Below are 144179 nucleotides of genomic sequence, written 5' to 3' on the forward strand. Positions count from 1 at the left end.
ATAGGAAAGAAAGGATTGAACCCAGTTAGGGAACGGAATGAGAAATGGCTGGAGCTATGGATGTGAAAGGTGCAATTGAAGAGAGCGAGGCGTTGGGCGGACTGGTCAGGGGACGTCAAAAAATCTGTAATTCAAGGCATAGCCCATTTTTGTGAAAAGTACTGTAAGCTCAAGGTACTACTAATGACCTTATCACATGACTGGTCGAGAATCAAGGTACCGTAAGCTCATTTTTGTGTTTATAATGTCGCTTGCAATGTAACAATATAATCGTTATTCAACATGACAACTTAATCAGGCCTAACTGCTTGGTTACTTGTTCAGCTACCGAGGTTACGTTCAACCTGCTTTAGTGCTTGGTGGAGTTGATGCTAATGGTCGACATTTGCACACCATTTGTGAACATCCGAACTCCTATTGTTTCTTGTTGCACATAATACTTACGTTAGGAGGTGAATTATTTTTGTTGCCAGATCTACCCTCATGGATCCACCTGTTGCCAAATCCTCGCACACATGTCAGTTCCGAGAGATTTTCATTTCCCGAGGCTAGTAATTCTATCCTAAACGTTTATTTTCTGTGTCAATTACGTTGACATGTAGTTTATGCTATTATCTTTTAATGAATGAGGGATGAGATGCCAGTATGCTTTTCAATTATACCGAATTATTTAAATGATAATCAACTTCTCCCTGATTCTTCTTAGATAGATAGATCGAAGGAGGAGATGCAATGAAAGAATGAGATCTGTGGTTGAACTCCATGTTGCAATTTGAATGAATTTCTTTCCCACTCCAATTGCTTCTAAATCACTTCATGTAGTTTCGAATCTGGGTCTATAGTTAATTTCAAACTCTTTTTCTATTATTTTTCGCTGATTTATTAAGCTGGACATCAGTCAACCTTAGGGCCCTAATTTTCAGGACATGCCTTAAATTATTAAAAATTATATCTTAGCTTGTAAAGCATGATTATTTGGAGAATTGTTTTCTTGTTTCTAAGCTTTGGAGCACCCCGTTATTAATGCAGAATTAATCAACTTGGTTAGCATAGAAGATGCGAGGACTAGATCCCATCTGCTAGATTTTATTTCGGTTTTAGTTTTTCTTTCTTTCCTTTTTTATGTTTTTGCTAAATTGCTAGATTTTATATGAACCAATAACGTCAACCCTAAAACTTTATAAATAACTACACTAAGGTTGTAAGACTACTCTCTCTCTAGAGGTCATTTTCTCTCTACCCAACTGTCGGCATCCTTCCATTTCGCTCCTCTCTCCCTCCTGTCCGGCCAACATCAGAGCTGCCATTTAGTTTTTTTTTTTCTTTTTTCGTCGTTTTCCATCCGTAGCATCAAGATGTGCGAATCTACTGCCTACCAGCCACCTATGACCACCACACGCGGCTCATACTGCGTGTAAGTTTCACGCGCCGTGGCACCAGAGAGAGCCTGCCGCAGTCACGCGTGGCACCACTGGGATCTATGGCTTCGAATCTCTTAGATCTGACCACCGCCTTATTTCCTAGAGTGGCGCGTGAACCACACACGCCACCACAGATAGTGAAGGTCCTATGCTAATGTATTGATGCATCCTCTAGTTGCTACGTTCCTATGGTCTTGCTCTCCCTAATTGATGATCAAGACAAAATGGTCATGGAAGACTCCTATAGTCAGTCCAGACAAACAAGCTCCAACACACACCGATTCACTGTAACTTTTAGTCGTAGTTTAACAGTTTGTTAATCAGACTCTATAAAAAAAAAAATTACTGGGCAGGGTCATGAACACTAAAAAAAGTTATTAATTGTTTTAAAAAAAATAAGGATATGTAGTACAAGATTATCTTATAAATGATACTTATAAATTTTTATTTATTTTTAATTTTGGCGATAAAATTAGGGGTAGATTAAAAAAAAAAAAAAAAACAAGATTATGGTAAGTGTTATATTTATCATCGAAGATTCGAAGTGTCCCAACACATTTGTCTTTCAATCTGATAAATTCCAAAACAAGTCTCCCTCCCAAAACTCCTCGGCCATATCGAATTCTCCCTTTCCTCTGTTTCCTTCCTCCCGCACTTAAATATCACAGGGATCTCACTCTACCATTGCTAGTCATTCCCTTTCACTCTTTTCAATATTTTGGCCGGTGAATTTCTCGTTTATTCTTCAGGAAAAATACTTGCATTGTTATTGGGTGAACCTCTGTAGTTGTTAGTGACTGAAGGTTCAGTAAATGATGCCACAAGTTTAACAGTCTTTCTCTGCATGCCTATTTTTGGTCATTAATCGATTTTCTTTTGAGAGGCTCCCCGACATCAAAATACAAAAAAAATCTCGTTTTTTCGTCAGCCTTTTTTCCACGGGTTTTTTCTCTTCATACGTTTAACAAAGTACAGGCGATCACGAAGTTGGTGATTTCGATTACACATTATGATTTTCTCATGAGCCTCGGCTGTACAGACCGCTTCTCTTAACCGGATCATTCTTCGGTTAATAGGGCTGTGCTCCAGGTTCGCTATTATTAGCCTTCTATATATTTTTGCTTGTAAATTTTCTTTTCGGCTTGGTTACTCAGTTTTAATATAGTTTATTGTTCTGGGAATTTGCTTCAATCGTTTGATACCCGGTAAAACAGCCAAGAAAGAAAAAAACACCTCTAATTAGCTGAAGCAAATTCGAGTCCGACTCTTAGGCTTTGATTTTGGTTCCAAGTTTACAGTTTTTCTTTTGGTTTAATAATTTCCGTGGGTTTTCTCTGTATTCTAAGGGAGGCTGTCAGTAAGTGTTCTTTAAATTATGACGGAACTGACTATATATTGAGAATTTTTATTTTGGCTGCCTGGGATTTGAGATTTTATTAATTTGTTTTGGCATGCATACCTTGGTTCATTCACCCCCCTCTAGGTGTTGTGTTAAGTCAGAACACTGATTTTTCAGGTTTTATTTCTTTGTGAGTTTTCTTTCAACTTTTTGTTTCCCTGAGCAGTTGATCTATACATTTGCTTTATTTCTTATCTGTTTAAGCATATATATCGTGTTTCACTTCCTGGATGTTTAATTATGTTCTCATTATTGATCATGGTTTAATTATAATGAATTTTCTCAACTCTGACAAAGTGATTTTAGGCATTTCATTTATTTATACTTTATATCATTTTTTGACTGAAAAAGACGGTATTACTACCGACCCTTTTGGTCAAAATGTCAAATTCAAATTTGTTGATCAAGATAAAGGTTTGAAATATTTACTCTTTGCAAAAGAAAAACGTCTGAATTTCCTCCAACAGGAAATCAGGTACAAAAAGATTTCTGAACAATTATCTTCGCCAATTTTAATTTCAAAAATTGATGATTTTAACAAGCGTCTTGTTTTTTATGTTTGTTCTGATTTATCAAATACTTTTTGGCATAGGAAGAAACACATCTTTTCTCTTCCCTATATAAAAAATTTTGATGAAAGCACTATTTCCACTAAAATCAGACCCATTGAGATGAATAGTCAGACTTTAGAATTCTGCAAAAAGGAAATTGCAGACCTTAAAGATAAGGGCATAATTAGAGACAGCATGTCCCCTTGGTCTTGCCCAGCCTTTTATGTACGAAAAAATGTACAACTAGAAAGAGGTACCCCTCGTCTAGTCATTAATTACAAACCCTTGAACAAAGTCTTGCAGTGGATTAGGTACCCTATTCCCAACAAAAATGACTTAATTCATAGGTTGAGTGATGTTGTGGTCTTCTCCAAATTTGACCTCAAATCTGGGTTTTGGTAAATCCAGATAGTTGAGTCAGACCGGTATAAGACAGACTTTGTTACCCCCTTTGGTCATTTCGAATGGAATGTGATACCATTCGGTCTAAAAAATGCCCCTAGTGAGTTCCAACATATCATGAACGATGTTTTTAACTCGTTCTCTGCTTTTACCATCGTCTATATAGATGATGTCCTTGTTTTTTTCAAATATATTGATGAACACTGGAAACATTTGAACTTGTTTCTAGACATTATTAGAATCAATGGCCTTGTCGTTTCAGTGAAGAAGATCAAACTGTTTCAAACCAAGATCAGATTCATTGGTTATGATATTTCTGAAGGGAAAATCAGGCCCATCCAAAGAGCCATTGATTTTGCTGACAAATTTCCTGATATCATTCTTAACAAAAATCAATTGCAGAGGTTCTTAGGATCTCTCAATTATGTTGCTGATTTCTACAAGGATATGAGGAAACAATGTCGTCCTTTGTTCAAACGACTTCATTCCATCCTCCTCCTTGGACAGAAATTCATACAAATATAGTGAGGAAAATCAAAGTACACGTTAAGACCATTCCGTGCTTTGGTATCCTCACTTCTGATTCTTTTAAAATTGTTGAAACAAATGCCTCAAACATTGGTTATGCTGGCATTTTGAAACAATCTGTTTCACCAGGTTCTCCTGAACAAATTGTTCGCTTCCATTCTGGAACCTGGAATCCTACACAAGAAAAATATAGTACTATTAAAAAAGAAATTTTGTCCATAGTACTATGTATTTCTAAATTTCAATCTGATTTGTTAAACAAAAGGTTTTTTACTTCGAATTGATTGCATGAGTGCTAAATTTGTTTTAGAACAAGATGTTGAAAATATTGCATCAAAACATATTTTTGTACGATGGTAAGGTATTTTAAGTGTTTTTGATTTCGATATAGAATACATCAAAGGCACTAATAATTCTATCCCTGATTTTCTTACCAGAGAAATCTTGCAGACACCCAACCATGAGCGTGAGCAAGAAGAAAGGAAAAGAAAAATAGAGAGTGAACCCCCCACCTCCAATACCTAGTATAAAACTCATCAAGAATGAGTCTGGATCCACCACTATGCCCAGTGCCTCATCAACAGTACTAGATATTGCCAATAGGTTCACACCTCTTGGTAAAATTGTGCAACCGGCGACCTTCGCGTCTACGGTTTCTACAACTTTTGATCCATATGCAAAAACAGTGGCATAAAAAATTCCTGCTTTAATTACTCCTCAGTTTTTCCTCCCAAAAGGAAAATCTGAATATCTGAAGAAGCCGTTTATAACCCATCTGTTTCACATAGAACTGAACCGTTCTAACCTAACAGATCCTTTTAAAATAGCCTCTTCTTATTTTCCCCCTAATTTCCACTGGATATCTGAAGATTCATCCAAAAATATCTAGTATTATTCTAGTATTTTGATTCTCACCAACTCTCTTGTCATTAAACCCATTTATGATAAGAATGATTCCACCAAACTAATTTACCACAGTGCTTACATTCTTCGAGTCATTACAGAAGCCAAATGGGGAACAAACCCATGGACTCCCAAAAGACTCTCAAACTCTGCACTGAGTTATAATTACTTTGATTATATAACTGTCTGGAGACGTTTCATGTTCTTTCAGGTATCTGATATGAGCCATTCATGGTTCATCAATTTTGATACGAGATTCAAAGGAATTTTCCCTTATTGGTTTCTCCAATAGTGGGATCAATTTGGATTAATTCCAGACAATCTTTATGAGCAGCTCGGCAAAGCTTTTACATTCTACCAACAAGTTGCTGGTACAAAATTAAACCGGCATTCAATGATGTTTCCTTATGAGCTCCATTTTTGCGAGAACTACAAACTACCGTGGATCTTTAAATGGACTTATGAGAAAAATGCCAATATAATTGACCGAGCTTCCTTCACAAAGTGGTGGGATAGGTTTGGATATACTGAAAAAGTAATCAACCAGATGATTAAAGATTTCTCTCAAGTCGCTCCTGATTTGCAAGACAAGAGGAAAAACCACCTGGTACACCTGCTTCAGCAATCAAATCTGGTACACCTGTTCCTGAATACCCTTTATTGATTCAGGCCCCTAGTTCACCAACTGTTTCAGCAAGAGGAAAAACCATCAGCTCATCCTTAAAGAAATCTTCTAAGTCTGTCAAAGATAATATCCTAAACAGACTTGGCAAAAAAGATTTAATAAAATTGCTTGAGCAACAATTGTCTAAGTCTACGAGCGATAATTCTGAAGACGATGAGAATTCAGAAGCATCCTCAGAGGTCTCATACAGTAACATATTTGGTCATGATTCAGAAGGCATTCCAAAACTGGAAGATGATTGACTACTACTTGAGTTCAAAGAAGACTAACCAAAGTCTACTTTGAGATAATCGTCGCCTAGTATCTAAAGCAGCCGCCTCAAAAGACAGCTGGAAGATAACCAGACGACCAAATGTTATTTTGTCATCTTATGTCAAAAGCAGCCGCTCACAAAAACAGCTGGAAAGACACAATAATGACACTCTGAGCCCCGTGCTTAAACAGTTCCTACTGTTCACTCACGGATTGATTTACTATTTTATTTTAATGATTGTAAACAGGAACTCCTTATGTTATAAAAGGAGAACCTTACTCTTGAGCTAAGGCAGAACTCACATTTGAGAGAAACATTTCTGATCCTCTCTCCCTAATCTTGAGTCTCTTTATATACCCTGATTTCTGTAAGTGTAAATCTGCACTACCTTGCACCTGTAATTACTTTAAGCTTGTTAATTTTAATAAAGTTTATATGTTTATTACAATTAATTTTGCATATTCATACATGCATATGGCTAGTTTAACCGCCTGTTTATTATGTGCTTGCATAATTTAATTATTGTGTAATTTATTCTAACTCTTCCATTCCCTTCATTCTCTTCTTTTTCAGTCAGCTTTGACTTTTCCTTCTTTCCTCTGTTTTGGTATTAGAGCCTATCTGGTATCTAATTGTTGTGAACTGTTTCTTCTTTGTTGAACTTATTTTGTTTTCTGACAACCTCCACCCGGAGTTTCTACTTTGGTTAGTTCAGGATCATCTTTCGACAAGTAGGTCAGGAACTCGAAGGTGTAAGTCCCGTTTTAAAGTCAGGGAGGCGAGTATAGGGCAGCTATAGGTTCAAACCCGATGGTCGAGAGTGGTAAGTTTGCAGACCCCTGAGATGCGACGGTTGGTGTTGTCCTCGGACAAAAATAAGTTGGATAAATAGATCCAATTCAACAATTAGTTCCAGGTCGGCTATGCCGCCTGACATAGTTAATGAGGAAGACTGTGCTTTTGAAGCAGCAGAGTCGTCTGTGTTGGGATCATGGAAGATTCCAAAACTTGATGTTAGCACGATCTATCGAACCAATTGGTTTGAGAGATCTATGCACACACAATTTTGCGTGCGCACTATTAAACAAACTTATGCTATTTCCAAAACTCAAGAAAAATGTTATCTCTTCCCAAAAGAACAGATGAAAAAATTCTTGCAGCAAGGTTTTAGATATATTCATATTGGATTTGTTTAAATTGCTGCCAAACCTTTAACAAGGAGAGGCATCAATGCATCCGTATTATTTTGTTTAAGGGATGTCATTTTCAATAATTTTGAAACAAGTATTCTCAGAATGATCCAATCCTCTCTTACGGATGGACCAGTTTATTTTAATTGTTATCCAGATTTAACACTTGCTCTTGATGATGAACATATTTTAAAATGTTTGACTTTAAATATTTTAACTTCTGGATATGATATGCTTAAGGGTAGCAAACCCCTTACTTTGATTTACAGGATTTATTATCGTCTTTTAAAAACGAGTTTAAATCCAAAGGATATTGCAAAACCCATCCAGGGAAAAACTCTTCTGATCCAGAGTTCAATCCCAAATACGGATGTTTCAACTCCAAAAATGATTTTTTGGAAAGACATAACTCTTCCCAAAGAATGGATTTTGGAAGAAGAAATCCCTTCCATCCATCGAAATCCTGTTGAAAGTTATCCAAGTAACATTCAATAGTACTTAGATGGAACTGTTAAAATTAGCTTTGATCAGACTAGATCTCCAGGGCTAAGAAGAAATTCTTTTGCTGGATCCAGTTCTTCTTTTGCAGGGTCAGAAATTCCAGTAAGAAGAGATCAAAATCTCAAACAATTTCTAGAAGATTCTGTTAAAACAGCCCAACTTGTTAATCCTGTTTTAAAACTGAAAGGACTTTCTACGTCCTCTCAGGTTACTTCTGCTTTTTATTCTGCACAGGATGTTGGATCCTTTAAAGACCAGCCTATTCATAATGAAACCGATAAAGAAGATGATTCATCTTTATCACCTACAACTTTAGATATGGTAGCTCCTGTTGCACCACAAGTTCATCACAGTTTAACTGTGTTGAATAAACCATTTGTGTTTGATCTTGTTTATCTTTTTGAAGAATACAAACTTTCAAAAAACAGCGCTAGGTGAAAAGCCTACCATGCAAAGTATTCTGAAAAAGAAAAACAACGTGTTAAACGGAAATGGAAAGAAGAAATGAATAAGCAACAAAAGCATATTCTTTTCTTCGATTTTGTTGATAATATTTATGTTTCTAACAATATTTTAAATGTTGTTAAAACTGATTTTGTCAAGGAAGAAGGAAAGATGGTAGTTCAATCTAGCCATCCATCTTTGGAGACAGTTCTCATCACCCACAAGGGAGTTGAGATATCTGCTTCACCTTTCAAAATCTCAGAAACTGTTTCTCGAGATCCTGAGAAGGACGAGTATAGGGTAGCTATAGGTTCAAACCCGAGGGCCGAGAGTGGTAAGTTCGCAGACCCCTGAGATGCGACGGTCGGTGTTGTTCTAGGACAAAATGAGTTGGATAAATAGATCCAATTCAACAAAGAAGAAACAATTCACAACAATTAGATACCAGATTGGCTTTAAAAAACTTTTTCTTCAAACTGTAAATCAAGAGGAGTAGGCATGGAATACCAGTTCTTCGTTAGACTCATTGGTTTAGGTCCTTTTGAAGAAAATCTGGCTATTTCAGGTTTTAAAATAATATCTTGAAAATTCTTTTCAAGTAGATCAAGATCATTTTCTTCAGAAGAGTGGTCGTTAGAAGCCTCATCTGTAGTTTCAACAAGAATTTCTTCTTCTATTTCTTTGTTAGACATAGCACTAGTAGAAGGCTGTTTCTTTTTCAGATCATTAAGCATTTGATCAATCTTATCTAAAGTCTTTGCCTGTGGGTTTTTAAAGTCAATTTGGCTCGACTTTCAGGTAAGATAATCAAAGGTTTTTCAATTATTTTCTTTGGTTGATCTGTAGTAAAAACCAAAGGAATAGGATCAGGTTTTTCAACCTTTTCTTCAATCCGATCTAACTGTTGTCTGATCGTATGAAGAGCAAGATTCACAAAGTTATTTTGAGAAATAACATTTTTTGTTTCTTTGAGAATCTTGTCATTCTCAGGATCTCGAGAAACAGTTTTTGAGATTTTAAAAGGTGAAGCAGATATCTCAACTCCCTTGTAGGTGATGAGAATTTACGATTGTTACTTCATCGTAATTAATATACTTTCGGTGAAATTAATTAATAGGTATGCCATCTCAATGGTCTTTGCTTCCCGCAGACTTGTTGAATAGCATTCAAGAGCAAACGGTGTCTTATGCTGATAAGGTGAGGCTCCATTGCGTTTGTGCTTCGTGGCGTTCCCAGCTGCCAAAACTACATGACCACCCCATCGGTACTCGACTTTGGTTGTTAGTACCTTTTAATGATAACCTTGATAGCAAGGTGGCATCTAAATTCTATGACCCCCTGGAGAAGAAGCTTTAGGAACTTGATCATTGCCGGAGGCCGAAGAGAAGGCGTTGTTTAAGGGTTCGAGACAAGGTGGCTGGGTGGTGGTTGCGGAAACTGGTGATTTGTGGTTAATCCACTTACAAGGGCCAGATTCCAGCTTCCTTCAAGGTCTAAGTTTCCTGATGTAAGAAAGAATCATGCTGATAAACATGACAATGAGTATTTAATTTGGGAGTACAATAATTTCAATCGTTATTTTCACGACGATGCAACTCATGTAAGGTACTATTTTCTACAAAAAGTTGTGTTATCTCCTAGTACTTGTGATACTGATTTTATAGCAGTGGCTATCTATGGGGAGGTATGTAGACTTGCCTACTGTAGACGTGGAGACAAGAAGCGGTCTGTGTTGACTGAAGACAAGTCTTAATTCAGATGTCATATTTCATGATCAAGTATCATATGCAGTAAGCTTTGGTGGTAGGCTGGTGGCTTTCGACTTCAATATTAATGGTTCTTGTCCAAAGCCAAAGAGGATAGAAATTGTAGCACCGTTTCCAGATTCGTTTGTAGGGCGGTTATATTTGGTTTGGTCATGTTCTGGAGGGATAATAATGGTGAGACGACATGCTGAACTCGATGATGAGGCCTTAGATAATGATGATGTACCTATAAATGTGACTCTTGGTTTTAACATATTCAAGCTTGACAGTACTAGTGACGATGGAAAAGGAAAATGGTGTGAGGTTGAAAGTTTAGGTGATCACGTGTTGTTTTTGGGATTGAATTCGTCTACAGCCTTTTCATGTTGTGATTTTCCATGTTGCTTCAAGGGAAATCAAATATATTGGACAGATGATAACGTTTATCATGTAGCAAAGGGAAGTGGAAGACTTATTGATCAAGGTGTGTACAGCTTGGATGAAAAAGTGTTTTGAGTGCTTTCCAGCTTGTATTAGTGACACTCGTCAGGTTTGGCCAGCACCAATCTGGATTATGCCTAAATAGCCTTAATTTCTGGTCAATTTCTTTTTGTTTATGCATGCCCGCACGCACATATAAACATATATACTATGTTGAAGCCAACATGCAAGACACGTATATATGCTTAGGTCTAAGTTATACATATAATCTTATCTATATGGATATATGAGGATGATGTTGAAGGTTAAATGTTTTTAATTTTATTTTGTATGGGTCAGTGCATATATGAGATTTAAATGTGAAAAATATTATCATGCATTGATAGGTGTTATGGAAAATTTGTTTGAGCGCATAATTTAGATTAGAGAGGAAATATTTTATCATATACTTGGATTCATATAGTTTCATTTTACACAACTCAAAATTAATTATATTTAGCATGTGTACATACAGTCAAAACTAACATACAATAATAATAATAATAATAACTAATTACTGTTGCTACATAGAAAAACACAACTTGTAGTAGTACTGGAATCCATGTAATAATACAGTTTTAAGGAATTTAAAAAATGCCAATAGTTTTTCGTGCTAGTTGATATGAAGCCTTGCATACTACCGGTGCTAGTTATTTTATCATTTTTTCTTATATATATATAAGTAGTGCTAATGTGCCATTAATTTATACCACTTACTTTGTCTCCTTGATGTGGCACTATAATGTGGTGTCATATGATTTATTATAAAAAATTAGAGATACAAATATAAAAGGGTAGAGGGAATTAGGATTTTAGTCTTCCTCTTTTTGTGTTTTTGGTTATCATTTTGTTTTCAATATGAGAAATGATTTGTACAAGTCCTAAATAGACAAATCTCATATAAGTCCTTATAAAAAAGTGGATCACACCTAAAAAAAGTGTAAAAAATATTATTCTTTATTAGTGGAATTCACTTTTTAACAATGGGCTTGTATGAAGCTTGTTTGAGACTTGTACCTAACATTACTTTTTGAATATATATTTTTACATTTTTTTAATAACCCACATGGCAACATATTGTGGTGCTATATCAAGGGAATAAAGTGAGTGGTATAAATTTGGACATGCATTACTCTATATAGTACTCTCTCTCTCTCTCTCTCTCTCTCTCTTTGTATATCTATTATATATAGAGGCTGTCAAATTGTTGTAAACGGAAATTCTTTGTTTTAACGGAGCTATGTTAACTTTCCATTAAATCCATGTTAAAGTCGAAAATTCCCTCTGTGTTAAAGTCAAAAACCAGACCCTTTCTCTAGAAACTAGTAGAAACTCACTCGTCCGAATCCAACTGGGGGGAAGGGGAGTTTCGGCTCCTTCTTCCTCTTCCTCCACTCTCTCTCTCTCTCTCTCTCCTTTTTTTTTTTTTTTTTTCAAGTTTTCAGCCAAATAAAGGGGGTAGCCATTTCGAGCTTCTCTGGTGACCGCCTCACTCGTTGATCTTGCAGTCGACCAGATTGGGAGCCAATCGGAGTGGCGCGTTGCTTGATGCGTGGTTTAAAGGAAATGTGTGGGGTTCTCAAACCACCGCATTCATCTTCCATCAACACCATGTATAGCAGCTCAGGGCCAAGCGACTCCAGCAATGTCTTGACTGGCCAAACGGCTCTTTTCCAGTGTGGGGCGTGTCATGCACGCACCGGCTGTGCAGAATTACTATATATACTTGTTTATTTGTGATTATCATCTCATGGTAGTGTTGGCTTCTGTATGGGTTTTCGGGTTGTTCGTTGAAGTTTTGTTTTTTGAGTATTGTTGGGTGGCCACAGATTTTTCTGTGTCATTTTGGGTATTTGTGGACTTGGGTTATTGTTTTTCTCTGCTTTGGATTGATTTAGAGCTCTGGGTTCTGTTTTAATTGATGTTTTTCATATTATGGTTATATATATTTTTTTTTTTTTGAATTTATATAAGCTGGATTTTCTCTTTCGTTTTCTGTTGGGTTGAATTCTACTTTGGTGTCTAGAACTGGAATTTGTATTTTTGTCACCCTTCTTCGTTTTGTTTTTCTTTTTTTTAATGGTTGAGGTTTGAAAATTTAATTGCTTTATTGCAATTCTCATGATGACTATTCAAGAATGCATATTACATGTTATGATGGAATTCCAAGCTTCGTGTGAAAAGCATGCTTGGTTTTTTGAGGAGCTTGTGATTGCTTTGAGATTGTTTTAGTTCTTAACGAAAAATTCGAGTGATTTTACTAATTTGATTTGTTATGAAGTTAGATTGGGCATACTTTCTTTGTCATTTGAGGTAGTTTTTTCTCCCTTTTTTTTCAACTAAATTCATATGTATTTCTCTCTCTCTATCCGGGTAACTTTTTACTTCTATAAAGTGACGTTTTCATAATATGGAGAATGGACGATGATTAATATTGCTATAGAGAATCTGTTTTATTCCTTTACAGTAAATGCTTATAGTCACCGACACACAATTCACTGTCATTGTTTACTGAAAAAGGTAAGATTCTTCATTAACATCCATCTGACAGTGGGGTAAATTAAGTATGTCTAATTAGAATCGTGGATTCTATTGTTTCTCAACTTGCTAAGTTTCTGAAGTTGGTGTAGAACATATACATTTTAGGCGATGTTTATGTTTATGATCTAGGGATTGGGACCCGCAGGGCCTTATTATATTGTGTTGTAAAGTGGTTACATTTATCAAAAAAGTGAAGGAGAGGTGAGGGCCTTGTAAAGATAGGGGTGACTTATATTTTCACTTTGATCTTTTATATCTTCTCTTTTTCTCCCTTCTCACATGCCATTATTGTGAGAATCATATTTTCTACGGCATAATTTTAATTCCATCTACTCTTTTCGTGCTTCAAGTCATGGTATCTTTAACAATATAAGCATATAGATGAGTTTGGGCTGTAAGACTTGCCTTTGAGATTGAAAGATTTGGGCATTATACTAAATTTTATTTATGCTCTGACATTCAACAAAAGATTGTTGAAAATAAAGACCTGGCTGGACTTGTGACAGTTATTGTCTTCGATATTGAGACTACTGGTTTTAGCAGAGAGAATGGACGGATCATTGAGATTGCACTTCAAGATCTTCAGGGAGGTGTAAACAGCACTTTCCAGACACTTGTAAACCCTCAACGCTATGTGCCAAATTCACATATACATGGCATTACAACCCGTATGGTCAACAGACCTGATGTTCCTAGGTATTCTATATTTATTTGCTTTCTATTTCCTTGGATTGTTTGTCCAGTAAAAGTCTCTACTTAAGAGGCGAAGGATTCCATTTGTTTTTTTTTTCTTTTGAAATGGTTTCTCATTCATTCATTCAGCATAGAACATTGTCTACAAAACCTTCCATGTCTTTCTGTAAACAGGAAGAAATACAAGTTGGTACATCTTCTATCCATACTTGCTCTACATTTGATCTTAAAGCTAACTTAGCCAAATTGTGTGCTACTGTGTTTGTATTTCTGTGTGTATTGAACTGCCCAATTGGACCACTCAGATAAAAAAGACTTTGAATCTTCAATAATACTGCCCAAGCATGATACATCTTCATCTGGACTATAAACTGCTCTTACAATGTTTTGAGCATCTCCTTCGAATGTCACTTTGTTGAGTCCCAAGTCTCTGCAAAGTTCCATAGCTTTTCTAAGAGCAAACCCTTCTGCTATTACTGGTTGGTCCACGTTGCCTTTGAATCCACAATATGTTGCTGTAGCTGCCCCATTTTCATCTCTGATAATGACTCCTATCCTCATTTTCCTTTGTTTGATATTACAAGCTGCATCCCAGTTAACTTTAAAGCTGTTTGCTCCTGGTGGAGACCATTTCTGGATGACTTCTACTCGACTGACCCATTCTCTACTTGAAACTGGTAGTCCCTCCTCTGCTAAGTGGTATTCTTCCAAGGATTCTCTTGCAGATCTGATAATGCTGCTCGGGTTCATAAATTTGTTGTCAAAAATAAAATTGTTCATTCTCATCCACAATCCCCTCATTATGATTGCAACTTCCTCTAGCTCAGTTTTGTTAAGCTTCCTTTCCAAACCCTCCAGTGCTTAAGCAGATCAGTTTCCATAATACCCCATTTATGAGTTGCTTTGTGAGACTCAGCCCACACATCACTAGCTGCTGGGCAAAGCCAGAGAACATGCATGACAGTCTCCTCTTCTTTCAAACAGATGGGGGCATAAAGGGGTTCTCAATAACTTTTTTTGTAAATAGCTTTCCTCTAGTAGCAAGAAGGTTGTTTCCTGTCTTCCACAAAAAAAGCTTCACCTTACCAGGAACTTTCAATTCCCATATGGACTTCCACCTACTATCCATCTCACCCTCCCTTGAAGACTCACCCACCACAGCCTTCTTTCTATTTTCTTCTAGAAAGTATGCACTTTTGACTGAGAAGACACCTTTTCCCGACGGACCCCATATCAATTTGTCCTCTACACCCCTAGTGCTCAAAGGGATACTACAAATATGAGCAGCTTCTTCTTTATTAAAAATAGACCCGATAAGGCCTTCAGTCCAATCCTTTGAATCATCATCAATCAGATCTCTGACTTTTGAATTTGCATCCAGTATCGAGATGGGGGATTGAACACAATAGGTTGAGGGGGATAACAGTCACTTTTGACCCCAAATGTTGATTTTCACACCATCCCCAACTTTCCACCTCAGCCCCTCCTTTAGTAATCCCAATGAGTTCCAAACACTCCTCCATATTAGAGAAGGAGCATTCCCCAATTTAGCTTCTATGATAGAGGTGTTCTTATGGTATTTTTCTTTGAAAATCTTGGCAACTAAAGATTGAGGGCTTTGCAACAATCTCTATACCTGTTTAGCAAGGAGTGCTAAATTGAAACTAGCCAAATCTCTAAACCCCAAACCTCCCATGCCCTTAGCTATCCCCATTTTTTCCCAGCTCATCCAATGTATCCCATTACCCCACCATAATTTGGACAGCATAATATTAATCTCCTTGCAAAGCTTTTTGGGAAGCTTAAACACATTCATTGTGTAAGAGAGAATTGCTTGAAGAACTGTCTTGATCAACACCTCCTTCCCTGCCCCTAATAGAAAACAATTCTTCCAGCTGTTGATCTTCTGCCACACCCTCTCCTTGAGACCTCTAAAAGTGTTATACTTTGATTTACCAACCATGGTTGGTAAACCAAGGTATTTTTCATAACTGCCTTGGACCAAAGACCCCCATTCTCTTAGAATAAGATTCCTGTCTGCCACAGGAGTATTTGAGCTAAAAAAGACTGATGTCTTCTCTTTATTCAGGAATTGACCAGAAGCTCTTTCATACCTCAACAACAACTCTTACAACCTCTTCCATTCCTCCACACAAGCCCTCTCAAATAAAATGCAGTCATCTGCAAACAGCTGATGATTTACTCTACTTCCTCCTCTCACCACAGTAACCCCTTTAGTATTCCCACCCAAATCTGAGTGATTAAGCAAAGAACTTAACCATTTTGCACATAATATGAATAAATAAGGGGATAAGGGATCCCCTTGTCTCAAGCCCCTCGAAGGAAAAATCTTTGACCCTGGCTTTCCATTGACTAACACAGAGTAAGAAACTGAGATTATACAGCTCATGACTAGCTCTATCCAAGCATCACAGAAGCCAAGTTTTTTCATTACTGCTTTCACAAAAGGCCACTCTATCGTATCATAAGCTTTTGACATGTCAAGCTTAATGGCCATGCTTCCTTTCTTAACCTTCCTCCCCACCTTCATGGTATGCAAAACCTCGTAGGCAATCATTATATTGTCAGTGATAATTCTGCCAGGAATTAAGGCACTTTGATTGCTTGAGATGATCCCTGACAGAACTCCTTTGAATCTGTTAACTAACACTTTGGAAATGATTTTATAAAAAAACGTTACAAAGACTGATGGGCCTATACTCAGTTACAACTTTTAGGTCCTTCTTCTTAGGAATTAGAGCAATAAAAGTAAAATTGACAGGTTGGAAAGGAATTATACCATTGAGATGGTCAAGAACAGCTGCACACACATCATCTCCAATTGTAACCCAATGGTTTTGGTAGAAGCAAGCTCCAAAACCATCAGGGCCTGGTGACGTTAGAGGTGCCATGCTTTTAATGGCTTCTTCAAACTCCTCCTTGCTAAAAGGTCTGAGCAGTTTGTCATTTTCCTCCCTTGTAACTCGAGGTTCTAAGTGTTTTAAGTAATCTTCCATCTCTTCTGAACTAGGCTGAGTTGAACTGAACAAGCTCTCAAAATATCCTTTGAAAGCTCCCTCAATGCCCTCCTAGTCTTTGCAGCTTCTCCCTTGCCCATCTACAATCAGTTTAATTGTGTTCTTTTGCCTCCTTTGGTTTGCACAAGCGTGAAAATACTTTGTGTTTCTGTCCCCCTTAGCATACCAATTTCTTTTAGCCCTTTGTTTCCACTTGATATCCTCCTTTTCAAGCAAAGTTCCAACTTCCTTCTGTAACTTCTTTATTTCAGCTGCATTAAGACAGCTCTCTTCATCTTGCAACCTTTTCAGTACCTCAGTTTTTAACTTTATTTCTTGATTCCTGTCTTGTTTGAACTGCTTACTCCATCCCAGAAGTGCCCCTCTACACCTTTCAAGTTGATTTGTTATTGGGATTTGTGAACCTCTCCTTCCTTTATTAATCCTCCATGCCTCTTGGATGACTTCCTCACATCCCTCCTCCTTATTCCAACTAGCTTCATATCTAAATATTCTACCAACCTTCCTTGTGAATCTGTCCCTTTTGTTCATAGTCAGCAGGATTGGCCTATGATCTGAGCTCCTGCCTATTAACACTTCCACCCAATATTCCTTAAACAACTGGACCCAAGATGGATTTGCTATTACCCTGTCAAGCCTTTCTTTCGTGAATGAAGCATTCTCATGTCTGTTGCTCCATGTAAACTTACTGCCCACCCACTTTAAGTCTGACAAGTTCCCCTTCTCCAATACTTTCCTGAAATTATCCATGAGTTTCTCTTGTCTGGGTCTGCCCCCTATCTTCTCATCATGAGTTAAGATATCATTGAAATCTCCCAATACACACCATCCTTGAAAACATGTTGGCTTTAAGGATGACAGTAGCTCCCAAGCTTCAGCTCTTTTGTGAGTTTTAGGATGGCCATAATGACAAGTTAACAGCCACCTCGAGCAATCCACCTCATTTGATATCCATGCATTTATGTGCTTTTGTGTGTAATTCAAAATTTCTAAATGGACCCTGCTACTCCATAACAGTGCTAAACCTCCTTTTTGACCCACAGATTCTACCACAAAACACCCTTCAAACTTAAGTCTCTTCTTAAAACCTTCATACTTGACTACTTTTAATCTAGTTTCCATTAATAAAACTACATCGGGTTTCTTCTCCTCTACCAAAAGGTAGAGATCTTGAATTGTCCGAGGGTTCCCAAGCCCTCGGCAGTTCCAGCTTAATATTTTCATTGAGAGTGGCGAGGCTGGTGACCAGCCTCCACCAATAATTGTTGAGAATTATCCACTGAACCTTCACTGTTCAAACTCCCTAGCTTGATCTTTTTTTGCACTTTTTCAGTTCCCATCACCTCTTCTTTTTTCCTCTTTCTAGTAACATACCCACCACCCTGCTTTGTATCCTCTCTTTTCTCTCTTGCTCTCATTTCCCCCCTCCCTTAGTCTTTCTATTAAGCAAGCCTTGACCCTCACCAATAGTGACTGTTTGCAGTGTCTCCTCTACCTCCAAACACCTTTGATCTCCACTTGCTTCCACCAACCAACCATCTACCCCTTCCATTCTTTTTTTTGATGTACCATTAGCACAGCTACTCTCTACTTCATTACTTTCATCCCCTCCCCTTAACCCAGGTGTATTTTCCTCCCCCTCAATATTTTGTTCAACCTCACCCCTTTTTGTTTCCTCACCCTCTGCCTCATGCTGGTCATCCCTTACACCCCCTTCTTCTCCCTCATTCACTTCTCTCCACTTGCTTTCAAAACCATTAGCTCTTATTTTCAACTTGGACACCATTTTTGTATCAGCCCTTAACCACACTCCATATTGTAACTTTTCACCCACCTTCCTAGTGCATCCCTGTGGGCCATGAATTAGGCAACCACACTCAAAGCAGAACCTGGGCAGCTTTTCATATTTAACTGGGATCCAGAACTTTTCACCTTTCATCTTGATTGTTCTACCTCTGGCCAGGGGTTTCATGGGCTCGATGTTGATGCGTACCCTTAGAAACTTACCCCATCCAACCCCATCTTCTTTTGTATCCACCTCTTCTACTTTACCTATTGTTCCCCCTATCTATTTGCCATGTTCTTCATTCATGCATGCAAGGGGCATATCATACATTTGGACCCAAAAACTTTCCTTATCAAACCTCATTCTTTGCGGGGGTGTATATTCATCAAATAGCTTCAAGGCTAAAAGATGAGAGTCAAAGAGCCAAGGTCTCCCACTCCATACGCATTGCTTATCTGCTTGTTAGCAAAGGTTATGGTAAACATGTTACCTCTTAGTTCAACGAACTTAGCAGGCTTGCTGACTCTCCATACTTTCTTCATTGTGTCCTCAAGAACCATTCTGAAACCTATTACCTCATCGACAGCATCGTCAATGGCTATAGCTTTCCCTTCTTCCTCTGTCAAACAAAACTTCCGCCACTGTTCCTCCAGATCATTCATTGTTGAAACCTTTTCCTCCCTTTCACACCTACAACTTCATCTTTCTTCCCCCAAAACCACTAGCTCGGTGCGAATTGCTCCTCCGTACTCCACCATGCTTTCCTTTTGCTCAGCTACGTAACCACTCACCTTGAACGTACTTAACCTCTTCCCACCACCTTTCCGTTGCAAAAGGTGTGGTCCCCCCACTTCACCTCAGCCACCCACTAGGAGAAACCGAGAGAAACATTCACAACACAAAAAAGACGTGGAAACCACTTGCATAGATTCCATTTGTTTGATATGCAGCATCATTGACATATATGTTTATATGATATAGTTATTTGAAGAAGACTCTGGAAAAATAGAATTAAATGTCACAGCTTTTATGTCATGTCCTGGTATATGCAATCAATTGAGATTTTGTGATAACTCTTTGCTACTTGTCTGTGTCTCAGACCATTTCTTGGCATGATTGTGGGATTTCACTTATTATCCGTTTATGTGAAGATTTTTGCAACTAAGATTTTTTTTTCTTTATTTAATTGTCTCTGAAAAATTTTAAAGATTATATTTTGTAACTATTTCGGTTTTAATCTGTAGTAATAAATGGCATGGAGAAACCAAGATAAAACAACTATTTATCTTGTGATTCTCATCTACTTAATTATCTTCTACTTAAGAAAAAAAATGAAAGTGTGTAATTATTTATCATCTACTTAATTATGACAGTTATGTTAGAAATTATATTTTTTTTTTCAAAAAGCATTACATTATTAATCAAAATTTTTTTCTTAATAAAAACAATGTTAATTCTTAAAAATAATTGTATAATTAAATTAGTCAATCGTACTTTACACGTTGCTTTTACCTAATATATATATATATATATATATATATGTGTGTGTGTGTGTGTGTAAAATAATGAGCCAAGGCTATTAAATAGTCAATTCCCCACAATGTTAACCTTCTCTCCAATAGCCGTTCCGAGTTACTCTTCGATGATTGGGCGTGTTGATGTTAGAGTTGACCCATATTGCACTCGTTCCGCCATGTAATTCTCTTTCTTGGAAGAATTTCTGAATTTTAAAATTCAAAACTTTATATCCCTTTAAATTCCTTCCACTTATTGTAACGGTTCATCTTTCCCTTGTATACTTTCCAAAATGAATCTTATAACTGTTCGGGCTGACCTTTCTTCAAAAGCAGCCCTCCAATAATTTAATACCATGTAGGCATTTCATTTACACTGCAATGAGACCGCATTGACAAAATTCCAAGAGTGACGCACATATCTCCCCCTTTCAGATCTCTTCTTCGACCAAAAAGCATCCATTCGGTCCCCCTTATGCTTGAGAGAGAGAGAGAGTTACAAAGGTATCAGAAGTGATTCGAGGTTGTGAGAAGGGCCTTAGAATGAAGTGCGTGACATTGCATAGAACCACCATTAAGAAGAAACCGAATATAAGTTTTGCAACTCTTGTAAATATTGTTGTTAGATTACCCGTACATGGGTCATCTTCTACTCTCTTGCTTGCCATTTTTGTTTCCACATCAATTCACCTTCTTTGATCCTCAAAAAAGCTTCTTTGTTCCTTTTTTTTTTTTTTTTTGGGGGGGGGGGGGGGGGGTTGTTTATGTAGCAAATGAAGAATGTCACCATTTATGCCTTTGGTGGTTTAGGCCGATGGGTGTGAGTGGCTGTGAATAAATGCTTGCTTAGTGGAGAAAATAAAGGAGCAGTGTTCGAAGATTCAGCCATGTAATTGCTGTAGCCAAAGTTGGATTGGAGAAATGAAAAGGGGCAGCAAGGAAGAGGAAGATGGAAGAGATGAAGGCTTCGTCGAGTCGGTGTTTGATTGAGATGCTTGCATCGGTGTCGGACTGAAGAGATGAAGAGGGGCAGTGAGGAAGAGAAAGATGGAAGAGATGAATGCTCTACAAAATCAAATACGCCTCTTGATTCTCTATGCTGGAGCCTATTGAAATTATTGTGTATTTCCTTACATGGCAACAGATGAATAGAAGGCTGCTCTTGGGCGATTCACAACCGAACCGCTTTGAAGCGGTTCTGTTTCATTTTCCTCTTTTGCTCTTGGACTTGATTGTTCATCCTGTAATGGGTAAACCTCGTGCAACCTCCTCTCAATGACCTAGCAAAAGTTGTTTCCAACAAAATGAGTTAGTCTTGCAATGTGACCGAATGGATGTCTTGCAAAACTTGAGAAAGAATGTATAAACCAAGGATAGAAAAATCTCTTCTTTTGTTTTTTTCCTGTTGTGTCATAACCATGGTGGGCAGTGGACAGGGGGCAGACGGACTAGTTGTGACGCCCCTAAATTCTGTGTGGGATCAGACAGATTCTAAAGTGTCGGGATATGCAATACAAAGTTACATGTATGGGAAACTAACATTACTAGACTTAGAAAGTATTTCTTGATGGACTTGAAAAGATAGATGACGTGACGTAACATAACGTGATGTGTGTGAGATGAATGACAATGTGACATGGCATAACTTGAAACATATAATATTTCATGACATAGCATAATGTCTAACGGATAAAGATTTCATGACATAGCGTAATGTATAATAGATAAAAATTTCATGACATAGCATAATGTGTAACAAATAAATATTTCGTGACATAGCATAATGCGTAACAAATAAATATTTTGTGACATATAAAAGATCATAAGAACATGAAAAATTATTGTCCTACCAACATACATACACAATATCCTGAAAGTAAGAGGCTAACTTATAGTGAGCGTAACGTGACGAATAACATGTACGAATTAATAGGAATGTAAGGAGATATTTATAAACGTTAGAAACTCCTCATCAATATTTTTGAAACATAAAAATACGAACTTAGAGTAAAATTACCATTTTATTCCTCTACATATTGAAAAATGATCATTTTACCTCTAACTTAAGAATTTCGCATTCTAACTCCAAAACTCACCAAAATTTATAATTTCTAGTATAAATTTTGTCCTAAATCCAAATCTCTAATTTGAGAAATTTAAAATATAACACAAATAGATCGAACATGCATAGACCGAAACATGTATAGGCTAAAACTCTTGATTTTTGATTCAATTCTTTCAAATCTCATTTCTCATGTTAAAGCTGAAATATGCAACATAAAAAAAAAAAAAAAAAAAAAAAAGAATTCATATCCTATTTTCAAATACATACTAGAACAACCAACAAAAAATTTATGAAAAAAATTACAAATTCCTTCGATACAAGACTTCAAGTATTTAACCTTAAGCACAACTCTTGATGTCCAATGTTTTATCTCTTTTCAAAACAACTCCAATAACTCCAAAAGTTCAATAACATACTCTTAATACATTCATAACACATTTATAAAAACTATCATGCTTTGAATAATTAAGTCAAAACCACAAAAGGTCACAAAATTACACTTAACACAATCCGTTTTCACCCTTTCACTAAAACTGAAAGCTAGCTGGTTTGGTTTGGATCTAATGGTTTTGATCAAACCATTAGATCCAAAACTTATCATGGATTAGATCATAAATGAACAAAATCATATGCTTAATAATCAAGTCCGAGAATAGATCTAACCATCAAACCTAAGATCACATGAGAAAATTTATATCAAAACAAAGATCTATCCAAAAACCTCAAATACATGACCTATACAGACCTTTTCATGTATAAAATTTCATATCTTGAAAATAAACACCATATATCCAATAACTAATATCGTAGACTAAAGTCTTAGGAATATCATATGTGAATATTAAAGCCATTGGAGCATGCTTTCACAACAAAAGATCAAGCTTATCCAAAACAAAATCTGTTTTCATTCTCCCAGTTTTCAACTTTTAAGATCTTTGCAAAACTCTCATAAACAAATATAACATGCTACTAATATTCATCAAAATTTTATATTAGCATGTTGGGTAGAAACTATAAAACAATATGACCAAGATCTTGCTAATAACTTGATCAAAGACATCAAACATCACACATTATCCAGACTATCGCCTGTAATGACCTCTTCATACTTAAACACACTCTTTACCCATCAAATGACCATGATGATTTATATAAAACATACCAATAGAAACTAGACTCAAAGTGTAACAATTTATTTCAAGGAAATATGGTGGGAAAATACTTAAAATTGCTTTCAAAAATTCCTACAAGGAAGGCCAAAAAAACAATCTGAGTGATCATCTGGTTTTCTCTCAAAGAAAAGGCTTCAAAAGTGATTAAATGAAAGGAAAATGGACAAGGACAACACTTAAGAATCTAGAGGGGTGATATGAGACATGTGAATGACACTTGGAGTGATGGGGTGTCAAGCAAAACCAGGTGCTAATACCAAGTGTTGCTATCCATGGTAGTCTGCTTGCTACTACCGTGTGAGAGGGAGGGGATGAAGTGGCTCTTGGCCTTCCCATCAACCACTATTTGTTGTTGACTTGGGCAGTGAAAGACAGCTATGATATGGGAGAAACTTGCTCCACAAGCCTTTTCTTGCGGTGCAATTTTGTGGGCCTTAATGGGTCTTAACCGAATGTGCCTTCATTTGAGATTTCAATGGGGTTCGGGTTTCTATCAAGCCCAAATCCAATCTTTTTTTTTTGCCCAATAAAACTACCAAGGCTTAAAATAAATAAGGGTATAATGACATAAATTTAAATGGTTAGTAGCATATGAAAGTGATTTAATCAACTGATTAAACACTAAACTACAACTGGTTACAAATAGGGTTTGGAGGCTAACATTTGGGGTTTGAAGAAACTATTTGGGGTTTTAGTTTTGATGAAGATTCTGGGGTTTCAATTTGATTCCAAGTTTTTATGGTTTCACTATGGTTGAAACCCTATTTGGTTTGGCACAAAATGGATGGTTGGATGAAATAGGGATTGGTTTAGGTGGCATGATCACAAAGCTTCATTTCCATCACATTTCCATCTCATGGTTCCTCTTTGTGCTAAATATCTAATACTATTTACCAAATGTGGCTAAGATCTTGTCAAGTGTCTAAATAAAATTCTTTAACCTAATTTGGACATTTCACACTTTGATATTGTAAACACTATTCTATGTACTAACACCAAGGCTACTATTCACTTCAAAAAAGTGAAAATTAAACTTTGCATTATAAAATCCTAAATACTCATACTAATCTCAAGTGCAAATATTTTGTCAAAATTTGAATTTTTAGGGCCTCGAATAAATCAAAACACGATTTCGAACAACTATTCTCCAAAACTCAAAAATTGTTTTATTGCACTATAAGATTTTAAATATTCATCTAAGTCTAATGGCGCAGAACATTTCTCATTCTAACACTTTTAAGTATCTCAAATAATTAAAATCGCATTTCTAGTACCACAGTGAAAAGTAAAATTGACTATACTGACATACTAAAACCAATGTAATAGATTGATTTTTTAAAACTTTCGGGATTTTCACAAGGTTCCTAAAGCCTAAAAAAATTCATCTATTGAATTTCCAATGGGCTGCTACACTAGTGGTGATCCCCCGCCCCCTACACAGGGACAGGGGTCCCGCCCTTATGTGCTGGGGTGAATTCTGGGAGACAAACTCCACCCTCCGCCCATGCAGGGGCGGGGTGCAGGAAGGGCCACCCCTGCCCCAATGGGCGGGTAACACCCCTATGTCTAGCCAAGTTGAAGTTCACATCTATAGCATATGTGATCCTTAATTAACCATGGAGATAAAGAGGAACATATTCTAGTATTTCTTATTAGCATTACCAATTTTTTTTAAATATTGTGTGGCATCTTAACCACCAATCATTTCACTTGGTTATGCAAAAGGTTCACACTTATCTGCACAACTTCAAAATACTAGATTTTGTATAGTATAAAACTCTAACTCCTTGGGCTTTCATTTTCTCAAGAAACTTTTTGAATCAAGATGATTCTATTTGAACTCAGCGTGATTCTGACACAGATTTGCATTTATGTGATTCTATTTAAACTCCTACTTCCTCTACTTCATTTTCTTTCAAATTTATTAGCCGAACTTATAAATAGCTCAAAGATTAAGCAATATAATTAAACATCATAAAGTTAGAGAGATTTAATAATTTCTCACAAATTATAAGGCTCCTATACCTATTCCTAAAAATAGGTTGAAGTAATATTGTGATTTAAGGCTCAATGTTGCGTGTATATGTGAGTGAAAAGTTCGGCAAATTGAGAGAGAAGGATGGAATGATGTTTAGGCTGCTGTAGGAGAAAAAAGAAGAGTAAATATAAAAAATCAATTGAAAGAAGGAAGAAGGAGGGGTTGAGGTGGGAGTGAAAAATGATGAATGCTTGACCTTTCTTTGATCTTATCTCATACTTCAGACTAGGGTTGTAATCAACCGAATTCATCAATCTTTTGGGTTATCAAGTTTATAAGCATGACCCAAATAATTCGAGTTTGAGCTCGAGCTGATCAAATACAAGCTCGAACTGAGTTGATTTATTTATCGATCTTTTCCCGTGCTCTTTAATGAGCTCAAGCCATGTCGAGTTACTACTCGGAGTTTTGCTCGTACTCCTTTGAATATTTTTTAGTTCCTTCTGAATGAATTGAATAATTAAAATATTACCAAATTCTAAAAAAATTATTATATTTAATGAAATTTTTACAATTAATATACAAACTCTATATTGAGTTATAAGATTATAAAACTTTTATGAATATATTTCTTATATGGTTCTCATATTGTAGTATATGAAAAAAGTTCAACATACTAACTATTATAATCCTAAAAATAACTACTATAAGTTAACCACTTAAGAGCATTCTCAATGGATTATATATAATACAACAAATGTAAATTCTTTAAAGAATTATCCATAAAATGAGCTCCATCCGATTATGTAAAAGAACATTTAAAATACAAATTGCTACAGTAACCCGCTATATGTAGTAGGTATTGTTCATCCTTCAACTAATTTTTTTATTATTTATAGTTCATTTACTTCCTCATTTCCTTTTACTTTTACATTTCAATACAAATTCTTTTTATTGTTCATCATTTAAAACGCCTATATTTTACTTTGTGTATATAGGACTGAATTACATTACATTCTATATAATAATATATGGATATTACAAATTTATTAGTAGAAATGAGATGTTTAAAAAGAATAAAAAAAATATTATTTAAATGATATGAAGAAAAAATTGATAAGGTGATATATGATATATTGTAAAAACCAGTATGTAGAATAGAAAAAGTGAAGTTTAGTGATGTATTTATTTTTAATATTTATTTGGCTTATATATTTTTATTTTGCGTGTGAATTATATTACATTATATATAATAATATATATGGCTATTACAAATTTATTAGTAGAAAGGAAATGTTTAAAAAGAATAAAAAAATATTATGTAAATGATGTGAAGAAAAAATATATAAGCTGATATATGATATATAGTAAAAATCAATATGTAAAATAGAAAAAGTGAAGTTTGGTGATTTATTTTAAATGATAAGATAAATGACCAATTGTGAATGCTCCAATTGAGTTACATGTTACATATTTAATTATAAAGGTTACTATACTTATAATATTAAATTTAATATGTATATAAGAATATATATATATATAAAAGAATATTAATATATATATATATATATATATATATATATTCAACGATGTATGGGCAAGTTCTTATTAAGTTGAGCTAACAAGCTAAGTCAGGCATAAACGAGTGTATATTAACATGCCATCACCGAGCTGAGCCAAGTTTAGCGGAATATGTGTCACTTATTAATCAAACATGTCTCTACTTTTATGATCGAGTTTTTTTCTTACAATTCGAACTTGGTTTGAATTTAGCTAAATGAGTATCGCAGGAGCAATTGTACAAACTAATTTATTTACAACCTTACTTAGGACATGTGGCATGTTGAAAGGGATTGCCTATTTTTCATATATAAACAATGCTTACTGTTTTATTCATAAAAAAAATAGAGATTACATCAATGCATCTTGCCAGATGACTTGTGAAACACTTTCAAGAAAAGAGTCCCACCAAATCACTAGGTCATCTATATGCCATGAATGTCTTGCCAAACAGTGGGCAACAACATTGGCCAATCGACCTCTATGCTGGACTATAGCATTTGGAAATCTTTGTAGCATTCTCCTAACCTGATGGACCAAGTTTCCCCAAACAGACAAAGGCTCTTGAGCTCTATTAAGTTATTGGACCACCAAAAGTGAATCACTCTCCACCTGAAGATCACATAGTCCCAAAGGAAAACAAATATGGAGTCCACTCAACACTGCTAAGAGTTCAATTTCCATAGGATCACTTAACTCATGTTCTGGTCTGCTAGCTGTGAAGATCACATGGCCACCCTCATCTCGAAGAATCATACCTACACCTAATCTGCACTGGTCATGGAATAGAGCACCATCAATGTTTAACTTTGGTACTCTTGAAGGTGGAGGCTTCCAACGGCATTGAGGCATCAATCCCTTGTTTTGCTCCTCTGCTGCAATTTTATACTCATGATAAACTGAGAGAGGATGATCCAATGCTTGTTCTGGAGATAACTGCTCATTCTCATAAATCAATTGATTTCTTCTGTACCATAATCCCCAAGCACCTAAAAATAGTTTCTCAATTTTACTTGATTTGTTTCTTCTAGCCAATTGAGCGGCAACCTGAGCAAAATCTCTTTGAAATTGACTCTTCTGCAAGAAACTCAGTTGAGCTTGCAAAACATCTTTGAAACTTGGACAATGGAGAAGGGCATGATTAATATCCTCATCTTCCATCTTACACCATCTACACTTTGTCTCTATCACCACCTTCTTAGCTTGTAAGTTTTTTAAAGAAGGTAAACCATTCTTGCACACCCTCTAACCAAAGATTTTCACCCTATTAGGAACTTGCATCTTTCATATTTTCCTCCACATTCTTCTCTACTCATCGCCATATGACACCTCACCAAGCTTCCTCTCAACACCAAAGGACATAAATAATCTGTATGCACTCTTCACACTAAACTATCCACTCTTCTCATAAGTACCTCATAAGCTTCTCTTGGGGGTAAGAGTCTTCTCACCTGCTCCATGTCCCTCCATTTTGTATGGCCATCTATCAGATCAGATACTGTCCAGTTCAATTGAGTTTGAGTAAAAGAATCAAAAACTGGAACCAGGTTATGATTAGGCAACCAGTAGTCTGACCAAATATTAATGTTCTTTCCATCTCCTACCCTCCATTTGCACTTGTGTAGTAATAAGCTCTTAGCCTCCCATATATCCATCCACACATAAGAAGGTGTTGTTCCTAGGTTAGCCTCTTTGAAATTGGAAGAAGGAAAATACTTAGTTTTGAAAATCTTGTGTAGCAACATGTCTTCCTCTTTAAGAATTCTTCATCCCTGCTTAGCTAGGAGTGCCATATTAAAGGTCTTTAAATCTTTGAAACCCATTCCCCCATGAGCCTTTGAATCACACATTTCCCTCCAACTAATCCACCTTATCTTGTTTTACTCTTTCTTTTGGCTCCACCAAAATTTAGCTATTAAGCTCTCCAACTCAGTACACAAAGAGGCTTGAAGTTTGAAACAACTCACTGTGTAGGTGGGAATAGAAATGGGCTACAGTTTTGATAAATACCTCTTTATCTCCTTGTGATGGAAGCTTTCCTTTCCACACTTGTAGTTTTTGCCACACCTTATTCTTTAGTTGAGTAAAAGCTTGATATTTCCCTCGACCCACCGTGGGAGGGAGTCCCAAATATTTGTCATAATTTTGGCTTTGTTGAATTCCCCAAAACTGCATGATTTCTGCTTGTTGACTTTGCTGAATACCATGGAAGTCTTATCTCTATTCACCTTTTGTCCTGGGGCTTTTTCATAGACCTCCAGTAGATGAAGAATGCCTATATTAGTCTGTAAGGTGGCCCTGAAAAACAAGACACTATCATCTACAAACATAAGTTGATTAACTTTTGGAGCACCCCTGCACACACAAAGCCCCTCTACTGCCCCTTTCATATTAGCTTTCTGAAGAAGAGAAGTTAGACCCTCAGTACAGAGAAGGAATAGACAAGAGGAGATGGGATCCCCTTACCTTAAGCCTCTAGTAGGATAGATTGGACCCTTAGGCTCCCCATAACAAACTCTACTTCTGCTACCACTTCCACTTTTGAAAAAGCCTTTTTGGCTCTCAAGTGGGATGTCATTAAACATATTCTTTTTCTAAACTATGTTATTCTTTTTCTTAACTATACATATTCTAAGTGATATAATTTATCTTTATTTTTGTTTAACTTCATTGTTAAATCTGATTTAAAATTTTCTGTTTATCCAACCCGATTTCACCAAGTTTCCAATCATTATCCTAAGAAAAATTCTATATACCACACTATAATCTTATTTTCATCCCACTATATAATATGTGATACATTTATCGACATTAGATGATATTTTATTAGATGATTCTTTATCATCCAATAGTGATAAATCAATAAATGTGTCACATCTTACATAGTAGAATGAAAATAGGATGGTGTTGTGGTATGTAACATTACTCTTACTTACAAGACTTATTTTGTTAATTTTATTTTGAAATTCAAATTTTAAAATTCTCACATATCAATAATTGACATGTAGAGAAACAATTTTTTTGTAAATTCTTTTTAAATAAATTTAGCATTTTAAAAAAAAAAATTCTAATCAAATCGGGTGATTAAAAGAAACGAAAAGGAACTTATATAAATGTGCTAAGTTATAGTTAATTAATTAATCTTCATTTACAGTGAGAAATTTAATTGAAAACCATAGATGCAGGAAAATAGAAAGAATGATCAGATATAGTTCACCCAAACTCAAACTCAAAGTACTCCAATTCGGCGACTCCAGAACGAGTTTAAACGAGCGAGTATCGCATGAGCAGTCGTGCAAAGTGATTTATACAGCCCTACTTGGGACATATGGCATGGGCATGCCACGCTATTATTTTTTCAAAAGTATAAATGTTCTAAGTGAGATAATTTATCTTTATTTTTGTTTAACTTGGTTCTTAAATGTTATTTAAAATTTTCTATTTATTTTTCAGTTCCAATCATTATAACAATATTAATAATCCTCAGGAAATGCAGACAACAATTATAATGTCGTAAAACTTTTTTTTTTTTTTTTTGTTTTAATAAGCAAATAGTATGTTTCAATTTATATTTTGAAACTTATTAGGAAAATATGTCAATTAAAAATATTTTTAATCAAAGCGGACGATTAAAAGAAACGAATAGGACGTTATAATAGATGTGCTAAGTTATAGTTAATCAATTAATCTTCATTTGCAACAAGAAATTAAATTAAAAACCATAAATGTAGGAAAATACAAAGAGACATCAAATATATATAGTTCACCTGATTCAAAATCCAACGGTATGGTGCTGACTGCTTGGTGTGCCTCCAATATATATATGCACATGCTCTCCCATCAGTGTCCTCTAAGAATACTTGTTTAAGACAAACAAAATATTAGTAGTCACATGGTTAAGGTATAAATCATGATCTATACCCCATATAAATATTAGGTCTTTTCCAGCACTCAAAATCGTCGCAAAAATTCCATATAATCGCTGCATATGATCATTTTCGGCAATTTTTAGTTCGCTGCATTTTTGAAAAAATTAAGCCTTCACTTCTGATCAATTTCAGTGATAGGTGAAAATCGTCGCAAAAAGCTACTCTTCTTGATGATTTTAGTCTGTCACAAATGTCCCAAAAAAGGACAAAAATATCGTTTCCATTTACTATTAAATCGTTGAGAAAGTCAATTGCGACAATATATATTGTCACAAAAGGTTAACAAATCGCGAAAATGACTAGATCTTTTTTCTAGTGATTATGAATTATCGTTGCCATTATATATTCTCAACAGGTAATTGTCGCCGAAATAGAGATGTGATCGCCGCAAATAAGTTTAATGGACGAAAAAATATTTCCGGATAATTTTACTCACCACAAAAGGTTTTTCACAAAATAAAAAAAAAATGCACAAAAACAGAATACAAGAATTACTTGAACTTCCCAACTCACACCCAAAAGGCTAATCGCTCACAATTTATCGAGGAACCATTCAATTTTCCAACACCCAGCTTTAACATCATATTGTGACTCCTTGCATGTGAAGAAACCACATAAACTTCACAACAATTAAAATAATAAACTCCACATGTTAAGAAATTGCCGCTACAGACACAATATTTTGTTGCGACGAAAAAAGTCACCGCAAAAAGTTAACAATGAATTATGATTCAGCATTTCTCATAATCGCGCTAGAAATCAACGGCGAAATGGAAATCGTCGCAAATAAGGACTATTTGCGATGATCTTAAAATCGCTGGAAATGATCTATTTTCTTGTAGTGATCACAACCACTTGACATTCACTTGATAGAAGAAAAAAAATGGAATAATAACTTAGCAGCAGTATCAGTACTTCAGATGCGTCACATGAGACATAACAATGGTGAGATGAAACAATCTCACCTCATCTCATCTAATTTCAACTAATAATCTCACTACTATTCACAAACAATCTCATCTCATCTCACCATCCAAATGAGTAAGTATCAACACATAAAAGTAAACTAGCATTATTTCTCACTTGTTGAAACTGTAAATCAGATGGAGAAGGCCGAAAAAACATCGAGCTAAATTCATGTGCTCTATTAGAATTTCTTGCAATTGTGCCCAGGTATTCAAGACTCTTGAGAAGTCCCCGACAATACTCACCTGTAAAGCAAACATATGCATTGTTTACAAGATTGTAGTGATGCTCACATAAAAGATCTAGAAGTAGGTAAATATGCACCTCCATGTTGTTGCCAACAAACTAATTCATCACTGCATCCTTAACAGATTGCAATGTCTAATTTCTAGCGCCATTGGTGTAGGCTCCCCAAAACACTCATCCCCATTCAGCATCGCGGGAAGGACTCAAGAAGCAATGGTACTCCCCACCCATCCCTACTCCTCCAGCTATGTAATTTATACAAGTTATTTTGATCTAAAAATCTTGCCCCACGGCTTTTAATGGTGTTTATTTTAGGAAAACCTTTCTTTTTTTGACAGAATAGAATGGTGGTGCAAACTCTAATGTTAGGGAATACAGTTAAATCATGTGCTTCTTTTGTCTGTTTTTTGTTCTGTTTAATTTATTGAATAAACAAATGTTTTAGATAAAGATGACTATGACTCCAAATTACCAACCTCAATCTCCTCAAACACATGTTGGGCATTGATTGTGACTCTTAGATTGTCTTGTATGTTTAAACTGGCATTCACATGAGTTTGAGGGGATTGGATTTTAAGGCACTCCAAAGAGCAATTTATCAGATGATTCACATAGGAAAGTTCTGTCTGTAGAAGTATTTTAAACATGAAGACATAATCACTGTAGATGCAAGATATTTATCAAGTTGACTTTGTCACCAATCAGTCAAATTGAAAGATTGTAAATGTAAAAGTTTGGTTACAACTAGATGACTAAGTTGATAAGTTTGGATAGGATTAGGTAACTAAAATGATAGAGTTTATCCTATAATTAAGTTTGTAATTTTGGATGAATATAAATTATTTATTGATTTTATCTATAATAATATTAAGTTTATCTATGAGATATTAGAGGTTGTTTAGATAAGTTATAAGTATGAAAATCGAGTCCCAAGGAGTCTGCACTTACCCAGAGAAGAGGTCGAACTTAAATATGTTACTGCAAAGAAGATTTAGCATATATGTCAGCATTTCGTCAGGAAATGTCTTCACGACAGATTTCTATTGAAACTAAAACTACTTTCAGATTGTTTATTTAAGGGATCCTACTGGTTAGGATCTATAGAGATTTAGATCTAGATATTTTCTAGAGCATTTTTCAGTGCATATTTTGGTGAGAAAATTCCTTGGAGAATTTTCATATTGTTTCTCTCAAAGAGTGTGATCGTGCTCCATATTGGAGAATTGATTTATTGAGTTTCAGCCACTGGAGTTCCAGAAGAAAAACCAGTTTTTGAATATCATCAGAGGCTCTGTCTGCTACTACGGTAGAAGAAAAATGGATCATTTGTCTAGTCAAGTAAGAGTGTCAATTGACAAAGATTTTATAATTGAGTTTTACTTGTAATTGATTTTCAAATAATAAAATTGATTTTTTCTAGGTTTGGCTACCTCATAGGGTTTTACCTTTAAAGAGTTTTTAAAGGGTCTCCCTCTGATACCAATATTGGTGTTATGCAATTTATTTACTTTATGTTATTGCTTAATTATTAAATAATTGCATGGTTAACGACTAACCAATTTGTTGAATGAATTGGTAGATATAAAAGTTTGGATAAAACTAGGTGACTAAGTTGATAAGTTTGGATAGGATTAGGTGACTAAAATGATAGGGTTTATCCTATCATTAAGTTTGTAATTTTGAATGAATGTAAATTATTTATTGATTTTATCTGTAACAATATTAAGTTTATCTAAGAGGTATTAGAGGTTGTTTAGATAAGTTATAAGTGTGAAAATTGAGTCCCAATGAGTTTGCACTTATCCAGAGAAGAGGTTGAACTTAAATATGTTATTGCAAAGAAAATTTAGCGCAGATGTTAGCATTCCATCAGGAAACGTCTTCACGACAGATTCCTACTAAAACTAAAATTGCTTTCAAATTGTTTATTTAAGGCATCCTATGGTTAGGATCTATAGAGATTTAGATCTAAATATTTTCTAGAGCATTTTTTAGTGCATATTTTGGTGAGAAAATTTCTTGGAGAATTTTCATATTATATCTCTCAAAGAGTGTGATCGTGCTCCATGTTGGAGAATTGATTGGTTGAGTTTTAGTCACTAGAGTTCCAAGAGAAAAGTCAATGTTCGAAAATCGTCAGAAATTCTGGCTACTACTTCGTAGAAGACAAATGGGTCATTTATCTGGTCAAGTAAGAGTGTTAATTGACAAAGATTTTATAATTGAGCTTTACTTGTAATTGATTTTCAAATAATAAAATTGATTTTTTTCTCAATTTGGTTGCCCCGTAGGCTTTTACCTTTAAAGAGTTCTTTAAAGGGTTTCCCTTCAACACCAATCTTGGTGTTATGCAATTATTTACTTTATGTTATTGCTTAATTATTAAATAATTGCATGATTAGTGACTAACCAATTTTTTGAGTCAATTGGTAGATATTTCCACTGCATTACAATACAGAGATATTTGGGCAATTTCAGTAGGCATCAAAGAGTGGTTCACTCATTCTTAGGGGTGTAAATTTAAATCTGAAAACCGGACCGGACCAAACCGGGGACCGGTTGGTCCGGTTTTGAACTGGTCCAGTCCAGAACCGGTTCCTATATTATGAAAACCGGCCGGAACCGGTCCGATTTCGGTTCCTTAGTTTCAGAAACTGGACCGGACCGAACCGGACCGGTTGGAAAAATTATATCTATAAAAATTAATTTTATATATTATACAAAATAATTATATATATAAGTTTTATATATAATATATAATTATATATTAAATTTTTATATATAATATATAATTATATATCATATATGAAATAATTTCATATTATAATTTATAAATTATAGCATAAAATGTTAATCTTAAATATAAACATTTATAATTTGTTTGATCATATATTATTAATATAATTATATATAAGATAATGTTATTATAATTTATAAAAATAAAAGTTTAATCTTAAAGATAAATATTTAATTGATCATATGCTTTAAACATAATATATATATATATATATTAAATTATTAATAATATTTTATCATAAGAAGTAACACTTTTTTATATGTTTTTTACATTTTAAAAAAATCGGGAAACCGGACCGGACCGGACTGGAAATCGGTAAAATTGGATGTACCGGTTTAAGAGGGTAACCAGGGCGTAATCGGTTTTGAAAAATGAAAAACCAGTTCTGTCCTATATTTTGTTCAAAACCGGACCGGACCGGACCAGTTACACCCCTACTCATTCTAGTGTGATTCATTCCCATGTTATCTATCTTGCTATATGTCCCGCCACACTTTGATGGGGAAAACTATGCATATTGAAAAGTTTGTATGAGAGTTTTTCTTAAGTCTTTGGATGAACTTGTTTGGTGTACAATTAAGCAAGGGTGGACTAAACCCAAGACAACTATTGATACTTGGACAAAAGATGGGATCACCAACTCTAATTGGAATAGCAAATGACTTAATGTTATCTTCATGATTGTATCTCCTGATGAATTTAAAAGAATCTCGATGTGTGAGATTGCTAAAAAAGTGTGAGATATCTTGGAGGTTACACATGAGGGGACAAAGATTGTAAAAGTTCAAAATTACAGTTGCTAACCTCAAAATTTAAAGAGATTAAGATGCTGGAATATGAAAGTTTTAATGATTTTTATGCTAAACTTAACAATGTTGTAAATTCCAAGTTCAATCTAGGCGAGAAGGTGGAAGATTCAAGAGTTATGAAAAAGATCCTAAGATCTCTACCTGAAAGATTTCGCCTAAAGGTGATTGCTATAGAGGAAAACAATGACTTGGATGCAATCAAGGTTGATAAGTTGGTAGGTTCTCTACAAACCTATGAATCTTCTCTTTCTCAAATAAGAAAAGGTAAGTCCATTGCTTTCAAAACTATGGAAGAAGATTGTAAAGATATTTCTGATAAGGAAAATCTAAATGATGTGGACGTAGCACTTATTGCTAGAAAATTCAAGAAATTCATGTTTAACAAGAAAACAAATGGAAAGTAAAAGAAAGGTAAGAAATTTCTTGCTAAAAATAGTGATTTCAAAAAATGGAACAAAAATAAATTGGAGCAAAAAGATAAAATTAAGTGCCGTGAATGCCTAGGTTATGATCACATAAGAATTGAGTATCCAAACTTTAAAAAAACCAAATTTGATTCTGAAAATTTCAATTCATCATGTGAGGATGAAACTTCATTTATAACTCTTTCTACTGTTGTTAATGAATTTTCTGATGTTAATTTAACCAAATCTAAAAGTTATGATGATGATAGTGATTCAGAGGTTGTTATAGTTGTGGTTGATCATGAGCTAGGTTTACAAGAATCCTATAATGAACTATGTGAAGAGGTGGTCAAGCTGGAAAAACTAAATAAGAAGCTCTACAACAAGCTCACAACCATGGAGAATAAAAAGAATAATATGTCCGAGACATTAAAAGTTTCTGAAGTTGAAGTATCAAGATTGAACACACAAAGAGAAGTACTTGGGAAGGTATTGGAAAAAATTTAAGAATACAAGCAAAAAATTGCAACTCAGAAATTAGATGAGATGTTGAACATTCAAAAATTCAACTGTGATTGCACAAGTTTGGAGTACATGACTTCCCAAGGTATGGAATTTCAAGACTCATCATCTACTGCCACTTCATCAAAATGTATCATTTTTGTTAAAAGAAGTAAAGATGAGGAAGCTCCAAAGAAGGTTGTGTCTAAAACTCATGTTCCAAGAGCATCCCACAATGGATCAATGACAAAGAAGCCCAACCAAGGTAAGTCTAAAAGTAAGTTTACTTTTACTTATCATTTTTGTGGTATGCTTAGTCATGTAAGACCACACTGCTTTAATTTAAAAGAAAAAGTGCAAGAAAAAAAATTTAGAAAATAAGGTTGAAGAGTTGAGTCATCAAATAATCTCCATAAGCCTTAAACTTGGTGAACTAGCAGAATTTTGTCTTCTCAATGAAGGAAAAAGTGTGCAAAGTGATATGGATAAGTCAAAACATAAAGTAAAATGGGTGGTCAAAGAAGATAGTGAGTGGACCTTGTCAAGAAAGAAAGTCATTGGTGTGTTGTAATATCAAGTGAGAGACACCTTATATTATTGCATTAGTCTAGGACATGTATTTTTGTTTTGTTTTGTTTTATGTTTCTGTTTTTCAGCTTAAAATACATTATTTTTCTGGTTTGTTTCTATTTTTTTTTTTTTTTTTGAAGTGCATGGTTGATATGTCAAAGTTTTAAGCACATGTGTTCTCACAAAATAAATTCTTGAACTTATGCATCTCTCTACTTTGTGCAGTTCATTTTGTGCATACTAACCCCATAGGTCATCTTGATAAAGTTTGTTTACAAAGTACTGTGAGGAATTTATATATATGCACCTTATAATTAAATCCTTTTTTTTTATTGAGATGCTCACCATAGAGAAAGTCCATGTTTCGAATTGACTAATACTAGTTGAACCTAGTATAATAATAAAGGGATCTTTCCTTATCAAGTGCAAATGGTTAATCCATATAGAAAAATTCAATGTTGAATCATTGCGGAAAAAGACAAACATCCTATACGGATTTGTCCCTTAAGTTCTTATAGAAAAAATCGCTGCTCAAATCATTGTAAAAAAAGATGAGCAACAAAAATGGACATGAAAGGAGAGTTGTGCAAACAAGTATTTGGAGGAAATACTCATGTATCTAGACCCTAGCATAAAGTTTAACTTTTGAGTTGGGTGACAATCATTTGGGAGCATCTATAAGAAGAAAATATTTATAAATAATATTATCAAAAATATATTGAAGAGAAAAGAAAGAAAGAGTTACTATTCTATATAGGTTTGCTCATTCACACACTCATATGAATTTTGACATTGATGATCTTATGAGGTGTGAACATCCATGGTCATTGTTGCAAATAAGAGGGTGTACTCTATTGAATTTTCTTTGTGAGTGACACTATATTTGAATTAAAATGCATCAGGCATGTTACTTGCCCCATTGTTGATATATATAAAACTAAAAATTTTGTTAAATTTTTTATTATTTATTTATTTTGGTTTATATAAAATAAATAAAATGGTAAAAATATAAAACATATTTTTTTATTTTTATTTTTTTTATTATTATTTTTTTATGGGTCAGCGTTGGGCATGTGTGATGTTGAATTAGAAGTATGGGAGGTGTTTTTGTTTTAATGGGATTGGTCTCAGTGGGACGCTAAGGCAAAGTGTATATACACGGCTTTTAGTCACTTAAAAGGATTTAAGGGACTTAAGCCACAAACTCTCCTAGCCCTCTTTCTCAATATTAGTTTCCCTTTTCTTGTGATAACATACTCACAGCACCTTCATCCCTTATCTCAAGTCTTATATGCACGCGTACTTCTCGTGATTAAGGCCCAGAACTAATACCTCTAATCTACGTTCCTTCATCATGGTAAGGTTTCTATCTCAATCAAATCTCTCTCCTTCTTAAAGTCTAGGGTTGGGCGCATATTTATGGAGATTGGGTTATTGATTTTAGTTATGTGATGTTGGGTCCTGGATTTTGGTTGGGCTAAGTAGACATTTACACATATGAGTATATGGATTTATATTATGCATGTATTAAGGATGATTTTTTGTGAGTTATGTGATTATACATTTCGGTTTTAACCAAGTGCACACCAAGTGTTTGTGTTTATTCCTCAACTAAGTCACACTACTTATTTGTGCATAGTTGTTGTATTTCTCTTATCCATACATTTAGAACATAAAATTGGTTTGTTTTTATGGAGAGTTGAGACATTTCCGAGTGGTTCATCATGTCATGTACTTCATTGGAAATTCACATATTATTGGAAATATAGTGATTCTTGTCAGATTAGTGACAGAAAGGGAGAGTGGAGAGAAGAGCTTTGATTTTTTTTTTTTTTTTTTTTTTTGTATTGTGGAATTTAGGGGGAGTTGAAGTAAGTGTGTTGCTTAGGTGAAATTGATTTTTTTATATTTTAAGATAGATTAAAATTGAGGGGGAGAACTAACTATAAGACTGAGGGGGAGAACTAAATTTTGGTTTGCAAAAATTACTTTAAAAACTTTTACTTGATGGTTGATTTCATTTAAGGTTATTTTTGCTGGACATAATTCTGATATTGGACTAGAACATGGTTAGACTTTGAATTAGATTTTAAATCTTGAGAACTTTGATAGTACTAATCTTAGTCATTGTTCTATGTCATTATTTTTTATTCTTAATTATTTGCTGGGAATTTATACTCAGTTTCTTGGTCGGCTGGTTTTGCTTTGACAGGTTTATATTATATTCATCAAGTTGATTTTGTCACCAATCCGCCAAAGGGAGAGATTGTAGATGCAAGACATTCATCAATTTGGCTTTGTCACCAATCCGCCAAAGGGGGAGATCATAGATGTAAAAGTTTGATTAGGACTAGGTGACTAAGTTGATAAGTTTGGATAGGATTCGATGACTAAAATCATCAAAAATTTTGGCTGCTACTATGGTAGAAGACAAATGGGTAATTTGTCTGGTCAAATAAGAGTGTCAATTGACAAAGGTTTTGTAATTGAGCTTGTAATTAATGTTCAAATAATAAAATTGACTTTTCTGCGTTTGATAGTCCTGTAGGGTTTTACCTTTAAAGAATTCTTTAAAGGGTTTCCCTTCTATACCAATTTTGGTGTTATGCAATTTATTTACTTTATGTTATTACTTAATTATTAAATAATTATATGATTAACAACTAACCAATTTATTAAGTGAATTGGTAGATATTTCACAAGATTACAATATAGGGATATTTGGATAATTTCAATCACCATAACAGGTGGAGGTGGACATACCATGATGAAATACAAGTAGAATCAACACTGTACTTGATGATAAGAGCAGATGAATGTGGATGTCATCAAATAAATAAATTGATGAATCTCTCACTCCTATGGTCCAAATCAAATGCAACGGAATGACACCATCTATATTTATAACAACAACAACAACAACAACAACGATGATAATAATAATAATAATAATAATAATAATAATAATAATAATAATAATAATAATAATAATAATAATAATAATAATAATAATAATAATAATAATAATAATAATAAATGTTGCATCTTATTTTCTAGCTATAATTCAAGTTAGCTATATATTTATGATTTAATATACATGAAAAATTATTTGACAATGTTACTTTAAGAATTATAGTGGAGGATGACTCGATAAATGATCAAACAAGAAAAATCTTGAATCTCCAATTGGAGGAATTAGTTTATTGAAGAAAGAAAATGCCTTAACAACTATTTCATTGTCCACAGCATAATACTTACAATAATATATTCTGCAAACTATTACAAAATAATTTGCAGCTATTACAAAGTGCTTCAATCTGACTCATATTTTTCTGCACTTCTTCAAAATCGACATCATCTTGCCAGTGGGAAGAATCTTGATCCTTTCTCATTTGTCCTGTGACCATGCATCTTCCAGGTGAGTTACTAAATATTTTTAAATTATTTGTTATATTGGAACTTTAGAATTTTGTTGTGTTTGTATTTCACTTAGATTTGCTAAATTCCAACTTTCTACCATGAGATTTATTATTGTTATAAAATGGCCTATTTAATCACTCTACTGTGAACATTGTATTGGTATTATATTTTGAACAGATCTTGATTTGTGATTTTTTTTTCTCTTAAACGGTTATAAAAACAATGAAGATTTCCATCTTCAACATATAAATATTTTTTGGACCAGTAATCAAATCTTCAACAAATAAATATTAGTACTATTATCTAGCCACATGACCGGTAAAATGAAGGTATTTATATAAATTGATGATACTTTTGTAAGTTACTTTATAAAATGATCTCATTTAAAACACAGTTGTATAAAATGTTGTACAAAAGGTTGTATATCTATTATTTTCCATATCCTCTTGAACTTTTTTGAGTTGATGTAATTTCACAAACCTGGAATAACATGAGTTTTTTTCTTTTCTTTTTTATTTATTTACAGTCCATAAAGATCATATTGCACATTAGGAAGGATAATGAATTGTGAAAGGAAAGTGAAATGCTAAAAAGAGAGGAGATAAAAAGGAAGGTGAATGAACTTAAGAAGAGAGAGGAAGATGTACAAAAAGAGTACCATTTGAACGGGGATCTTAAAGAGCTTCATAGGCAAAATGCAAATATTAGAACCCTACCTTCTACTGATCTACGTGTATTGGGATATATATATATATCACTATTATTTCACTACAACAAAATTTAGCGTTTGTGATAAACGAAACCGTCACAAAAAATAAGTAAACCGTAACTAAAAGGCGTCATAAAATGTTTTTTGTGACGGTTTATTGTTCAACCATCACAAAAAGTTTTTTTGTGAATGCTGGAAGTCTTCTATGAGATGTAATGTTCGAACGTGAAGATTTTTTGTGACAGTTAAAATTATCACAGAAAGTAATGTTCGCACGTATAAACCGATGTTCGAATGTTAACTCGGAGACGTTTGAATGTAGCATTCGATGTTAAAGGAGAAGAGTTCGAATGTAAAATTTTTAACCCGTTCAGATGTTAGTTTGTCGTTCGCACGTATCTATTCTAATCATTCAAACGTTTATATTGTTTGTGCATTATACTGTGCAAACATAGTGTCTTACGTTAGAACGTTTTGTTGGAATTTACTGGTATGTTGTTCAAATGTTTGTTGTTTACATGCGAATGTTATGATCATAAATAGTAATTTCATAAAATTAAAAAGCATACAAATTGTTTTATATTACACCATAAATTTATCAACTAATAATATCTTATAAAGTTGTAAAAATAGACAATATTAGCAACACTAGACTAGTATATATAGTATATATACTATATTAGTGCACTATGTACTAGTATAACATATACTAGTACATAGTGTTATTAGTATAGCATATATTAGTAGCTTATATTATGTTAACACATAACATTAGTTGTTAATTACACTTTAATAATATATTAACAACATTATACTAATATATATACTATATATAATATACTAGTGCACTATGTACTAGTATAACATATATACTAGTGCATAGTGTTATTAGTATAACATATATTATTAGCTTATAATATGTTAGTACATAACATTAGTTTTAATTACACTTTAATAATATATTAACAACACTAGACTAGTATATATAGTATATATACTCGTACATAGTGTATAAATAATATATTATTTAGTATAAATTATAAAAAATTAATTCTAAAGACATTCGAACGTACCAATATAACGTTCGCATGTCTCGGGCATTAAGTGACAAAAGTTCGCACGTAATAACACAACACTCGTATGTCACAGGAATTAAGTATTTTAACGTTCGAATGTTAAAATTTCAGATGTCTTTCTCACTCATCTCGTCACGTTCGCATGTTAACACTTAAACGTTCAAACGTTACGTGTATATAAGCTTCAGTCTGAACGTGAAACGGCATAACGTGCAATTTCTCACAAATATATACTTGTTGCCTCCATCGCATACCGTCTCTTGCATCGTCGCCACCACCGTCAAACTCCACCACAAATGTCACAAAAGAGGTAGGCATCCCTCTTTAACCTTTAGTTAGATTTTTTTTATGTTTAATTGAGATTTCTAGGGTCCCCGAAACCAATTGGTGGCTAGACTTTCATCTTGATTCTTCGGCCATCACGGGTTGCCAATGGCCAAACGACCACCATAGAAAGTTTTCTTGAAGTTTATACTTTGTTTCTATGGTGGCTTTGACCACTTTCATTGTGTTAGAGATGTTAGAGAATGGTTGAGTCAACTAAGTTATTTATGTCTCGTAATGTTCGAATGTTATACCATCCAAATGAGGAAGACGACCTACATGTTCGCACATTAATCATATAACATGTGAATGTTCTACAGTACGTGCGAACGTATTGAGAGTTTGCGAATATATTTTTACATTCAAATGACATTTATAAAGTTCGCACATATGTTCATATTCTTGAGTAGCACATACGTGCAAACGTTATTTAGAATTCGTACGAATGTAAAACCTTTCAGTTGCCATAAACCAAATATACGTTCGAACTAATAGTTATGTACGTTTGAACGTACTATTCAATATGTTCAAGAGCTTTCTCATGTGTGAACGTATTTTTTTGTATTTCAAACGTATGTTTTAGCCGTCACGTTTGAATGTAACTCATCTTACGTTGGAATGCTTATTTTAGAGGAAATTAACGTGCGAATGTAAAAACTAAAATGTTCGCACGTTTAAGTTTAACGTTTGAACGTGATATTTTATGTTCGAACATGTTCTTGAAATAATTTAGATTACAATACATAATATGCATCATAGTATTAAATTGCTCAAGTTTTTTTTCTTTCTTTTAGGATATGGCTCATCTTTTAACGACTAGGAAAAGGGGGAAGGAAGGAACAATCCAAGACACGTCTCAAATCGGGGCTCAAACAATGATGTTCGAATGAGAAGTCATGATCAACTAGTTTCACAAACTCATATGAGAGCAAAAGAGCGTTCAAGAAGTGTTTGTTACGAGAGGCTGGATGAGTATCTGCACATTGCGGGGTAGCATATACCCTTTAATGGTTCGGGAGTTTTATATGGGATGTGCTCCATGCTTCAGGATGCATCCTCTCACACCGTGACAGTACGTGGTATTCAGTTCGAGATCTCGGTGGATGTCATAGTCGACTTCTGGGGATCCATCGCGTAGTTGAGATTATTAACACAAACATACCAATGGCAATTGAAGACTCACCAAGCATAGATGGAGACTTACCAAATGAAGACCCCTCACAGCCTCCTCAATCATAGCAACGGCTATCAATCACACTCTACTCAATCACAGTAACGGCAACAATATCTTATGAAGATACTTCAGCTCTCTCATACAACGGCTACTTCTCTATTATATTTTTGTCAACTTACCTTGTATACGTAGTATTCCAAACAGTACAATACCTCTAGTCTTGTTGTAATGAACACTACAAATAGCAATGATAGACTCTCGGCATACTCACGATGACTGAGGCTTTGTATCAAACAGCTTAAGCTCTTATTGTATTTATGGTATTAGAGACCGTGTGAGTGAAGAGAGTCTTCCTCCATGGCCACCATTGCTCTCAATGTTGAAAATTTTGTCACTCTACACCTCAACAATAGCAATTACCCTCTTCGTGAACAACTCCTAGCCTTGGCTGAGAGCCACGACTTAGTAGATCACCTTCTTCGTGAGGACTCTGCTCCTCCCGGATTCAAGCTTCCTCGTGATGGAGCATCAGACTCGGGAAAACTAGAACAAACCCCAGAGTACCTTCAATGGCGCAAATCAAATCGCCTACTAAGAGGATGGATTATTGGTACCCTTTCGGAAGAGGCACTTGGCCTTGTTGTCGGAATGGACTCTGCCCATCACGTGTGGATGGCACTCAAGGCAACGTATGCTCATGATTCACAAGAACGTGAATTTCATCTTACCTAGCAGCTTACATACCTCAAAAAGGATCCCGCAACGCCACTTGCAGATCATCTCCGAACCTTCAAAAATCTGTGCGATAGCTTGGCTTCGATCAGGAGACCAGTTGCCGACAAAATGAAAGTGTTTTCTCTGTTAAACAGCCTCAGTGCCCGTTATGAGCCGTTCACCACCTCGATGCTCAAACCTCCCATGCCCTCCTACACTGAGATGCTCCCATTCCTTCAAGGGTATGAAATCCGGACTAACCTCCATGATTCTAACAATTCTTTTGTGTTTTATGGTCATCGGGCAAGTTCGGCGACCTTTAAGGACCACTATGGTGGTGGTCGTTCGCAGCAAAGGACCTTCTCCTCCCCTGGATGTGGGTTTCATCCAGCCAGTCACTCCACACGCGAGATGCAACACGGCTTGGTTCCACACACAGGGGGTCCTTCAAATGACACGTCTTCTACACTGGAACTCACTGAACGGCCCACCAAGGCCCGTGACCCACCACCTATATGTCAAATTTGTGGAAAGAGGGGTCACGTTGCACTTAAATGTTGGAATAGATGTAATCACTCATACCAACCTGACGATATTCCTCAAGCACTGGTCGCTATGACATTGGACCAGCTTTCTCCCAAAAATGAATGGATTGCAGACATTGGAGCATCTGCTCATATGATAGGTAACTCAGGTATGCTTGAAAATTTACGTCGTTATTTTGGTACTGATGCTGTCATTATTGGTGATGGTAGTTCCCATGCTATTACACATGTTGGTGATACATATATTAATAATGGTTCCCCTCGAATTAAATTACGTGATGTACTTTTAGTACTAGCACTAGCAAAAAATCTTTTATCTATTGGCCAATTTACTACTGATTATCCGTATAACTGTGAATTTTATGGTGGTCGTTTTGTTGTTAAGGAACGGGAGACCAATCGCGTCCTAATGAGTGGATAGCAGAAGGGTAATCTCTACACTTTATCTGCACCGTACGAAGCACATTTCTCAACTCGTTTTCGAACTGTCTCTGAAGATGTGTGGCATCAGCGTTTGGGACATCCTCAGGCCTCGACTATCCAAGTCCTTAAATCTAAAGGGCTTATTCAAATTTCAGGCACTAATAAAATTCAGTCTATTTGTGAAAGTTGCCAATTAGGCAAATTAAGCAAATTTCCTTTTTTACCCTCTTCTAGTTTAACTCATGCTATTTTTTATAAAGTTTATTGTGATTTATGGGGTCCTGCTCCAGTTGTTTCTGTTGGTAAATTTTCTTACCATGCCTGCTTGATTGATGCCTTTTCTAAATTTATGTGATTCATTCCTCTCCGCAAAAAATCTGATTTTTTCTCTGCCTTTTTATCTTTTGAAAAATATGTCGAATGACAATTCAATAAAAAAAATAAAAGTTTTTCAAACTAATGGGGGTGGTGAATTTGCTAACAATTAGTTTACCTCTCATTTACACCAACAGGCATTATTCATCAATTTTCCTACCCCCATACCCCTGAACAAAATGGCACCATAGAATGTCGTCATCGTACTATTCGTGAACTTGGTATGACAATACTTTTTCATAGTGGTGTTCCAAAACGTTTTTGGGCTGAGGCTTTTGCCACTGGTCTTTTTAATTAATCGTCTTCCCACTTCTACTCTTAATTTACAATCCCCTTTCTCAATTTTTTATGGTACCTTTCTTGATTATCGATCTTTGCGTGTTTTTTGCTCCAAATGTTATCCCTATACTTCGGTTACTAAGCAAAATAAATTTGATCCAAAAACCCTACCATGTGTCTTCTTAGGCTATAGTGACCGTCATCGTGGGTTTAAATGTTATCACCCACCTACTTGTCGTACTTGCGTTTCTCGCCATGTTGTTTTTTATGAACTTACTTTTCGTTATATAAATCCTGAGAACGTTCACCTTTCCCCACCATCCGAGCCAACGTTGTCTATCTTTGACATCTGGATTACACCCCCCTCGACCTCACATACTACCTCCTCTCTCTCTAACCTAAATATTCCACTACCCTCACCCATCTCTTCCCTCGCCCCTAACCCACCACCCCATCACCCGGCTGTAGCCTCTTCTGACGGCTCTCCTTCATCTCCATCTCCATCTCCAGGTCTTTTGCATACATTGACCCCACCTCCGCCACTTGAACATACCATGATTATCCGATCCCGTGCTGGTATTCGCAAACCCAATCCAAAATATGCACATTTCTATGATCTTAGTCATATACCTAGTGAGCCCAAAACCATTCGATCTGCCCTCCATCACCCTGGATGGACTCAAGCCATGCTTGATGAGCTAAAAGCCTTACAAGATAACAATACGTGGACTCTTGTTCCTCGTGAGTCCTCTATGGATGTTATTAGTTGCAAATGGATTTTTAAAACCAAACTCAATGCAGACGGCACACTTGACCGGTTGAAAGCTCGTCTAGTCACCAAAGGCTTTCACCAAATAATTGGTATTAACTACCATGAAACTTTCTTTCCGGTGATCCAACCAAGCACTATCCGGACTGTTATTACTATTGCCTTGATCAACCATTGGGACATTCGACAGCTGGATGTCAAGAATGCATTTCTCCATGGTGATCTCCATGAACCCGTCTACATGGAACAACCTCCAGGTTTTATCCACTCAACTCACTCTTCTCATGTTTGTAAATTAAACAAAGCTTTGTATGGCTTAAAGCAAGCTCCACGCGCTTGGTTTGATAAGTTCAGTAATTTCTTGCTTACATATGGTTTTAATTGTAGCACTGCTGATTCCTCTTTATTCATTTATCGTTCTTCTCGTGGTTGTCTTATATTACTATTGTATGTTGATGATATGTTACTTACTGGTTCATCCTTAGATTTTCTTTCTGAATTTATTCTCACCCTTAGTAGTCAATTTGCCATGAACGACCTGGGTCCTATTCATTATTTTTTAGAGGTTCAGATTACTCAAACTCTTGAAGGCCTCATTCTGACCCAAGCTAAATATGCCCGTGATATTATAGACCGTGCCCAAATGAGTGACTGTAAGCCCATGGGCACTCTCATGATGGCTAAAACCAAAGGGCCTACATCCACAACACCATATCCTGACCCTGCTCATTATAGCAGCCTTGTTGGTGCTCTTCAATATCTTACCCTTACTCGCCCTGACCTTGCATACAGTGTTAACTTTGTGTTACAATTTATGCACTCCCCTACTGACGCTCATTTTAAAATGGTCAAACGTATACTCAGATATGTGAAAGGCACAGTTGAGTTAGGCCCAATGTTTTGAATACCGTACCGGATAGCGTACCGGTCAAGGCACTGGAACGAAATATTTCGGTACCGGTACCGTTTCGGGATAGCGTTTCGGGATAACGTTTCGGAATAGTCGATCTATAAATAAATTATATATATAAATATATATAAAAATTATATTCTAAAATAATAGTCTATATATAAATAAATTATATACAAATACATATATATATAAATTATAAATAGTCTAGTCTGAATTGAGGGTTAAAAAATAAGTTTGTAGTTTGAAAAAATGAAAAAAAAAAAAAACACAGGCCAAAATATCGGCCGGTACCGGCCGAAATATAGGCCGGTACAGGCCGAAATATAGGCCGGTACAGGCCGAAATTGAGGCCGGTATGACCGGTACCGGCCGGTACGGCCGGTACGGAACAGGTATAGTACCTGTACCGGCCAGACGGCCGAAACGAAAAATTTCGGCCGTACCGGCCGGTACGGTACGAAATTTAAAACTTTGGTTAGGCCTTCATTTCAGTTCCAACTCTACACTTGATCTTTATGCTTTCTCTGATGCAGATTGGGCTGGATGTGCACTCACCTGACGCTCCACAACAGGCTATTGCGTATTTCTCGGTAGTAACTGTATTTCTTGGTCCACAAAGAAGCAACATATTATCTCTCGCTCGAGTACCGAAGCCGAATATCGAGCTATGGCCCAAACCACTACTGAACTCACTTAGATCTCTTTCCTTCTTCGTGATCTTGGCATCACGCTACATGCACCACCTATGCTGCTTTGTGTCAATCTCAGTGCACTTTACATGACTGTTAACCCGGTTTTCCATGCTCGAAGCAAACACATTGAGATCGACTATCACTATGTACGTGAACGTGTTGCTCTTAGGCTTCTCCATACTCACCATGTTCCAGCATCTTCGCAACTTGCAGATATTTTTACCAAACCACTTGGGCGCCCGGCTCTATCTCATTTGTGTACCAAACTTGGCCTCGTACCTCGGCATAGTTTGCGGGGGCATATTAACACAAACATACCAATGGCAATTGAAGACTCACCAAGCATAGATGAAGACTTACCAAATGAAGACCCCTCAATCACAGCCTCCTCAATCACAGCAACAACTATCAATCACACTCTCCTCAATCACAGTAACGACAACAATATCTTATGAAGATATTTCAGCTCTCTCATACAACGGCTACTTCTCCATTAGATTTTTGTCAACTTACCTTCTATACATAGTATTCCAAACAGTACAATACCTCTGGTGTTGTTGTAATGAACATTACAAATAGCAATGATAGCCTCTCAGCATACTCACGATGACTGAGGCTTTGTATCAAACAGCTTAAGCTCTTATTGTCTTTAGAGATATCTACTGCAGGAGATGCTCAGCCTAGGGATGGATCCCGAGTAGATGCAGATGTAGGCACTTCTGCATCATTTACTAGCCCAATTGACCGGTTAGGGGCTGAGGATACTAATGAGGAGGATTGCAGCCGAGATGAAGATTTTTACATCCTCACTAGGAGTGACCGAGAGTGGATCGATAGGAAGAACTCCTTTAGTTAGGTACAGCTCCTCCCTTTTTTCTGTATGTTGCCTCTTATTGTTAAAACAAATGTGGATCATGTTGCACATAAAGCCACATTTAGCTGGACTCGTGCACAATTCTTTATACAAGTGGCACGTGGAGAGCGCATCGATTTGCCACTTCATATTTTTTAGAGATCCGTTATGCGGCGAGCGTCGTCTCCACGAACAACCTCACATATGAAGTCCTCATTACCAAGCTATTACTGGCCCGGAGTGTGCAACCCAATGTGAATGAATGGATGATAGACTAGATGAGCCCCATCGACATAACCACACACCGTCGAAGCATTGGATAGGGGAGGGGGCATGCTTGACGTTAGCCTAGCCCTATACTATATCTTATTCCTTCGAACCAGTTTGGGCCCAGTGTTGCTCCCCATATTGGGAGTACTAGTTAGCCGCCGACGGGTACATCTATGGAAGATGTTCTGCTTACTTGGGTTGATGCGATGGTTTCAGATAGTACTGCGCACATTGACCAAAAGATCGCGTCAGTAGAACAAAGTGTTGGAGATTTTGTCACCATGTTCTCCATTGAATAGATATCCTGGACGCAAAGGTCAACGCATTGACTAGCGATTTTAATAAATATGTAACCAACTCGTTCTGAGTATTTTTCACTTTTATCGTGTTATTTATAACATTCAGGAATATTTTGTACTTTATTTTTATCATATGTAATGAATAATATTATTTAATATATTTACTATTTTTGAATTTTAATTATCAATCTTTTTTAATGTTAGCTTATACAACTTTAATATTAAATCACTGCAACTCAATTCTCAACCTTTTTTAATTTGAAATATCTAACTTTAATATTAAATCAATTAACGTTCGCATGTGAATCAATAACATTCGGACATTGGCGCCAAAAATTTCACCATTCTCACGTAAATAGCCTTCACATTCGAATGTCTAGGGCACATTCTAACGTGAATATGCATACATTCGAATGTAATGCAATTTTTCAACTACCTTCAATGACGGTTTTCACAAACCGTCACAAAAAATGCTTTTTTTGTGACGGTTTAGGCATTGTCACAATTTCCAAACTGTCACAAAAACTAATTTATGTTGTAGTGTTTGCTATTTGTTGGTAGTATTTAATACTATTTCTAGCCATTTACATATAACTTGGGAAATGTAGGATTTTGGTATGGTTTAACTTGGAGAATGTAATCAGATTTTGTTTATGGTGTAACGGGGCAATTATCTGACTTTTTATGGTATAGTGTAACTTGGATAATAGAATAAGATTTTATATGGTATAACTTGGGCAATTAGCGTGTAAATTTTTTTTTTTTTTTCTCCTTTTAGACTGATTGAGTTTCTAAGTTCTTTCATTTTTTACTTGGTTCCTGAATAAATAAGTCAAAATCAGATAAGGGGCGCAAGACCAAGAAGAGTGAATGCTCTTTAGAAAAATGAATAAAAGGTTATTTTCTTCTTGATCATCTTTTGTTACCTTTGAAACAAAATATTAAGAAGATAACTTAAGAGCTTGAAAATGTTACCTAGAACAGATTGTGACAGTTGAAAGGACTATCCAAGTAATTAAAAAACACCATCGTATTAGTACATATAGAGTTTAATTAATGGCTTCAATAGACTAGAAAATGTTCTTCTCCCATTGGGGACCATTTGACAAAACATAACAACCTGCCAAATGACTATCAATCGATTTACATGTCCCATCAATATTCTCAAATTCAACAAATATGTCAAACATTACATCAAAATTTAACCAATAATGAAGTGATTCATTTAAACTTTCCCATATAATCACTGCAATGCATAATTTTCATAATGTCTTCAATTTTCAGAACTTCCATCTCTCTTATTGCATCTGCCATGAACGTTTGGTTGTGAGTATAAACCTCATGAGTTATGACACTGTATTGTGTTCCTATTATATAACCTTGTTGTAAGTAGTTGCATCAGGAATCAAGTATTCATCCATTCCACCTCTTTTTGTTGTCTCACATGGTTGTGTTTGAAGAAATAAATGCACAAATGCATACTTTATATCAACTGCTATCAAATTTCATCGTTGAATACAAATTTCTTCGTAAATGAATAAGCGACTATTACAAATAAGTAATCGAGTATATATAACTTATCCAAGACGGAATCATCAAGTTCACGATGGCAGTGACGTCTACTTGTTCATGACGACATCAGCTTCCTCACGCTAGCGGTAGCATCTTCTTCGCGTTGGTGGCAGCAGCTTCACGGACTAGAGAACTACTGTAGAAAAGAAATAAAATAATCACTATAGCGCAAAAAGACACACCTACTGTTGGGATTTGAATGGTGGCAGACGAAAATAGCAACCGCGGCATTCCAAGATTCATGGTGCAACTTGAGTTTTCCATTTCGTTTAGACTGAGAGAGAAATGGAAGAGAGGTGGAAGTGAGGATCCTTTTATGCACAATAGAGTGGGTGGATTGTATTTTTAAAATCATTTTATGTTTTATAAAAAAAAATAATGTTGGCGTAGTAAGAGCATTAATATTGGATTGGCTATTCTATTCTTTAAATTTTGACTAATATGTAACTTTTTCACTTTTGACTAATCATTCAAAACTTGAAGTCTACATTGGATTAGTCATTACACTCTCTATAGTAATAAAATATTATTATTTTTTATTATTTATATTTTTTTAATTAATTTATATTTTATTTTTATAATCTTCAATAACCTCTAATAATCATATTCATTTTCATTTTCACAATTTAACAATCTATAATATAATAATTTCATATGTATATAGATGATAAAATCTCATATGAATAAAAATCACATATCTATAATATAATAATATCAAAAAATACTTTTAGACTTGCTATAGTTCTTTTCATATTTGAAAAGAAGAATAGATTTACTGTAACTTATAGTTTGGATGAAAACAATTTAGCTAATTCAATGTGGAGTAAATATGGATGATATTTGTTAAATTTAAAGATGAAAAGATATTTGGCTAATTCAATGCTAATGCTCTAAGCTGGTATGCCAAGTCAGAGGTAGCAAAATTATTATCATATTCCCACACCCCATTTCTATTAGAGTAATTCTACATACAACTGTGAAGTATATAAACGCCGCGTAATCGCTTTGAAAAATAGTATGGTCCACTATTAAAAAATTAATTTCTTTCATGTAGATCCTATATTTTATTCACTTTTTTTAAAGTGATTACACGACAGTTATAGTTATAAATATCTTTTCTCTTTCTATTAAGAATAATGTAGATATAATTTTTTCATGCACTCCTTTAAAGAAGGAAGCTACACCGACTCCACCACCTGAGCCTTAAGGTGTTGGTGTTGTAGGCCTAACACCAAATTAAACGCGTCCGTTAAGGCATTGCATTCATTTCTTGGTACTCATAGTCTTCCCACAACCACGTTAATCACATTACAGCTGCAGTCTGCAACCATTACACATTTTCCTCACCTTCAACACAACCTCCTCCCACTTCTGCAATTTTCCCAACTCTATATACGTTTTTTACTACGTTTGAAGGTGCTTAAATAATAATAAAATATTTTATAAATAATAATAAAATAATTTAAAAATATATAAAAATAATTGTATTTCCAAACATCTCTTTAAAAAGCCACCGTGTGGAAGCCGCAACAAAGAAATATTGACCCAGCCCACAGGCCCAGAGTGGCGGCTTCTCTTTAATTGGTTGGGGGTTCCTACCTTTGCAATAGCTGAAAAACCAAACCTAATTAGTCAGGAGTCTTTGAAATTAATTAGGCATGTTGTGTGGTGCGGTCAAAGCTCACCTCTTTTGCCTTTGTACGTGCGTACCGTCCATACCGGCATCGATCGTGGACTGCTTCCCACTCGTATCCAACTAGCCAATACTTCTTCATTTTCATTTATAATCAGTTATATTGGGTCCTACCAGAAAGAAACTAAGTTTGACTAGCAATATTGGGTCTTAAAAAAAAAAATCTTGATATTATTTTCATTAAGATATAAAAAATATCAATTGGATTTAAAAAAAATTATACAAAAAAACTTTTCTATCCACTTATCAGTTATTGATATACTTTAAAATCTGATATTCAAAAGAAATTAACCAAATGAATGTAGAACGTAAAATTATAAATAAAATTAAAAGTAGTCGAGATATAGAACACATCTAATAAAATATTTTACATACATACTTTGATTAATTTTAATATATTTTTTTCAAAAAATTGAGTTGTTTCCACTCAATTTTAATATATTTTCAGAAAATTCAAACCTCCACTACCCAAGCTTAATCCACCCCAAACACCACTTTATTTATTTATTTATTTTAAAAAATTATTTGCGATTGTATAATGATTCAATTAACTAAAAAGCATAATGATTAAGATCGTGGCTCATGCCTACTATCAAAAAAAAAAAAAAAACAAAAGAAAGAAAGATCGTGGCTCATGGGTCAAGCACGTCATCCAACTTAGAAATACTTTTTAATTTTTCTTTTTATAAATATGGAAGTTGCATTACATTTATTTTCTTTTTATTTTTCTAAGCAAATTCACTCTATAAAGTTAAAAAGAGTGACAAATGAAGTTGGAGAATAAATAAAGAGATTAGGATGTCACCCCAAAGAAGATGAACCATTGTTATTTATTGGTACCATTATTACTAGGCCGGCTTTGTGTCTTCTTCCTTCCTTCATTCATTCACATATATTTTCAATAATATCCTCTATTTTTCATTCCATAATACCATCATTTCCATTTTTAGATGCGTCACTTGATTGGTATGGTTTTAGAGCTCTTTTAACCATTCCTTTTATAATTCTGATTTAAATGAAACGGTTTTATAACATTTAAGATTTAAATCAAGAAAATTTTATATATTTAATGATACAATACTATCACATTAATTAATTTTTTTTTTCTTAGGCCTTTCATTCTTGAGTTAGTCTACATACAATTTTTAAATGGAGACTGCTCATACAAGCCCAAACAATTATATTTAAAAAAAAATTAAAATTACAATAATATTTTTTTTAAAATGAAGTTTTTTTTTTCCTTTTATCCACTTCCATCAATAAGATTGCACACACAGTCCCCACTCAGGACTGTAAATAAAATCTCTCTTCATTCTCTTCTCCCACTCTCTCTCTCTTAAAAAAAACCAATTAAATCCTTTTTTTTCTTATAAATGATAATTATATTTTTAATTTTGGCGATAAAATCAGGGGTAGATTTAAAAAAAAAATGAAGATTATGGTAAGTGGTATATTTATCATCGAAGATTCGAAGTGTCCCAACACATTTGTCTTTCAATCTGATAAATTCCAAACCAAAATATAAGGAGGCCTAAAACAACTCTACCAACCAAAACTCCTCAGCCGTATAGAATTCTCCAAAACCTCTCTCCTCTCTCTTTCTCTTTCCTCTGTTTCCTTCCTCCCGCTCTTAAATATCACAGGGATCGCATTCTGCCATAGCTAGTCATTCCCTTTCTTTCTTATCAATCTTTTGGCCGGTGAATTTCTCGTTTATTCGTTAGCCTTTTTTCCAAGGGTTTTTCTCTTCATACGTTTAACAAAGTACAGGCGATCACGAAGTTGGTGGTTTCGATTACACATTAAGTGATTTTCTCGTGAGCCTCGGCTGTACAGACCGCTTCTCTTAACCGGATCATTCTTCGGTTAATATATAGGGTTGTGCTCCAGGTTCGCTTTTATTAGCCTTCTATATATTTTTGCTTGTAAATTTTTTTTTTCGGCTTGGTTACTCAGTTTTAATATAGTTTAATGTTCTGGAAATTTGCTTCAATCGTTTGATACCCGGTAAAACAGCCCAAGAAAGAAAAAAACACCTCCACTTATAGCTGAAGCAAATTCGAGTCCGACTGCTTTGATTTTGGTTCCAAGTTTACATTTTTTCTTTTGGTTTAGTAATTTCCGTGGGTTTTCTCTTTATTCTACGGGAGGCTGTCAGTAAGTGTTCTTTAAATTATGACGGAACTGACTATATATTGAAAATTTTTATTGTGGCTGCCTGGGATTTTAGATTTTATTAATTGGTTTTAAATTTTATGTTGTAATTGGTCTCGTGTGATCCGTCTCTATTTCTTAAGTTGCTGTCCTGCTCCATTGAACAAACAATGTTAATAAATGTGAAGCCAATAATAGTATATTCATTCCCGAATACTTTTGGAATTATTTGCTTTTAAGTCCTGAGGTAACTTTGTGCTGAAGTTTTTTAGGGAAACCCAGCGTCTCCTGCTGTCTTTCTCTTTTATTAAGGCTGTGTTTGTGTCGGCTGAACGTATTTTCTGGGAAAACACATTCATCTCTTGACCTGTTTAAGAAGGGGAACAAGAGAGGTCAACGGAAAGGGACTAGTGGGTCAATGGGAAAATCATGTGTCTTCCACGGTCCATCCTTTTGTTTCACGCATTCTTCTTCACCTAAGCAAAAGAGAATAGACAGAGAGTTTTTTGTTGAAAGAATTTTATTACTGCAAATAATCTTGAAAGATTTGATCTTTTCTCACCTTTCATGCTCTCTCAATTCATTCAATTTGCATTTACAGCGAATCTTCTGCTGAAAAAACTTTATTATTGCGAATAATATTATTAGATTGATTTTCTATTTTTCTTGAGTGTGTGTGTGTGTGTCTCTCTCTCTCTCTCTCTCTCTCTCATATATATTCTTAAATGTTACATAAATCATTCTTACTTGAAATTTTATTGTACCTGTTAGTTTGTTCTCTCTCTCATAGAATGCTAATCTTGATTCATTTAGTGGAGCATTTAAACTTATGGTTCTAAAATGTTATTCCTCCAGGCATTGGTTTTCTTCCATGAGGGTCTCTGGTACTTTCATGGAGGATTGGAATCTCTAAACTTGTTAGATAATACATATCAGCTCCCACTTTCTACATTGAAGCCTATTTTTGGTGAATATACAGCCAGAAGATTGTAAATATATAATATGGGAATCCTTACCCGCAGGTTCAGTTCTGATGTTATATATTGGCAGAAAGAGATTTTTGCAAAATCTTGCTGTGGCAGTTTCATGTTTTATAGCAAATATAACATTTTGATCTTCTGGCTGCAGCGCTGTTAGCAGAAAACCAAATGAGACCATGAGGCTTATTGTTACTACGTTTGTTGGAGTGGTTTTTGGCTTTTTTATAGGAGTATCATTTCCAACGTTGTCATTAACTAAGGTGCACAGACTTTCAATTTTTTTTCTTCTTTTCTCTGTGGCACGCATGGTATTGCTTCTTTGGGCCTTTTTCTTTAGCTAGATGATGGAACATTTTTCACTTTTCTAATCTTTTCAGGTGAATCTTCCATCCCGCCTTTTTCCTACCATTGACATCTCATACATTAAATATAAAGAATCAGGCATTCGAAATGCTTGGTCATCTGTGAATAATAATAATGATAGCAGATCAACTCGAGCTCAAAAGTTGAATGATACATCAAAGGTAAATCTCCTTTCTTATTAGCTAGCATTATTAGAAATATATTTTGTTTCGGATTTACATGTCATACTCTGATGATATTTTCGAAGATACATTTTGGAACCAAATCTGTATGTACATTTAAGATATTATTTTGGTTGGTGCAATCTGAGTTTCTTTGAAGAACTCTAAAAGTTGCCTGTTGGCCGTGAACATAATGACACCTTTCTAACCCTACTGCTGAGAGGAGTATACTATCTTCATTTTATTTGAAGCAAATATGCCTATCTTTTCTTCTCTGTGGATATCGTTTTACTATTTATTAGAGTAATGAAGTAGGTGAAATTAATGATCTAGGTGCAGGCAATTAAGTGAAGATGGTGGGCATTATAAGATGGTGAAGATAGGGGGATATTTATGTTTTTATGTGTTCTCATATTGACGAGGGAGCGCATACAAGCATCTTCTGCTTAAAGTAAATGTTGTATGGAAGTTAGGCCTTCATACTTATTCCCTGCTTCACTTCTGATTCTGTTGCAGATATGGGTTCCATCTAATCCTAGAGGTGCAGAAAGACTACCTCCAGGTATTGTTGAAGCTGAGTCAGACTTCTACCCACGAAGATTGTGGGGTAAGCCCAGTGAGGTGTGTATCCTTCTGCAACAAAGTGTGGCTTGTGGTCTTAACATTTCTAGAGTTTCTGCAAGTTTTTTTTCTTTTTTTTTTCATTTTTTCTGATGTATATGGATGTAACGAACCCAACACTATAGATCAGGAAAATAGAGTGAGGCCTCCAAACAACTTAGACAATTAAACAAAGTTTTTCCATAGATCATAATTCCTGAGCTTCCACTCTCATTAAAGTAATAACTAACTAAGAACTCCACTCCCTACAATTATGGGCCTAGTTCTTTTAATTCAAATTGGTAACTAATCCAGCCCATGAAAAGCATTGCCCAAGCCTGGAATAATTCAACCCAAGTACTGGTGTCTGTCTACATTCTTCCCAGATTTCTGAACGTTGGATTTCTTCTTTTCAGTGGACAGTCCACATCGTTTGACCAGCTGCCTTCCATTTTCCTGCCCTTTTCCTCTTTTCTTCCTCATCTTCTACTCGAGCTCACCTTGTTCCCCTTTTTTCTCTATCACCATCCTTTGATGAACTCTAGCAACACTCATGGCCCAAGGCACCAGGAGCCCGCCACATTGGATAATGATTCAGCTTAAGAATTTCAGATTGTCATTAGTTAGAACTAAATTCTTTAGTGCTGACCGATTATATATGGAATTGTAGAAACATTTCATTTTGTTGTTTTTCTTCTTCTAAAGCAATTGATAATTTTGTGAATTTGGATGATGAAGTAGAGAAGTTGTTTGGCATGCAAGAGACTGATATTAATGATTCTTGGACTAGGGCGATTAGAAACAAGCTAGGGTTTCCTTCTACAAAGGTTGTAATGCATACATACATCCATATAGACGCACATATTAATGAACTGAATGGTAATGTCTCAAAACTGAATACACATTTATTTAAGTCCAGTATCTAGTCTACAAGTTGACTATATTCCTTTTGATAAAACTGAACAATGGAATTTTAAATAACCTTTTGATATAAACCATGATGTTTGATCAAGTTGGCATTTGCAGGACTTAACCAGCAAACCACAGTACCTTGTAACCTTCACTGTAGGTTATGAACAGAGGAAGAATATTGATGCAGCGGTGAAAAAGGTCTCTCTCTCTCTCTCTCTCTCTTTCTCTGTGTCTGTGTGAGATTTTCTTTGCTTCTTTCTAATATGTGTGACTAAATATATTGTTCTCACAGTTTTCAGGGAACTTTACAATCCTTCTATTTCATTACGATGGCCGAACAACCGAATGGGATGAGTTTGAGTGGTCAAAGCGTGCTATTCATGTGAGCATTCATAGACAAACTAAATGGTAAGGAACTATTATCAATTGTATGCAGTATTTATGTGTTTTCGTCCTGCTTTCCCGGTAATCTTACACATACTTGTAGGTGGTTCCTTCAAATTATGCTTACAAGTTTTACCTCTGGAAATTGTTTGCAAGGTGGTACGCTAAACGCTTTCTGCATCCTGACATTGTGGCTCCATACGACTACATATTTATCTGGGATGAAGACCTGGGAGTGGAGCATTTTAATGCGGAAGAGTGAGTGTTCTGGTTGACGTAGCTGTTTCATTAAAGAGTGTTTTTTCAGTCTACTCAACAGTTTTTGTCTTTCTTGATTATTTTTAGATACATAAAACTAGTGAGGAAGCATGGCTTGGAGATTTCACAGCCTGGTTTGGATCCTACCAGAGGATTAACATGGAAAATGACAAAGAGAAGAGGTGACCGTGAAGTTCACAAGTAAGAATATTAGGCACATGTGTCAAAATTTTGTTAGTTAACAATCTTAGGGGAAATAATATTTTTATTTTTATTTCTACCAGACAAACAGATGAGAAACCTGGCTGGTGCACTGACCCACGTATGCCTCCCTGTGCAGCGTATGAACTCATTTAAGTCGTGTAATTTGCTATGATACTTGGCCCTGCTCAATTTTATGGTGGTATTTAACAAAAACCTCCCTGTTTGTCTTTCAATAAATGCAGGTTTGTTGAAATCATGGCTCCAGTGTTTTCGCGAGATGCATGGCGCTGTGTGTGGCATATGATTCAGGTATCCAATGTTATTCTACTTTTGTTCTTTTCAGAAATTGTTGGTCCTTGATTGTTTTCTATGGCCTATTAGCGCTATATTAAAGTTAGCGTTGCTTTGGGAATTGCAGAATGACTTGGTCCATGGGTGGGGTCTTGACTTTGCTCTTAGAAAATGTGTAGACGTGAGTTGCTTGCCTCCATTCTTTGCTTCACCCCCCTTCTACTCTTTAATAATTAAGGATGCACAGATGCAATACTTTATTATAATATATGTTTCTTGAAAGCAGCCTGCCCATGAGAAGATTGGAGTTGTAGATTCACAATGGATTGTTCATCAAACTGTTCCCTCACTTGGTAACCAGGTAAAAGGAAAATCATTGGCTACTGTTTATATTCTCAATTATTATAAAGAGATTAAGAATTCTGAATGAGAAACTACTTTTGTCATTTCGTTTTCCTTTTGGTAGGGAGAAGCACATAATGGGAAGGCACCATGGCAAGGGGTATGTAGAGCCTTTTCTCACTATAATACGTTGTCCCCCCACCCCCCGGTTTAATCCTCTCTCTCTCACATACACACTCACAGAGGCGTGCATCTTGCTGCTTGATACGACTTGTTTATGAAATGGTGCTGATATGTGTTTAAATTAACTGGTGCCAGGTAAGGGAGAGGTGTAGGAAGGAGTGGACAATGTTCCAAAGTCGGATGACAAAAGCGGAACATACATATTTTAAGGACATGGGAATAGACCCTTCCAATTCGACAGTTCATTAGGGGACAGCAACATAATATAATGATCGTACGCTACCAGCACCACCTGCCATGAGGTTACTAATTGCATTGCTTTGTAAAATGCATTATCATAGATTGAAACCATTATTTATTTTGACACTTAGTTAAGCACAATCGTGGAAAGCCATACAAAATTTTAGTGCTGACTAGAGTTATATGGAGGGCATCTCTCTCTTCTTCTTCTTCTTCTTCTTCTTCTTCCTCCTTTTTTTTTTTTTTTTTTTTTAAATCTTAAGTAAAGATAATATGGAGGGCATCTAGGATTGTATGCAACTATATTACTTAAATAATGCAAGATGAAATATTTTTTGATTGATTTTCAATAACAACTAGGAATATTTCTACAAAGAACAAGGTGTTTGGGAATGGGGTGTGTTGTGTCCCTGAAGATAAGGCAGGCTTGTGGACGGACATAAGACATTCATCCTTTCACTTCACGTGGCTCTGAGGCTAAATAGGACCAGGGTTTGTCGCTTAGGGCCATTAAATGCTCCTTGCTAGCAACCTCTTTCAGTGTGGAGTTGAATTCGAGAAGACTGCAAGTGGATTATAAATGAAATGCGACTAATCAACCTATATTTTTGTCATGAACCAAGACAACGAGGACCAGGATAGATTAGTCTATAGTCCTGGAAGGCTACTTACTCTTCAAGGTCTGCATCTTACAATGGATTAGAATATAGGTCCCTTGAATAGGAAATTCAGTTTTACTTTTCAACAAAATCAAATAATAAACTCTTCAAATCTATCACTATTCTATTAAAATTTTGATTTTGACCTTTTCATTTATTTTAAAAGTACAACTACAGAAAAAGTCTCCATCGTAAAAGTTATACAAAAAGATGAGAAATAACTATAAGCACAAAAAGAGTCTTGAGTTATAGATATTCAACCAAAATACTGATGCTTTCTTTTGGGCCGAATATGATTCTTTCCTAAGCCCGCAAAAATCACGTTGTGCTTTTCTTTAATAATCTTCTCACGTTTTTTGTTCAGTTTGAGTTAATAAAATTTGGCCAGCACGCGGGAAAGAAGAATTTTTTATGCCTGTAGAGAGTTATTGAGTTTATTATAGTGAATTTTTACGCAATCTAGTTAAACTTTGGTCAAAATATAATTTTATTGAGTCCACTACTAGTGCTCTTAAATATATCATATCAACTTGTGTAAATGAAGATAATAAGATATAACATAAGAGCATTAGAAGTTACTTAGCCAAAGTTAAATTTTGACCAAACTATAGCTAAGTTGCTTAAAAAGTTCTTACACCAGACTCAACAAATGTACAATAAATTTAGCATTTTTCTTTTTTATTGGCCAAACTTGACCAGCCCAAACTGCTGGCCAAATAATTTTTCTTGCATAAAAAAGTGTTGATTTTGCCTATAATAATAAATCATGTCGCAACAATTGATTGATTTTGCTTCTAACAAATAAATCATTACCTTTTAAAACGATTTTACTCGGAACCTTGCTAGTTATCTCAAAAACAAGAGTGGGTGTTTTTCCAAAATGAGACTAAATAGCCTTTTTAAAAAATTAAAAACAAAAACAAAAATAAAAAATTCTTGGAGCTCTTTCAAGTGGATCCTTCTATATAAAATATTTCCTCTATATTGCATTCCTGATCAATTCATCCAATAATTAATAATTAGGAGATGTTACGTTTTATAGTGGAAGAATATGACCGTTGTAAAAATATATCAGTTGAAAGAATATGGTTGTTGTAAAAAAAAAAAAAAAAAATTATATCGGTTGCAATAATATGATCGTTAGAAAATTAATGTATATTTTTTTAATAACAAATAAATATTCAAATTACAATTAGAGTTAAAATAAATGAAAATGACAAAATTAATATTTTAATAGAATAGTGATAGATTTGAAGAGTTTGTTATTTGATATTATTGAAAAGTGGCTAACTAAATTTATAAAAGTAAATTTATAAAAGTGGTATAATTCCAATTTTTAATATTCTAATATTATTATTTTCAACTCTATAACAAAAGATTTGAATTATTTAAAATATTATTGGAATCCTCTTTCTAGTGTATTCATTTTAGCTTAAATTACTTCCGATGTAATGCAAATATAAGGTTGGCAAATTAACTTTTTTATTATAAGCGTTAATGTAAAAATAATATGTCCACATGTTTTTATGATAAAACTTAGTCCAATTGAGTTGTAGATATGTTGGGTAAAGTTTAGGTTACAATTGAAACAAAAAATGTAAAGATTATAAATTCGCAATACTTGATGAGATCGATCGACCTAGTCAGTGTAAATCAACCACAGTTTTTTATCCCCATACCGATTTGAAGAGTTGGTAGACTACCTTCAACCTATAAATACACATTGAAAATAAATTAAGTCAATTGTTCGTAAGATTGTTAAAGAAGAGTCGATTGAATCATTTGAGGATGATATATGAGGAGAATAATTGATGAGATTGACATTATGCTATATTGATAATGTTCTTCTTTTTGTTTATCTGCCTGTTTTCTGTACGTTAATGTGTTTGTTGATGATGTCAGAACAGCATCATGTAAAGTTTCTTGAAGGTATTTTGGTGTGTCTATACATTTAACTTGTTTAGTTATATTTTGGTGGTTTGTTAAATTAGACTAAATTACTTGTATTAGTTAGAAGTTTTGTCACACAATTGCTAGATGGGGAGATTGTTAATATAAAAATACCTTGTTGGCATGCTCTTATGATAAAACTTAGTCCAATTGAGTTGTGTATATGTTAGGTAGAGTCTAGGTTGCAATTGGAACAAAAACTGAAAATTTTACTAATTCGCAAGACTTGATGAAATCAACCTAGTCAAAGTAAATCAGCCATAAAATTTAATCCCCATATTTTTTTTTTTTTTTTTTTGAAGTAATCTTGGTGGTGCTGCAAAGATAACTCAATTATCTACAAATTCAAGTTTCATAAGGAGTTTCAAATTCCAACGTTTACTAGGTCAAAACAGCTTGAAAATGTCACAACACAAAAATTGAACAGAAAGTTCGCTTGACAGTTGGCTCAAGTGAAAATCTCAAAAAACACAGTTTGGCTAGGTTTTAACTCTTTAAGTGACCTACACAAACCATAAGTACATATAGATTAGTATCCATGACTTCTACAATGTGGAGAGAAACCAAAGCTGCCATATTCATTGTATTTCATATAGAAAACTCTAACGGAATTCATTGAGTATTCAATACCGATTCTCTCTTGATAAATAGATCTCCAAAATTTTTTGCTCGTGTTCGAGTGTTCATGAGTGCATTGGTGTGTACATATCCGTTGACTAGAACAATTTTTGGAATTGCTTGGATGCGAAAATCGAATTGGTACTTGTAGTGAAACTACAGACATGCTAGTGGTATGGAGTTACCATGGTGCAGATTCAGGTAAGAGACTCGTGTTTTATCAAGGCAGATTTAATTATGTCAAGGGTCTTGTAAGTATTTCTAAATTGATTGTAATAAACTTAATTTATATAGTAGATTTTAGATGGTGATTTAAAACTGGAGTAATTTTATTGATTATCTCTTGTTATTTGATTGATTGATTGATTATGTAAATGGTCCAATAAAATTTGGTAAACAGCTATTCACTCTCCTGTATGTATATTTGGGGTCTCAACCACTGACTTTTCAATAAATATATATATATATATATATATATATATATATAAAATATATTGAATTAACTCAATGATGTAATCATTCTTAAAATTAAAGTAATAGTGAATAATCTGAATATTCAAAATGGTACAAAATTATAATGATAATTGTTATTTTCTAATCAAACAACACATAAGTAAGTTAAAATTATTAAGAAAAAAATATTTCAAAAGTTTATAAATGAAATAATGAACTCCAACCAATTTTTAAATTTCGTTCTAGTGATCATTCGGGTTTAAGCACTAGAACAAAATAATTTGGTATTGATGCGTTCCATTGTGCGTATATATGAAACAATTGACGATTTATAAAATGAGTAAACATTAATGAAAACATTAAAAAAAATAGAGATATTAGTGTCAAAAGATAATATTTAAAAAAAATTATAAACTTGAATTGAGACACAAAATATAAAGAGTAAAAATAAAAGAGCAGAGAAATTATTAAAAATAATGATATTTAAACAAGAGAGACAATAAGGGTACATATTTAAAGTTATAAAAAAATTACAATTATATAGATAATTTTTAGATTTTATAATTAATTAAATACTATCTATAGGGTTGCACACCGTCCAAGCCGAACTATTTTTTGCCCCAACCTGACCCGACCGCATACCATGTCCAAAGCAACTCGACCCGTAATGCTCAGGTTAGGTCAAAATCGAATATGCGTGCCAAAAATATTTCTAACCTTGGAAAAGAAAATACGTTGCTAGTCACTTTTGAGTTTTTGGCCTTGGGAAAGAGAAGATAAAAAGAAAAGAGAAATGGTGGGCATTTATGGGTCAGATGAAGAGCAAAGAGGAGGCGAAACTGCGGAAGAGGAACGAGGAGCTGGAGAGGGAGCTGTGGAAGAGCCAGGAGAGGGAGGAGCAGATGAGGAAGGAGTTACAAAAGGCTTGGGAGAGGCTCAAAGTCGCCGAGGAGGCAGAGGAAAGGCTCTGCTCGCAGCTCGGTGAGCTCGAGGTAGGGTCCGTCCACCAAGCCTATGAGTACAATGATCGTCTTCTCTCCCTCGTCGATCAACTCTCCCGTGCCACCCACTAGTCAGCCTCCGCTTGTTAGCGTCGACGCGACACCCATCGTTTTTCATCTTTCTGTGCATTTGAGTCACTTAGCAGATTTGGGTTGGTTGGCTCAATTAATAAAAGCTTCTTTCATTTTTAGAAATGGATGTGTTTTTGCTCTTTTGTTTAGAAATTCCTAGCGTGAGTCAGCTACATTTCGTTTCTGCACAATGGCCTTTAGAGCAAAAAGAGAAGTTGGCTGCCCTAGGGTTTTTAAGAGTGAACACTGGAAAAATGTTAAGAGTCGATCTGTCCCGTCATTTATCGAGTTCAACCCGACACTGAAGCCAAACCGTATTTTGTCGAACGGATTTGATAGGGTGAGACGGGTTGCTCGGTCTAATGGATTTTTTGCATAGGCCTAACTATCTAGATTTAAAATTTATAAAAATTTCATCCAAGTGCTAAAAAGGATTACAAAATTATCATTACAACAGTTCGAAATGGAATAGGATCCAAAATGGCCAGAATTGATCAAATAATTGGAATGTATTGAAATTTGGATCGATAAAATATAGTAACGGGTACTATACCGAAACAGAAAATTTCGCCCAAAATGACAGGAACTAAACGAAATTGAAAAGGACTTCAACTCCATCTGTACTTCAAAAGAAATTAAACTCAATTCGCGATAACAAAAATAGATAAATAAATAAACCAAACAAATCTAAAGCTTCAAATTTGTAAGAAATATCATGTGTAAAAAAAAAAAAAAAATCAGTCTGTAAGAAATTTCAAATTTATCATTCTGACTCTTAGATTTAGATTTTTTTTTCAATTAAAAGCTTTTAGGTGATTTATGTTAGAGCACTCTCATTGGATTATATAAATGCAAATCTAATGGAGGATTTGGCTAATAGAGTCTCAAAATGTGATGCATTGGATTATGCAAGTGGAAAAAATGATAACTTTTTGCTATAGTAAATTAGTTTTTTCGGTCATATTTGATAGTCACTATAACATGACCAAAGGGAATAAAAAATATTTTCTTCCTTACAAGCTCTCTCTCTTTCCTCGGTTTTGACTTCTACTGAACTCTTTTTTTTTTTTCCATCCCACATGTTCTTCCTCTCTAGCAGCACTTGTGTTTCGTTGTCCTTCCTTTTTTTTTTTCTTTTTTTTTCCCTGTTGCATTAATAGCAGTAGTAATTATTAAACCCAGGTTTTTCCCTATATCATTAAGAGTATTAATTATTGTATACTGAAGGATTGTATTAATTTTTCAATTAATATTTGTATCATAAATGGTTGTACACTCCAAGTCTCATATTGTATAACATTAATATTTCCATGTAGCTCTTAATTTAGAAAAAAAAATTAATAGAACAAAAAAAATTGAAAAAAAAATTATTCAACTTATAATATTTTATTATTTTTTTACTAATAGATAGATAATCTAATGTATGAATAAATTTGGAGTGAAATAGTCAAATCTAAAATCATGTCATATTATGCAAATTTTACATTTGTATTTACATAATTTAATACTAATACTCTTTAAAATTTCACAGAAATCTAATATGGCATGTCACGGGTCGGTTATATATATAGTATGAGTTCTTCAATACACCTACCACCTTTTCTCCTACACACACGAAACGTGATGTGACATTTTTTTTATATGTTAAACGTGCGTATAGTTAAATCTAAAATTATATCCAATACACGTTTCGAATTTATTTCCCCCCGCCCCCCTCCTGCCCACGTTCTTCCTCTACTAGGCAACATCTTCTTCTTGCCAGTAGCGCCAGCAGTTTCTTTTTCCTTCGACAACAGCCATTTTATGTTCGCCACTGTTTCGGACTGCCTACGAGAACCTAGCCACGACAGACCCACCGCCAACGTCAGCTTGCATCGACAAGTCTTCTGCTCCACATTCAACGTCACAGGTTTTTAATTTTTTTTCTTGTTTTATAATCTTTGAGTCATTTCCGTTTTTCTTATATGTTACAATCTTGTTTTTATGTTTTTCTTTCAACTCACATAGACATTCAGCTCGCTTCCAAATCAGTGCTGCTTGTTCCATTCTATGTGAGGCTCTCATTTGATGGTTTACCCCATGTGTCAACTCTTGTAAAGAAAATAGAGCACTGAAAATTATAGTAGATAAAGTTTGGGTTTTTCTTTACTTTTGTTATTATTATTATTTTTCTATCTACTATCGCTTGAAAATCAAAGTATATTTGATAGGTTTCATTTCTCAATCTGTTTGTGAACTTGGAACTTGAGGTAGGTGTTAGTGCAAGGTAATTTTTTTATATATGCCTTGTGTAAGAGTGTGAATTGCATTAAATGCCAATTAGATTGCACATATGAGTGCCATTGCCAGCTCTCTCTCTCTCTTTTTTTTTTTTTTTATGCACTGTGTAACAGAGTTGATGAAGTAAGTATGAGAAAATTACATTAAAAGTCAGTTATGTTTTCTTTTAGTTTTCAAATATATGTTGTTTGTAATTTAAATATACGAGTAATCATTTTTTTGTTGTTGCTCCAGCTACATTTATGAACAACAAACATCTTTATTTCTGTATGAATAAACATGCAGTGCATAGATTCCTACCTATTAAAATAGACCATTGTAATTCATTTCAAAATTATGATTCGTTTATATTTGTTTTTTTTTAATGGAAAATTTACATAGTGATTGTCTATTGATTCACTAAAATAGGATCTATTAAAGTTCATAAAATTCTATTTCCCAAGAGGTGGAAGAAGTAAGGGGAAAGATTTATATAATTGCATTGGATAGAAAGCAGAGATAAATATAATTTTAACTATTGAGTACAAAATGCAGATCTACCAAACCTTCCTTATCTCAGCATTTTTAAGATTTATAAAAGTATAAATAAAAAAAATAGGCAAGAGAAAAAGATTCATGTGGGGTACTCAATGAAAAGGAATAAAAACACGTAAAGAAGGAAAGAAAGAATCTCAGATTGACTATGAATATCGATCACAAAGATTGCAGAAGGAATTTTCCCAACTATGACCCAAAACTTCTAAAAAAATCATACACATACAACAGGAAAAAGAAAAATGACGCTTACGCGGCCTCCTCCGGGAATCAAGAAACTTCCAAGTTCCAGCCCCAACTCAGAGAACTCGCGCACACTTGCCACCTGCCAAAAGGTTCAGTGTCACCCCCTCCTTCAACTGCCAATAGGCACCATCCACCCACAAATTTCCGCGGGCACGTGGCAACCCCAAATTCACCGGGCCCTTTTGCTCCACTGAAAATGCCAGCGCAACAAATTTTGCTCACTCGTCCTAATCAAATCGTCCTTAATCACTATCGTTCACAAACCCTACACGTGTTGCCACGTGTAAATAATGACCCCATCATGGTTGGCTCCCTCTAACCAGGGTTAAGCGTTAGTGGTTAGAAAATGTGCTTGTATGTATATATTTATTTCCCTTTATTTATTTATGAGCAAGCCGGGGAGTGTCGGGCTTGATCATTTGTTTCTTCTGTATTTGCTCACTCTTTTAGGAGTGGTGGTCTTTTTGTGCTGGATTTTTGCAACTCCGAAGGCATTCCTTAATTCTTGAATTTGTGGGTGGTGTTTGGAAGGAAATCAAGAAGATGGGGCTGTCAAACTTCCCGAGTGCAGCCGAGGGAGTACTTCCTGTGCTGGTAATGAACACAGTTCTTTCGGTGACCCTTTTGAAGAACATGGTGAGATCTGTTCTCCAAGTTGTGGGTGCTTCTGGGAATCCACCAAATGTAGAAGAAGACGACCCAGATGGCTGCCCGGAGACCGAGAATAGTGCAAGGGAGAGAAGAATTTCAATAACAAGGTTCAAGTCTCTGCGCCACAGCAAGAGCAGTGGCAGCAGCAGGTGGTTTCCAATAATGGAGTGTTGTGTGTGTCTGTGTAGGTTTGAGGCAGAACAGGAGGTGAGTGAGTTGTCTTGCAAGCATTTCTTTCACAAAGTTTGTTTAGAGAAGTGGTTTGATAACTACAACCATAATACCTGCCCTCTTTGTCGCTCTATGGACTAGATTTATACAATGTTTTAATGGTCTGTTGGAGGTTTGTTTTGTAGAGAATATACGTCCTTGTACTTTTCTCTGTTGCCTTTTTTCTTCTGTTTTTTTACCTGTGTTCTGTTCTTTTTTTTTTTTTTTTTCTTCTTTCAATTAAAAAATAGACAGCTCTGTGAATATCTTGTCTTGCTTTCTGTATGGTGAGGGGTTTACAAGTACCTAGAAGATATAGAAATAAAGAATGATAGGGTTGAACTATATTTATTGTTCACGTCTCTGTATTTTTTTATGTTTGTGCTTGCAAATGCTGTACCAATTTTTTTTTTTTTTTTTTTTTTATACGAGAGATTTTGAACTCCACACCTCCAAAATACTTTCATTTTAGAGGTTGGATGTTGGGTTATGCTTTCAATTTGAACTTGGGAACATATCAAATATATATATATATATATATATATATATACATAAGATTTCTTTAGTTCTTTGAGACTTTATTTGGGTCCTTTTTTTTTTTTTTTTTTTTTTTTACACGTTAGATAAGAAGATGAAATGTTGTTCGATAATAATAATTGGATGAAATAACATCAAATATCATTATAAAAAAAAAATATTGAGATTCGAGTTCCGTGATTTCGTGCCCTTTCAATGCAATGTCGGTCGTGTGTCCAAATTGAGTAATTGGGTCAAATAAACTCAAATATCATTGTCAATAAAAAAAAAAAAGAAAAAAAAAATGAGATTCTAGTTTTTATGATTTCGTGGCTCTTCAATTCATCGAGTATTTGAAGGCGAAACGTGCCAGAAGCCATTAGTGAATAATGAAGTTTCCATCACAAAAGATTCGAGGCATGGTTAGAAATTAATGGTAGCACCAGGCATCATCTATATTTTTCAGAATAATTACCTTAATTTCATCACTTAATTATAGTATTTAGTTTGTGTGTTTGATTACTATATATATAAGTTATTTAATTAAAAATAATACATGCAATTTAAAAAACTCATATAATCGAGCTACCTACTTATAAAGTACTTACCTTTATAGGTTGTAGATCTCAAAAAAATAATCACATCCGAAGGGGGAATAACTCGAGTTTTTATAATTGTTCCGAGTGAATTTTACAAATTCTCGATCGATCGATCCATCTAGGTTTGTCTTCACTCGATGCGTGAGTGCGCTAGGTAGCTCAACTAAAGAACTGAAAATGCTACACCCTAGATGTTGGTTTCATAGAGAACAAATCTTTGATAGAGTTTTCAAGAAACTCAAAAAATCACCACTAATCTAAGGAGGATTGATTTAAATCACTTATCATATGGTAACTTACCAGCCTTTACTGTCCCTTAACTCAAGGTATAATGCCTAGAGTAATTAATGCCAGTAGTATTACCGCTTGGCATCTAAAAATGGAAAGGACGACGGGGCATACCCAGTAAAGGTGCCCCTCCCTCCCCTTTATTATTATATGGTGGCATGTATCTCAATGTGTTCTCTATTTTGTTCTTACAAGTAAATAGGTATGTGACTATCGAGTACACCTGAAAAAAGTGGGAATACTATGCCACACATCTCTTAGAGAAGACATTTCTAAAGTGTCTCATATATCCTAAATTCATTCGATTGTATATTGTTAGAAATACTAGATCAAAGTACACAGCAGAAGCGATATTACCTCATCGTAAATATCTAGGATCTAGTGAGGTTGTTCTACAGATTCTTCGTCATCATCGTTGTTCATTCACAATCTCCCATATCGATGATGGAGTGTGCTACATGGCAATACCAGAACAACATTCACATATTCCACAGCCTAAATGCCGAAACTAGAGAATTATTTGAGAGAGAGATTTCATATTTTTGATGCAAGTATACTCCAAAGGGGAGAGGGGCTATGTAAATAGCCCCTCTAAGTGTAACCCCCGGCTGGCCCTTAATGGCCAGTTATTAAGTCTCATGAAGTGGTTTAAGAACCACTTCATAACCATCAAGAGAAGGTGAAGGGGTGCCCACTATGGGTGCCCCTTTCTTACATCTCCCACTCACACATAGTGGGCAAGACCCCAGGTCTGCATCCCTCAATATGTTCTCAATCTTGTTCATACTGACAAATAGGCCGTGCGACCATCGAGCACATCTGTAAAAGAAAAATGGGAGCACTATACCAAATCTCTCCTAGAGAAGACCAGCATAGCAACTTCCCTAAAAAAAAAGTGTCTCATTATGCCCCGACTTATTTGGTCACATCAAACTAAGCATCCCTAATCCCTCTCGAGTCCAAATGACTCAGAGCAATGCTCAATCTCCATAAAACATGATGTATTCACAGCTATATTGCAACTCCCAGGAAGCAACATAACTTGCCGGCAATGAGTACACACCATTATCGATGTGTTACCAAATAGTCTTCCCTTCGCGCTCATGTCATTTAGTTTTAGTTTAGTCTCTTTCCCAGCAATGCCTCTTTAGACCGCATCATTCATGCCATAGATAACATACCAAAGTAGCAGACACTAAAATATCAACCTCGTGACATAGTCAAAGGTCTCTTAAGGGCATAAATAAATTAAGGTCATCAATTATAACCTACAAGACTCACACGGTGAGGAAGCAGGGAACCATTCACTCACCTCTACTATTGGTCGCAAAAGCACGTGTAGTATGAAATACATGCTACGGTAGAGTTCTCTTTCCAAAGAAAGAGCGTATATCTATTCTCAATTCACCGTATAGATTTTAGTCTAGTCGCTATCTCAACGCCTAACCCGAGTCCCTCCATTTGCTCGCTATCCAAAGCGCCAAAGAGGATCTCGCATCTGGCTAAACCACAGGCTACATGGTATGTGGGTAACCATGCACGATCCTTAGACCTCATCTTAGCTCCCACTAAGGCAACATATATTTTGTGTCTTCCAACTTATCCCTCTCTGGACAAGTACCGAGTAACACATTGTCTCATCTTTGCTCGATACCTCTTTGTAGCGCCAAAGGCGATCGCTCGTGTGAGTGAGCCGATCTAAGCCTGTCAATATACCTTTTTCACCATAACTCCTAAATTTATGGTAAATGTGTGTGCATACTAAAGAATGCTTCCAATCACGCCACATGATCATAGAACATATCAATATCATGTGCATGACGAGCAATACTGTGAGGTACAGAGAAAACACATGGTCAACAACAAATTATTAAACCACAACTCTCAAGTGGTGTTTAATGACCATTTCTCTCCATGCGCATTCTAATGTACATAACTTTCCAAAATATACTCCTACCAAGAGACTCAACTTTTACATGTAAAAGTCCTTTGCACAATCATGAAGTCAGCGATAACTCATCGCGAATCTCATTTAGGTCAGACTCACAATATAAGCCGTAGATTCTAGTCAGCAAGTCTAACTGCGATTTTTAAGAATCTATAAGGTGACCACAAATGTTATTCAGCAAACTTAATTTGCGACTTCAAGGTTTCACAAAAGCATGTGAGATAACCATAATTTATTTTCATTAAGGGTAAAGCGATTAGGGCCTTTGCCCCCAAAGACAATCATAATAGTCTAATCATTACTTTTAATGACAATCGCATCACAAACTCACTTAACAAAGTAAGTCATATTTACCCTCTAACAAAAACTTAACCTCTAACTCCCATGAGCAAACCATAATGGAAACATCAAACAATATAGGCAAAACTAGATTCTTTAGTATTTTCCATCTTATTAATTGTCTATAGATTTTGAACAAGAGCTCATAGAAACTGTTTTTCTTATAAACAGTCTCACAAGACATGAAGCCTGAGCTACTTTTCACAAACTCAAGTCCATCACCTCGTAGTATGGAAAACCTCTTTTTAGGCGACAATTAATTATCTAAGATAACCAGTTCGCAATATCTCTTATGATGACACTTTTCTAATATTGTCAACAGCATTCAAAGAACCCGATTTTATTCAATAAGTCGTTTAATAAAAAAAACGACTAGGTACATTGGGTATCTTTGAATAGATGGTTTGTTTAGGTCGCATGTAAACAGTACCAGCAACATTTATTCGCTTTATGTACCAAAATAGTACTAGCAATAATCAGGCGCTCAAAGTACTTCATGCCTAAACATCACAAAAGCTAACCATCTAATTCTCCTATGAGAATCAGCTATTTAACACCTTCAAGAAAAGTTTCAATGAATATGCAATCAATGCTATCTAAATGCAACTCAATTAGTGCCAAGAGATGGATCTATACCTCTATCAACTCCACTTTACCTTTGTCAATTAGATCAACAACCCCAAGTTGAATCATATAAGTGAAGCGAATCTAAGATTCTATGTTGGGATTCCTACTATGTGAATTCAATACCTTTAGCGGAGCCATATTACAAATATTTTCTTCTAGTCTCTAAACGACGAGAGAATATTGATATAAAGCTACCACGCTATTTAAGAGGATCCTTATATTCTATAACTTTTGGGAGTCACTATCACTAATGGTACACCTTAACTCAAAAGTATACTCCCACTAGCTGTTAAATTACTCCCACTATTTTCGGTGATCTTATATAAAAAGAATTTTGAAAATATTTTGGTTAAGGTAATGTGGAATGAAACGTGATGAAACGTTCTTTCCAAAAAATAAGTGTTACAAAAAATCCACAATTCCCCACCCTCGCCGAAAATACGAGTAATTTACTTGACTCAACCAAAAAATGATCAAGTTTAGATCCTCTCGATTTTTAATAGAATTCACGTTTGAACAAAATAATCACTCAGCCTTTCTCAAAAGCGAATGAACTCGATCTAAGGACGACAAATAAGAATTACGGCCGCAACCCCATATTACATCAACCCAAGTGTGATGTAACAACTGCTTTGCGCCATAACACCATTCTCAGCAAGTCAATAAACTGAGAGATAATTGTTCTCATCATATAACTCATACGATTGCGATTTTGAAAATATTTTAACTGAAAAATATATTTTCCTAAAATCAAATTTTGGATCGCATTTATATGATGAAACAATATTTTTATTATCTAAGTCCTTAGTGTGCATGTATAGGAACTTTCACATAGACAATGCTCATATTGCCTTTTCTCTTTGACTCTTCTAAACCAAGGAGAGGGATCTCATTAGTGAAAAAATCTTCAATTTCTCAAGCTTCACACCCATCATCCTATGCCTTCATGGCATATTTTAATATATCATTTCTCCACTCGAGAAATAATATCACTGAGTCAATGAGTGACCATCCAACTTCTAAACCTCTAGAAATTCTCACTAACACCACTCTATAAGTCTTAAATCAAATTAGGTATAGACTTCTTTATTATCGCATTAAAAGCACTAAAAATATCACTTTGTGCAAAAAATGCAGTGTGTGACGTTTTAGTCGCTACCTAGCAATATTTCTTCATTTCTCGCTTACTTAATATTTTTCATATTCTTCAATCCACTATAGGAGAGAAAAAGAAAAAACTTTGCGAGAAATTATCTTAACCTAAAACCTATCTTGCATCAGTGCCACCACGAGCAAAATTTTTAGTTTAGGTTTAGATAAGTCATACCTAATTATTCAGACTTTTGCCACAGTTGCCATGCAAACCTCCAAGGTGCTTGGTATAACTCTCAAGGGGTGCTCCAAAGTTTATATATCTGCAAGAACCTATCTGTTCTCTCTAAAGAGAAATAAAACTTGAGTAAGATTACCAATGCTAATACCACATAAAGGTGCACTGATAAAATCTTTTAAAAAAATGAATGTGCCAATCAAGAATGTCCTCAACACGCTTGCACACTCAGATTTTAATATCCTTACTCGCCAGACATACTAGCAAGTTTTAGAGAGTATGTTCTTATCTGTGAGTAATCTAATTTGCTTTAAGATTATAATACTCAACCTCAAAATATAGGAGCAATTAATCTTTGCGTTACAAAAAATAACGCGCAATTTCTTCTATTACCCACAAGATTCTTAAAGGCAAAATAGTGATTTAGCTCTATATGATAGTTGATTCCATCAACTTCTATAAAAATTGTAGTGCATGCGTCCCACGCGCACTTCCAATTTTATTCTAGACATTTTAGAGGTTTTACAATAATGAAGGTCTAAGACTATCTGACTCTCAAAATAATCTTTATTTGTTTCCAATTATTGCTCATGGAGGAGATTAATGCGACGATTAAGTCGTATAAATAATCTCTAGGCTTTTTTTCATAGTTATCTCAAAGTTACTAAACTATGCGCATCTAATTGCATACACATTTAAGAAATTTGCCGCGTTAATCTAAGTCAGAACAAAAATAATTAATACACGTCGCAAGATCGAAAATTCGCTAAGCTTCCTAATCATCTCTTGCGCCTCAATGTCTAATTATTAATTTCTAACTTAATTTTCGCACAAATTTATATCGTATAGGAGATTAATTACAAATCAATCTCAACCATACTCCCACTAGGATAAGCAATCTACCGAGTTAGTCACATGAAAAAAAAAAAAATTCTTCCTTGATTGAAGAAAACAATATGAGCCAATCATAAGTATGGACTAATCAAACTCGGGCTACTTAATCCTCTAGTTTATCACATTCTAAAAAAAAAAGTTGAAGACAATTCTTAAAAATAGTCTAACAATACAAGTGATAAAATAAGCTCGTACAATTACATGTAATCACAATACATGTACAAAAAATGATCACATCACATTTGATCCAAATAATTATTATTCACAAAAAAATAATAATCTAGGCAATTTATAACGTAAAATAAAATGCCAAACAAATGTGACAAAAAAAAATATCATGGCAAGCATGTATTTAATAACCATAATCACATGCAAAAATATTTCAAAAAACATTTATGCCACAATAACATGCTGAATAAATAACTAAAATCAGCAAACTTACCAATAATAGGCTCTAGCCCAAATGGTTGAGCTTATAGTCTTCGTGTGTGAGATCTTGGGTTCAAAACACCACTCAAGCATTTTGTAAAAAAAAAAATTTATGCCACTGTTCTTGGACAGCCAAAGGGCCGAACCTTCTTGGGCGCCCAATTGCAAAGCAGGCCTGTGCCTGCTTTGGCTCACGGCCCAAATCTTCCGGTGGTTTTTTTTTTTTTTTAAATGAGCTAGCCTGCATTTTGTTTAAAAAAAACTAGTTGGGCTTTTCTTTTTCAACCGAAATAAAACAAATAGTTTTGCAGCCCACAGCCCATAAATAATTTAAACCAAAACTGTTTTCCTTTACTTAAAACAGATGGGTTTTGCTAAAACAAAAAAAAATATGGGCCGGACCCAGAACTTAAAAAAAATAGGCCCAACTCCCTTTAAATCCAGCCCAGACTTCATCACAAACATCACTGTTCATCTTCCTCCTTCAGCCGATGGTTACAGTGCATCCAAAAAAAAAAAAAAAAATTGGAACCGATGCCACATGGTGTAACCGCCTACTGCCGTTTCATGTTGGCACTAAAATACACGTTCGGCCACTGGTTCTCAACGGCCGTAGCACCGTGGGCTACGCTCCACACGTATGTTCGCAGCATGCAGCTCTGCGGGAGGCAGAGACTGTCGCACCATCCGTGCGCAGCTCTTCCCGTAGCAGAGCTTGCCGGACTCCTCTGCTCGCAGCACCACCATGGTGCGCGCTGCTCTGCACGCAGCAGAGGACTGTGCGACACGGACTGGTAAGCCATGGTGCAGCGCAGAGCATGGCGGGCTGCACCATGGCTGGTGCGCGCAACTGCATGGGCAGCGTAACACCCAGCTGGTGCGCCCCCACTGCAGTGCTCGATGCACTTCGTAGCCATGGCAGAGGCGCCCATCCACGACAGCACCACCCCCACCCTGCACTGTGTGCAACGCTGCACCACGGCAGCATTCCTGAGGCGCTGGACTGCCTCACTCCCCTTGTGCGTAGCTCTGAATGGAGTAGAGCTTGCCGCGCCCAAGTGGGCGGCTTTGTGCACAGCAGGGCCAGCCTTGTCACTACTTCACATTGCGGTGCAGCCGCTCTTGGTACGTAGTGCACCATCGTGCCACTTCGCTTGGTATGCAGCATCGGCACCTGGTGCCACAATACCTTGGGTGCACGTCGCTGCCCTCTGGTTCGAGCAGCACCGTGGCGCTCAGACACCTCAAGAGGTGCTCAATGTTTGCCTTGCGGATGCAACACAGAGGTGCACCCATCACCTGTGCGGCAGCACCCAAGCGATGCGCTCTGGTGTCTTTTGCGGCGCCCATGGCACCGGGGTGCACAATACCCTCCAGTGCAGGTTGTTGCCTCATATGGCCATAGCCGCAGCGATTCTTTGATTGCGTTAACAATGATCGGCATCCATTAAGGGGTGAACATAAACCGCCTCTCACGGTTATCGAGAGAAAATAAAAATTTTCGAGCAGAAAAAAAAATCAGTGAATGAAATCACAACATGCACATCAAACACAAATCGAGAACAACCAATTCATGCTCTGATACCAATGTTAGAAATACTAGATCAAAGTACACAGCGGAAGCGATATTACCTCATCGTAAATATCTAGGATCTAGTGCGGTTGTTCCATAGATTCTTCGTCATCATCGTTGTTCATTCACAATCTCCCATATTGATGATGGAGTGTGCTACATGGCAATACCAGAGCAACACCCACATATTCCACAGCTTAAATGCCGAAACTAGAGAGAATCATTTGAGAGAGAGATTTCATGTTTTTGATGCAAGTATACTCCAAAGGGGAGAGGGGCTATGTAAATAGCCCCTCTAAGTGTAACCCCCGGCTGGCCCTTAATGGCCAATTATTAAGTCTCATGAAGTGGTTTAAGAACCACTTCATAACCACCAAGAGAAGGTGAAGGGGTGCCCACTATGGGTGCCCCTTTCTTACACATATAATCAAATATATTTGATCCTTCTCGAGTTCCAAAACAAACTCAGAACTATGCTTAATCACTTTTAAATCGTCATGATGTGTTTACAAATTTTGTCACTACTACATTGTAGTGCCAAAGTTTGACTTCAGCAAACATAATTGAGGATGCATTGTCAAATAACCTTCTATTCGCCCTTATGTCACTCAAATTTAGTCTAATCGTTTTTCAACAATGCCTCTTTAGACCATATCAATTATAGTTATAAATAACATGTTGGAGTAGCAAACATTAGAACATCTATCTTGTGACAATCAAAGGCCAAGAATGACACTCAAAAGTAAGAACAAGACTCACATAGTGAAAAAACAGGGACCATTCACTCACTTTCATATATGGTCAAACAATCACATATACTAGTAGATTTCTCTTTCTTAAAAAGTGCATGTCCATATCAAATGCCATACATATATTAGTCTAGACTCATTCCGCGTCTAACTCGAGTCTCTTTATTTTCTCACTTCCAAAGCACCAAAGAAGGTCTTTCATCTGGTTAATTATAGGCTACATGGATTGTGGAGTGTCTATGAACAATCCTCTTAAATATAATAAATCTCATCTTAGCTTCCACCAAGGTGACTTATCTTTAATGTCATGCAATTTATCCATTTTTGGACAAGTATCAAGAAACACAATTCTCATATTTGAATCTTGCCTCTTTGTGGCGGCAAAGGTGATTACTCGTATGTGTGAGTTGATTTAAGCCTATTAACATATATTGTATATGTACAAGCCATGCCATATGTTAAGGAGAAATTGAGAAAATATCATATTGCATTAATATCTTAAATGAGATTTTATATTATTTTATCAACTGAAAAGAGTTATAGGCCAAAATAAATAAATAGCCTAACAAACTCAATGATAAAATAATTTCATAAATCGCATGTTATCAATAAAACAATTCACGTGAAGTTTTATCAAATAATTAATCTTACGAAATATAAGGAATACATAAATAAGAAAAAAAAGTAACACATGAGAATAAACAACCATGCCAAAAAATAATAATAATCGGTCTTTTCGGCATAATGAATAGAACCCACTTATCACCGAGGAAGGCAATAAGCCTAGTGGTGTGCCTACCTCATTCTTGCCTCTTGGTCTTGGGCTCAAAATCCATGGAAGGCACTTCTTTACAGTAAATAAAACGGTGTGGTTTTCTCCACGTCGGATGTCATCTGCGGACAGGCCGAGTCGTGCCTGGATTTAGACTTTTCCCTTCTTTTATCCATCTCCTTTTCAAAACAATTAAGCCTCACAAGTTGGGCTAGAAATGGGTCCAAGCCCAGACAATGGGTCTTGTGGGTTGGGCAACTAAAACAAGTCGAATATGAGTTAAAAGGACTTCTCATTTTGGGTCCAGATACTTTTATATAAATATATATATATATATATATATATATATATCAAAATGCTAAACTCACCAAAAAAAGTGTTCCGAAAGTATGTTTCGAAGTAATTTTTTTTACTTAATGATTAAAAAAATATTTTTTTAATGATATTGTGAATTTTTTATTTTTTATAAAGTTTAGGATGATTACAAAATACATGAAAATAAAGAATTAACTCATCTCAACTCATCTTATCTAATCATTACAACTTTCTCAAATTTCAAAACAAAATATAATAAATAATTTAACTTTTCAAATCTCAAAATAATAATAATATTAAAAAATAATATTCTAACAATATTTTATTCAATTTCTACTTTTATCTCAACTCAACTCAGTTCAACATCCAAATACAGTCGTACTATATATATATATATAGCTTTTGATAAATAGAGATTTTGAAATTGATTTAATTTCCTTGTTTAAATAACACAGGTCTATTGAAAACCGTGATAAGAGAAAAACTTATCATACTAATTTCTCTAATTCTGAAAAATTACGTGTTAAAAGAAAATTGAAAGAAAAAATGCATTCTCTTCAAAGGCATATACTGCTGCTTCCTCTTCTGCAACTATTAAATCTGATAAATACTCAAAGTCTAAAAAGAAGAATGTTCTTGGAGGACTTAATAAAAAGGATTTGATTTATTTGTTAAAGGAGTCCCTTAAAGATGATAATTCTGATGAGTTCAATAAAAAGTCGGAAGCATTTTCAGAAGCTTCAGTTGGGACCCATACAGCAATACATTTGGACAATATATATATATATATATATATATATATATATATATATATATATATATATACTAGTTGTGGAGTGACATGCAATGCACGTTTTCTTAGTGACTAATATCCACAAAATGTAAAAATAATATGATTTTTTAAACAAAATTAATTAGTCAATAATTTAATGCACAAGAGCAGAAAAAATAAATTTTAATAAGCATCACAATGATAACAAAACATTATAGTAATATGAGTAATATGAAAATTAAAAGATTTTGGATATTCTAGCAATAGTTTTCTTAGCTAAATATATAAATTGTAGAATTCAATCACATTACTCAATGACCCAGGAAACAGTGAAAAAATACAGTCTTTTATTTCTATATTGCTCTCATATTTTTTCATCATTAAAGTAAGTCTATTTTATTTTAGAAACTCCAAAAATATTATAATGGTAGTAAATGATTTTAGTTAGTTAAGAATATTATGAGATTTAAATTATATTAAAAACTCTAATTATTTATATGGTTTTACTCTCTTAAAAATATTTAACAAAATTCTATCATTTATTTAATAATGAAATATTAATATTTTATAAATTAAAGTTGAATTTATATTTTAATTATCTATTTTAAGTTAGTTTATTTTTAATGTTTTAACCTTCATTGTTGGATCAATTCTAGAGATTCAAGATGAATGTTTGAGATTTAAAACCTCAAACCCTAACTTTTTCCCTCATTTTTCCCTCTTCCCTCTCTCTCCTCCCTACCTCCAGCCGCACGCCCCTCTCTCTCTCGATCTCTCTTCTCCTCGGCTCCTCCCAACACCACCAGCCGCCTTTACCGTGTCACCACCAAGCCCAATCACCGGCAACCTTCCCTACTCCGATCTCGTCCCCAGACCTCCCCCCCCCCCCCCCCCCCCCCCCCTCCAACAGGCCGAAGCTTGTAGCCCTCTCTCTTCCTCTACACGCATGGGTTTCTTCCCGTAGCGTCGTCGTTAGCCACCTCTACGGCACCGCACCACCACTAGCAGCCCTATCCTTCGCTAATGACCCCTCCACTTCCTCATTTCCTCCAGCCGATGACCCCTGATTTGTGTGGAAACTTGTGTGGTGATTTTACTATGATTTTATGGTGATTTTGCTATGAGGATGTAGAGAGGGACACGGATGCAGAGAGGGACGTAATAAGAAGAAGAGAAATGTAAAATAAGTTTACTGTTTATTATTGTTCATCCGTTTATAGCCGCTTTTAAGTATAAGATATATATATATATATATATATATATACTAGCAGTGGCTAAACGTTGCCACATCTGCTTAATTGAAGAAAAAAATAAAGTGACTTCAAATATTAAAATAGTTTGATGCATAAGAGTGAAATTACTATTTATTCATGTTCATCATTTATTATGGAATTTAAATTATATTAAAAATTCAAATTAATTAGATAGTCTTATTCTCTTAAAAATGTTCAGTAAAACTTCATTATTTATTTAATGATAAAAAATTAGTATTCTATAAATTAAAGTTGATTTTAAGTATATGATATAATATTTATATTTTAATTATCTATTTTATGTTAGTTTAAATCAATATTTAAACTTCTACCGTTAGATTAAATCTGAAGATTCAAGATGAAGGGTTGAGATTTAAAACTCCAAACCCAACCTTTTTCTCCACTTTTCCTTTCTCCCTCTCTCTCATTCCCCATGCACGTCTTCCCTCTCTCTCACCCGATCTCCTCCCTCAAGCAGCCCAAAGCCGCCGTGCGCCACCCTGCGGCGTAATGGACCATCTCACCAGCTTCCTCTCACGCAGGCGAGCAAACCCCACCGTCGAAGCCCCTTGGCAGGTCGTCCCTCAGCCACACGAGCAACCCAAAATGGGTCTCAACGCACAGGTTCTCCACCCTTGCGCCACTGCAGCTCAGCCCCAGCTCCACCAAACACCACCACTGAGTTCCCCTCACGCTGTGGAGCACTTCTATAGAACCCACTACCTGTAGCTCCTCTCTAGACCCACGCATGCAACCCCTCTATACGCACGGTTTTCTCTCCGTAATGCCACCGTTAGGCACCCCTACGGCACCGCACCACCACTAGCAGTCTCGTCCTTCGCCAACGACCCCTCTACTTCCTCCTTTCCTCCAACCAACGACTCTTGATTTGTGATTTGTGTAGTAATTTTATGATTTGTGTAGTGATTTTGTGATTTTATAGTATTTTGCTGTGATTTTGTTATGAGGATGTAGAGAGGGATATAAGGGGAAGAAGAAAAGCGTAAAATAAATATACTATTTATATTGTTCATTATTGTTCATGTTTATAGCGGTTTTTAAGTATAAGATATATATATATAGAGAGATAGATAGATATGAGTCGGTATATTTTATTAAAACCGACTGATGACCTGTTTTGAACAGATCCATCCCAAGGGGGCATCTTTCTCGGTTTGGTTACTGTTCATATAGATAACAACGCCAGGAGATGCCGTCACAGACATGAGTTGCCCCATATTGGTGCTGCATCGGGTTGAAGGAGCACTTATTGGTGTGGGCTGCACCATGTGCGTGCAGCACCCATTCAATGGTGCCAGACTCGGCCACGTTGAACCTTTGCATCTTCCTCATTTTTTATTAACAAAACAAACAGAGGCTCATATGAACAGATAAATTTCATACAGATGCTCCAAAAAAAACATTCAACCATGATCAGAAACTTCAAACGCAAAAATAAACATGGTAATACACCATACAACTAAACAAATTGAGAATGTAAATATAAGCAAAAAAAAAAAAAAAAAAAAAAAAAAAGGAACGCTTATATCACTGGGAACAACAGATATTGCGCTTTGATGCCAATGTTAGATCTCATAAAAATATTCGCAACAAATAATGTTATTTTTATAAGATATTTTATAAAAATATTCTTTATTTAAAATATAATTATGTAAAGTATTGTAAAAAATATTATATGTAAATCATATTCTTAAATTTAAGAATATGAGCGCATGCCAAATATTATTTGGCCAGCAAACTTCTCAAATCTCAAGTGGATCAGCCATGGTTTAAATTAAGGCCGGCATATTTTGGAGCTAAAAAATAAGTTCGAAAGCAATCTAGACATTTGAAGAAATCCTGTGAAGTACCGTTTAGATTGTGAGTTGATTTCAACTTATCTCATCTTATTTAATTATTATAATATTTTTAAATTTTTACATAAAATATAATAAACAATTCAATTTTTTTAAATTTAAAAATAATAAAAATATTAAAAAATAATATTTAATAATTTTTATTTAATTTTTATTTTAATTTATTTCATTTCAACTTACTATTCAAATCATTTTTTAATTCATAGACAATTGAGTAACTCAAAAGTCAAAAGCATGGATTTACGTATTTACATGCTCCAATGGAAATAATATAGATTATAACATAAATTCTAAAATACGTGTGTGGTGGTCATTTTGGATCCCATGGTGTCAGAGAAATTGGGATTTTGATTTTGAGGAGTTTTTATGGAAAAGTCAATTTTCAATCTTATACTTGCATTTTTCTTATTAGTACTATTTGTTGCTTAATTAGTATTTTTATTGCACAAATATTCTCGCAAAAGTCCATTTCGGATAGAATAATGCTACAACTTCAAAGAAATTTTATAAAATAAATTTATAAATTGATGAGGCTTCATATAATATATTAAATTTATATTATAATAAAAATAATTTTATAATATAAATTATTACATCGAGCTATATGAATTTATTTTTATGAAATTTTTTTGTACATAAACAATTTCTCTTTTGAATATTTTGAGTGTAAGTACCATTTTTTATATTGCAGAACCTCGTGCAACTAAGAAAACGAAAACCCTGCCTTTTTTATATTACCAATACTTGCACAGTTGCGTGATAATTTTTTGTTTTAAATGAAAGATTAAAATATTATTTTTTAATATTAATATTGTTTTAGGATTTAAAAAAATTAAATTAAAATTTGAAACAATTGAATTGTTTATTATATTTTATATGAAAATTTAAAAAAATTGTAATGATAAGATAAGATTTAAATTTTATATCTCATCTCACTTGCCAAACATAGCCCTTTGGATCTTAAAAATTTAAATAAATTCTAAAAGAAGTCCCACGAGGACAAAAGAGAAAAAAGACTATATTTCTTAATGCTTTCACCCTGTAGCAAAGAATTGTTATAGACACAAACGAATTATATAAAAGTAAATTTATAAAATGACATGATTTCATGATATCCATTAGATCTATTTCATGAAAAAAATTACTTTACAATCTAATATATCATATCATGACATATCACTTTATGGGTTTATTTTTATATAGTCTACTAAAGTATTTCTCTTGCATTGAAGCATGTGCTTAGCAATATATTTGGCACTTGGCGCAAAGCATCCAAAGGAATGATCTTGATGTCTTTGTTTATTGCTAGAACATAATACTTAAGGTTGCGTTTGGTTCCTTGACTGAACTCAGCCGGTTTAGATTTAGACATCTTTTAACATCTAAACATTCAACTCTTAAATCACTAAATCCATTTCAACTCAAAACCTCTTTACACGTGAAATCTACAATCTTTTTCAATTCAATACCTCTTTACATGCAGGACCTATAACCTTTTTCAACTTTTCATAAATACATCTTAACATCCAAACACATCTAACTCATTTTGGGTAAGCTCTACAAAACTCACTTTACCATTTCAACTCACTACTATTTATAAAGAACTCAATTCAACTTAATTCAGCTCAATATCTAAAGACAACCTAATGTCTTTGTCAAAATTGTCAATTCTCAAATATTCTAGATTGATTTGGTTAAGTGCATACCACGGTCAGACAATTTTTTATTTTTTATTTTAATTCTCAAATAAGAAAAACTATCTTAAAGAAAGTTGTGTAATCTTGTGACTTGAAACATGATCTCTCTCAACCTCGTTGCCTATATTTCTAGCAATTGGCAGATCCAAATCACAGAAATATAATTCTCCTTCGTTATTTTTGTCGATGGAAAAACAACTGCATTTCAAAATCGAAGCATTAAAACAGAGAATCAATAAAAAAAATTTAAGAGATTAAATCAAGAACAGATACCCACCAAATTAACATATCATCCACATTCCATGCAAGCTTGTGCGCTTCCTTTTTGTTTTTTCCCTTTTTTCTCTTTTTTTAAAAGAAAAAAGAGTTTAGTGAGAATTTTCATCAACATTCATTGTATACTTTGTTGTTGATGCCATGTGTTTAGTTTATACAGATCCGATGTTATTTTGTTCTACCGCAGCAACCAATGATTTCACGAAGAAACCCACTATAAAGAAAATAGGAAATTAAAGGGAAAAGACAAAATAAAATAAAATAAAAAATAGAAACACAGAGCCTTTATGAGAAGGTATCTTTCACCATTACAGATTGAGATATCCTAAGAAAAGCAATAAAAGGCACTTTGATGCATTATTTAGCTAGATAATTATTTGGCTAACAAATTGCACTTAAATCACCCATGGATTGGCCTGTATCTCTATATATAATAGCCATGAAGGGACATGCTATATATATCCCTACTTATATGGTCGGGGTCGGCCATCCGTCCTAGACATCATCTTGCTCAGCCCAAACAGCCTATGCTCAGCTCTGATAAATTCTTCTGCTTCTTTGTCGACATTTTCGGAATCATCATGACGATAATGATGATGACGACGACTAGGTTTGAGAGGCTGCTGGGGAGCAAACTCATACTCAGTGACTTGCACCCTCTCTGTGGCCTGATCAACAACAACACGCTCTTCATATCCATTAATGTTGTAGTTCTGATCATAAACTCCAGGATACAGATCAGTGACAGTAATGCGCCTTTCAGGCATAACCTCAGTGGATTCAGAAACTTGGTACTGTTGGTAGCTGTCTGAGGTATCCCAGTGACGATATTGCTTGCCATGATGATCATGATGATGCGCGGTGTTTCCAAATGACATATTTTCGTTTGTTTTGTCAATATTCAACTACGTACCTTGGTATGCGTGTGCAGAGGATATTGGATGATTTGAGGATTATATTGTAATGGTTTTGATGTGGTATTTGTGTTATGTGAGAGAGACATCATTTTATAGACTTGTCTATTTTTATTCCCAAATGATAAGATCGAATCTAATGCCTTATTTTAGCCCAATTTTGTGGACTAAGTGGCCAGGGGAACCTGGAAAGAAAAGAGGAACAGCACTACGTTATCTTCGCCGTCCAATTTGGGATATCATTTGGGCAATAGGTACCTATGAAGCAAGCCTAGCACTTGTACTCTCTTCTCTCTCAACTGGAATATTTGAACGTTATCTAGGAAAAATCTCTTTGCATGGTCCAGTTAATCAAAATGGAAGATATTTCCTATTGAAGTTTGATTTGTAGTACCCCCGGCTTGGTTCGAAGTTTGACCCACTTTGGAAATATCTAAGTTGATTCTTTGGATCGTTTCAAAGGATTTGGTTTCCTATACGAGCTTTGCTATTTATAAGTTCCGTACACCATAATTTTTTTTTATTTTTTATTTTTTACTTTTATTCTTCTTAAAACAATTTTATTTTTCTACTCATCATTCACATACCACACATTTAGTAAAATAAAAAAAATAAAAAAATATGATGTATGATATGTGAGACTTATGAATAGAATTTATCTTCCTATATATTTATGACAAGTAGCTTCTACGAAAACTAATTTTAAGAGAGTTTTTTCTATTTCCAATCGTTAGATATTTATTTTGAAGAGAAACACTAAAGAAATCATCGGTCATACATATTTATTTAACATGTGATTTATTATATTTGTCTTTCTATTTAAACATACACATATTTAAATATAAGAAATATTTTAGTTACAGAGAATTCTATAAAAGTAAACTTATAAATTGACTAAGCTTGATATGGTATGATAGATTAGAAAATTACTTTTATTATAAAGTAAATATAACTTATTATATGAAATCACGTATTTGTAGCATTTCACATATTGATTAGATAAAAATGTATAGCGAAAGGCTTCCCTATAAAAATTCTCTATTTCGAATTAACAAAATTCTGGTGCACTTAATGCGAGTAGGATTTTAGGGGAATCACAACAGGTTTCTAGAAGGCTTTAAATTTATATCCGTGCACGATCCATCAAATTTAAATCAACTTCATTGTTATTTTGCTCATGTGTTCTTTCTTCTGCACGTCTACGCATTGATGCGTTCGATAGAATCAAATAAATTTTCCTACAATTTGTATACTGGATAATTTTTTTGATCAACCTTGCATGTCATTAATAGAAAGTAAAAGATGTAAACAGATGGATAAGGAGTCCCAAAAAGAACTTGTTACTTCAAAATTGTGAAATTATCACTTGTCCTAAAAATTTAAACAACTCACTAATAAATAAGTCTAACATGTAAAATATTTAATTAAATAAATTAAGTGTAAAATCAAGAAACTCAGAACTTTTGGTCTAATATTATATGAAATCACATTTTATTCTAAAAGTTTAAGCCTCGTTTGGATAGTCAAAAGATATGAGATGGGATATGAAATTGTAAATAGTAGTAAGATTGTTTAGGCCCAATTTGGATAAAGAAATAGTCTCATCTCATCTCATCTCATTATTATAATTTTTCTAAATATTCATAAAATATAATAAACAATTCAACTTTTCAAATTCCAAAATAATAATAGTATTAAAAAATAGAGAAATTTTATTTGCAATCCTAAGTAAGGAACTGCATGTGCAATCCCATTAATGAATGGAGGTAAAAGGGAAAGAACTTCATTTTAAAAAAGGTATCATTGTAATTTTAAAACTTTTTTAAACATAATTGTATGAATTTGTATGAACAATCCCCATATGAAGAGTGTATGTAGACTAACTCTAAAAAAATTATATTTTAATAATATTTTATTCAATTTTTAATTATCATCTAAAACTATTTTATCTCATCTTACCGTCCAAACGGCCTTTATTTCTGGCTATATATTCACCAATGATTTCAAATTATTGCAACCACTGATATAGTCCTGACTCCTATTTCAATTTTACACATTTCTTGGCCACCACTTCTTTTATTCTCTCCCCATGATGAGACAGACTTTAGAAGTTACATCTCTTTTAACTCATCCGTAAAAGAAGAACTTCTTGCCAGATTTGCATAAGGCATCAATTCCCACCAGGAAACTTCTTACAACCGTATAAAAATGCCATACTACAAGAGTATTTCTTTGCCACGCAAGTCCAGCTCATTGAATAACAAATACAGTGCAAGAAATAGATGTGAAGATCTCTCTCTCTCTCTCTCTCTCTCTCTCTCTCTCTACTTTGATCCACAAATAATAGAGGCCACTGTTCATGGATGGACGGTGGGGCCAATATACACCTCCACCAGTAGAAACAGATATTATCAAGCAGATCAAGCAGAGATGTCTTAGCTCATGTAACTGCTTATCTACTGAGAAGGTCCTCCTCCTCGTTAGACCATTGAGCATTTATATGCTGTTTCAAACTTTCAGAACAGAGAATAAAGCTTCTTGTAGAAGTCAGTTCCGATGCCAATTATGCTAGAGAACAATTTCTAGACTCCAAAATACCCCATGGCATCAAGTGCACAGATTACAGAATCCCAATGCTTGGATATAGGAGATGTGTTATCAAGGCGCCAAAGGTGCTTTCTTTTTATGTTTAAAGCATAGGATTGGCTCAAACTTGACTGGAACCATCTGAATCCTGACGAACAATCGATAGCTTGCAAAGCATACCCCCGCCAGAATAAGACTTCGCACCATCAAAAGCTATTTCAAGCTGCGGTCAGAGCCATTGTGTAAGACACAGATACACTCTTGCAGAAAAACTCTATCCCTCCGGAACGCTAGTGCTCATATCCAAGCTACGTGCAAATCCCAGGCACAGGCCATAAGAAACCTCAAAAGAAAGCAGCTCAACATGGAAATAGAAATACTGCAACATCGACTCTTGAACCAACGTTGGATCAAGAAAACATATTTCCCCCAATGCAAAACTGAATAAAACTACCTTGATCTACTGGACTGGGAGAATATTAATGCCAAACCATAGCTAATTAACAAATTTCAAATTTGCCTAAGATTTCTTCAATTATGGTCCAAGAATCACAAATCAAGGATAGCTTAAAGATTAGATTTTAACCAAAAGAAACATTAAGTTTCTCGGGGCATTTGAAATAGGATGATAGTATACTTTTCTTAAGCATAACATGGCGAACAATTGGCCAGCTAATAATTTGTACGATGATGTAGAAAAACAACAGTTGAAAGCAGCAGGCAGAATTTGCAGCACTACCAAAGCAGCATTAGTTCACTAATAATTTCTTCAACTAATAGGAAAAGAATTCAGCAAAATACAGCCGTAGTGAACAGACCCTATGAACAAAAAAGTGGACCAAATTCATCAAAATCCTTGCTCTCTCAAATGACATGACAAAAAATAACGTAAGGATTATGATCAATAAAAGATTCAAAAAGAAGATAAGACAAATCAAAGATTAAAAGAACACATGAATAAGTTTGGGTCATAAACAAAACTCCCAAAAGGGGGGAACATAGCAGGCCCTCAAAATGTTTCTGTGTAAGTGGGAAACCATGACATATCAATACCAAATAAACACAAGCATCCTGTGATCCCATCCCAGCAAACTCGGCGAGTGAATGGTTATGCTCTATCAGAAATGAAACCCAACTAAAAAAAAAAAAAGTTATGTACAAAATATTGCCCCAAGAATCCAGGAATTTGTGCAATCTCCCAAACATTTCCCAAAGAATGATATAATTTAGCCAGAGAAATGGCAAGGCTGTATCAGTAATGCATCAGTTAATTTTTTCGATTAGAATCACCATGAGAAGTCATGCAAACTGCAAGCCCAACTAACCTTTACAAGAACAGGCATCTTAAAATGTTGACAATATTCAGCCACTTTCTCTTATGCAATTCCCAGGCAACAGAAATTTATACTTTTCTGCATTGTCGAAAAGATATGATGGAAGATGAACAGCTGAGAAGGAATGAGGAACAGGCCCCATTTTCCCTATGATATCTTTGAAGGTGTACTCCTCCGGAAGCATATCAAATAAATCAGCCCCCTTGCAGATTACTCTCTGGACTCTTTGAGGGTTCAAATAACGAGAGAACCTAACTCTATCATAATGGCTGTATGCTTTCATCTTAAATGTAAACTCACTGATCTGGCGGAAGCAAAAGCTACAATGCCAACCTGCATCAGCCAACATGTCATCCGTCTGGCGATAATGCGCATACCTTGTCTTACCCTTTTGATACCTGTGGACTGAAGCTCTCCAACTGTTATCATCCACATGGAACTCGAAAGAATAAAGATAGTTCTTTAGCTGAAGATGAAGGATAGGAGGTATATAGTCACACCACCTCAAGAGATTGATTGTGTGCCTGCTTGGGATCTCATCAACATCAGACATTATCAACAAGTCATCATCATCAATACCCGCATTTTGGAGGAGCAGGTCCAATGCTACTCGCTGATATGCCTCCTCAACAAATGGGTTTTCTCCTTTCCTAAATCTCCCCCGAATTGTCCCATAAGTTAATCGGGATTCAGCAAATTTGAACTCATTTCGATGCCTGGCAAAAATCAAAGGCTTTCGCAATCCTGTGAATGTTGAATCTGACTCAAGGAGTACAAATTGTGTCACGTAGGGATACAATTCTTTCCATCGTAGTTCAAGGATTTCCTTCTCATTGCTGTACAACACTGCATCAAAAACACGCCTTGGGAACTCACGGATTCCCCAACCATGAAGTTTGCACTGGTTCTCCATTGACACATTCTCATGATAATAATGTGGAAGTACATGAAAAGGTTTGGGCGGGGATTCCCATAGCGGCCGCAGGAAGTATGAGATCTTCTGCCCATGCAAAAAGATGAAAAATATGCATGTGGGAACGAATGCAAAAAGAAAGAGCAAGGTTTTCACGTCCCAACCACGATGCAGAAGACAGCGAAGTCTTGACATGCTCAGCAGTCGGTTTGATTCCTGCAATATTACATAAGAGCATATTTCAAAAACTTAAAATGAGAAAGAACAAACAATTAAGCACATAGATATACCAAAAAGAAGCATCTAATCTCCAAGTTAAGCGACAACCAATTCCATAGGCTTAAAAATATTAAAGAGAACAAAAAAATGCTACTTATTTGTTCATCACTTTACTCACTATAGATAAATTCATTCAAGTTCTAGTAAATTGTTGGGTCTAAAATTTAAAATCTCCAAACCCTTTCCATCAAATCTACGTTGTCAAGATAACACGTGCAGAGAAAAGAAAATAGTAATCACCAACCCTACCGCTAAAATGTCCACAAGCATGGCAGAGAAGTACATCTAACCAGCAGAACCGAGAAATTCATGTTAAAACTGCGCTTGCCTTCTGAAAAACTGAGGGAAATAAAATACAACGTATTGAACTTGAAGAATGAGTCGATAAACCAATTTCCCGGACTCTAATTAAACGAAAGGGCTAACAAATACTATATAAACTTTTAAGATCCATTTTTTAAATTTTCCTCAGCAGCCAAACATAGCCAGAAAACAAACAAAACCCGATCACGCAATTTCAAGAGAAAAAAGGAAAAAAAAAAACATAAAAAACCTTAGCGGAACAAACAGATCAACGGTCTATGGTAAACGCAGTGGCATAATTAGGGAAAAAAAAAAAGATATAGAAAGAGAAATAAACCTGGCCACAAACATCGCCGCAAATATCGTCGGTTTTCTTGTTACAGTAGTGACCTCCAGTCTCACCCATCATCCACCACATTTTTCTTTTTTCTTCGTCTCTCCCTCTCTATGTCACAAACCCTGACCTTTCAGATCCCTACGCAACTAATAAAGCGGATCGAACTTAACTTTCCAAAATTGGACCAAAAATGCCCGTCCCACACAGCCCCACTATGCCCACAAAGCCGCCCCGATTCAGCTTAGTTCTTCGATCTTGCCTTTAGTACAGACAAAATTAAACTCTCCGCCTCTCTCTTTCCAGTTTTCACAGATCACCAAGATATTTCCGAGAAAACAGAAAGATTAACACCCAAATACCGATTATTCGAACACAAAATAATGCAGTTTTAAAAGGAATAACAACGAATAAGCAGCGCTTCTGAGACTATAGATAAAAACAAAGCAAAATCGAGAGAAAAGCTTTATCTGTGCGTCGCTCTGGAGAGGCAAAGTTGTGTCAAATACAAAGCAACACAACCGTTTGATTTGCCTTAACTTCTTTCGTAATTTTTGTCCTTTTATTTTTTATTTATAAAAGGAAATAAATTGGGTATTTTTTTCTCTTCCAAGTAAACCTAAACATATATTTTTATGAAAAAGAAAAATTTAATTGTAAATGATTTTACATATTAATATGTATATTTATTTAATATAATTAATTAAAAAATAAATTTTATTAAAAATAGTGTTAATTTAAATTTAAAATATAAAGATAATAATATTAATATATAAATTAATAAATAAATTTATTCATACATAATAAAACTCTTGTGAAAAAGACCGTGCGCTGCGTATATTTGTTAGCGTCGGAATAAGGGTGTTAACGTTATGAAAAAATTAACAGCGCCCCACGCGTTGATTGACCGACCGGCTCAACTCAACACAACAGGATGCTGTCCTTTTCCTGTTGCTGTGTCGTGTCTTTGTGTGTACACGCGGCATTCCCCAGTGCTCTTCCTCGACGAATAATCTTAGCTCTTAAGTTCCAGCTCAAAAGTTTTTATGTAACGTCGGCGTTGATCTTTTGCTCGTTTTTTTTTTTTTTTTTATTTGCTCGTATTAAATAATAGATAAAATTTATAAAATCTAAATAAATAGAGATACATTTCGCAATAAAAAGTTAGAACTTACGTATATAAATTACCTAACTCTAAAAGCAAAAACAAAAAATTAAAGAGAGATTAATTCAAATTTCGTATCGGTAGAAATTTGGATAGAGTCCCAAGTGTAGATTCCATTTCTTAGAGAGTTAAAATTAAAAATGATCTGCTTTTTTTAATAAAGGTGTTCTTTCTATACTTAAAAAAAAAAAAAAAAAAAAAAAAAAAAGGTGTTCTTTCTATACTGAAATAACTCAAATAAGTAAAGAATAAAGATCCTCTTCCAATAAATTAGACCCTAATTCATTTTATATCCAAATTAAAATTATGCAGTTAAGAATACATTAAGGTCTTGTTTAGATACAGAAACACTCTCAACTCATCTCATTTTATCTTATCTCATCATTATAACTTTTTCAAATTTACATATAAAATATTTTAATAATATTTTATTCAATTGATCTAAAACTATCTTATTTTATCTCACTATCCCAACGAGTCTTAAAATGACATCAACAGTAATAAACAGTTTAATTTGTTGAGATTGGATGCTAACATAAATATTTTATTATTGTGTCTAATATTTATCATTAAATTTGAATAAAGAATATAATTAAAGAAAAATATTTAGTCAGTAAAGTGAGGTAGGGGTGAGCAGCGGGGGCCCGCCCCCTCTACCCCGCCCCGAGCCCCGCCCCACTTATATATTTAATATTTATATATATAAATATATATTTATATTTTATAAATTGTATATATAAATATATATTACAATTTGTTAAATATTCAGAAGAGTATAAAACTTGTTACAAGATGTACATGTATTGCATTAGCCACCTAGGCCAACCATTAGATAGGAGGCCAAGGCAATACAAGAGTCTTACTTGAGCAATGTGAGACTCACTTACAAGTAAGACTCTTGTATTGCCTTGATGTTCTATATAAAGGTTGGTCTAGGAGGTCAATCCAATGCAATATTATAAAAAAGTCTAACACACTTGTGAATAAGTCTAACAAATTTAAAAATTGATAACTAAGTTTTTATGTTATCAATTTTTAAATTGTTGTTATACATTTTAATTTTAATTTAATATTTAAATTATATAATAATTTAAGTTTGGGTCGGACCCTAAAATAATTTTTAAATCGAATGGGATTGAAGTGGGGGAGGCGGCGAATGGGATGTCTGCCTGCACCCATCCGATAGCGAGGCAGGACCCCTCGTCCCCCCTCCCAAGGGTGGGGGTAAAAACATCACCCCGCATATATGGGACGGGGTGTAGGGAAGGAGTGACTCCGCCTCCGCATATGCGGGTATCACCCCTAAAGTGATGGGATTTTGTAAGATATATTTTGACAAGTGGCAGGAATACGTGGAGTGTGCAATGTTTTTAGGCCGTATACAACACTTCAAGGCGGAACGGGTGGCCCTAGGTGGACTTCATTATAATCTAATATTATAGTATTATATGTTTCAGAAATAAGCATTAAGACCCAATAAAATTAGGAATTAGAAAAATGTTAAATGATTTAATATTATAATGGGATTGTCTTCAGAAAAATCAACTTGAAAAAAAAAAAAAAAAAGTGATATATTATATGGAAGTTAATTATTAGGAAAAGGATATGGCAATACTTTTATGTGGTTAGGTGGAAATAGATATTTATTAAGGACGGAGTTGTAAACAGCATGTGGGTCCTACCACGAGATATGTTGGGGTGACTTGGGCGACTGTTGATTGATTAATAAAGTAATAAAGGGCGGTTGAGAAGCCCAGCTAGGGTAGGATTACCCAATCATAGCACATTGGACTAATCATTTTAATTTGTATACTTATTATTTATTAATATTTCCATTCTCCAATCAAATCAATTGGGATTTTTTTTTATTTTATTTTATAAAAGCTTAATATACTCGGAGTTCAGAAATAATAAGCTTACAGCCGGTTGATAACTTTTTTTACAATTTATTAATAAGATATCAATTTCTTTTTAGTTTTTTTTTTACTTTTTATCTTATTTTAATAGGTTTAAATTTTATAAAATATATTTTTATTATATAAGAGTAAGATAATTGTAATATAGTTGTAATTGTATTAGTGCTCGACAGTCATGTAAGACGCATAGGGAGAGACACATATATTCTAGAAAAATTTTATTTGTAATCTTCACTTGAGGATTATATGTATAGACTCATTAATATATTTCTTCAAATGAAAATTATTGTAATTTTAAAGGGATATTATTGTAATTTTAAAAAATTTTTAAAGATAAAATTATCCAGACTTACATATACAATTTTCAAATGGAAACTGTACGTAACATTACTCTATATTCAAACCACTTTTATTACTTAAATATAAAATATATATATATATATATATATATACGCATACAATTTTTTATTTAAAATTAAATATTTCAGAATTCATAAACCAATTAGCAATGTTCCATTTCAAGAGTTCTTGAAAGAAAATTTGTGAGAATTACCACACAAACAAAAGATATAATAAAGCAAGCCGGAGGTATACGTTGTTTCGTTTCTAGAAAGATAAACTACATATTCTCCCATCCTCCTTTCTGTTTATTTTCCAGTACCGATTTATGTATATATTTTTATATTAGTGTTTTTTTATCTCATATTTCCACCGATTCGGTTTTAATTAGATCTATTACACTCCGACAACCAACTATTGACACGCACCCCACCACGCAACTTTTCAGCCGTCAATCTACCGAGACAAAGCAGAATCTCGACGAAAATCTCGGCGCATGACACTCATGTGTAGCTTGTTTTGCGTGTGGCTGTCACGCCGCGCCATAATGCATCCATTAGCTACATACGTCGCACTAGTAGATTTTCTATCTTGAGATATTTCAGATCTGTCCCACCCCATTTTACAATCACCGACACGTGGTCTCCACGCTCCACCACATGTGCGCGTGAGGAAACTTGGCCTGCCACAGTCCCACCTATCCGATGCTAGTCTTCCAACTATGTTTCTGCTTTCTCTAACCGATAATTTTGAGAAATGGAATACAAGTTTCTTAAGAAAACATCTCAAAACAACAAATCATAGTCCACCTTCAGCTTCTACCACCTCTAACATTTAAGACAGTGTCCTCTTTTAGGAGTATGGGTGAGGACCAAGTATCTGGTTATTTTTTATTTTTGCACTATGATTGTTGTAAAATCTTACCCCTCCTAATGTATCTCGTTTTTTTTTTTTTTTTTTTTTATCTGATTGATATATTTGCTTGAAAAAAATATATATAAAGAAAGAAAAACCAGCTGTGCAACCATTAGAGTCACAAGAGTTTCTCTTCAACACAAGCAATTGAAACCAACGATCGTTAGAAGTCGGTTTCGATGACCCACCTATAGGTTGACTTCGGAGACAACCATAGAAATACAACCCTAAGGTCGGTTTGCCAACTAAGGAGGCTCAAACAACATTATTAGAAGAGTAATGTTATACGTAATTTGTTGTTCCATTTTATCAGTCTTTTTTTAATTTTAATTTTAAATTTCTAATAAGTTAGGTAAGTAAAATTATAAGTAAATATAATATTTTTCAAAATTAGAAGCTATATACTTTGAATAAAAAACAAAAACCAACTACATCTCTCTACCCATAGAAATATGATTAGAATCGTCATTCCTTTCACCACCTCCCATATCCATCACCCACCGGAAATCACTGACACGTTGCAGCCATGCGTCATCCCATAATCGTGCAATATGGGTCTTTAGTAACAAATATCTTTTTATTGTCTATTATCATGAATTTGTTGATGGTTGTTTTGATTCTCTCACTTCCTTTTGCTTTGTCCAAGATACTGATTATATATATATATATATATATATGCTTTGAGCGCCAAAAAAAAAAAAAAAAAAGGCTCATTTTCCCAATTAATAACGAATTGCAGTTAGTTAATAAGTCAAAGTAACAATAATTATTGTGGAAAACTTCAGTAACATTTGCATAAGTCATTAATAAACGTGACTATTAATGTTAATATGTATATGTTTGGGTTGGCAGTACAAGACCAGGATGTCATGTTTTCATGGAGACTTTTTGTAGTATGGTCTTTCTGATCCAAAAAATGGAGCAATGACTCAGGTCAACGGTACTGACTCTATATTCCTACTTTGATTAATAAACTTCTCTAGATTTTGCTCTTTTATATTTTGTTTTGACAAATTACTACATCACTTAATCATGCAACTACGTACCCTGGTTGATTGGTTAAATAAAAAGTGTGAATGATTTAAAAAATATTGAAAGGAAATTAAGTAAGAGACATCAATAGGTGGAGTTAACTTAGTTGGGTACGGCAACCAATGATGTGTATGAAAGATAAATAAGATGTGTTACTTACAACAAATTGAGCAATATTAGATACAATTTTAAAGTGTCTAAATTTTGTGCACCCCTTTAAAAAAAAGTAGGTTTATCATGAAAAAGTGGATTTTTTGTCCCACTTCGTCCCACCAACCCACATCTAGCACCACCAGCCCGCATCTAGCGCCACCAACAGGGGCGGGTTGGGCCCAACCTTGACCCGCATTTACCCTGCCCCGCCCCCACGTATATATATATATATATATATATATATATATATATATATGTATAAACTATATATATCAAAACAATGTCGTTTTGGAATATACAAAACAACGTCATTCTGATTAGCTAGTAAAGAAACCAAACCCCCTACGACTCCCTCTCTCCCTCATACCTCACTCTCAATCTCTCTCTAATTTCTCTCTCTCTCTCTCTCTCTCTCTCTCTCTCTCACACACACACACACACACACTCTGTTTGTCGCACGTCGTCATCGTCACTGCGTGGTTGCCATCTCCGTCACACTCCGTCTCCATCGTAGTGAAGGACTGAAGGTATTATCCTGTTGATCCCAAGTGAAATATTTTTTTTTCATTACTTTTTCATCTTTACCTTTGTTTAGTAATGGAGAATGTGATCGGATAGAGGAGTTGGAAGATCATATTGAATTGAGGAGTTGGAGGATGTGATTATTAATTGTGTGCTGTGGAGATTTATTGATTGTTTGTTGTGTGTGAAACAAAGTTGTGTAATATGCATGTGAATTTAGGGTTTTCAATATTGAAACCCCTAACTTAGTCTAGGGTTCCCATAAATTAGTTTAGGGTTTCCCTAAACCCCATTCTGTTTAATAATTTCAATATCGAAACTCAATTATGTTTTGGGGTTTCGATTTTAAAACCCAATTATGTTTTGGGTATTTTTGAATGGTTTTAATTATTGAGTGATTTTTGCTTCATTTTAGATTTTTGTGAGTTTTAGAGAATGGATAATCAGTCATATTTCAATACTAGCCCTCCTACTCCTACTCGTACCCCAACACCTAACCCTACCCCTACACCTGGCACTAACCCTTCCCCAACCCCTGCCCCTATGCCCCCACAAATTAAGAAACCAGTTTCAGTTGTTTGGACTCACTTTACCAAACTAAAGGGTGGTGATCTCAATAACTCCCAAGTTAAGTGTAATCATTATGGTAAAGTGTATAGATGTCTCTATAAGAGATATAGTACATCCTAATTGAATGTCCACTTAGAAGAATAATGCAAAAAGAGTCCAATATTAAAATCATTACAAGAGGAAAGTCAATCTAGACTAGAGATTTGACTTAAAAAAATGGTGAATGAAAGTAGTAGGGGCAACGTTGAATGGGTATACTAAGTACGATATGGATGAGTGTAGGAGAAATCTAGTTTGTATGGTCATCATGAACGAACTACCGTTTCAATTTGTTGTGGTGAAAGGGTTCCAAGCATATTTAAGTACTTGGAACCTAGATTTAACCTACTTTCTCGCCACATGGTGGCTAACAATATAAAAAAACTTTAAAGAGCAGAAAAAGATTTATTGAGGGGCCAATTTCTGGGTCAAAGAGTTTGACTCACCACCAATGCATGGACATCCGTCTAAAATTATAGTTATATGTATTTGACAGTACATTTTATTGATTGTGATTGGAAATTAAATAAAAAGATCTTAAAATTTTTTCAATTTTTCGATCATAAGGATAAGACAATTGGGAATGCCTTGAAGGCAACAATAAAAGAGTGGGGGTTGGAACAAGTTATAACAGTTACAGTTGATAATGTCTCATCTAACAATGTTGCATTAGGGCATCTTAAGACCTATCTTAAAGGAAGCAAATAAGAAAATTTTGGGTGGTGAGTATTTGCATGTGAGAAGTGTTGCACATATTCTAAATCTAATTGTCAGTGATGGTTTGAAAGATCTTGATGATTCGGTTGCACGGGTTAGAACTACTGTGATATTTGTGAGATATTCATCTGCTAATTTGGAGAAATCCAAGGTTGCTATGAGGGCTATTGGTATACGTATAACCTCCATGAATGGCCTTTGTCAAGATGTTCGTACAACATAGAATTCAACCTTCTTTATGTTAGAGACGACCCAAGAATATAAGTTGGCCTTTGTGTTAATGGGTGACGAAGACATTCAATGTGTCAAATATTTTGATGAGCACAAGGGGATTAGGCAAACCTATTAATGATGATTGAGAAGTTGTTGGGATTTTTGTGGACCTTTTTAGGTTTTTTCTACAAGGTCACAACGAGGCTTTCTGGTCGTTTGTACCCTTACATCCAATGATTTCTGTCCGCAAATATGTAAGGTGGAAAAATAATTTAATGACGTGTGTGTAAGTGACCAAATTAGGATGTGAGAGATAACATTGATGATAAGGGTTAAATATGACAAGTATTAGAGAGATATGAGTAGGGTGAATATTTTCCTATATGTGGTTGTTGTTTCTAACCCCTGGTATAAGATCGATGGCATGGTACATGGCTTGGGATTGGCAGACGGGAAGGCATGGGTAGATCATATTCTGGCAAGGGTTAGGAAAATTCTTGGTAGATTGTTTGATGGGTTTATCTCATATAGGGGTGGTAATATTCCGACACCTACACCTACTACCCCCACACCTACTTCCGAAGCCAGGGTTGGGAAAATGTGTATGTTGGAGTGGGATGAGAGGTTGGAGTAGAACCCCCTAGTCCGTCTTCCTACAGAGGCCCAATCGGAGATGGATAGATACTTGGTAGCAGATCTTCACCCATTTACACGAGGGTTTGATATATCATCTTGGTGGAAGATCAATGCCATGAAGCATCTCGTCGTTGGAGAGATAACCCACAGTATTTTGGCCATCACTATTAGCACCTTAATCTCAGAGTTGGCCTTTAACACTAGAGGGCGCATATTGGATCAATTTCGGAGTTCATTATCTCCTACCAGTGCGGAAGCATTGATTTTCATGTAGAACTGTATTAAAAGAATCTCAATTTATGTTTTGGATGTTCTTGACTTTAAGGAGGCTGACAAGGAGGAGGGTGGTGATCATCTTGGATATGGTAATCAGAGATTTGATTTTGTTATTTTAATTTATTTATATTTATTTAACCGGTATTAATTTCAAATTTAATTGTTGTAGTGATATATAAGCCGACGTCTACATCGGTTGCAATATGACTTCATATGTATTAGACCCACCATTGTCATTTGTCATTGGTTTGTACAATTTGTCCCTTAATATTTTTTGTATTCATTTAGTTTTTGGTAATTCTAATTATTTTTCTTGTATTGATTTTAGCTTTTTGTAATCTCATTGTCATATGCCCAATCTAATCCCAATAACCCAATGATCTCATTCTCATCTTGATTCCAATCTCATCTTGGTTAGTGCTTTTAATGTTTATAATTTTTATATTTCTACCATATGTTTGTATTTTTTATTTTGTTTTTTGTTTGTAATTTTAATTTGTTTTCCTATTAATATTTCAAGTTTTATGATGATCTCACAGTCTCGTAGCATAGCTTACTGACTTTTCCACCAACATAACCACCGATCATTGCAAATTTCAATGTCAAATTCAATTCGAAAATTGAAATAATATTTTTGCGTTAATTGTAATCTTGCTACAATTTTTTACTTGGTAATTAATTGTGTTGTTATTATTTATTTAAATTATGTAACAACTTGCAATATATTTTAGATTAATTTTGTTATAATTTTAGATTAATTTGTATTATTGTAATAGACTAATAGCTTCCTTAGGATTATTAGTTGCAACTTGAGAGTATACAAGTTCTTAATTTGTATTATTGTAAAAGCCTTTTTCTTTTTTTTTTTTTTTTGTCATTTTTATCTGTGTTTACAAATTTCTAGGCCCAAAATGGCCCAGGAACAAGATTGGGGCCACTGTTTCTGGGCCCATTTGGGCAAGGCAGGGGCAAACGGATGGGGGGTCCGCCCCTACCCCCTGTGTGCGGGGGTGGGTGAGGGGGGAAACCACACCCCTGGCCCATGGGGAGGTAGGCTACGGGATAGGGGTCCCCTCACCGCGGAGTGAGGCACCTCTATGAGAGTGTAGAGAACTTGCACACCTAGATTTTACAAATAATTTCCCCAATAAATTAAGAGGATTAAATTCATTATAATTATAAAAAGAATATAGTAAAAAAATGTGTTTTTAAGAGTAGTTGAGATGAAAGACTTACATATCAATGATGTATTTGACATGTCAATAAGCAAATTTAATTTTTCTTCAAGACAAATTCCTCTTACTAAGCAACTTTTTTCTCTTGATAACACCTTCGTACTCTGAAAGTCTGGAAAAATATTGTAAACCACAAAAAGTCTTCCATTTTCATCACAAGGAATACCAACCCTACAATGAAAGTTACAATCTCCTAGATATTGCCATACAAGTCCTTATCCAGAATGAAATATTTAGGACTTTGAACATCTTTCAGCAGAATAAAAAAAGAGAACTACAAATATTTATTGGAGAAAGTCGACAAAAAACTAGAGGGTTGAAAATCGAAACTGCTTTCACAAGCAAGAAGGACCGTGCTAATTAGAACAGTGGCAAGCACAATCCCTTCATATCAAATCTCCTCTTTTTTACTGCCGAAATCAGTGTAGGTCTTTGAATACCTGCTTTAAAAATTTCTGGTGGGGCTACCCTAAAGATCAAAAGAATCATTTGACTTTAAAGTCCTGAAAATCCATATGCCAACCAAAAAATCAAGAGGACTTGGTCTTAAATTAATGAAAAATATAAATCTAACACTTTTAGCAAAGACTGGATCAGGAATGAGCTAAGAAATTCTGGTTTGTGGTATTCAATCCTTTCAGCAAAGAGTATTTCTATGCATCAGCCTATAGCCGCAGCACACCTCACATTATTATTATTATTATTATTTTTTACCGCAGCACATGAGGTGTGCTGCGACTATGGGCTGATGCAAATACATTTTCTTCAGCAAAATACCTCAATACATTTTCAAAAGGGATATGCTATCAAATTTTCAACGATTTATCTGTCAATGTATAGTCAGAGACATTGATTCCCACAATGAAAAATTTCACAACAAAGTCGCTCCAACAAATGAATGGGTACACCCACTTTTAAAAGTTTATGACATGATCATAGATAATTCTCGTTCATGGAATACTCTGAAAATGCAAACTCTGAGCAAGATAGCATCACTGAAATTCAAAAAATTCCTCTACTGCGGAATAATCAAATACAAGCTTTACTGATCTGGACACCAAACCATGGACACCCTTTTGCAAAGTTTTCCAAGTTCACTTTTTAAAAATCTATGGAGATTGAAAATTCATGATCGCCATAAGTTATTACTCTGGAACATCTTATGGAATATTCTTCCCAACAAAGCACGACATAGCAATGTCATCCCTCATCTCCTTTCTGAATGTTGTCCATTGTGCAATAAAGAAGAAGAAACAACACTCCACCTTTTCATAGAATGCCCCATTAACTGGATCTTATGGCATCAAAGCAGTTGGCCTCTAAATCTCACATCATTGCCGATAAACTCTATGTCAGACTGGATACAAATGATAATCAACCCAGAACCAACTTTGGATTGAATGCTTCAGAAAAACATCAATCCCAATTATTTGCAGTAATAATGCTGGATTTTATCTGGAGGAAAATGAACGATATTGTCCACAACCATATAGTTTTTTCTCTAAGGAAAGCAAAAGATCAATTGGATTAGACGTATCATGCATATAGACATGCATGGAGGAAAAATTAAAAATTCGCCAAAGAATAGGTTGACTACCTCCTCCACGAAACCAGTGGAGTTTTTCTTTTGATGCAGCTATCAGAGATTCATTCTCAATAGCATCCGCATTATGCTGAGATTATGAAGGTAAGATCCTGGAAATATGGACTTAAAAAATCCAATCCATAAATCCAATGATAGTTGAAGCTCCAGCTGCCCTTCTATCGTCATAGTTGGCACAAATCTCCAAAAAAGTCCATCAATCCTGGAGAGTGATGCGCAAACTGTTATAACAGCCATTGGGAGTAAGGACTCATCACCAATCTGGCAGATAACTCTAATTATTGATGACATTCGCTAATCTTTCAACTTCAAAAAAATTGGAGAATAGCCAAAATCCATCGATCACATAATCGATGTGCGTACTCAGTGGTGCAATCTCAATGGTGCAATGGGCAGCAACCAACTTAGTACTTAGTGGCGCAATGAGCAACAACCAACTTAATTTTTGGTTGTATACCATTAGATAACCTTCCTAAATGTATTTTGTATATTGACAATGGTAAGGATTCACCTTGAGACATTATGCATTTCTTATATTCAAAATTAAGCATGCTTGACTAAAAAATAAAAAAAAAAAAAAAGTTTTTTTCTTTTGTTGATCCTGTCTAGTTATTAATATGATTCCTAGTAATTTCAAGAGTGATTAATTACAAAGAGTAGCCTCGAGTTCGCTAGTCCTTGGCAGAAATATTACAACAAACCTCGCTTCTCTTACAACCCTTACGATGATTAAATTGCTACGTGTTTGATAATATCACTTGAGCCAATTTGGTGACCAACAACGTCCTATTAGATAATCACGTTTTGCTTTAGGTACGTACGCTGTACACACTCAATTTTCTATGCTCCTCGTAAGAGTTTTGTTCTGAATAAACAAGTTTGCATATCAATCTGGATATTAATATTATTATTTTTATATTCTAAATTTAAATTAATACTATTTTCAACAATATCTACTTTTTAATCAATTATATTAAATAAATATACATATTAATATGCAGAATCATTTGTAATTAAATTTTTTCAATTTCGTAAAAGTTGCTTAATTGTGCATGGGGTACTGGGTAAATTATGAAGGACACATACCCCCACCAAATCAGAAAAGAGACCACCAAACTCAAACTGCATGCTCGACTTTCCAAGAAAACATCACATGCTTTAGTACTTTTTTCTTATATTGTTTCCTTTCCTTTTCTTTTGGGTTCTTTCCAGTTTGCACCTTTTTCTTTGGAGAGATCGAAGGACATTAAAGTGTCCCAAGAAATATATATATATATATATATATATATGTTTGTTTGAGCTAGCTGCAAAGGGCATAGGGTTAGTGAAAAGGGCATTTTCCAAATCCCAACCAGCTGGGTAAGAGAACAATTAAGCGACATCGATCATGTATAAGAAAGCAACAAACCAGTGGATGCTGCTAAAAATAGACTTTTTCCATGCGCATATATATCATAGGGTTGCTAAAGGAATAAAGAGATCTTTAGACATCATCCTTGTGCAATATTTTATAGGTTAGACCTTTAGACAATATCCAATTGCCAGATCTTAACTCTCCTAATTGCAAAAACTCTGCACACAATTAGTTATGTTCTCCTCGAGTCGAGCACCTCCAAGAACTAATTAACACTAATGTTGTCACAAATCCCACATAATTAGGCAGAAATTGGGCCCATGAGAATAAAAAAAAATTAGTTGACAGATGGTATCACCACCAAGTTAGATGCGGGCTTAAAGAAAAGAAAGAGAGGGTAAGGGAAGTTGATGAAAGTGAGACGGGATGAGATGAGATGAAAGTCGAGATGATTTTAAATAAAGTTGAAAGTTGAATAAAATATTATTATAATATTATTTTTTAATATTATTATTGTTTTGAGATTTGAAAAAGTTGAATTGTTTATTATATTTTGTGTATGAATTTAGAAAAGTTACAATAATATGATGAGATGAGATGAGATGTTTTTGTATCCAAACACAATTGTTTATTATATTTTTTCATGAATTTAAAAAAATTGTAATAATAAAATAAAATGAGATAAAATCGTTTTTGTATCCAAACATGGCCTTAATTCTTCTAGTTTGAGTTATTAACGTAGGATTGGAATTTGGTGGCTTCTTCCCTCTTATCATGTCCCTAGCACTTGTTTGTTTTTTAGCTTGACATTGTTCTTGATATATAGGACATTTGTATGACTCGCGAATTCGACATATATGCAATGCAAAATACAAAAATGATATTTGCATTCTAGAACATGTAAATCATGCGCACTCTTTTTAAAATAAATCAATAAATTTGAGATTCACATAAAAAAAAATACTGTTAAAAAAATTCACAATTTTTAAAAGTGAAATCTATGAATTTAAATAATCTTTTTATTTTAAGGAACCTTTAACTAAAAATTCTCCAAAATCCAAACTCCAAACGATCGTTGACTTCCATTCCAGCATCCTGTCATTAATTACTACAATTAGAAGAAGTTAAAAGTCCAATCATGATCAAGTCCATACCGCCTCTATGAAATACATTACTAATGTTTTAAATACTCAATCTATATTCGAATTCTTTAAATTTAAACCTTTGGATCTATAATATATTCCTAATCTTATGGATGATGATGAAGTATCTTGTGAAAACCATATAGTAATTATGTAATTGAATCAAATATATTTAAAACGTGTTTGCAATTACTGAGACTGTTAAAAAGAAGATCAAGATAAGAGAAAGTCTACTTTATCTCCCTAATTTGACACCTCTATTTGACACCTAGTCAAAATTTATTTTTTTATTTTATTTTTTTTTACTTAATGGTTAAGGAAGTGATTTTAAATGTATTGGTGTATTTTTTTATTTTTTAAATATATTTAAATATGTTAAAAAAATGTAAAAAAAAAAAAAATTTACGCTAGACGGTATGCCCAACGGTCAAAATGGGGCGGCATAGTAGCCGCCCCCTCAAGATAATGTTGTGAACTTAACTTACACATTTATTTATTAGGGTCGTGTTAGGACTGAGTTATTCATGATCCAAATCTAAATGACTCGACATGAACTTGAATGATCTGACACGTGATTTCACTCTCATCATGCAAATGCAAATATACTAATCAAATCTTAAATGGGTTTTATTTTCATTGACTAAGACCCGATTTAGATAAAAAAGTGATTTCAACTCACTGTCTAAATAACACCGAAAAGAGTCATGACCTGGTATAATAGTAAGCCTCCATTCATAACCATTTCTTAAAATTTGAGTCTTAGCAAAATGGTCACCTGGGCTAACAAAAGGATCGAGTGCCCCTATTTGCTCTGGTCCCAAACTAGCTGTAATACAACATGGAGACACCTGACAATATTAAACCCCCCAATGACTTTTAAGGCCATCTCTTGGCCCTAAAGCAATATTCTCGCTCGCCTTGTAGTTTCAATTCGAGTTTTGTAATGTATAAGAAAGTTTGCATATATATTAATATTATTGATTTTATATTTTAAATTTAAATTAGTACTGCTTTTAATAAAATTTACTTTTTAACTAATCATATTGAATGGATGCACGTATTAGTGCGCAGAATCGTTTATAATTAAATTTTTCCTTTCAATTCTGACCCAGGCCTAAAGTAATTTTTTTCCTCTCTCAAAATTTTCTTGAAAAGAAAAAGATAGCGTTTGATGATATATAGTTCCTATTGGCTGCTAGAATAATGCTTAGTCCACCGGTGGATTCTCCTTTTTTTAATTTTATTATTATTATTTTTTATTTAATAATTAATAAAGTATTTTTTTAATAATGTTGTAATTTTTTTTTTAAATGTTAAAGGGTATTGAGAAAAAAGAAGAAGGCCATTTGGCCTTGTCGATAGCACCCATAGGTGGAATCCACCGGTGGGTGTAGCACCACTCTTTCATGCTACTATGTCTGAAGGTGAAAAAAAATAGACAAATGTACTATCCAGTCACATACTTCCGTCATCAGTTTAGGTACTTGAGGATTGTCTAAATTAGGGGTGTTCAATCGGATTTAGATACGAATTCGATCATAAACGGATCCGGATTCGGATGCTAAAATTTGGGCAGTTATCCACCCAGATTAATCCAGAAATAACTCGGGCAGATAACCAGATTCAATATCCGGATATTCGGATTTTTTACTTTTTTTTTTTACTATAAACCCGGATATCCAGGTTATAACCGGATTTAATCCGGGTCTTTAATACTTTTTTTTTTTTAAAAAAAGACTTAAAACTTTAAAAAATCTTTTTATAGCACTTTTTTTTAAAAAAAAAATTCCGATTTCATGCATAAATTACCCAGATTTAAAAAAAATAATAATTTAAACACTTTTTAAATGGTTTTTATAAAAAAAAAATTAAAGAACAAAATAAATAAAAATGCAAGATAGATAATATTGTTGTTACATCACAATGCAAAACATAAATTTATAAATAACAAAATGAATAATAATACATCACAACTAATTAAACGAATACATAACAATGTAAAATAAATAACATTGTTGAATATTTTCTGTAAGTACTAATCAAACAACTTGTATTATCAAATTTGCAACAAAGATAGTGTTTTTAGGAAAGGAAATAATATGGGCAGATAATCGGATATCTGGATTTTTTTTTCCTTTTCTCGGCTATAAATTCGGATATTTGGATTATAACCGGATTTAGATATCTAAATTGTAATCGAATTTAATCCGAATTAAATATTAATACTTAAAAAAAACTGTTTAAAACTTTAAAAAACATTTTTATAGCACTTTTAAAAAAAATTATAATATCATGTATAAATTGCCTAGATTATTTTTAAAAATAATTTAAAGACTTTTTTTAAAAAAATAAATTACAAAATAAATAACAATACAAAATAAATAATATTGTTGACGTTGTTACATCACAATGCGAAATATTAATTTACAAAGAATAAAACAAATAATAACATAATAACTAATACTATGTATAGCCAAAAAATCAATTTTGCTTTCCAAAACTTACGAGCAATTGCTTAATTTCCTGTTATAAATTGAGTTCAAACCCCCAGCACTAGCTCCCCTCAAGGCCATGCACGACACCAGAATCTCTGGTTGTCTCTCTTTTCCACTCTCCTCCCATGCAAAACATGTTCTTTGGTTCCTTTCTTGATATCAAATCTCAATGATATTTTGTTTCCCTCTTAATTTCAGAAATGTCGATGATGATTTCAAGCAGTTTCCGTCACCGATGAGCCAACATTGTAGAGTTAAAAATAAAAATGTAATCTAGTTACGGATAACAGGGTTGCAAAATCGAATCTAGATTTATCTTATCCGCCCGGGTTGCACTCGGATTCCGGATTTTAGACCAGACTGAAAAAAATCCGGCCCGATTCTACCCCTTATCCTAATCATAAAAAGTGCTAAGCATGTAAAAACAATTATAAAAAGAACAAAAAAGAGTTTTACGTAATCAAATCACATCAATTCCTAAAATAATTATTTTTAGTTGTTTTTAATCTTCTTGTTTCTTCTTCGCTAAAACTAGAGACACTTTTCTTCCAAGTCGACTTCTATTTAATAATGAAAAATTATACCCATTATTCACACATCACACACCAATCACTATACATTATTTTTTAATTTTTTAGTTTTTTTTTCTTATTAAATATGTTGTGTATAGATGATGAATAAAAAAATTTAATTAATTTATTAAAAATAATTAAGAAAATTTATGGTATGGTATGTGATGTCCGAAATGATGAATAGTAAAACTTATTAATTATATTAAAGATGAGTTTGGCTTTTTTTTTTTTTTTTTTTTTTTTTTTCTTTGCCTCTGTAAAAGACATGAGCCATAGCTTTTGCAACCTCAGATTACACGTGTTCTACTGCTTTGTTCAAATTCAAGGATCGCATTCGTTGGTTCGTGATAGAGTGAGGAAGACGACCTCGGAGTCACGGAGAGGTTCTTTGGCTACAGTCATGGTATCTGATAGAAGGCGAACTTTTTTGTAATACTTTGTAACCAAAAGAGAGCCTTTTTTGAGATTGGTGAGTTGATGACGGATTTGAAAAATTTTAGCCTGAGATTGAGAGGTAAACATGGTTTGTAGAGTGACCCATAGGTCACATGATGTGAGGGAAGAGATAACTTGGGCTAAAATGGGTTCTGTGAGTGACGACAGTAGGGTACTTAAAAGGAGATTATCTGTGCAACGCCATTGGAGGTATGCTGGACTGGTTTGTGGAATGGAAGAAGTAGATGGAGAGGGTGGGACAACTGGTAAGAGAGGAGGAGGTGGTGGAGTTGAGCCACCAACGAAATGAAAGAGTTCTTGGACATGAAGATATGGAATGATCTGAGCTCGCCATAGAAGATAGTTGTGGGAGCCTAGTTTCACAGAGACGATATGGGATATAAATTATTTCGAAGTTGGACTGTTGGAAGGAGGAGGGAAGGGAGGAATCTTTTCCTAGGAAGGAGCTATCGCTGGCCATTGGGAAGAAGACGTTAGTCGAGTGCTAGCTCTGATACCATGATAGAGTGAGGAAGAAAGTAAAAAGTTTTCTAAAGAATTCTCATTAATTTCACAAAAAAATTACAGTGCTATATATATACACACGGATGAAATTGCAGTGATTGTCTTAGGCAATTCTGCAAGCAATAGGCGTCCACAACAAAGCATTTCTCAAATATGGCAGCGTTTGTTATAGTGCTCTGCCAAAACGGTACAATTATATACAGAGATCATGCCACAACCTACTCTACATTATTCCAGAAGATTCTGGAGGAGCTGTTGACTTGGAGAGACCTTATCGTGTGGCTTGTGTCGTGGATGCCAGGCTGATAGTTCAACAGTTCGTGCGGCTTGTCTACGGTTACTTCATCTTTTCATAGTGACCGTTCTGTGCATTTATCAACAAGAGGGACATAATTTTAACCATCCATCCTCGGCTACACCATTCAACTGAAGCACACAGTAATTGCATCCCAAGCATAACACCAGTTCATCGTTGGCCTCCATACCTAGCACTGCACCACTCCATCGTTACCCGCCATGCCCATGATCACACCACTCTAATATTCTCTCCCGTTAGTCTATTTTTTCACTAGCCATTTTTAGACCCAAGCAACCAACGACCGTTCTTTTTCTCTTAATCAACTACTCCATTCTTCTCTACCCTTAGTGAGTTTTTTCCACGTTCGTTTTAAGACCCAATCATCTATTGGGCAAATGCATCCATAGTGATTAGGATGGATATCTCGTATTTTAAATCTTACTCTGTATTGAACTTGCTAATTTGGGAACATGAAGGATCTGTTTCTCTTCTATTTTTTTTCGTTGAAAACTATATTGTTTTCATTAAAATCAGTTTACAATTTTCAAGGTAAGTGCACACAAGGTGTCAAGTTAAATGTTTGAATTAGATTTTAACAGTCAAAACGTAAGTGTAATCTTGGATATGTTGGCTTTGATGCCCGGAAGCAATGAATACATGCATGGTTTGGAGAAGTATTATGTTTTAATTCAGATAAATGAAGCTTAAAAAGGAAAGACAAAGATGAGTTAGTACTTATTAACATGATATTGCTGGTGGAGTCGAACGACGCATGTTGTATATATATACTGCAACTTTTACCATGTGGCCATAAACATAATTTAAAATTAAAATCTTAAATATATTTTTGAAGGGATTGTTCCATGTTTTTATGTTTTAAATTTTCTCTACATGCTGTTCAACATAATCCATATTGCTCATGGTGTACAACATGTTAAAATTGGATTACTTATTGTTACACACATGTCAAAATTGACTATATATTAATTGTACATAAAATTTCTCTGTGATTTTTTTTATAATTTTTTATTTATAAAGAGAGCGAGACCAAGCTCGCACATTGTGCGAGCTATAGGCTCATAATATATATAGTTTTCGTTTAGGTCTTTAATATGTAGTATTAGACTATTAGTATACAAATCTCAGCTGGTCTTTGGACCATTAATGGATTGGTCGGGGTCGAACGATTAAAGACCCAAAGATGGTCAGCAATTGTTGGTGAAGCCCAAGACGGTTCTACCACATACAATTGGCAGCAAAGCCTATTATTTTCCCTTTTTCTCTCCTTCTACTAAGGCGGTAAATGAACAAGTTTGTTCGATAAGTCACTCGATACTCGCTCGGTTTCGAATCAAACTCGAGTCATGAAAAAAAAAACTCAACCATGAAAGTAGATACTCGCTCGATTAGTAAATGATGCATACCCGACTAAACTCGATTCGACTCGACTAAAGCTCGTTAAGGCTCGCTTGTTAATGTCTGAGTCAACTCGTTAGCTCGACTCGATTAATTAAAACTCATTCATATATTGATAAATATTTACATACACATATATATATATACATATATATATATATTAGCTAATAATATAAACATAGCACTTTTATAATTAAATATATAATATATATCGTCCTAATTACTTATCCCTATATATTGAATAAGGTTCATAGCTATATTTTATAATTTGTACAATGGTGGTTCTATAGCCACTGCTCCCATCTCCCGTTGGGAGTTACCGTTAGTTATATTATCATTCTTTTTTGCTTTTTCTTACATGTATTTTTTAACACTTTTAAATATTTTTTAAAAAAAATATAAAAAAATCACAAATTATTAAAAAAAACACATCCTTAATCTCTAAGTAAAAAAAATAAAATAAAAAATCACAGCGGTAAGAATAAGTGGTAAGAGTAGCATTTTTCTTTGTACAATAATTAGTTGATAAAATTTAATAATTTCATTTACTAGTATGTATGAACCATATATGAAAAAAATATATGATATCATATTATGTGTATATATTAATAATTTATGTATGCATATAATATATTATTATTATAGATAAATATCAACTAGATACATATTAATTATTTATAAATTTTTAAAATCTTATAATTCAATAGAGGTTCTACTTGTTAGTTGTACAAATTTAATATTAGACTTTTTATTTATCTAATTTATTAATTATTAAATTTTACTCAAAAAATTAAAAAAAATAAACAACTTAAGCCGAGCTCGAGCTCAGCGACTCGAGCTTATTTTTGAGGCGAGCTCGAGCTTGAACTCGAGTTAGAAGTTTAGTTTATCGAGTTGAGCTTGAACAAAGGTTAAATAAAAATCTCGAATTCATATTTTTTGAATCAAGCCGAATTCGACAAGCCAAAAATGAGTTCGGCTCGGCTCGATTTGAGTCCTACCTTCTATGTTAGGAGAAAGGAAACTCGAATGGTTGAGATTCTTGATCTGTACGTCTTTCTTATCCGGACGCAAAGACACCAAGCTCATAACACGTGGCAAAATATGCTTAGACAACAACCATAGGCAAACAATTAAAAACCTTGTCCAAATTCTTATAAAAAAAAAAAAATGAAGATATATAGACATATATAAAATGAATCTTATAAAATTTATTATTGCATTGGTAAACATTTTGAACGAAAATAAATTACCAAAAAAACTCAAAGAACTTTGATCTGATTGGGAGACCGCAAGTACGTGTGCGTGCAAGTAAGTAGATCTCTTAGGGTGAGTGGTGTAACGTTTTTGTCAATGTTGGGTTAACAACAGGCCGTCTGGCTCTTTACCGGGGGATGCTAATGAAAACAAAGCCAATTCTGACAACTACATGTCGAGATGGTCTGTCTCCTATCCACTCTCATCCATTTACGACCACTTGCTCTCCTACACGAAGGCACGCTAATGCGCTATCTATTTATCTATATATCTAGCTGTTTGTCACCCACGTTAATTTCTGTGCATGATGATCAACACCTTGTCTGTTCTTTCAAATGGAGCCCATTTCCAATCCAACTCGTTCATGAATATTTTGATCTTTTAATTCGTTGTCTTCTTCGGCCTCGATCTCCTCCCTCCTGATTTACATTTCAGTACTCTAATGCAATGCAATGAACAGCTTCCGATCGGTCTGCTGTCATATGGAGCCCAATTCTGCAGTACTGTGTCGATCGCTTGCTTGCTTCATGTTGTTGTTGTTGTTGTTTTGTCGTTTTCATGGGAATGACGCTTCGTTTAGTAAAATTTCTATCTCAGTAACAAGTACTCAGACATAAGTTTTAGAACCAATGAGCTGCTAGGCAAGGAAATTGCATGGACGTTTGAGCTGACTCCCAAATGCTTTACGCTTGGGGAACCAAAAAAAGACAGATCGGCTGGGTTTGGTGGCAAACAAATGTAGGTCCTGCCGCTAAGGCATGTCTTCCTCAATTGTCATGATTTTGTTTGTTTAGCACTGAGGTTTTCTTTCAATATCTAGGCTTAATTAATAATTACTTGGAACTTGCATTACACGTATATATATATATATATGTGTATACATTTAATTAGTTTTCCGGCCAACCCTAGAATTGCCCGTTCTAGTTATTGTCGGCTGTATGTATAATGTTCATATTAATTGAAGTTCCGCTAATTAAGATCCAACCTAAAACCGATCACATTTTCAAAAGATAAATACTCTAGTTACAAAAAAGTTCCATAAAAGTAATCTCACAAACTGATGTGATTTGATGTTATTTATCAGATTGTAAAGTTACTTTTATTATAAAGTAGATATGACAAATCACATGAAGTTACGTTAGTTTGTGATATTACTTTTGTATAAACTCTTTGTGGCTGAAGCTAGGGGTATGCATCCGAAACCCAGAAATCCTGGTTAATCCAGGCGGTTATCTGTCCGGATCTATTTATTTAACCGGCTATCCATAACCGGATGTATTTTTTTTTTTAAATAGAATTTTTGTTTCAAAATGAAATCGTTTTTGTACATGCAAAACAACACATCTTTTTTCATGTACAAAAATTAGAGTTAAAGACGTCATTTTTGTACATGCAAAACAACACATCATTTTTCATATACAAAAATTAGGGTTAAAAAAATTATAGTAAAAATACAAGCGTAGTTAAAATCGGATACCCTCTCAAACTGTAACTAGTTTTACCCATACAAATATTCGTCCGGTTTTAAAAATCTAGGTACAAATCCGGTATCCAGATCCGTATCCGGATGCACGCCCATTGCTAGGGTGTAAATCCATCATTTTCCCCATACCAAATTGGACCGAACATCCATAGGGACCAGACCGGACCGGTAGCTATTGGTCCAGTCCGATCCGATCAGTCTATTCATTCCGACCCAATTATTTTTTATTTTATTTTCCATTTTTTTCAAATAAATTAATAAACAAAATTTATTTAAATTACTAAATTAAAATTAAGTGAATTATTAATGTAGATTATATAACTAACTCATTAAAAAATAATTATTTATAATTATATTGATGATGTTAATTGCTAATTTGTTACTAACTTAGAGTATGTCAATATATTATGACAGTTAATGCATAATGAGTTATATTAAACCTTTTATATTTTGTATATGAAGCATAAATAATTAAATTATCTATAGGTCCCTATTCATACATGCTTTATATTTACTTGCAACTTAGGTATTCTACAAAAAAATTATTTAATAACTTTAATTAGATCATAGATATAGATGTTAGTAATTAGTCAATGGTAAATTGGTGATATGTTAGTTAATTGATATCATGCATTAGTTAATTACAATTTACAATAATATTTGTAATTGCTTTATATTTACTTACAATTTAGGTATTTTACAAAAAAATTATTTAATAACTTTTATTAGATCATAGATGTAGATGTTAGTAATTAGTTAATGGTGAATTGGTGATAGGTTAATTGATAATATATATTAGTTAATTAATAGAATATTAATTTGTAATTAAATATTTAAAATTTTATATTATTAATGATAATAAATTAAATGAAAATTACATACTTAATTATATAATTATTATATAAAATAATATATTTAATATATTTAAAAATTAAAAATATATATTTTCTTATTCGATCCGTCTGATCTGGTTCGAAAACACTCTACTTCGAGACGGATTGAAAATAAAAAAAAAAAATGAAATTTCTTGAATCGAGACCAACGGGCCCGGGTTCCAACTCCGGTCCGGACTGACCTACCCTTAGCTGAAGCACTCCTCTTTAAAGCCATAGTCTTGAGGCCTATCTACCCAAAAACTCTCATTTAACGATCAACAGGACTGTTGCAAATACGTACACTGATGTGATAAATTTTGTTTTTTGTTTTTTTTTTAAACCGTTAGCATATTGTGAGACATGAAATTCATGATCTAAGAATAATTTTTGTCCATTAATTTTGGTTTGCTTGCATGGATGCAATGAAAACTCTCCGGCAGACATAAATTAATGTAGGCATAAATAATAAATTACGTTCTTCCATCATCGGTTTCCTATGCGTTTATAGGGAACATATAGATGTGGCTACAAATTTTATAATTGAACAATTGAAGTTCCTTTCCAAAAACAATTAAGGGCGTGTATATTTATATATATATATATATATATATATATATATATTTACGATTGAGATATTTAAAGAGTGGTTTGGATTCAGAGATGAATTGAAATAGTTTATGAATAGTAGAATAAAAATCGAATTATTTATTATATTTTACGTAGAAATTTGAAAAAATTGTTTTGAAATTTGAAAAGTTAAATTGTTTATTATGTTGGGTTTGCTCCTTTGGAGTCCCACATCGGTGGGAGAGAATTGAGGAGCAGGCCTCAAGGCCTATAAATAGGGTGTTTGGCCTCTTAGTTAATTACACCAAGTCATAAGCTTAATTAGCAACTTGTGACTCTAAGAAAAGTTCTCTATTAGCTTTTTCTTGTAAAAAGGAAAGAGGTGAGAGTTAAAGTTTTACTAGTGGGAAAGCTTTGTGGGTGTCATTTGGGGTGAGAAGAAAAATTGTGTGATTGTAATAATTTTTCACATAGTGTATTTTCTTCTTTAGGTCTGGTGGTTTTTCTCCTGTTTTTGGGAGTTTCCACGTAAATTTTTGTGTTGTTATTATTTCTCTGATTTTCTTCATATTTCACCAAAAAGTGGATCCTGGGGGTGAATTTGGTAGGTTCAAATTCCTAACATATTATATTTTGTATAAAAATTTGATAAAATTATAATGATAAGATTAGATGAGTTGAGATGGATTTTGAATTCAAACGAGTCTAAAACTAGACTAGCTAGCTCGAGAAGAGTAATAATTGCAGGTCGCATTCCCGGCCATTTTCATGTGGATCGAGGACATCGCGCGTGAAATGAGTACTGAATTAGGTTCATTTTTACAGATTCATCGTGAATTTACTAGCAAGCAATTAAGCTGCAGGCCGTTCATTTCATGATAATCTCATGCGACTGATCGATTAAATAATGTTAACTACAGTTTATTCTATATATATATATATATATATATATAGATATATACTTTCTTCACATCTAATTTAAGCAAGCTAGCATGCAGTCCCCGTCATGTAAAAAAAAGATGCACCAGAATTTATTTATTTACTTTCGCAATAAATAAACATTGTGGGAACAGATCATCGATCGACACTTATTATGATCACAAGCACCCGTCCGTACGTAGTGGTCCAATAAGGTTCAACAAATTATTAAGTATATATCCTCTGCTCGATCGCCTCTTGAATGTGGGTTATCTAATTGCTAGCTGTACTAATTCATTGTGCAATTTCAGCCACAAGCACATCTTCAATTATCATGAGTACTACCAGATAACTTACTGATCAAAAGGCTAACCTTAAATGAAAGGAAAGTTATATAATTACAGCTTACTGAATAAAGTTTCAGAGATTCCTCTTTTGCTTAATTTTTTTATTTCTTTAAACAAATGATATAATTGCACAAAAGAATAAGAGGCCGTTAAGAGTACTACCAACCCATCTATAATAGAATTGATCAAGCCCTCATGATACTATATATCACATGAATTACATTCCTCATCAGTTCTTTCTTTGATCTTTCTTTCCTCTCCGCTATATAAAAACTGACAAACACTTCTTCAAGGGCCGGGTTGATCACTAGCATGGTTTGAATTTCCATGCAGATTTTGAGTTTCCATGCATGCATTGTACTTTGACAAAAGGGGAAGATCAGTTGTTCCTTATATATTATTAGTTAAGGGTACCTAAATTGATCGATCGGTCCCTTTGGGTTGAAGTTTTAGAACCAGAATTAGTAGTAGTGCTTGTAGTTTTGGTATATATGATGATAATTTTTAACTTGGTTTGCCGAACATACATGGCACCCGGCGGGGTCAACCAAACTTGGGTTTGGTTGAATTAAAATCAATTTCTTTAGACTTAAACCTAATCCACTTAGTAATAAGATAGGGTTTGGGTTCTCTTTTTGTTGAATAAAAATGCCCTAGCTAAATGCATGTCTGATCTCATGACAGGATTGAATGAGAGAGAACACGCACGTACAGTATTTCTTTTGATCTTTTCCTTTCTCTTCTCATGTGCTAGCTATTTATTCAATCCGCAAGGGTTAGGTGGACATGGGTGGGTTGATTTTGTAACTCTTAAGTTGGAAGTTTAGAACAAAGACAAAAGTAGTCACACCAAAATATACATTTACAGATCACATGTGACGTCCTAAACGTGCAAGATACTCTTAATTAAGAACAACGTCAATATATACCTCTTTTTTTGGGGATTCTCAACGTTGATATCGAAGGAACATTAACATCGATCGTAATGATTAAAAACAAAAATGGAGTCACAAAAGCTTAGGGAAGAGTTGATGACACGTATGCTTGCTCTCATCATCAACTATCGAGGTCGTGTTTATCTTAACAGGCCACAGAATATTGAAAGGATCATCGATATTGCTTTTTGTTCAGATTATAATCATCTCCAGGCCACCTTTAATAAAGTTTGATATGAATTGAATCAGTGAATAAGAAAGGGATCGATATCAGGTCAAGATAATCTTGCTATATATATACGCGCGCTTTTTTCTTCTTCTTTTTTTTTTTTTTTTTCCTTTCTTGGAGGGGAAAAGGAGGGGGTAATTCTGCAGTGGCTATTGAGGCCGAGTACAATATCTATAGGCTACAGCGATATTTAGGGTATGTTTGGTATTAAAAAAAATTCTGTAAAATTTCTAAAAAAAAAAAAATTGGCATTTGTTTTGTCTTGAGTTTTATGAAAATATATAGGCGGAATGTATTAAAAACTTAACCATTGATTCAAAAGTTCTAAGACTGTTAAATATTAATTTGATTAAATATTTAACTCTCAGAATCATAACATTCTACCACGCTTCTGAATCCTACATCCACGGTGGCCCACTTTATTGACACTGATCTTGTGGTTACCCTTTTCCTTTTGACGGCTTCACTCATCTATTAGTATTCAATAACTTAATACTATACCCATATAAAGTATCAAGATATTTTAATACAACCTATAGGTCGCTTCTTCCGTGACTTGAACCCATGACGTGATCTCTGCTCTGATACTAATTTTTAAAAACCCAACTATTGATTCAAAAGTCTTAAGACTGTTGGATACTAATTTGGTTAAACATTTAACCCTCATGATCATATCAGAATGATAAGTTGTATGGTTGAAAAGTGTTTTTGATAAATTTTATATTAAGATTTGTAAGAAGCGGCTAGATGAAAGGTTTTAATTGAGAAATAGAAGAACTATTTTGTGTACGTTTAATTAAAAGATGTTAGGATAAAGTCGATTTTTTTCTAAAAAAAACTTTAAAACCCAACATACTAACAAGCTAGATGTCATAATGATATATGATTTATGAGAAATTCATTTCGATCAGATTTTTCCCTATCCCTAGTGAAGGGTAACCCTAATTAATTTTAGCACTTCCCAATGAATTCCTGATCATGATCATGTCATTATTGGGAAATCCCAATATTTAATGGGATTATTAAATATTATATATGAGAAATATCATAAAAGGGTACTCTTGATGAAACCAAATTATTATAATCAAAATACAAAAATTTGCAACGCATCATATTGTACGTAGTGAAGGGTAGAGTCGACCATTCGGATCGCAGTAGTAGTGCTGAAGCTGAAACCCATGTCAACAGTATATATAATACGTACGAATCTACGATTATTTGCTTGCTGTTTTTGTAGGTTCATGTGTGTCGGTATCCAATCGAATCCGATCGAGCATATCTACAAAAGAAAAATGCCAGATGAAAACAAAAACCTAAACGAGGCGGATCAGCACCAAGGACGAGGAAGAGGAGCTTAATTAGGTAGAAAAAGATATGAGTACTCATGTAAGGCGGAAATTCCGAGTGATCATCGACAGCTACTGTTTTTCTTTTTCTGTTGATGTTGGGAGATTCCTGTCGTTGCTGCGCCAAAGAAGAACCTTCAGCAAGCCAAAAAAAAAGGCGTGAATTTCAAGCCCGCCAAATACTATATATATATTAGCATCATCATGCATGATTCATATGCATGAGTATATATATATTTTTTCCATGTCAAAGTAAGACATTATGAAAAGATGGGGCACATTATGATTGGATTAGTGCTAATCATGCTCATAAGCATAATAATTCCAACATATATATGTTACACTTTTTTATTTTGTGGTATTTTACAGTCAATATTAAGCTGCTAATTAAAGCTGAAATCCAATACGTGGTGTCACATTCACGGTGCCTAGCTATCCTGCATGCGTTGCAAACGAATCTTTGACAAAAGGGATGATGGTGGGTAACTTAGGGAACCGAGTTATATATTTCATCTGACCAAACTCGAAAAGCCATATCTATATTTCATCATTTAACCACTACATGAGCTGTGGATGGTTTTCAAGCTTTTAATCTCTTGATTTTTGACTAATTGTCCCAGAAATTAGATCCAACTCTTAATTAATGTCCTAATTAATTAAACTGCCCAATAATATTCAAAATGAGGCAGCATAAAGATGTTAATCGCATGCCTAACCAAACATCAACTATAATTATTTATGTAATCATTTTATAAAGGAAAAAAAAAGAAAAGAAAAAGGTTATCATTTAATGAAATCACTTCGATCTTTAGTACTAGACCTGATCATCCCTTTTCATACCAATTAGTACTCTTGTGCGACGACGTCGTTCGATCTTCCTAAGAAATTAGTGATCACTTATAAGAATATTCATAATTTTTAACAGAAACAATTACAAAGGCCAGATTTATTTATATATATATATATATATATATATATATATACTTTTTGGATTAAAAGCAAAATCAATTTTAGGGTTTTCATGATCCGGGTTTTTTTTTTTTTTTGTAATTTTGGAAGGACGTTGATGTGGTAATTATATAAGCATACCGTAGTTTAAGTACGTTTTACGATGTTCTTATGATATGAGGCATGACTGCCATTATGTTGTTGGAGGTGGGTACCATTTATATTAATGAGCTTTCTTTGATAGTCTAGACCCTACTTGGCTACTTCTACCTAATTCAAGAAAAAAAGGTCCTAAATCTTGAGAGAATCGTTTTTAAATGAATAATATTTCACCCGCTAGATGCAAGAAAAAAGTACGAAAGTTCTATTTATTATAATAACATTCCATTGATCTTATTCCAATATAATTAATGAGATGGCATACGGACCCATTAACCAAATTAATTTGAGTTATCTTTTAGAAAGTTAAAAGATGATTCAAACGAATATAAAGTGTCACATTTATAAATTAGTAAGATAGGAATATAATACATAATAATATTACTCGAGGGAAAATTGTTAACGGTAAAGGTTGATTTGATTATATAAAATTAAACTATCTCGTTTCATCTTATATAATTATTACAACTTTATCAAATTTTCATATAAAATATAACAAACAATTTAACTTTTTCAAATATTAGATTTTTTTCAACAAAACATCTTATTTCATCTCATCAGAATTGAATAATCAAACAAGGCCTAATTCTATTATATTTTTTTGAGCATGGATTGGAGTTATTTGAGCATTACATGCATTTCTTGATTACTGATTATAAGTATAAATTATATATAGAAGAAAGAAGATATAACATTCTTGAAAAAGTTATAAGATATAATGTACTTACGAATCTTTCACATTTTAAATTATTTAATATTTATTGGTCACATTCTAAATTATCTTTTTTATTTTTTTATTTTTCTTTTTCATATTTTTGTAACACCGTTAAATAGTTTTAGAGAATAAAAAAAATATCAATACACTAATAGTCAATTCCTTAATTAGTAAGTAAAAAAAAAAAAATACATAAACGATCATAATGAGAAGATAAAATGAAAAGACATACTAGCATTATTTTTTAAAATAATCTAAAGTTTAATTTATGAACGGAGAATATGCTTGGCTCAACATATAAGAGCAAAGCACCTACCTCAAACTATTGATGTTACCTACCTTTTTTAACTATATTATATGTTTTTTATTTAGCATATATTTGTTTGAATGCGGCCTTTTTAGAATATTAGTTCTAATAAATTAGATAGATAGATATATATATATCTATCTATCATAAAAAACCCCGAGAGCAAAGCCAGGAATCATGCATGTATAACCGCGGTAGAAAACTGAGAAAGAAACTACAAAACTTTGAGCAAATCATTTTGTCTTTTAATTTAATAAAAGAATAATATTATATAAAAGTTTAGTGAATCCAGTATCTACATAAAAATAATAATTTTTTTTATAATAAATTTTATTTTTTTATAAAAAAAAATAATACACGAGAGTCACATACTATATACTGTTACACAGCCTAAACTATTACGTACCAAGTACTTCTAATGGATTTTGTGCCACTGAACGACTGGACATACATATCCCACGTGTGAGGCGGGGCGGTGGGTTTTCAATTCCATCAACGTGGAGGAAGCGAGAAACACAAGGAGCCCACGGGGTCCATGAATAGAGTATCTTGTTGGGAAAATGGAAATAAATGAGATCAGAGCCAGCCGGGCCCCACCCCCCTCACCCCACTTTGATGAAAAAACTGAAAGGGACCCTTTAATTCTGGTTCATCGATATATATATATATATATATATCTATGTGGCCACAGCTAGCATTCTGGGGAATAATTGTCACTGTAAATGTGAATGACAAAATTCAGGGTTCTCGAACCCAACAAGATCGATCATATACTCACTCATGATATAAACATGACCACTTGGCCAGATCCATGCTAGCTCCAAGTACGTACAAATTTGGAAGCCCAACACAGTATTATATATATATATATATATGACAGAAAGCGATTACACAACATGACATCTCATATTTCTTGTTCCTAATAAGACAGTTCAAACGCTCACAACATTTTCTCTTCATAGATCTCATCGGCCTTTTCTGCAGAGAGACTAGACCGGGGGGGGATTAATGTCTGTTGGACTGTAAACATGGCCCCGACCAGCCTTAATCGCTGTGTCCATCAAACTTCTGGTACGATTTGTTTGATTAACTGCCAAAATATTTATGAAGCCATAGACATTTCAGTTTCAAATCTCCACCAGTAGTACTACTGTTCAACGCAGTACTGAAGCCTGTGTACTGGTTTATAAATTATACATATACTGCTCCTACTATTTCTCTACATGTAACTGGGTCCTGCCCCCCTCACCTATAATGTTTTCTTTATTATAAGAAACAAAGACAACAATAAAAATGGAAAGGGTATGATCAGATATTTTAATCCTTTTTGTTTTTTTGGGGGGTCAGGTGAGCTATTTTCATCATGGGGTTAATTGATTGGTGCAATAATTCGAATTTGTAAGAAATTTCGTGAGAATAATGCTGCATCTTTTTGTGAATGGCTTTCACTTTTCAAGCAGGCAAATGAACAATGAAGAGGCAAAGCAGATTGCAGTATCATGCTGGCCTGATCATCTTTATTGTTTTCATATGGTTGACTCTTATGTATATATATATTATAAACTGGTCCCGTAATCTAGCTGCTCACGTTGGTGTTCATATATGACTGCCAAAAAGAGCTTACATTCCAAGATTGAACAGTAGAACTTAATGCATTTGAAAGAGAGATTCCGCAAGGCTGCTACCACCAATCACAAAGTATATGATTCTTATTAGATCCATTAGAGGTGTCTCTGTCAGACTTAAAACTTGAAAGAGATCAAGTACTTACAGATGCCACCAGTGTAGTGTTCATCCCTGAATGGATTGCGCTCTGATAACCATCTTTAATACTGTCAATTATATATACATATTCGTCCCTCTTATGAATTTTTTCAATAGCTTATCATGTTCAGCATTAAAAAAAAAAAAAAAAAAATACCACAACTGGTGAGCTAGCTAGGAGACTATATATACTAATTACTATTATATATAAATGATCTTCTAAATAAGCTTCACCATTTTCCCGGTATTGTTGAAAAGGGTCAAGTCTATCTTGGTGCCTAAAACCCTCTATTTTTAGACTTTGAGGGAGATTCCACTACTATGTGCAAACTGTAAAGGTTCCAAGTCTATACGAGGAGGGTCCCACAAAGAAAGTATAAGGGAGATGTGGGGGTCCCCATGCTGTCGGTTGGCCACCCCGTTGGGTAGCACAGAACAGGACCATTACGGCAAATGTGGCTCACAGCCTTTCCCTCACGCCTAGTGGCCATTGATGTGTGCCCCACGAGTCCCTCTACACCTGTACTCAACGCCACTCATTTTACAACTTAGCCCCCCTGTTCCGGGCTATATATCAGCATTGCCAATTGCCTAGATTTTAGTTGAGACATTGATCGAGCCAAGACAGGCTCAGGTCTTTGTATTTGGTGGACATTGATCGAGCCAACACAGAGTTGTTGGGTCTTACTCTACTAGATTTTGCTTGAATTTGGTGGAACATTTTAGCTTCACAGACAGCCCAGCTTAGACTTGTACTCCTGAATGCTAATTTTCTCATCGATCCTTTCTTTCTTTTCAATTCTCCAAACATTTCCAAGTCCTTTACAGCTTCCCTTTCCTACGTATCTAGCTGATGAGTTGCATGTTTTCTTAGAGTTTTGACTTCTAATCCACCAAATTTGACTTTACTCCCCCCCTTCTGTTTGTCACTTAAACTGGTAAAAAGCACGTATCCAATAAAAATAATCAAAATATTGATGATTTTACAGTATTAAACTATTAATTATTTCTGCTTCACTTATTTTATTTAATTCAGCTAATTTCAAAGTGAAAGAACTACTTTTTTAAAAAATCAAACAATTAAAAAGTCAAGCTAGCTACTATGATCATAATTCATCAGATTAATATGACCTGTCAAATGCCAATGCCTGCCATCCCTTCCCCCACTCTAAATGTTATTTGGACTTTTTGTGTGTTGTACATGCTAGTTGTAAATCAATAAGTGGACCATCCGGACAAGGCTAGCTAGCTAGCTAGCTCTTAGAAGGGGTAATAATTCGATATAAATAATAATATTGGGGTACTTCGATCCCTATTATATATAGTTTCTATATATATATATATATATATATTGATTCAAGATTTTGCTAATTCTGATCATGATCAGCAGATGCATGCAGTCCATGGACATGATGATCAGAAGCCTCTCTTCTTTTTCTTTCTATAATTAATATTTCTTCTCTTCCATCAAGTTTTGATGTTATAATCTCGTTGTAAGAGAACCTTAAAAATAAATAAATTTCCTTTCACTTGGACAATACTTTCATATTGTAGCAAAACAGGGCCGGGTACTGCAAGCAAGGGCGTCGCAAGACAAAACCATATGCTGTAAAAGCGCCCCCTGCATGCACTTTATCTTGTGTTTTATCAAGCAGAAATTGAGCTGATCAGCATCTTGATTTTGCTCACAAATAATTACAATATGGCCCTTTTTTTTAAAAAAAAAAAAAGAAATATAGAATACATATCTATTTATGGTATTTGAATAAACAACACTAAAACTACTTTGGTATGGATGCAATATTAATCCTTTAGCGGCGGATCATTCTCATCATAATTCGCTCATGACTTGCATGTTTATTTATTGATGGATTGGGGTCCCCTTCCTCGCGTCAACCTCATTTTATTTTGCAATATTTCTACATTCATCAAAGTCTGATCAGATGATCAAGAACAAACAATACATTAATGAACTAAAAAAGAAAGCTGCAAGAAGAAAAGAAAAAATCTCATGGCCGATATATAAGATCATATATATATATATATATATATATATTAATATAGATAATGATCAGACGCACACAAAGTTGAATAGAATTGCATGCATGACCTGCGCCCTTTATAATCTGATCATCAGAATTAGTTGAAGATTACCTTCAAGTACTACTGCTAGATTAACACATTTTTTTAGCATTTCATTTCATTAATATATGATACTTTTCGACTATGCATGCATGATGCAGTAACACATGACTAACCCTAATAACTTCATCATCCTAACATCTTTTTTTTCATGTCACACCAATAATATACAAATGTTTCAAGGTCATGGACCACATGCCATAAATGCCGAAAAAGAAAAACTACAAGGTATTTTCGCTATTATAGCAAACAATGAAGGTAATCTTATAAAGTTTCATATATGCCACACATAAATATAAATATAAATATATGGCTATATATAATTTATTATATTGTGTGGAGGCTGTAGATCATGAGCATTTTGGAAAGTCATCTTTGATAGCGATGCATATATATATCCTATTCCTTCTTTTAGCATTGCTTTACTTTTCTGCATTCTTTTTTTTTTTTTTTTCTTTTTATAATGGAAATAAGATATTAATTTTTTTTTATTTTATAGATTTACAGTAATATACCCTTTTTTGAAATAATTAAGGAAATGCAGAGGGGTACGATGTTGCGTATAAAATAGGGTTTGACTAAAGTAATTCCGGGTTTGCACTGTGAAAAAAAAAAAAGAATGCTGTGGCAATGATGAGAGGGCGGGGCACCGGTGGGCGCAGGATAAGCACGTGGGCATTGCCTTTAGAAATGCACGCTGGCATGTCCATCCTAAACTTAAAGTGCCTCTAAAACCATATTAATCTTCTTGAAGTCACGATTAAAACAAGGAAAACAAAAAATGAAAGAAGAAGAAATTACATCGTTAGTCGCATTTTCCAGTTCGAATTTTTGATTGGCAGTTTCTTTTTCTGGGGAGCATCGAAAATCGCAAACCCCTCTCAGGTTTTAGTTTTAATACATCCTATTTTCTTAATTTGGCTAATGTTTGTCATAACTTGACACGTATATATATTTGTTCTAGAGCTTCTATATCTTCCTTTTCTTTTTTTTTCCCCGGTGTTTTTGTTTGATTGGCTCGGTGGGAGTGTGGTTTGGATGAATTTTGATGGGATTACAGTGACTGTATTTTTTGTTTGGATGTCCAAATCACATGGGGTAAGGAATTTGACTGAAAGGACAAAGACATTGGAGTGTTTGATCTTCTGAATTTCTGTCACTTTATGATTCTATATATAAAACTCGGATAGCTTATACCCACAGCAAAAGCTCTTTGGTAATCCTTCATTCTTGGATATCCTCTCTCCTCCATGGAGATTTTTATCTTCTCCTTTCTTTTTAACCTTCCTGTATATGTTCAAGAGTTATTTATTTTGTGGGGTTGAGACTGGCCGACTATATTTATAGTTGGGTTACTAAGTCGGGGAAATTTAATACAGGAAATGGGTGGCCTTGATTGTGTTCTTGCCTCAGAACTTTTTCTTGCTGTTGGATGAGAAAGTTCTTGTGAGCAAACTGCACTTTCAGAGAAGCTCTTTTTTGTGTCAAGGAGCATCTGATGAACACTCAACTACAGAGATAACCAAAAGGGATTAGTCATGAAGTTTATGAAACTCGGATCTCGACCGGATACTTTCTATACTACTGAGGCTGTAAGGTAAGAGTATACCTGCTTGAACAAGTATGGTTACATTTAATCTGAAGGAAGATACCATGGATGGTTTTTTTTTTCTTAATTCAGGTCAGTTTCCTCTGAAGTCTCTAGTGATCTCATAATTCAGGTGAAGGGAAGCAGATACTTGCTTCACAAGGTAAATTTTAGAAACCTTTCAAAACTTCAAATTGAGGGTAGTTTAGTTTGATATATAATGCTAATGAATTGAAAGATGATCTTTGTGTTCTCTGGAGTGATTCATTTATGTTTATGGCAAACAGTTTCCACTTTTGTCCAAGTGTTTGCGCCTACAGAGGATGTGCTCTGAATCTCCTGAATCCTCGCAACACCAAATAGTCCAACTTCCTGATTTCCCTGGTGGAGTTGAAGCTTTTGAGCTATGTGCAAAGTTCTGCTATGGTATTACAATCACCCTCAGTGCCTACAACATTGTATCTGCTCGATGTGCAGCTGAGTACTTGCAGATGACAGAGGATGTTGAGAGGGGGAACCTGATATACAAGCTGGAAGTTTTCTTCAATTCCTGCATTCTTCATGGGTGGAAGGATTCCATTGTGACCTTGCAAAGCACCAAAGCCTTTCCTTTGTGGTCAGAAGACCTTGCAATAACAAGCAGATGCATTGAAGCAATTGCTTTAAAAGTCTTAATTCACCCCTCAAAGGTGAATTTGTCACATAGTTATTCCCGCCGGGGAAGGGACGATATATCATGCAATGGTGCAGAGAGTCAGAGACATAAACCAGAAAGCAAGGGTTGGTGGGCAGAAGATATAGCAGAATTGGGAATAGACCTTTATTGGAGAACCATCATAGCTATTAAATCTGGTGGAAAGGTACCCTCTAATCTTCTTGGAGATGCTTTGAAAATCTATGCTTCTAGATGGCTGCCCAACATATCAAGAGATGGAACCATCAATAAGCAAGCAGCATCAGACTCGGAAGCAGACTCGAGCAGTGAGGTAATTTCAAAGCATAGGCTGATCTTGGAATCCCTAGTAAGTTTACTTCCAGCAGAGAAGGGAGCTGTTTCTTCCTGTTTCCTTCTTAAACTATTGAAGGCAGCCAACATCCTTAATGCTTCTTCTTCTTCAAAGATGGAATTGGCCAGAAGAGTGGGACTTCAGTTGGAGGAAGCAAGAGTCAGTGATCTGTTAATACCCTCTTTATCATATTCAAATGATACACTATATGATGTAGACATAGTCATGACCATATTAGAGCAGTTCAAGTTACAAGGACAGAGCCCCCCAACTAGTCCTCCAAGATCAAAGCTGGGATTTGAAAGAAGAAGGTCTCGATCAGCAGAAAATATTGATTTCGAGTTTCAGGAGAGTAGGAGGTCGTCTTCAGCATCTCATAGCTCAAAATTGAAGGTTGCAAAGCTTGTGGATGGGTATCTTCAAGAGATTGCCCGGGATGTGAATTTGCCTTTGTCAAAGTTTATTGCAATAGCTGAAGCCATACCTCATTTCGCGAGGCTGGATCATGATGATCTCTACAGAGCTATTGACATTTATCTCAAGGTAAATTAACAGAGCGGCAACTTGGGGTTCTCAGACTTGCCATTATTCACACTAAAGATAATAAATATTTCTCGACACATATCACTGTCACGCATTGTAGAATGTGGATCCCCGTCTCCAGTAGATAACCAACTCTCTTGACCTTAAAATCGTGTCACGTCCACAATTTATTAGTAGCCAGGATTAGGCTGACCCACAAGAAATTTGGCATGTTTGGATATCTGTTTTGGGCAGTACAGCCAAAATTTCTGTATCTGTGAGTTTTGCGGTTGATGTGATTCAGCTCTCATTTGTTGACCTCCAAAAGATTTCCCAACAACTTACTTAGATATTTAATTGGGGTTTACAATTTCACATCTTCCATGTTTTCCAAGATATAGGAGAAGTTTGAAAATCCTCTTTGGGATCATAGTATTAGGCTTACCGTCCTACAACTAGAGAGGAATCTTCTCAAAAAACCTTGTGCCCATATTATACCACTGTCATTTTTTCTCTGATATGACAGAAGCCTAGATATTATACCTCTGTCAAATTTTTCTTTGATTTAGAATTCTAGAAACAATTAGTGCATGATATGATACAGATATGTCATCTGCTGACCTGTAGATGGTTAACCTATGCAGAAATTAGCAGGGTTTTAACTTTTGTCTTCCATATTTTTAGGATGATTAAAGTCCTAGACCTTTATATGTCTCTCTCGTTTTTCTTTGAACTAAACTAATGGAAGGAATTAGTATATATACAATTGATTTTCTATGGTGATTGAGATGCTTATTGCCTGACAAATCCAGGCTCACACGGAACTCAACAAGAGCGAGAGGAAAAGGTTGTGCAGAATCCTAGACTGCAAAAAACTATCAATGGAAGCGTGCATGCACGCCGCACAAAATGAGCTACTCCCTTTGAGAGTGGTGGTGCAGGTTCTTTTCTATGAGCAAGCGCGTGCTACAAAGGCGGGTGGCAAAGTGACCGACCTGCCTAGCAACCTCAAAGCACTCTTAGCCACTCAAGGGATTGACCCCTCAAGGCCTCCACCACCATTAAGTACCACTACCACCAATGCAGCTGAGGACCAATGGAGTGTCTCTGGCCTTAAATCACCAAAATCAAGTATGTCAACTTTGAGAATGAAGCTGGCCGAGGATGATGACTTGGATGGAAATGATATGAACCCAGATGGAATTAGCAGAAATTCTAGGCTTAAGGCTCTCTGTGCTCTTCCAACAAGACCCAAAAGGATGTTCAGTAAGTTGTGGTCCATCAACAGAAGTGCCAATGAAAAGAACTGAGTGGTTTTTGTTCATTTTGCAGTTGGGGATGGTAATTTAAAAGAGTTAGCCATATACTCGCTTTTTTCTTTGTTCTTGCAAAATGCATTGTAACTTTTAGGGAAAAGAAGTCGAGAATCTTAATGTGCAATGTAATCTATTGGAATAAGAAACAAAAAAGTTCAAGACGTAGAGTGAGATATCACTTTGGTGAATCCTCCTTTTTGTTCAAACCGGAATACGACTCTTCGGTGCAATTGACTAATTGTGGGACCTCCATCTTCGTATTTGTCTATAAATCTGCAACACCTGTCTTTTTCTTTTGTTTCAGCTCATTGGATCCTCACCTTTCTCAGTTGATTTATATGTATTTTTCTTTTTCTTTTTGGTATTTCTTGTCTGACACAATACGGTACTGTAATATTGTTGTTTTCCTTTTTCAGCCTTTGATTTTCACGAAATGTTCAGCTGAAATCAAACTCCGTTTGAAGTACGCACAAATGTGTATGGCGTCTGAGAAAAAGCCGATTCATTGCAGGATTTTTGTTGGTTATATACATATTACAATAAGAGAAAACAAAATCAGCTCCAAACGGTTTATTTACGCACTCCACGATTATATATAGTATTACTCATTTTACCATTCGTGCAGAACTAATTAATTTCCTTTCCTAAGAAAACATCCTCTTTTAAAAGCTTTCTATTTTCTCAAAATTCTTGGTTATCAAAAGTATCCTGTTTATTATGACAGGATAAAACATATTCCTCTAAAAAAAAAAAAAAGATAAAACATATTCGAGATATAATTACTCCCATAATCAAGACTGAAGACACATGAATTTGCCCCTAAAATACGACATCTAAAACAAACCTGAAACGGAAAACCCAGAAAAACTAGAATGCTCCATGCAAGGCAATTTCTTATCAGGATTGCTAGTCAGGTCGAAAAATCTGCTGCAATGATTACAACTTTGAAACAGAAAATATGGGTCTATATTCCTTCTGTCTTCGTCTTTCTTTCATATTACACTCTCAGGACTCTTATTGACTGAATCATTGCCATTTAGTGATCATGGGGGTGACAGTCATTATTTTCTAGATCGAGTCAAATTGTGAAATTCCGGGTCTTTTTCTTGTCAACAAATAATTGATGGCAATATATACCAACTTTTAACACTGATGTCAATCCTAGCTAGCTAGTTGTGTGCATGCTGGAGAAACAGACACGGTTTGGCATAATAGAAAGAAAGATAGAGAGGGGCAGGCAGAATCTTTTCTTTTAACTTAGGTTATATATATATACATATATATAAGACTTCTGTTGATCATGGTTTATGTGGTGGTCGTTGTCGTTGCTTGTCATCATTGCACATAGTTTTCCTCGACAAAAGTCCAAAGCTTTTGATACACATGAAGTTGCCTGGATTTTCTCTGCTTGTTGGCCTCATTGTTGGAGGGTAGCTGCACCATCTGGAGGTTGATACATGAGAGAATTTTAATCATTCCTTTTGTCTTCATAAATTTTTCAACTTCTCTTAACATGTTTCTAGCTTACTCTTGCCGCGCTAGTCATATTTGAAACTTGTCTATGCACGCACAACAATCTGCTGCATATGACACGCGATTCAAACCTACGTTGCAGACATAATAATAAAAAAGAAAGGAAAGAAAGGGGTAGATGACACTTTATCAATGATTTTTGTTTTTCTCCGATGGCCTTTGTGCTAGTTCATGTTCTGAGGAAATTCTTGGGTCTCTCCACCCGTCTGTAATTTTTAGTTTTAATATTAATATTATGTCATCTTCCCAAAACAACTAGAGAATCTTAATAAAACAAAACTGAAAGATTAGGGGAAGATTCAGATTTTCATGTGCAAGTCGGAGACAAGTACCACACAGTATGAGGAGTTTTCCATGATTCTATCCAAATTAACAAGTATAGTTCTTATGAATTGGGTAAAACTAGCACACAAAAAAAAAAAAAAAAAAGGAAAAAAGAAAAATTCTGAACAAGTCTGAAAAAGAAAAAAGTAAAAAAGAATAGCAAAATCATGGACAGGATGCAAGTGATTTCGATGCGAATCTACGTGATCCATTGTTGAATTTTCTACACGTGTTTTTATTTCATCTACAATTGCGTGATGAGAAACTAGACGTTGCATATCTGTGGATGTCATGCGGTCATAATTAATATTTTATTAAATGAAAAATACTATATAATTAAGTTAACAATTTAATTTGATCTATGACAGAGTAAATGAAAGCTTTAGAAGAGTGTCAATTTCTAAAACTAACTTTATGAATCCATTTGTTACAAAACGAATAAAGGCATGAGTCGAGAAAACTAAAAAGAGACGCCTATTGTAGAGCATCAGCCAAGGCATATCTATATATATATATAATATATATAGTCATAACTATTCCAGAGTCAGCTCTTGGTTTTACCAAGATAATGGGCTCCAAGCTAAGATCCATTGTCCTTATTCTGTGAGTTTTAGTTGAGATCTCCATCCCCCTCTTCTCCTATCCTCGCACAGTAGCACTTATCCATTGTTGGGCTTCCAAAATGTTCGTATGTTTGGAAACAACGCAGCCGTATAAGCTGCAATGACTTTTGCAGGTTAACGCCTCTCAGCCCAATAGAGAAGCCTTTTGACATGAATTGGGATTGACCCATCTCGTTTCCTCTGTATTTTCGAACAAACTGGCTCTTAATGTGCCAGCACCGTCACTTGGTCAAGGCTTAATTAGCCTCAAAACTTTGTGAACTTGAACAATTTTTATAATTTGATAAGCCGCCGTTACATTAATTCATTTGTCAAAAGGCCGTTTAGGTCTTCGTCCAAATAGGATAGAATGGAATATACATATATATACATATATATACATATATATGTATACATATATAGCAACTAAGAGCCTTATGCAAATGATGGGTTGAAACAACACAACACGATAGCATATATCCCTTTGTCTATTTCGTCGGAAACTGCCTCAAATTTCTATCATAAAAATTATGGTTAGACCCTTTATACGGCGGTATTTGTGTTATATATTTGGTGGAATTTAGGTCCAAGCTGGCGATCCTCCTATTCGAGGAGGAAGGACCTGTCACCTCTTCAAAGAGCCACAGGTAATAGTATTTTGAGGCCGAGACATTCCTGTAAGTCTGTGGTGCATACTTTCAATTAGGGTCTTCAATCCTAATCGATCTGGATCGGAGCTGCTTCTCTCAGATTTCAATTATCTTGAGCACAAGACTGCTTTACATTAAAATCCCAACACTCTGTACCATTAAGGCTTAAGAAGCAGCAGATACATTGCATTTGAAAATACTGGGCAAAAAGAGAGAGAGAGACAAACAGCAGGGGGATTCAAAATTATAAAAGCAACAACCAAGAAGATAGTGGATAGCTCGAGCTGTACAAGCAATAAAAAGGAGCTGCAGCACCAGCAACTTGCACTTATAGCTATAAGAATCAATACCGGGCCTTGACTGTGTTCTATTTGTCAGCAGCATCAGCAGTGGGAGTTTTACCCTTTGAGGTTGAATCTCGAAGGGATGTAGAGTCCATGCTTCTGGTTCGCTGAAGGCTTGGGGAGCGGTGAAGCCTGCAACGGAAGGAACCTGCATGCGTGGTGGGAGAGCATAGACAGTTGCCCCTCCCAGTACTAGGCTGTCTTGTCAGCCGGCCAGAAATGCCTGGCATATGTTCACCATGCGTTGGAATCTCCACCTTCATCTCCTTGTTGGCCATCTCGATTGAGGTTTCTTTGGTCTCTTCTGCAATTTCTCAATGTTCAGCAACAATTATCAATAGGTCTAAGAAAACAGATCAGAATACAGGTGAGATCATGGAGAACGGAAGAGATTTTGGTACCTTTGGAAAGCTCTTCAATGGCCTGTTTTCAGCAAAGAATTAAACTAAACTAGCCCACCACCTTGGATGTGGATAAGATAAAGAAACAGATGGAATTTGGTTAATTAAGGCTAAAAGATAGAAAAAGGTGATGGGGGCGTGAACTCCAACTCAAGATTTAAGATGATTATAGATAGATAAGCACTATCTTTATGTCCTCTTTTCACGGGTGGGATAATCGGATTCCATTAACCTCCAACTTCATTTGTCAACTTTTGTTAATGCTTCAACCACTCCAAAACAGTACCCATCATCAATCAGATTCAGACCAGACCCATAATTAGTTTTCTTGTTATCCATCTCACTTTTTTGTGCACTGTTACGTTGAATTATGGGAGATGTTATCCCTGAAAATCCTTTTTTTTAGGTCCCACCATCACGGGAGACATCCTCCTGCTTGCCAGTTAGTTCATTACCTGTGGGTCACAGATATCACTTGAATGTTGAATGCAGAGTAAAATGATTTGAAAAATACTATTATGTCCACTCCTCTTGACACTTTCATTTGTCTATAGGTCAAAAAAATTTTTTTTTTATTTAGTAATTAAAGAAGTGATTTTAAATGTATTGGTATATTTTTTTATTTTTTAAATGTATTTAAATATGTTAAAAAATGAAAAAAAAAAAAACTTTTTTATGGTGTATTTTTTTATTTTTTAAATATATTTAAATATGTTAAAAAAATATGAAAAAAAAAAAATTTTTTTACGCTGGGCATACCGCCCAGCGGTCAAGATGGGGCGGCATAGTAGCCGCACCCTAAAAAAAAAAAAATTGTATTTTCAAATCAGTTTGTAGACCACACAAAATAAAGTATTTATCAAGCATAATTTAATTTAGAAGATAAATTTTGAACTTTACAAATCAAATTTTACCATTTAATTAATGTAAATAATGTACTCTATACACCGTCTTGAAAATAGAATACCTTATTTTATATTGAGCAATGCTAGATACAATTTCCATTTGAGGACTGCAATGCAAGCCTAGATAATTTATCTTTAAAATTTTTTAAAATTACAAAACTATTCCTCCTAAAATGATGATTTTTCTCATTTAATAAATGCCTGCACATATAATCCCCAAGTACAGACTGCAAATAGAATTTCTCTTTTATATTCTATTATACAAGGAGTTAAGAAAATGTTAATATAATTAGGTCAGTACTTTATTAAAAGTAATTTTAATTTTAAATAATTACTATTCATTTGAAAAAAATCTAAATTTATCATTTATCCAAATAAAAAATTCTTTCTAGAAGAGATCCATGCTTCTCGCATCTGGTACCGTTGCAAAAATGAGTTAAAAGTAAGAAGAGTCAGAGTTAGAGTCGGAGTATGCTAAGTCAAAAGATGTAGGAGGTTAGGAGTTACCAGGAGGATAATTAATGTAATTTGTAATGAGATTTGACAGCTATGTTTTTTTTAGAGCTTTTGATGTAAATTACTAAATATGACTTCTATAGTCTTTTTTGTTATTTCTTTTTTTTAGACCTTTTAATTTTCAATTTTTGAAACCTGTATAATTTTTAGTTTTCATTATCTATGCTTGGGAATATTTTTTCTTTCTTTCTTTCTTTTAGCATGCAGATTTGATTCTTTGTTAGTATGTTACTTATATGATGTGCATCATATAATTTTCAGTTTTCAATTTAACCTTGTTTAAATTGTTTGGATGGATATAGAAAATTTTTATTTTTTTGTAGTAAAATCTTTTATTCAAATTTATTGTATATAGACAATTTTCCTTTTATGATTATTTTTATTTTCCTTTCAAGTTCTTTTTTGATATTTTTTTACTTAAAATTAGATAAAATGTTAGTGGTCTTTCATTGTTGGACCGAAAAACAGTGGATATAAGGATTGGGCCATTGGCCATTTGGTACAGGGTTGGACTGAACAGACGGACCGACCAAACCGGATCTGTCCTTATGCATGTTTGGTCCGGTCTAGGATGGGAAAATACTGGACCAAAGAGGTCTGATCCAGTCGGGTCCACAAAACCTCGTCCGGACCGAATTCACCCATAGTCATGTGGCACCCAATGAGCACACTTTTCATAACTCATCTCAACTGATCTCATCTAATCATTACCACACAAAATAAAATAAACAATTTAACTTTTTCAAATCCCAAAATAAAAATAATATTTAAAAAATATATTATAACAATATTTTATTCAACTTTTAACTTTAATCTCAATTTATCCTATTTCATCTATAAAAACAAATGAGGTCTAACTTTTTTGGGTTGGGCCAATTAAGGAACCAGTGGATCTCGGCTCAAGAAAGTAGAAAACTCAATTTTCAATCCAATTTTGGGTGGGTTATTTCCAAAGTTTTAAATACCATTGTGGTGACCGTGTTGGTTAAGGTACTGGAACAAAATAGTTTCGTACCAGTATCATTTTGGGTACTGTTTCGGAATAGTCTATATATAGATAAATTAATTATATATGTATAAATTATATTTCAAAATAACATCTATGCAAGTCTTAAAAAGTTAAAACATATATTTATAACACTCAATAATACTTCTAAGTTCTCAATCCAACTATTAAAAAAAATAATTACTCATCTTCATCACGAAAATGGGAGTAGAGATTTAATTTTCAGTCCTTGAGAAAAGGGGATTAAAAAAGTTAAGAGAATAGTGTTTACATGTGTGAATTGGAGTGAAAATTACGAAAATACATTGAAAATACAAAAATACAAATTTCAGCCAACACACTGAAAACCAGCCGGTATTGACCGAAACGCACCAAAATAGCCAGTATTTGATACGGTACAAAACACTTATTTCTCTCGTGCCGATTACTAGTCCGGTACGGTAAATATCGATACGGCACGATATTCAAAACCTTGGTTATTTCGCCTCAAACTAGGGAAGTAAGAAAAAATCAAAAAACCGGTTGAGCCAGACCGGACCAGACTAAACTGATGGGTTTGGTCCGGTTTGTAACCAGTCCAGTGTGGTACCGATTTTTGAAAATTAAAATCGGTTTAAATCGAACCGGATCGGTACGTATATATTTTTAATTTTTTATATTATTATTATATATATTATATGCTAAATTTCTAATTAATATAATATGAAATTCTAATCGTATTATTTAAGCCTATTAATTTTATAACATTTTTACTAGATAATTAGAAATTAATTATACTTTTTTAATCTCATTATTCAAGTTTATTAATCTCACTAATAAGTTAGACACTACTTATATTATACTACTATAGTTGAACATTAAAGAATTAGTAATTGTTAATAATAAATACTAAATTCTAACAATTAAGTTTAGTATTAAAAAAATTATAATATTAAACATATATAGCGTCACATGTGTAAATGGTAAATCAGAAAATCGGATCAGATCGGACCGAAACCAGAAAAATCAAAAGTTTCGATTGAATCAGTTCGTGTCAGTTCTTAAATTGCCTATACCGGTATATACTGGTTCAATTCTAAAATTTATCCAAAACCGGACCAGTTACGCCTCTATTTCAAACCAACCTGGGCACAACTAACCAAATTTACTATAGAGATTTTTAAATAATATTTTATATGATATTTTATTTTTTAAGTAGTTACGTAAATTGAAATCAAGTAGTTATGTAATTCTCTTCTAACTAATTATAAACAATTATGTAATTTTCTTCTAACATAATTATTTATGCGTAGATTATATAAAATATTGAAGATAAGGATTTTAAGATAGAGTATAACTATTAATGATTGATAATACGCATATTATTAACATTATTAATTTATTACACTTCATTAAATTATTTAATTAGTTTATACCTAGTTAGACAAGTTAGATTAAATCATTCGTTTTAATATTTTTTATATCATTTTAGATACCTGAAAAAAAAAAGGGACTCATCACAATACTCCGATAAGACCAACCAGATCGAACCAAATTAGTCCTTTTGGTTTGGCCTGGTATTTTGGGGGACCGAAAGAACCAGTCCGATTGGACTGGAGTGATTACACCACTATATTGTGATGTAAATTGCTTTCTTCCGCAATAAAATAATATCTTCAGCTGAATCTTTCCTCACATTATCAATTTTAGCCCTTTAGGCCCTCCCTATGCTTTTTAACGCCACGAGTATCTAAAATCATTTTTTTTTCCCGACCATCTTAATTTGTCAATTTCTTGCTTCCAAAGAACTCAACATATCATCTTTCCAAGTTCCTTCTATTTCTTAGGAGCATAGAATCTAAAGGAAAAATATATCTTCAAGTTCCTTCTAAATTTGAGAGCCTCAAATGGAAAATAGATAAACACATCAAGTGGGTTTTCTAATATTTATTGATACACATATAAATATTTCGAACATGTTTAAATGAACAATAAATGTTTCTTTATACGAATTTCAATAAATATTGTATGGTTCACTTGATATGTTTATTTCTCTCTTACTTGAGACCATCAAATTCAAATAAGAATTTGAAGGGAACTCAATTTGAATCAACATGCCCTATTATTGAAGGAATCAACATGATTACAACTACCACACATCTGTTAGGGACCTAGGTCAAATCCCTAAACACTATGATCTTCACACCAATGGTAACCTTGTGATGACCGAACCTTTGTTCCTCTCTTGCTTGGTTCTTGAATAATGGTGGTCAAGATGACCACTTTGGTATGGTGAGGTTAGGTGTTTAGGCTAAAATTGATGTATGAAATGGTAGAAAAGGTCAATGAAGTGTATGGGCTACAATGGTGTAAGGGGCGCACGGCACTAGTGTGGAGCTAGGGTTGGCGCCACTTGGGAGTTAGAGTTTAGGGTTTGGAAGATGAAGTTGGGCGGCTAGGGTTTAGGTTTAGGGTTTGTTTTAGGGTTTGGAGGTGGGTGGCTAGGGTTGGACGGCCACAAGGGTTTGACTTGGTTGCTTGATTGAGTGATTTTAGCAAAGGTTCCTAAAATCTAGGAACTCAATTTGGGAAGGGATATGGCCGGTTATGGGGATGTGATTGGGTCAACTAGGATTCCTAAATTATAGGAACTCTAATATGGAAAAGAGAGTGCCAGCTAGGTCAAGTCTCACTATGGCAAGTAATTGCCGAAAATGAATATGAGTTGGCAAGGGTAATGTGTTTCGGCTAGGGTAGGGTTTGATGAGACAAATCAATTATGGAAAGTTGACAAACACTATGGTGGTTGACTTTTATGGATTCGGTGGATTGGAAGAGCAAAAATATGATGATCACCAAGAACACAATGAAGAACACTCAAGAACAAAAGCAACAATACTTATGAACTTGAATGAACAAAAGGACAAACAATGATAATTCAATACTTGATTCACGAATTGCACAATAATTGAATAAAACTCATATATTGATAAACACAACTTGGATTCACGAATTGCACCAAGTTGCAAGAAAACAAGATAACTGAATTACACCTATTCAATGAATTGCAAGGTGTAATCCTCTCTTTGGGATTCATGAATTTCACCCAAAAAGCCCAAGTGCAAAGGTACCGTTTATGATCTCTCAAACAACAGTCTTCCCTCTAGGAGTTTTGCCAAAAAATTCTAAGGCAAGTGAATGGAGTTCTATTTATAAGCAATACAATTTGAAAACCCCCAATAGGTCCCTTAAAATAAATAAATAAATCAAATAAAATAAATAAAATAAATAACATGATAGTGGTCATGGACCAAGTCTAGCTGTGGCATGCATGGCCCATGGTGGGCTAGGTTGGTGCATGGTGGTCTTCGGGTTGGTCCATGGCTAGGTGGTGTGGCATGGCTTGCTGATGGTGAGCCATGGTGGTGTGATGCATGGCCCAGGCTGGTGGCCTAAGCGCTGAGGCTGCAAGGCATGGGCTGGAGCCATGCGCTGAATGGCATGCCACTGACCTGCTCTGCAAGGCACGGGCTGGAGTCGTGCGCTAGATGGCATGCTGTGAGGCATGCCACTAACCTCGTTGGTGTGCGGCAGGGCTGTGCATGTGCACGCACGCGCGCACTGGGTGGGCTGGATGTGCCTCGCATGGCTGGCCTTACGGCACATGGCCCTTCAAGGGCCACATGGCCCTTCAAGGTGCGCATGGGCCTGCGCACTGAAGCACGCATGCGTGCACGGCCCAATGTTGCACGCATCGCCGCGCGCATGGCTGCGCGCATGGGCAAGTGCTCATTAACCTCGCTGGCCCGTATGCTGAGCTCCCCGTATGTGCCATCGCGCAGGCCAAGGCATGCATGCATGCTGGGCACCCCGTGTGTGTCACCCCACGAGCCAAGGCATGCTTGTGGGCTAGCCAAGGTGTTTGTCTCCACCATGACTAGGGCATGTGCGGCATCTCTAGAAGCAACTCAACGTGGAGGTCTAACAACATCACTCCCCTCACAAAACTAATTACAATCAGCCTATGGATCCATATTCTTCCCTTAGCTAGCAGTTTCCTTATTTATTTTGATTTTGTATAAGATATATACCTTGTAGTGTAACTTTGTCAAAACCCATAGATTGATATGCATTGTCTGTAACATATACAATTAAACACTACAAGAAAATAGGTTTTTTTCAGCGATCTTAAAATTGCTGCAAATAGTCCTTATTTGCGACGCGTTAATTTTTTTGCAAAGTTGGAAAATGCTAGGGAGAATGGTACTGTTCATTTTTTGCAACGATTTATATCGTCACAAGAAAATATTGTTACTTTAGCAACATCTTATTTCCGTCAAATAGGGAAATCGCCATAATAGACAATTATTGCAGCAAAAATTGTGGTCGTAAAAGTTATATCTAGTCAATGAATGCTTACTTTAGGCGAATGAGAATCGCTTGAAACTTGTTTTTAAAGGCAGGCGTGATACGCACGAAAACTCTATTTTCCCCCCTCCCTTCGATTTTAACACGTACAGTGCTTAGAAATCTCAATTTCCCTTTCTTCTCCAAATTCGTCTTCTCCATTTTCTCTCTACCTGCAAATTAATCAAAACCCACCCATTTCTATTGCTACATGGCTGTCCTCTTCCACCGAAAATCACCATTGACAGCGAATCTACCTCCACCGATTTGGCGCCCGCGGCTAGCATGTTCTACATTTCCTCTTAGCACAGTAAACACCAATTTTCTGTGTATTTCTCGATTTTCTACAATTTCCAGTTCAAAAATCGACCTCTTTTAACATTTTCGAAGCCGATTAATAGGGTTTTGATGATCGCGTCCTCCCCGTCCTCTCCTCCACTCAGTTGTCGCTGATTAACATTTGTAAGATACTCTTATATAATTTCAAGATTTTTGAATCTGAAAACATGTCCTTTTTTGCACGAGAAAAATTTTGTTGGGCTACATTTTGTTTGCGTGTTGATGTGGGTATTAGATGTTCATAATTTTTGGGTGATATTTTTAATTTGCACACCACAGTTTGATGAATTTTTGCATGAAATCTCTACTTTGTAATGGGCACTTTCTCTGGGTAGCAAAGTCTGTTGAGCAAGAACATTACTATTCCAATTTGTGTTAAGTTTGTCTTCAATGGTTTGATATAGGTGTCAAATTGTGTTACTGGTTTGTGAATTTGTTGTTGGGTAAAGTAATATAATTTGCACAGAAATGGAGGACCCCTTTTATCTATCAGTTTCTGTTTCTCATGGGTTTGAGAGCTATAAATGGAGGACCATGGAATGCCCATTTAAACATGCCTACGGGTAGGGTGTTTCTTTCTTATTTAAGCTTCTTTCTTCTTCTTCTTCTTTTTTTCTTTGGATCTGCATGTATTTATGTGGTGATTGTCGTCTTCTTTGTTTATCCGTAATTTCTTTTGCTTTTTGGTGTACTCATGTTGTTTTTACCTTAAGCTATTTTAATGAGTTTTGGTCCTGATAACTCCTTATCAGTGTCTCCATCACCTTTTTATTGCTTTATACTATGTGTGTGTTTGTGTTCTTCTTACTTGCAAGTTAAGTTTATATAGAAATTGGATACAATATTTGTCGTGGCTCTTTTCTTGAAGTGAAATTTCACCGTAATTTCTTCATCTAAATCTCAGTGATTGCTTTGAGACATTGACTAAGCTATCCCATTATATTTTAGTGGCATCAAGCTAAGGAGTAGTTTGGGACATTTTAAAATAATTCTATATTCAAAAATTAGGAGTTAAAGCTTATCATGAAGAATAGGGATCATCTATCAGGTATATTCGATATGATATATACCCAATGGAAAAGTGGGTAAATTGTAAAGAAAAAACATGAAGAAATTAGGACATTTGCAGCACTTTTTCTAATTAAATTAAGTCTCTCCAACCTTTAGGATGAGTGAGTACTTCTCTGGCCTTCTAGCTCTTTCCAGACCCTCAATTGATCATGGTGGTGACACTTGTTATTTTGTAATAATTTAAGTGAAGTGATTGCTTTGTTTAAGAACTATTGATCGATCATGCTTATCCAGAATGATCAATTGAATCATTTAAAATGGGTATTGATAAAAGAGCTTAAAGCACATACTACAAACAAAGTCAGTTGTACCAGAAAGTGAGAGCCCCAAAAGATAATATGAGTTGGCTTTTATGGTGGTGGTTCTTTTGGAGAAGAGATATATAATGGGTTGAATTGTTTGTCTCTTCTACTAGTCAGTTTTTAATAGGTCAATAAAGAGAGAACAAAAGAATTATGGAAAACCAAACATGTTAGGTTAATATATATGGTAACATGTTACTTCTATGTTACTGGATGGCTTTCAAATAGTTGAAATCATGTGATATCGTAATCATTATGCACTGCCCAGTTGATTGTACTCAGTTATGTTAGCCACCTTTCTGCATTTATAAATATTTTTACTCATACTTTGTAAGATTGAAGTATACAAAAATTAGGTTATAGATAGGAGGAGGAAGTTCTCGGTATGCAAAGAAAGGCTAAGCATAAAAGCAACTACTAGCAACACCCATGGAAATGCCATCAAATTGTTTTTTTTAAAGTGTCATCACTTAGATTTATACATATTGGTTAAAGATACATCTTATATTTAGATGAGTGCCTATGAAATTTGATGTTGTACTTATTGGCACCATCCTAACTACTCTTAAGTCCTTTGGGCGTGTTATTTCCATCTGTTTTACCTTCCAGCCTCTCATTCCATTGCTTATTCTTGTTTTCTTAGCAAGTAAAGTTTCTCCTGATGATTCTGTTGGCACTGCTACTTTTTTGTCTTCACATTTCTTTTATTGCAGAACTTTCCTAGTGAACGCTTGCTACTAGTGAATGAGATGATTGGTTCTATTGATGAAAATGAGCCGCTTCAGGTTCAGGTTTGCCCTTGCTCCTAGCCTTTAAAGTACAGACTTTTGGATTCTACTATATCTTTTTTTGTGTCATGTGATTAAGATTTTTTTACAAAACTCAAGGAACTTTCCAGCCCATGAGTTTTGGAGTCTCTTAGGCTCACACAGGCCATCGGGTATACACTAAAGAATTATGAGGTCCTCATATCAAGCTGGTGTATCAAGATTTTTAGGCTTAATTTTGTGTTCTCTACTGAATATATTCTACCATTGGTTGACCTGAACTTATTAAAAAAAAAAAAAAAAAAACATTGGTTGACTTGACCATTGTGATGAGCAATTTATGGTATTTCCTTTTAGATAATTGTGTGTTTATAACATTTCAGCATCTAGGGCTTAGCGTCTTGGGCTTTGGGTCTAGTTGCACCATTTTGGATATACTAGTTGCACCATTCTGGCTCTGCTTATGTATTATTTTGTTAATATAGGGAATCTTTTTTTTTTCCTTTTAGTACGTCCTGAAATCTATAACCAAGTGCATGTCATGAATCAAATAATTGAAAACCTTCAAGTATTTAAACTTTTTATAGTTTGAACTTCCAAAAACAATTCATAATATATAATATCGTTATGAACCAATTGTTTAACTTTATTTACTTTACATAAAAGACATGACTTGTATGCATGTAAAATGAAGTTAGCATAAAAGACACAGGTCTGCTATAGCAAATGACACAACGATCTCTTGAAGTCATCTAGTCACTGCTTATGAAACACAGTACGAATGTGGTTGTATATGCAGCATGGGTTCATAGTGCTATCTTCTAGTCATTTATTTATTTTCTTCTTTTTTTAGAAAAAGAATAATTGATTGATAATATGAATCTTCCATATGAGAATAGCTTGGTAACTTTTCACTTAAATTGCTTGCAAAAAGGAGGATAATCGCTCCGTCTCCACACCCTGCTGAGGCAGCATAGGGAAAACGTTCTGTACAGCTAATTGAGTGGTGTGTGAGCTTCCTCCTCTCTTTCATCCCAATGTCTAGGCTATGACTCGTAAGTGTCTCGAGCTTATTGGAAATAAAGTTGTTGCTTTTCACTAGTATTTTTTTATATATTTTTGTAACAAATTATTTTTAGATCTAATGTTACTGATCGATGGATTTTATAATGCTATCTAGTCTTGTGCTCTATTTGTGACATTGCA

At 34.6% G+C, this 144179-nt stretch overlaps 7 protein-coding genes, 3 long non-coding RNA genes and 1 pseudogene across 18 annotated transcripts in view; 5 read left to right on the top strand and 6 right to left on the bottom strand.

Annotated features, from left to right (window-relative positions):
- The first annotated feature begins 2132 nt into the window (after positions 1–2132).
- On the top strand, positions 2133–2247 carry LOC121256780 (annotated as a pseudogene).
- Positions 2248–2689: 442 nt separating this feature from the next.
- Positions 2690–60427, top strand: LOC121255906. 4 transcript variants are annotated; one of them, XM_041156457.1, is made up of 15 exons: positions 2690–2778; positions 56181–56347; positions 56454–56565; positions 56683–56829; positions 57346–57450; positions 58456–58539; positions 58634–58749; positions 58882–58983; positions 59071–59184; positions 59268–59324; positions 59430–59496; positions 59606–59659; positions 59765–59839; positions 59945–59980; positions 60139–60427. In XM_041156457.1, exons 2-15 carry the CDS (start codon positions 56328–56330, stop codon positions 60250–60252), a joined length of 1203 nt encoding a protein of 400 aa, XP_041012391.1. In that variant the 5' UTR covers positions 2690–2778; positions 56181–56327; the 3' UTR covers positions 60253–60427. The 4 variants fall into 4 exon arrangements, with proteins under 4 accessions (XP_041012391.1, XP_041012389.1, XP_041012392.1 ...); XM_041156455.1 differs by lacking the exon at positions 2690–2778 and adding an exon at positions 54679–55061; XM_041156458.1 differs by lacking the exons at positions 2690–2778; positions 56181–56347 and adding an exon at positions 54679–55061.
- LOC121255160 lies at positions 13974–14537 on the bottom strand. Its single transcript, XM_041155437.1, has one exon. The coding sequence runs from the start codon at positions 14535–14537 to the stop codon at positions 13974–13976; it is 564 nt and encodes a 187-aa protein (XP_041011371.1).
- On the bottom strand, positions 14713–16753 carry LOC121255161. Its single transcript, XM_041155439.1, has 5 exons — positions 16458–16753; positions 16140–16333; positions 15872–15989; positions 15373–15769; positions 14713–15069 (listed from the first exon to the last, which is right to left on the bottom strand). The coding sequence occupies exons 1-5, from the start codon at positions 16751–16753 to the stop codon at positions 14713–14715; spliced, it is 1362 nt and encodes a 453-aa protein (XP_041011373.1).
- On the bottom strand, positions 27429–28010 carry LOC121255162. Its single transcript, XM_041155440.1, has one exon. The coding sequence runs from the start codon at positions 28008–28010 to the stop codon at positions 27429–27431; it is 582 nt and encodes a 193-aa protein (XP_041011374.1).
- An 8006-nt stretch (positions 60428–68433) lies between the features above and the next one.
- On the top strand, positions 68434–69262 carry LOC121256372 (probable E3 ubiquitin-protein ligase XERICO). Its single transcript, XM_041157151.1, has 2 exons — positions 68434–69199; positions 69231–69262. The coding sequence occupies exon 1, from the start codon at positions 68600–68602 to the stop codon at positions 69017–69019; it is 420 nt and encodes a 139-aa protein (XP_041013085.1). The 5' UTR covers positions 68434–68599; the 3' UTR covers positions 69020–69199; positions 69231–69262.
- Positions 69263–81593: 12331 nt separating this feature from the next.
- LOC121254860 lies at positions 81594–95829 on the bottom strand. The gene is made up of 3 exons (XR_005938730.1): positions 95819–95829; positions 87547–87553; positions 81594–81762 (listed from the first exon to the last, which is right to left on the bottom strand). It is a non-coding gene; the product is annotated as an uncharacterized LOC121254860 (long non-coding RNA).
- On the bottom strand, positions 88260–92388 carry LOC121254859. 3 transcript variants are annotated; one of them, XM_041155043.1, is made up of 3 exons: positions 91838–92387; positions 89997–91134; positions 88260–88894 (listed from the first exon to the last, which is right to left on the bottom strand). In XM_041155043.1, the coding sequence occupies exons 1-2, from the start codon at positions 91916–91918 to the stop codon at positions 90034–90036; spliced, it is 1182 nt and encodes a 393-aa protein (XP_041010977.1). In that variant the 5' UTR covers positions 91919–92387; the 3' UTR covers positions 88260–88894; positions 89997–90033. The 3 variants fall into 3 exon arrangements, with proteins under 3 accessions (XP_041010977.1, XP_041010976.1, XP_041010979.1); XM_041155042.1 differs by having other exon boundaries at positions 88260–88979; XM_041155045.1 differs by having other exon boundaries at positions 88560–91134; positions 91838–92388.
- A 30312-nt stretch (positions 95830–126141) lies between the features above and the next one.
- LOC121256406 (BTB/POZ domain-containing protein At1g67900) lies at positions 126142–129988 on the top strand. 2 transcript variants are annotated; one of them, XM_041157202.1, is made up of 5 exons: positions 126142–126279; positions 126774–126991; positions 127076–127145; positions 127270–128532; positions 129324–129988. In XM_041157202.1, exons 2-5 carry the CDS (start codon positions 126933–126935, stop codon positions 129819–129821), a joined length of 1890 nt encoding a protein of 629 aa, XP_041013136.1. In that variant the 5' UTR covers positions 126142–126279; positions 126774–126932; the 3' UTR covers positions 129822–129988. The 2 variants fall into 2 exon arrangements, with proteins under 2 accessions (XP_041013136.1, XP_041013135.1); XM_041157201.1 differs by lacking the exon at positions 126142–126279 and having other exon boundaries at positions 126590–126991.
- A 3082-nt stretch (positions 129989–133070) lies between these two features.
- LOC121256407 lies at positions 133071–134181 on the bottom strand. The gene is made up of 2 exons (XR_005938983.1): positions 133682–134181; positions 133071–133584 (listed from the first exon to the last, which is right to left on the bottom strand). It is a non-coding gene; the product is annotated as an uncharacterized LOC121256407 (long non-coding RNA).
- Positions 134182–140532: 6351 nt separating this feature from the next.
- Positions 140533–144179, top strand: part of LOC121256408 — a 4887-nt gene continuing 1240 nt past the window's right edge. For 2 of the 3 annotated variants that reach the window (XR_005938986.1, XR_005938984.1), the window contains exon 1: positions 140533–140956. This is a non-coding gene — a long non-coding RNA (uncharacterized LOC121256408). Of the gene's footprint in view, positions 140957–141237; positions 141402–142919; positions 142992–144179 lie in introns of those variants that run through there. The other variant, XR_005938985.1, reaches the window with a different exon arrangement.

Source organism: Juglans microcarpa x Juglans regia, chromosome 3D (genome assembly GCF_004785595.1).
Source record: "Juglans microcarpa x Juglans regia isolate MS1-56 chromosome 3D, Jm3101_v1.0, whole genome shotgun sequence".
Lineage (NCBI taxonomy): Eukaryota > Viridiplantae > Streptophyta > Magnoliopsida > Fagales > Juglandaceae > Juglans > Juglans microcarpa x Juglans regia.

Bases quoted from the DNA above. Each gene is read 5' to 3' on its own strand.
- LOC121255160 (XM_041155437.1), bottom strand. From the start codon at position 14,537: ATGAGGGGATTGTGGATGAGAATGAACAATTTTATTTTTGACAACAAA.
- LOC121255161 (XM_041155439.1), bottom strand. From the start codon at position 16,753: ATGGAAGATTACTTAAAACACTTAGAACCTCGAGTTACAAGGGAGGAA. The intron at 15,990-16,139 runs GTATAATCTCAG...TTAATCACTCAG, and splicing joins GATAGAGCTAGTCATGAGCT to ATTTGGGTGGGAATACTAAA. The intron at 15,770-15,871 runs GTTGTAAGAGTT...TGTGGCAGACAG, and splicing joins TGTGTGGAGGAATGGAAGAG to GAATCTTATTCTAAGAGAAT.
- LOC121255162 (XM_041155440.1), bottom strand. From the start codon at position 28,010: ATGGAAGATGAGGATATTAATCATGCCCTTCTCCATTGTCCAAGTTTC.
- LOC121255906 (XM_041156457.1), top strand. From the start codon at position 56,328: ATGGGAATCCTTACCCGCAG. The intron at 58,540-58,633 runs GTCTCTCTCTCT...TTGTTCTCACAG, and splicing joins TTGATGCAGCGGTGAAAAAG to TTTTCAGGGAACTTTACAAT. The intron at 58,750-58,881 runs GTAAGGAACTAT...ATTGTTTGCAAG, and splicing joins ATTCATAGACAAACTAAATG to GTGGTACGCTAAACGCTTTC.
- LOC121256372 (XM_041157151.1), top strand. From the start codon at position 68,600: ATGGGGCTGTCAAACTTCCCGAGTGCAGCCGAGGGAGTACTTCCTGTG.
- LOC121254859 (XM_041155043.1), bottom strand. From the start codon at position 91,918: ATGTGGTGGATGATGGGTGAGACTGGAGGTCACTACTGTAACAAGAAA. The intron at 91,135-91,837 runs GTTTATTTCTCT...GTAATATTGCAG, and splicing joins GCGGCGATGTTTGTGGCCAG to GAATCAAACCGACTGCTGAG.
- LOC121256406 (XM_041157202.1), top strand. From the start codon at position 126,933: ATGAAGTTTATGAAACTCGGATCTCGACCGGATACTTTCTATACTACT. The intron at 126,992-127,075 runs GTAAGAGTATAC...TTCTTAATTCAG, and splicing joins TATACTACTGAGGCTGTAAG to GTCAGTTTCCTCTGAAGTCT. The intron at 128,533-129,323 runs GTAAATTAACAG...TGACAAATCCAG, and splicing joins CTATTGACATTTATCTCAAG to GCTCACACGGAACTCAACAA.